Genomic DNA, 121,896 nt, shown 5'->3' with positions numbered 1-121,896 from the left:
AGGTGCACCCTCCAGAGTGTTACAGGGTCACAGCCTCCCACGGTCATGACTTGGCTGAGAAGCTGAGCTTTTGCCTGTGTGTAGCAGGGCAAGTAGGGATACATTTTACAATAGGCACACAGAGAGGTAGAGGAGAGTCTGTTTTTAGCCTTAGTTTCCCCTTGGCTGGATTTCTTTGTGCATGCCTCACATCCATATTCTAATGGGATATCGCCAGGATTCTCTTGTGCACAGTCTGGCTTATCAATATCCTTTTTAGGGGAATTCACACATAGGTCCATAAAATGAATGTCAGACAATAATGGCCATGGCTATTAGTGGTATTGGTGAACTGGAGGCCGTCATGCTATTCAGCATTTGATGAAGGAAAAACATGTGTTGGATCCCAATTTGAAATGCCAGTCAGAAGCATCGGGTACGGGTGCAATAAAGACAGACCCTAGAAAAGAATGCTGAGTACAAAAGAATGTATGATGAGTTCTAACATTCATTAGCATATTTTACAAAAACAGACTGAGAAAATATTAATTAAAAAAACATATCCGAGCACATGGGCACTTATTAACAACCTTTGGGGCTGGTTTTGAGAGGTAGGAATAGGGTTAGCAATAAAAAGAAAGAAAAAAAGAAAAGCACATTTCACGGACAAGGCTGATTATCCCAGCTCTTCCTATTTGCAGTGTCTCCTTTCTCCAGGGCCTGGGGACTCCACCTAGCCTCTCGGAGGCACCGCCCCTAGATTTCCTTGGCTCCATCCCCTTCAGAATATATTTGCATATTTCTCTGCCCCTGCTGCCCAGGTGCCAAAGTACGGGGCTCCGCCCCTTTCGAGCGTCATATCTGCATCGGCGGCGGCAGTGGCGAAGGGGGGGGGGCGTAAGGGAAGAGCGGGGGGGGGGGGGGAGGGGTGGAGCGTGGCCGTTGCCAGGCGACTGAAGACGCACCGAGCGCTGGGTTTCGGCGCCGGGCTGGCGATCAGAACAAACAAACATAAAAAAACCGTGTCGCCCTTTTAGACACTGGGGGCAGTGCACAGCCCCTTCGCCAGACTCTAGCCCAGTTTTCTGATCTCCAAGGCAGCCTTTGAGGCCGCCACCAAAGAGCGTCAGGATGGTGGAGGTCAGGAGTCAGCGCCCCTCTGTTGCTTCTCTCCTTCGACCTCTCCCTGTCATCTCTCTCCTACTGGAACTCATCCTTTATTACATTCACTAGTTCTGACCCTCCCTCACCAGCACCCCTCTCTAGCTGCACCCTCGCGCGCTTTTCTTCTTTGGCTTTTGTCCCCACTACTTCCCTCTTCATGAATTCTTAGCCCGCCAAAGAGTCTGTGACCCTGGACTCTGAACTGCAGGCGATACCTCGGAGAGAGGTTATTGAAAATGCCTCGTCCGACATACTTGTCACCCTGCTCACTAGCTTGTCCACCTGTTACTTCCTGATTCCCTAACATGCGATCGCCAGCTGCCACACACTTTCATCAAGGTCCTTCAGCCCATTGCCGCTCGTTGACCCTGTGCTAACATCTCATAGCCTCCACCCCTCACCTGTATTATGGGACACTTCATCTTCAGCCTCACTGATGAGGGCTCATTTCTGCATCCTTCAGTGACCTGCCTGTCCATTAGCTTTCTCATTTATAACCTCAACAGCCCTACATCCTTGCCATCACTTGACATTCAGAGTCCTTATCTCTCTGGTCTTATTTGAGTTCTTCATTGATCTACCAGAGCCCACTCGTACCTATTACACAATTTCCAGCCAGTATCAGCTACATAACTTGTGAGGCCCAGAGTAAAGTAAAAATTAAGAATTCTAAGACACCACAGCAGAGAGTTTAACCAAGATAGAAGTCTTCTGAGTACTTAATCCTGTTCTGCCAAACGGGCCCACACCTTGGTTCTAGCATGTTCTAAGCACCACTACGCCCCATACTATAGCTTCTTGTCTTTTTTATGCCTCTGCATCCCCTTCACCTTCTATCTCACCCATGCCTGGTCTCCCTTTGTAAGCTCTACTCCCCGTGCTTCCCGATCCCCCACATTGGCCCCACTTCCGGGTGCCGTCGCTCTCATCTCATGACTCCCAGGAGACTGTGGCCACGTTACTTTTCCCACTTCCTAGTCTCTTTCACGTCTCTTTGCTTCCCACCTTCTTCTCCTGGCCCTTCTAGCTCTCCTTTTTTTTTAAAATAAGAAATTACAAACATTTAATAGGTGGTAGAAAGAAAATGATGTTCTCTCAGCTAGCTCTCCTTTATACTCTGCATTGTTTGCTGTCAGTGTTTCCTCCTGCGCTCATTGCCTCGTCTTATTTTATTGTTCTTTATTCTCCATAAGTTCCCCCCCCCCCCCACAAGCTGATGATGCTCAGAGCCCAGGGCAGCTTGGAGAACCTGGGTGCAAACAAATCGTTAGCTGTTGGTCAAGTGTTGGCATTGATACTGCTCTCAAGGCCAGAGCGCAGAGCACTTGCCATGAATTGGTGCTTGTAGCTCAGCCTTTGCATCAACAAGATGGAGCAGCACCGCCACATTCGCTGAATATGGGGTTTCCTTCTTTGTGCATTTGCTGAATCGTGGTCTGTGTGATAATCTGCTTTTACTAAGGAAACCTCTGTTGAGTTTTAAATAGCGCTAAAGCTGTTATGGCAAGTGTTACAGGCACCACATCTATTTAAATCTCTAAGCAGTGTGTTTTGCTTGCGCGTCATGTGTAGGGATTTAATTAACAGCACAGTTTTTTTTCTCTCACTAAGACTATATAAAGTTTCCTCATATTGGGGAAGCTCATTGAAAGAAGAGGCAAACTAGGCTTCTTAGAATCTCCAGGGTGGATTAGAATTTTATTCTTATTGGGATGAAAGATCATCCCATTTGGTTTCTTTGATGAGCAGTGGGTGGCTGACGTTAAGTCCCCTTTGGTGTAGCCTATCAAAGCAGGATGTGGAACGCGTAAGTAAAGCTTGACTGCCGTATCTACCCTGAGAGGCATTGAGTGGGTCTTTGTGGCTGGCAGAACAGCAAACCCTTAGCCCAGCGCTCCATGCCCACAATTCGATCTCGGCCTCTTCTCCTTCTCACATCTCTCATACGTGGGCATCTAGGGCACTTGCCTGGTTGTGAGCTCTCCCACAGGCACCACCGTTTGCACAGAAGGAGCTTTTCTCCAGAGAATCCTTTCCGTCCATCTAGTGGCTTGAGTACCACTTCTTTCACCAAGTGTGCTTTATTCGCGCTGCTGGGAGTGAATCTCTTTTTAGTCTCTTAAAGAACATAGAATGCGTTTTAGGAAGGGACTGAATTCTCTATTTCTGTTACTGTAGAAGCATCCCCCACCAGCTAACAGAACAGAAATACCCCGTGGATGGGCTGTATATTATATTCCTTCCCTTGGTTGCCTTTATGGTCTACATTACAGAGCTCTCCTGTAGGTGTTGAATACATGCTCCTTGAATGAATGCATACATGCATTAACCAAACCTTCATCATTATTAGTGCTGCTGTGCTGTACCTAATAAGTGGGTGCTCCTTTTTGAGAGCAGCCATACCAAAGCACCACAAATTGGAAGGCTTCCCAGTTCTCAGTGCTGAAAGTCTAAAGTGAAGGTGTTGGCAGGGCTATGCTCCTTTTGAGGCCCTCACTATGTCCTTCTTTGTTTCTTCTCTGGTAGTCGCCAGCGGTCTTTAGCCTTCCTTGGATTGCAACTGTGGAAGCCCAAGCCATCTTTACAGCCTCTCTGTGTGTGTCTCTTTGTCTTTGCTCATATCTGCTATGGACGCCCATATGATTGAAGTTAAGGCTTATCTTACTTGGGTAGGACCTCATATCAACTAATTATAATACCATGTATTATACCATGCATATGTACTATGTAAGTACATCAGAGGATGAAGGAACCTTCCCAGTATATAGCTGCAGCATCTCTGCTAGCTTGTGGCTTTTGCTTTGCATGTGGTCTGGGATACCATCAGTCACGTGCGTGAGCATCTTTTTATTCATCAGTCACGTGTGTGAGCATCTTTCATTCTGGGGCAGCAACAGCCATGTGTGTAGGGGCTTTCACTCTGAGCTACCAAACAGCCATTTCTTGACAGGAATGGGGTAACATCCTTGATCTTTCTTTCAGGAAAAGACTGACAAACTAGTGCTGGAGGAAACTGCATTTGAAGAAATGGAGAGAGATTTTCAGGAGGTTCTCAGTGAACTTTCAGGAGACAAAAGTCTGGAAAAATTCAGGATTGAATATGAGAAGCTTCACGCTGTCATGAAAAAGTCTTATGACAACGAGAAACGTCTCATGGCCAAATGCAGAGAGCTGAACGCAGAGATTGTGGTGAACTCTGCCAAGGTTGCCACCGCGCTGAAGCTGTCTCAGGATGACCAGACCACCATCGCGTCTCTCAAGAAGGTCAGTGTTCTAGACACAGAGGAGCTTGCGTTTCAAAGGTCACATACTGACAGCTCTCTGGCTGGTAAGACATGAGTGATTAGATACAAAATGTACATAATGTAGATATTAATTAAGCCTGGGGAAGAGTATTGGCTTTGAAAGAGAGTAATTAACCCTGGTGAGGTTACATGTTGAAAACAAACGGAGTGCTTTCCCCTCTACTGCCTAGTTTGTGGAAAACAATGGGTTAGCCAAAAGACTTAGAGATAAAGTGCAGTATTGGGAATCGTAGAATGTTCTCTGCGATGCAAGGTGCTTATACACCTCTCTCTCTCTCTCTCTCTCTCTCTCTCTCTCTCTCTCTCTCTCTCTCCTCTCCCTCCCTCCCTCCTCTCCTCTCTCTCTCTCTCTCTCTCTCTCTCTCTCTCTCTCTCTGTGCATGTTTGTTAGCACGTGTGTACTTGTGTGGAGGCCAGGGCTTTACAGTTGTTTCTCAGACACTCTCCACCTTGATTTTAGCAATAGGGCATCTTACCAGCCACGTGCTTCCAGGTTAGACTAGGCTGGCTGGTTTAGCCCCACAGGTGCACTTGCCTCTGCCTCCCTAGCACTGGGATGGGAACTTGTGCTACCATTAGAACCTGGGATGTAATTTAGGCCATTGTGTGTTTTTGTGGCAAGCACTTTATCCACCAAATGATCATCCTAACATCTTGTTAAAATTATTTTTACATTTCTACTTTTCCTCTTGCACTAGTAGAGCTTGTTTTGAGAGTTCTTGGGGATAGTTTTCACAACCATTCCTTCCAAGGTCCTTTTCCTTGTCCCTTCACTGCCCCTTGTCCCTTCTCTGGCTCTCTCTCTCTCTTGTAGGAGAGCCAGAGATTCTGTCTAGGGAATCTGGAGGAAGGCTGCCTTCATCCGACACTGTGTTCTCATGCTTAAGAATGTTGTATTTTCTTGAAGATGAAACATAAATGTTCCCTGTTGATCTCAAAAGTCATAAGAGGCTGAGATATATTAATTTATAATTAAATCTCTAGCTCCTAGAAATAATTTATGAAAGTTTTAGGTGATTCCCTTGATAGTATGCAATCAGAAGTCATCTAATTCAAATTAACTTCTAAGACCAGTACAAGATAGGACTGACCCGGTTTCTTAGAAACCACTCTCCCGTAGCATGACTTTTCTCTACTGCCATTTTCTTCTTCTTGCTGGAAAAGTAATAGAAGGAAACTGTAATTCATTTTATAATTGGAAAAACAGTTTTCATTATAAACTTGAACACTGGGAATGAAAGTCATAAGTTGATGAAAATCTAATTGGTGAGATTGGTTTGGCTAAAATATTTTGCAGTCATATCCTCATTTATATACCCTTCTCTTGTTTTGCCCAGCTGTGCACTTGGTTGGAACCCACAAATTGACGTTTTGCTTTGAGTCACCAAGGGATGTGCTATGGTCACTTAAGAGGACTCTCTGCGTGCTATAACAGCAAGCTCGAATTTACTTTCTTCCGTCCATTTTATTTCTTGCCAACATAAAAGCTAAATATTTCATCTAAACGTTATAGGCTTTTATTTATCTAAAAGACTTAAATTCTGCTTGACAAAAATGTTTCAAGATAGTGAAGTGGCAGGACAAACTCAAGGTCACTGCAGACAAATGCTCAGGTGGTTCCTTTACTCCAGCTGCAGTCGGGGTGTGGTGTGTGTGTGTGTGTGTGTGTGTGTGTGTGTGTGTGTGTGAATGCTCCACATCACATTTCAGGGCTGTTCCATCCCCTGCTGTGGGGTTGATTTCCCACCATGAGCATGAACTTGTGTTTCTAAGAAAACATGCCAGCCAAAGACACACTGTGAGAGCCTCTTCCTCCTTCCCTCCCTCCCTTCCTCCCTCCCTCCCTCCTTCCCTCCTTCCCTCCTTCCTTCCCCCTCCCTCCTCTGCCTCTCCCTCTCCCCCCCCCTTCTCAAAAAAAAATCCAGAGGTCAAAGCACACCAACCATGCATTTGAGAGGTTCTGGGTTTGGCCTTCTGAAGACTGGAACACTCTGGCACCAGTGAGGGAAAGTAACCCTGTGGAATGTTCTAAAGCCAACTTTGGCATTCACACACACACACACACACACACACACACACACACACACACTTAAGTATTATGTATATATGTATGCTTGCTATATTAATGTGTGTGTATGTGTGTGGAGGTTTATGTATATAAATGTTTTTCAGGGTGGCCCTGAATTTGCTATGTAGCCAGGTCAACCTCAAACTCTTGATCCTCTTTGCCTTTACCTTCTTGGTGCTAGGATTACAGGCATGCATCATTGCACCTGACTAAAATATATTTTTCATTTGCAAAATTATCAAGAATTTTTTCAATCTATATTGATTTAGGGATTGGATCTGTGGTCATATAGAGATGTTCTAAAATAGAAATTAACCACAGAAGTGTTCATTTTAAGTTTTGTAAGTTTATCAATTTATCAGAAACAGTTCTTCCAGAGAGAGCAGTCCCCACAGAACCTTGCAGCTGCACTCTCTGGCTCTTCCCTGTTGGCTACTCACATTGAACAATTTTGCCAGTCCAAACTTTCTCATACCATGTAATACACATAATTGTTTCCTTGTAATTGACTTACCACACTGTAGCCACAGTGCTATTATTTGTGCTGGTTTATCTTGCATCAGGGAATCCCATTTGTCTTTTTCTCACTGATATTCTCTGGCTCGTCAGGAAATCGAAAAAGCCTGGAAGATGGTGGACTCGGCATATGATAAGGAGCAAAAGGCTAAGGAGACAATTCTTGCCCTGAAAGAGGAAATAGTGAACCTGACCAAACTGGTTGAGCAGGGGTCTGGACTGTCAATGGACCAGGACAGCAAGTAGGTCAAAATCTTCTTGATAGTGTGTGAACTTGCCTCTGCAAAGTCCTGTGTAGTGTGCAGCAACCTGCTGTGGGCTGGCGCCATTTGCCTGGGCTTGGACTGCTGCTCCTCTGTATCGCAAAACTCCCCTTTGTGGGGTTCCTAGAAACTGTTTCCTGTTTAGCCCTGTTTTATTTTTTAAAGTTTTTTTTTTTTAAACAAGACAGGGTTTCTCTGTGTAGCCTTTGCTGTCCAGGACTCACTTTGTAGACCAAACTGGCCTTGAAATCACAGAGATCCACCTGCCTCTGCCTCCCGAGTGCTGGGATTAAAGGAATGTGCTACCATGCCTGGCAAGATTTAATTATTTAAAAGTTTTTATTCGTGTAGGTGTTTTGTCTGCATGTATCTCTGTGTACCACGTGAATGCCTGGTGCCCATGGAATCCACAAGAGGGCATCAGATTGGCTGAGAATGGAGTTAAAGGTGGTTGTGAGCCGCTATGTAGGTTCTGGGAGTCAAACCTGGGTCCTCTGGAGGAACAGCTGGTGCTCCTAATCATGGAGTCACCTCCCCAAGCCCCCTAGGGTTTCTTTTTAAGACCCCCGTCTGTCCTCCCCTAAGATTATATTACATATACTTCTTTCTCTAGAAGAATCACTGCTACAGTTTGAGTAGAGATTTTAGGCTTACCTTTCTATTATTTTGGCCTCTTATTCTTTAATAATTGATGTTTTACAAGCACACTCCCCCACCCCCTACATAATTTATACATGCAATCTATGAGTTCATTTAGTGTGTGTTTAGGGAGGCCCACTTGGCAGTGGATAGTCTTATTAAGGGGCTTCTGCCAGAAGATTGACTCTCCCTCTCTCAGCAACCTCTGACCACCTCTAGCTCTTTGTCTGGGGGTGGGACCTTATGAGATCACCCCCATCCGTGTTGGCATGCCTATTGGTGTGGTCACCTTTCAGGTCTTGTTTAGGCAAACATGTAGCTGGCAAGTCCCGGGCACAAGCTTTCTAACCGTATACAGCAGACACTCTCTTGAAGCACACATCCTGCCTCTCTGGCTCTTTAAAATCTTACTACCTGCTCTTCAGCAAGCTTCCCTGGGCCTTCAGTATAGAGGTGCATCATAGATATATCAGTTGGGGTGGGACACCCCATGATCAGTTGTTTGCTGCGTTTTGACCAGTTGTGTTTTTCTGTGCTGGTTTCTGTCTGCTACCAAAAAAAAAAAAAAAAGTTGGTGAGGATGTGGAGAGAGAGGAACACTCCTTCATTGCTGGTGGGAATGCAAACTAGTACAATCACTTTGGAAAGCTATCTGGTGCTTTCTCAGAAAAATGGGAATAGGGCTTCCTCAAGACCCAGCTATCCCACTCCTTGGAATATACCCAGAAAATGCCCTACCACACAACACGGACATATGCTCAACCATGTTCATAACTGCTTTATACATAATAGCCAGAACATGGAAACAGCCTAAGTGTCCCTCAGTAGAAGAATGGACTAAGAAACTGTGGTACATTTACACTATGGAATACTACTCAGCTATTAAAAACAAGGAATTCCAGAAATTTGTGGACAAATGGATTGATCTAGAAATTATCATAATGAGTGAGTTCACCCAGAAGCAAAAAGAGACAAACGGTATATACTCACTTATATCAAAACACTAGTCCAAGGGATACGTACCATGAAAAACTTTACTTACCAAGAAAGTGGGTCAGAGGAGAGGACATCCTATTGAGACTTTAGGCGAGAGTAGCATGGAAGAATGGGGAAATAGTAGGACCCACAGGATCCTGGAAACCTACAAGAAGAACTTTATGACAGGCAGATCTGGGTCCTGGGGTCCTCCTCAAACTAAGGCACCAGCCGAGGAGAATATAGGCAGTAAACTTCAAACCCCTACCAAGACCTAGCCGATGAACGGATGTTCTCCATCGTTGAGTGGAGAGTGAGATCTGACTCTCACACGAACTCTGGTGCCCCTTTTCTGACCACGTCCCCTGGATGGGGAGGCCTGGCAGCACTCAGAGGAAGGTTAGCAAGTTACCAAGAAGAGACTCGATATTCTAAGAGCATATATAGGGGGAAGAGGTCTCCCTTAATCACAGACATAGGGGAGGGGAGAAGAGGGAAGTGGGAGGGAGGGAGGAATGGGAGGAAACAGGGGAAGGGCTAACAATCGAGATGTAATATGAATAAATTAATAAAAAATAAAAAAAGCATTATTGATGTGAGAGGAGAGCTACGCTTGTCTGTGGTGTAAGGGCAAGTGTGCAGAATGCACTTAAACTTGTATTGAAGGGAATGTTGGCCTCTCTGCTGTGTCCCTCCCCTCCATGACTGAACCCCATCTTTTCTACCTGCTCAGGGTCCAGGAAGGAACTGGGTTGCTCTTCACCCTGCCCCTTCTTCATTCCTCAAGCTTTGTCTTGTTGATTTGACTTCCCTGTGGCCTGTGCCCTGTTCTCTGCTGTTCCTGGTGGCAGCAAAACATCTCCCTGAGGTGTGTTTCTGCAGCACATAGGCACCTGTCTCCCATCCCTGCTTGGGTACCCATACTCAAAGGATAAAGGCCAGACTCCTGAACATGTCATTTGAAGCCTTTCAACTGTCTGCTGCAGTTTGCTCCTCTGGCCTCATGCTGAGCCATCCCTCCCTTGTTGCTGGTACCCCCATCTTTACACAAGCACATCCCCCCTATGCTGAAGATGTTTTCTCCATTCTCCCCTTGGTAAACTCCTCTGGTCCCTTAAAACCCATCTGGAACACCATCTTTTTTTTAAAAAAAGATTTATTTATTATGTATACAGTGCTGTGTCTGCATGCACAACTACATGCCAGAAAAGAGCACCAGACCTCGCTGTAGATGGTTGTGAGCCACCATGTGGATGCTGGGAATTGAACTCAGGACCTCTGGAAGAACAGCCAGTGCTTTTAACCTCAGAGCTATCTCGCCAGCCCTTGGAACACCATCTTAACTGTGTTGTAATCAATATTTCTATTCCACCTCTAGCTCCCAGTGACTAGGCAGGAAGGGCTGCTGTGTTTCCAGTTTCCATAAGATCCAACATATACTTCCGTGTGCCCCTTTGTTACATTGTATTGAAAGGATTTGTTAAGATACTTCTGTGCTGGTTAGTTTTGTGACTTATTTGTTCATTTAATCAATCAACTTGGTACATCTGGGAACCTTAGCTGAGAAAAAGCCTAGGCTTGCAGGCAAGCCTCTGGGAGGTATTTTCTTGATTAATGATAGATACGGAAGGGCCCAGCTCAGTGTAGGTGGCGTTGACCCTGGGCTAGTAGTCTTGGCTTGTAGGAGAAAGCAGGCTAGCCATGAGGAACAAGCCAGTAAGTAGCCCTGTCTCCATGGCCTCTGCTGCAGTTTCTGTGTCCAGGTTCCTGCCTAGAGATCTTGCCCTGAATTTCCTTCACGATGGATTGTAACCTGGGGGAGGGGGTTTCTGCCCCCACGTTGCTTTTGGTCATGGTCTTTATGACAACAGCAGAAAAACAAATGAGGACGACATCTTTACCCATTTAAGCTGTGAACTCCCGAAGGAAGAGACCGTTTTAAGTCATGCAAGAGTCTGTCTAGCACAGGGCAGGCCATGCAAAACCTCACACCAGGAGCAGATGCGTCTCCTTGGGCACCCTTAGCCAAACCTAAGGTGCTCTTTCAGTCTCTTGTTTTCTTGATCTGTTGGTCCAGCTTTGATGTTGTATGTACAGGCGCTAGGGAGGGAATAGGAAAGTCAACCACATGCTCCCTCTAGTGATGGGCTCATGGAGGAAGAAATGGTGAGCCATGGGAGGGGACTGACTCAGACAGCAGGCAGTGGAAGAGGTGAGGAGGAGAGAGTGTAAAGCAGGCGCAGCTTGGAGTTGGAGCCTCAACCGTGTGCTCAGTAGGAGCTCGCTCTCTTCAGATCAGCCTCAGAGTTGCAGTGTCATTTCTGCAGATGCGCTCGGGCAAGGGTTTGAAGGGCCCGTATTAAACATTTATGTTATATCAAGGATGCTGGTAAATGAGCGCTGTCAAATGCCTGTGTGTTGAGGCATCGCTTGATGACTGTCAGCTGCAAGGACCTGCGGGGCGTTTCTCTTAGCTTTTTGCTGCCTCCCTCCGGGTTTACCCTGCTGCAGAAGCCCCATCAGACACAGAGCTTCACACTCCACAAGCACTAAATTCTGCAGGAAGTCATGGCCCGTCAGATGGGACGGGCTTTGTCACGTGGAGCGATTTAGTTTACAATTCAAATCAATGAATATTATCACAGGCTCTCCAAATCCCAGCAGCACGCTGGGTTTGTTCCAGTTTGTTCTGGGGGACATTTTCTCTGGACTGCACCCCTTGAGATGAACTCATTTCTTTGGCTGAATGGGAAGAAAATGGCAATGCGTACTATTTGGTTATATTTATGCTTTATTTTAGACATTTTGGTTGTCATCATAGTGCCCCAGTGGATATGTTAGATAAATAATTTCCTAAATTGACATCTCCTTGGGGCTCATTATATGAGTTGACAATAACAATATGGTTTTATTGTAACATTCAAATAGCACAGAGGTACCGAAGAACCCATGCCTCCGATTTCCCACCCAAAAATCCCAATTCTCAGAGATAACTGATAACATGACCAGTTTTAGAAGTGTCTGTAGAATACACACAGAGAGAGAGAGAGAGAGAGAGAGAAGAGGAGGAGGAGGAGGAGGAGGAGGAGGAAGAGGAGGAGGAGGAGGAATACACAGTATATTTTACTAAAAATAAAAAGGATCTTATTGTATTTATAATTTTGTCATTTCTTTTCAATAAACAGCCCCCATGTTCTCACCCACTGCCTGAACAGTGCGCACCATCGACCTCACGGGAGGACAGGCTTGTTGGGAACAATAGGAAGGACCCCTGAACAAATGGCGACTAGTCTGACTCCCGCGTTCTTTCTTTTCAGCATCCGTGACTTACTGAAGTTCAAAGAAGAGGTGACAAAGGAGCGAGACCAGCTCCTGTCAGAAGTAGTGAAGTTGCGGGAGACCCTAGCTCAGACCGCCCAACAGCAGCAGGAAACCGAGCGCGCCAAGGAAGAGGCGGAACTCGTCATCAATCAGGTCTGCTCACCGTGTTCCGGAGGGCGGCCTGTCTGTGTGTCCCCTCCCATCTAGTGCCTCTCTCAGATATGACCCGTTATGGACAAACCAAGTGTCTTCTCCTCTGACTTGCTTCTCTGGCCCTGACTCTTGGGCCCATTTTGCCCGGGGTTCTGTCTGAGCAGTCACTAAGTCCGTGCGTTGGCTCTGCCCAAGGTTTGGCGTCAAGTGGGTGTCCCTACACCAGACAAGAAATCCTTTAGCCTTCTTCTCCTTTATAATTCACACGATAAATCACAAGAGCAGACTCTTAACGAGAAAATGACATTTTTTTGAGCACAAGAGAAGGATTTTTCACAGACTTTGGACATCAAGTAACCACGGTGCTTGACTTTGCAACATTCGGGATCAAGCACAGAATTTCTTATTTCGGGTAGCCGGCTCTTCCTAGTGCGGAGCTTGATAGTCGTGCTATCTGCGTTTGCTTGATATTTATAATATCACCTATGAATTTGTTGCCTTCAGCCAGGGTGGAGCTTTTGGTGTCAAGGTCCTGAGAATCAACCCAGAAAACCCTGACCCTGTGAACTTTGGGGCCCACCGTGACCGTTCCACAGAGGCCTGCTCAGTGGAAGCACGCCGCAGGCCACGTACTGCCTGTGCTAAACTTGTCTGATGGAGACCCGGCCCTGCCACGGCTCATCTCCTTTCCTCTCTGTCCCGCCCCCCCCCCCCCCCCCACAGTTCCAGCAAGAAATTCAGCATCGTCAGAATGAAGCTTCCAGAGAGTCCCGGAAGAAGGAGAAGCTGGAGAAAGAGCTCAAGCAGGTCCAGGTGGACATGGACAGCCGGCAGGCGGAGATCAAAGCTCTGCAGCAGTACATGCAGAAGAGCAAGGAGGAGCTGCAGCGGCTGGAACAGCAGCTCAAGGAGCAGAAGGTGAACCGTAGCCTCCCCTCTGCTCCTCCCTCCTCTTTCCCTCCTCCCTCTCTTTCTTTCTGATAGGTTCTTACGTAGCACAGGCTGGCCTCAAATTCAGTATGAAGCTTCGGATGGCCTTGAACTTCTGATCCTCCTGACTCCCAAGCCCAGGTGCGAGGATTGTGGGCAGGCACCATTTACACCTAGTGGGTTTGATGCTGGGGACAGACCTCGGGGCCTTTTTGTATGCTAGGCAAATCCTCTACCAACTGCACTGCAGCCCAAAGCCCACATTGTTGTGATGTTTCCTGGAAAATAGGTACAAGTCAGTAGTCAGGATAGGATCAGGCTACTTACTGTTGTAACTGGGCTTTTTAAATTTAATTTAATTTATTTTTTTTAATGTACTGGAGTGTTTTGCTTGCATGTTGGTCTGTATGCCATACTGTATGTATGCTTAGTGCCCTCAGAGGCTAGAAGAGTGTGTGGGATGGAGTAATGGAGTCCCTGACAGCTGTGAGCTGCTATGTTGGTTCTGGGGAATCCAACCTGGGTCCTCAGGAAGAGCAGCCTGTGTGCTCTAATCACTGAGAACCTCATCTCTCTAGCCCTGATGATTATTTTAGGATATTTATGAACTATTATCTTGCTTCCAACCCCTATAAGTATTTTTTTCCTCCTCTTTTTTTTTTTTTTTTTTTTTTTTTTTTTTGAGTTCTGGGGATTGAACATAGGAGTTCACACATGCCAGGCAGGCCTTCTACCGTTGAGCTATATCCCACCGTTTCTTTCTTTCTTTCTTTTTTTTTTTTCTATTTTTATTTTGAAACACGGTCTCCCTAGGTTGCCCCCTTCGATCTTGGACTTGCCATTCTCCTCCTCTCGTGTCTACAAAGTGGCTGAGTCAGTTAGCATGGCTGGGTCTGTATTAGTTTCTTTGAAGCTGTTCAAGGATGGACAACGTACGTGTAGACAAGCATGTATGTCACAAGTGTGCAGCTTCATGTATTTCCAACATGCCTTGTTCACACGCAGGCAGCTCAAGAAGCAGAGCGTTCCTAATACCCCACAGGCCCTGAGCCTCTTCTCAGCTGTTTCTGCATCTTTTAAACTCTTAAGCGAGTAATAGTTTTGTCCAAGCTTTACAGAAACAAACTGCAAACGGGGTATATTCTCTGGGGTCTCGCTTTTGCCATGTTCTGTTGGTTTTGCAGTCACCATGTAGATATGGATGGACCTGTGGTGTCCAGTGTGGAAACCATTAAGCCACATGTGACGGTTTGCATTTATTAATAGCTTAAAATTCAACTCAACTATTTTAAGTGCTCAGTGTGGCTAGTAGGGACTGTATTAGCACAGCCTGATAGCCCTGACGTCATCATGTCCCATCATGTCCCTTGAACTGGCAATCCTTTTGACCCAGCCTTCCAAGCACTGAGATTACAGATATGTGATCTTTTTTTTCACTCCCTAAAGAAATAATACATTTAGTTGGAGAGTCTTTTCCTAAAAATATTTTCCTTTATTAAGTTTGTTTCTAAAGACTTGTCAAGGCACACAGCACTTTTCTACTTAAAAAGTAGATATTAGATTACATTTCTTTGTCATTTGTGCCTTATTAATTTTATATAAAGCCAGCATACCAATGGATAATACATGGTGTGCAGTCTCCAAGAGGGACAAAAATCCACGAGGCCTCTTTTAACATGAAATTGAAAAAAAAAAAAAGACTTTGGACACCCAGGTAAAACAAAGGTTTTGAATAAGCAGTGTCTAGGGTCCACCTAAAACAAATGTCATCTTTAGCTCAGCTGGTCCCATCTGGTGGTGAATTGGATGCCTATCTCTATGTTTTTGTTTTCACGTACAAGGAAGCTATATTTAAAGCGAGTGCCTGGTTTCCCCCTTTCTTCCTTTAGCTCATTTGTTATCCTTCACATCTGTGGTATTTTCCCAGCAGAAACGGTGTCTTCAGGTAGAATCCTTTGTTGTTTTAAACCATGTCTGCTCAGAACAGGCGATCAGTCACTCCACCGCTGCGCCCCAGTTTCCACTTAAGTTGGATTAGAGAGGAATTGTCTTTGGGTTGGTGTTGGGGGCCGGGTCTGCTGGGGGAGGGGGGATGTTGGAAGCATGTTAATGCAGGATTTGCTTCTGAAGACGCAGCTTCAGGGCCCCAGAGCTGACAAAACCCATTTAAATCTCCAGCTCATTTGCAGTGATTATAGAAATTGTTGCGTATGCAAAGCCTGCCAAACGGCAAACAGGCATTAAAATATTTATCCACCACCTGTGAACAAGACTTCCCAAAGGCTCTCAGGAAAAAAAAAAATCACGTTCACTGTGTTATTCGTTAGAAGGAGTCGTTTTCCTCAGCCATTTAATGTTCATTATATTTGAGTGTGTTAGTGCCTTCATTGGGGATAAAGTAAAATTTCTGCAAGACGAAAAAGGTGTCTTCAGGGGCCTCCCGTGTACGCACATGCAGACGCCGTCGTCAGATTAACGGGGCATTAACCAGCTCCCTCACTCCCCACCTTTCAGATACTGAACGAGAGAGCCGCGAAGGAGCTCGAGCAGTTTCAGGCGCGGAATACGAAACTCCAGCAAGAGAACGAACAACACAGCTTGGCTTGTGAACAGCTCTCCCAGGAAAACCAGCAGAAGGCCCTGGAACTCAAAGTAAACACCCTGTGCATGCCTGGTCCCTAGCGCTGCGTCCTCAGTACCTGTCACCGCAGGTTTGCTTTGCCATTGGAGCCCTTGTGTCGGCTGAGAGCCTTGATACAGAGAGGCAGGTGCGAGCCCACAGCCGTAGTCGCGGTCACTTCAGGCCCAGAAGCCAGGAGCCTGATGACTTCCTCTCTTATTTATAAAACTAGTCATATGCGTATTAAAATGCTTTCTCGAGCAAGGTCAGATGCTCATCTCTGTAATTAGACCTGCAAGGAGCCAGTTGCCCCCAGCTGGAATTCATTCCTACATGCATAATGGAGACCTCAGCTTAGGTTTTACTGTTTGTAAGGAGAAGGTAGCCTGGGAGAGCTGGGCATAGACTGTCACCGTAGGGATTCCAGCATCGTGGAATTGTGTTTTTTTGTTTTTTGGCTTTTCCCCCCACTTCTTTCTAATGCCTGTTTCAAACTTTCTTCTTGTTCTCCCTTCCCTCATGAAAGGGTGCTTGCCAATGAACTCTGGGTACTCACTTGACACTAAAGTCTGTATCATGTGCCTTTGTGATTAGCAGATAGCTTTACATTTTTCTCTTCGGTTCTGAAAGGAAAATACATGTTCCCTGTTTTTATTATATATCTGGATACTGGGCATAAAATAAATGGCCTATGAAGAATAATGTCTAGATGTGAGTAGTGAGCCAGAACTTTTTTTTACTTAATTATTTTATTCAGATTACAACTCAATTGTTATCCCACCACTTGTATCCTCCCATTCCTCCCTCCCTCCTGCTTTCACCCTATTCCCCTCCCCTAGGTCTAAGACCGAGGGGGACCTCCTTCTCCACTACATGGTCATAGGCTATCAAATCTCATCTTGGTAGCCTGCTTATTCTTTCTTTGAGTGCCACCAGGCCTCTCCACCAAGGGGAGGTAGTCAAATATGGGGCACCAGAGTTCATGTCCGAGTCAGTCTCCCCTCCCCCCACCTCCGGATAATGTCCTGTCCATGGGCTAGATTAGAGTAGGGGTTCGATGTTTACTACTTGTATTGTCCTTGGTTAGTGCACTAGTTTGAGCAGAGCCCCCTGGGCCCCAATCCACCCATCATGATGCTCTTCTTGTAGGTTTCTAGGACCCTCTGGGTCCTTCTATCCCCACATCTCCTATATTTCTCTTATTAGAGTCCCAATAGGATGCCCTCATATCTATCCCAATCTCCTGGTAAGTGAAGACTTCCACGGGACATGCCTTTTGGGCTAGTGCCCAATTATAAGTGAGTATATACCATGTGAGTCTTTCTGCTTCTGGGTTAACTCACTCAGGATGATCATTTCTAGTTCCATCCATTTGTCCACAAATTTCAGGATTTCCTTGTTTTTAATAGTAATATTCCATAATGTAAATGTAGCCACAGCTTCTTTATCCATTCTTCAACTGAGGAGCCAGAACATTTTTTTTGTATTACAGTCTCTTTTGAGAATCTGAAGAGGACACGCACGCACGCATGCACACACGCATGTATGCTGGATCTTTTTCTGAATGCATACCCCAAAGAGGAAACATTGTTAGGATTTCTCTGAAGTGTAACCATGGAGTCTGGATTAATGGCCATGTAGTTAAGACCATTGAAAAAGGCTTTAAGGTCAGCCAACTTGAACCTTCTAGGGTCTAAGGCTAGGAAGAGTTACAAGAGTCTATGGTGACTTGACTTGAAGTTTGTTCTTTGCGACAGTGTAGTAAGTTGGAGCTGACATGAAATGGTCACGTAAGTCAAGATGATGTATTAACCCCTGAGGTGAAATTATAGCAAAAAACTAAAAAGTCTCACTAATTTTGTTCTTTGACAACATGATGAGACATGTGGAAAAATCGATGACTTTGGTTACATCCCTAAATTAACGGGCTTATGTTTCTAGCAATTACACAGTGATATCATGCATAGCTAATTTTCTCCCTTCCTTCTCCAGAGTTAAGCTTGCAGAAGAATCCTGAACTGCCTTTATAGTTATTTTTCTTAGTTATTTAAAGTGGGAAATTGAAAGATAAAACTTGAAACATTTTCTATATTGCCTGCGTTTATGTCTGCACACCTCATGCATGTCTGGTGCCAGAAGATGATGTTGGGTCCCTGGCACCGGAGTTGCCATGCGGGTGCTGGGAATCAAACCGGGGTCCTCTGGAGGACCAGCAAGCGCTCTTAACCACTGAGCCATCGCTCCAGCTCTTGATGGCAACATTTCTTTAAAAAGTGAATTTAATTTAAAATAAAAAAACCCTGCAGGCCTGGAGAGTTCCTTTGCTGGGATTCTTCTCTGAGACCTTTGGCCATTGTGTGGATTTGCAGACTCATACCCTTTGAGGAAGGGTGATTCTTTTCTAGTGCATGTGACTGGGCTACGATGACCCCGTGGCCCCGAAAGAATGTTTAAATATTTCATAGCAATTTAATAACTTTCTCAGAGAGATCACTCTATAGGTCTGTGAAAACTGCCAATCAAATACAGCATTTGTATGCAGAGCTCATGCCTTTGTATGTGCGTAACTCAGTATTCTTGCTTGATTTTATAAATAGGCGGCAACTTAAAATGTAAGATTTTCATCAGCCCTATATTATTTTTATTTTGTGCACGACATACTTTCTACATGGGACAGAGGCCTTCAATTTCTTTCAAAACTGAACGTGTGTATTTTGATCCATTTCTATGGCACAAGTGCCCTGACACGAAGGAGTCTCTTTTTATTGGCTCTGAGTTCACCATAGGCGGTCACTGGCTTTGTTTTTTTTTAAATCTGTCTGGTATCCTAGCTAATTCTCTCTCCTGATACAGGCCAAAGAGGAAGAAGTCCACCAGATGCGCCTTGACATCGGGAAGCTTAACAAAGTCAGAGAACAGATCCATAAGAAACTGCACCTGATTGAAGACCAAAAGGCAGAAGTGGAACAGTACAAGGAGACTCTGAAGAACCAGATCCTAGGGTTAGAGCGAGGTAAGCAACCATGTTCTCACTGATAAGCATCTTACTGGTGACTATTGCCAACTTGCAACCCAGGACTCTGTGTGTGCCAGCGGACTGAGCCACGCCAAGTGACGTTAGATGACATTTACACTGGAGGGGCCACCATTTCCAAGACCTTAACCTCTCTTTGCTGAACAGATTCTTCCGTAGAGTCTGTTGGCCCCAGGTGAATCTAACCTAAAATAGTGTTCAATATTTGCCACTGAAATAAATAACCTCTAAACACTTAGATCTTTCTGTAGAGGCCGAGAGATATGTTGAAATGTATGTCCTTGGTTAATAAGATCTGGGGTTGGTTGTATTTCACATGTATCTAGCACAGAGAAAGAGCTTACTAAATGTCACGTGTTATTTATGAACAACAATCTAATTAAAAATGTGGGATAGTGCTGAAATCTGGTGTTTCAGAACCAGCTCTGGACCTGGAGAGAGAGACTCTGGGTATGAATTCTGTGTGACATAGGAACATAGGTGTCTTCATGATTTCTTCACAGGCCGCTATGTGCCATAAATTGCTGAAAGACTGGTATAAAAGCGCACACTGCCTCTCTGCAAGTTAGGCAAAGTCTAGATCTCTGGGCTTTGCTGTTAGACACACTTCTCAAGTAGGCTTTAGAAAGTCCAGCTGTTTTTTCCTTCCAAGGCAGTGGAGGGGTGTGATCTTGGGAACTTCTCCATGTATCGGTCTGTAAAGTGGTACAGACCACGAGCAAACATTGGGTGTGTGGAAGACCTTGCCTTCAGGGCACTAACAGTTTATAGCTTAAAGTCTTCCATAACAGAAATGAAGAAAAATGGAATTTTAGAGTATGTCAATGGCCAAATGAGACAAAGAGAGTCCCAGGTTTTAATTTTAGTATTTTTGCTTGCCATAATTGCAAGCTTTGAGATCATTCTGTTGTTCTCTCTTTCTCTCTCTGAATATATATATATAAAATGGTGTTTTACCTAAATATCTGTGTGCCCTTTGGGTATCTGGTACCCTCAAGGGCCAGAAGAGATCCCCTGGGATGGAGTAATAGGCTGTTGTGAGCTGCCGTGAGGGTGCTGGGACTTGAACCTGGTTCCACCTGGAAGAGCAGCAAGCACTCTTAACCACCAACCCAACTCTCTAATCCCCCTACCCCCCTGCCCAGATAGTTTTAATCTATTGAGCAGAGCATTGGATCAAATTCTTTCCCCATTAAGTCACATGTATGGAAGCCAGCATGCCTCTTTTTTGGGTTATTTCATACGTACCATTGACAATATCTTTTTTAAAAATGATTTTTGTTTGTTATAGCACTTTACCATATTGCCCAGGCTAGTCTTGAGTTTCTGGGCTGAAGCAGGTCCTCAGCTCTCTCAGCCTCCCAAATAGCTACAGCTGTGTACCAGTGCGACCTGTCTCTCCTGGTGCACCCAATCAAGAGCAGCAGCAGCCGTAATGGTTAGGAGCATGGGCCCTCTCCCCGTTAGGATTTCCTACAATAATATCCATGGATTGATCTGCAAATCTTCCAGAATTAGTAAGAGACTTCAATAAGGTGTTAGGCTATAAAATATATGTAGCTACCAGTAGCATTTTATGCAGGAAAATTACCTAGAATTGTCTTCCACAGTAGTAACCAAAGAAATAAAATATCTAGAAACAAAGTTACCAACGCGTCTGTAAGAATTATATATACAAAGTTACAGAATTCCACTGAGAGGCATAAAGGGAGACTTGAAAAATGGAGGGAGGTAAGAAGTTCCAGGTCGTTACATTTCGTATTTCTACCTACAGATGGATAACAGAAAAGATCTGAACAGCACAAAGACCTTTGGCAGTCAGTGGGTTTAAGCTTTCAATCTCACCCTTGCTAACCATTGGCTCTGGGGCTGGCTTAGTCTCTTTCAGCTTCCTTTTCCATCTCTTTAGTGGGACCAGAAGATCTGCATCCTTGAGCTAGAATGAAGGTCACCTGTGGTAGTTGCACAGCTATAGCTGAACACATGAAACCATTTTTCTTTCTTTCTTTCTTTCTTTCTTTCTTTCTTTTTTAAAATCACCTTGGTTTAGTTATATTCCCCCTTGGATCGCCTCTACATTCATTATTATTTTTCTGCCTGGCAATTTAGAGGTGGAGTCTTCGAAGAAGCAAGCGGAACTTGATAAGAAGGCAATGGACGAGCTCCTGAGAGAAAGGGACATCCTAAACAAGGCGAGTCTGTCACAGCGACACTGGTAAAGGACGCCTCTCTTTCACCCGGAAGTAACTGCTCATAATGAGTTATATGGGGAAAGGAAACTCAGGAGCAAACGGGAATGGATTAGAATAAATAATACTGTCTCATTTTCCTCCGAGCAGCTGCGTGTATTCCACCATTGTCTGGCCCAAATTGAAGCTGCATTATTACCAGCACAAAAGGACTTGGAGAATTAACATACAACCCAGAGGGGAATTCAGGGTGTTTTTGTAGACTTTGTTCTCATTGCTGTCGTGTGCTCCTTGGCATCCTTAAGTAGTTGATCAAATTTTCTTAATGTAATAGCTATAATCAACAATCTGGCTAATCCCAAAATTACAGGTGTGAGCACTAATTAAACTGTACCTTGGAGGTGTTAGGTTAAGGAAAATGACTAGTTGGTGATGTAAATCTAGTCTTTCCTCCGTGTGTCTACAAACTTCCACCGAGTGCAGTATTTCACTGGGTTCAGCTCCCTCATGCTCGCTGTTCTTGTGGTGCTGGGGATGGAACCCAGGGTGTTACAGGCTGTCGGCTTTGGTTTTGGTTTCTCCCCCATGTCTCTTCTGCTCTCTTGAGTTCATGGTGGTCTACTGCCAAGGGATGGGTTGGGGAAGGTTTTCCAGACTCTGAGCTTCCCCATAAAGGCAGGACTCTCTCTGTTGTTCTCTTTTGAATGGGTTCCTCCCCGTGTTGTGCCAGACTTCTGAGGGTTTTCTCCTGGGAGGGAGGAGTGTCAGGCCAGACAGCAGGATGGGTTCAGCTCATGGAGGCAAGAATACCTCTGTGTGTTCTCAGAAAACAACAACAACAACAACAACAACAACGTTTTAATAGAAGAGCCAACATTTACACTTGAGGTAGATGAGAAAATCCTTAGGAATAAGAGATGAGATATTTCTATGGAAAACACTCAGTAAGAAAATTATTGAAGTCTCTCTTCCAGTAGGTCTATAAACTATCCTTTATTCTGTGCAGACTTACAGGCAGTGAAATATTCTACTGGATTTAGTTGCTCCCTTTCTCTTTTCTTGTGGTACTGGGGATCGAAACTCAGGGTTTCACACACACACGCTGTGCAAATGCTGCAGCTCCAGCTCTGGATTTAGTTTTTAAATTTATTTATTTATTTATTTATTGTTACATCCCTCACATTGTATACATCTTTGTAAATAGCTAGTGGGCTTTCTGCCACAATAGGACATGCAGCCGCAAGAGTTATTTTACATTTCTTTGTTTGGTTTGATTTATAGGCTTTTTCTTCAGGGTGGGGTATTGTGCGCTTCACTTTCCTCCCCAGGCCACTGCCTGCCTGAGACTCAGTAGGTATACAATCAACTTCATTGACTAATAAATCCTTTCCTCACTGATTTGAAATGCCAATCTTCATTGAAAGAAAAGAGTGACATTGTTTTGACAGGCAGCCCGATGCATCGATTTATTGCTTTAGTATTGTGTGGAAGTGGCATTTATAAAACAAATGCTTAGCCTAGGACCTGCAAAGCGAACTGACCTTGTGTCTTTTCTACATCATCATCCAGCTAATGTCTCATGAGCGTTTTACATGTTTATAGTCCAGCGGTTGTTCAGACATCGTTGTACTTTGGGTTCCTTTAGGGATTTGAAAAAAAACCTCTAAGGCAGCTCATGGAAGCCAATCTCTCAGCATGGACGCCTTGTTTCCCCACCACGAGCTTTCATGATGTCTTTATTCATTTCTCTTTGAGCAAAGATTCTGTTTTCCAGTCCCTATGGCAAGAAAGTCGCTGTCACCACCCACTCCTCGGTGTCCGTTGTTTACTGGCCACTAACCACTCCCAGGTGTACTGAGCTGCAAAACTACGAAGGTCCAGTGCTGGGGTTGGGGCTTAGTGGCAAAGAGGCTCCCTGGCATGTATGAGGCCCTCGGATGGATCCTCGGCACCACACACACAAACTCACAGGCACACCTACCTGCACACAGACGTAGTCACTTTATAAACCTGTCCGAGGGGCTCACGGATCCAGTCATTTGTGGCTGGTCAGGTGGGCCCTCAGAGTGCATGGCTGCTTGCTCTTTCTTTCTGAGGAAGCTGGGCAGCCAGGCTAAAATATTCCTGAAGTCACCAATGCCTCACTGCACAGGAGACACTGGTCCTGGGACACAGGCATCCACATCGAATTAGCATGTATTTATTATACTTAATGATGATTTTAATATAATATTTTCACACATGCATATAAAGTATTTTGATCATCTCTGTATCTTACTACACTCCTAATGCAGTGTAATTCTTCCTCTTCTTTCACTGTCATGTCTTTTGTCATGGGTGGCTCAGTGAGTTTTTTTAGAGCTGCTTACAGGACCATGGCGGGAGGGGTTGCTTACAGAATCCAGGCATCTTACCAGGAGCTGTATCATTGAAGAACACTGTTTCTTTTAATTGTGTAAAATACACATAACAAAATTCATCACTAGGAACATTTCACACACGTGTCGCCTCAACCCCCACCATCCGTCTCTAGAACACTCATCGCCATGGAAACTCTGCATTCCCTCATCATTGCCCCCACCTCTCACTCCTGCAAACTTGCAATGTGCCTTTTGTGTCTGTGGGTTCGATGCCTCTGGCGCCTCCGGACAGGGAACCACGTACGTACTATGCGACTTTTGTGTCTGGCTTCTTTCGTTTAGGGTGTGGTCTTCAAATTTTGTCAGTATCGCAGCACGTATCAGAACTTGATTCCCTTTCATGGCCGAGCAATGCTTCTCTGTACGGCCATACCACGTGTTTCTGCTGCCAACACCTGGTAGACATTTGTGTTTTCATTTCTAGACTTTTGTGACTAGGGCTACTACGGAACTTTTGCCTTCTTAAAAAAATGTTTTATTTCCCTATTACCTTGCATGTAATAGCTACATATTTTATTTGAGATGTAGAGGGGCCTTTCATGCACCCATGCATTTCCTTATGATCAAATCAGGCTGATTAATGTACTTATCACTTTAATGTTAACATTAATCTCTTTTGTAGCAAGAATGTTCATAGTATTCTCTGTATGCTTCCCTTTCTTTCAGTGGTGATATGAGTAAATTTATTGGTTATATGTTATTTATAGGCATTTGCATATTTGTTTGTTTGTTTTCTTATACGAGGACTTGACTTTCCCAGTGCTCTGGACACCACTGAGCAAGAACTCTGTTGTTTAGCCATGTACCTAGTGCTTGAATTTTTCTTTTGAGACAGTGACTCATGTCGCCTATGCTAGCCTCCTGGAGCTCACTAAATAGTAGAGACTGACTTTGAACTCATGATTTTTTCTGCCTCTATCTCCTACGCAGAGTGCTGGGCTTACAGGTTTGTGTCCCAGTCCTAGGCTTGGCTCTGCATTCTTAAGAAGCTAGCTTTATTTTACTTTGTAGTCAAAACCTAGTTTAGGTGATGAAGTCTTCACAGCATACAGGGCCAGAGCTGAAGTGAAGGCGGGTGGCAGTCTTGGCCCTGCCGCCTCCCTGTGCTGTGTGTGAGCTCACGGGCATTTACCTTTACCCTTCAGCCTCTGCTTCCCATTGCCCAACAGGGAACAACGGCAGAGTCCAGTTAGAGTGTGTCGATTTGTGGTAGGCTTAAGTGTGCCTTGGGCAAAACTCACACAGCGAACTTCTTGCAATCTGTAGAGCCTATGATAAGTTTGAATCATACCAAATACAAGGCATCTGGTTGTTTCAGAGATGGGTACTGGGACAAGCTGAACCCCAGGTTCTCAAAACACCTTTTTTTTTTTTTTTTTTTTTTTTTTTTTAGAATATGCTTAAGGCAGTCAGTGCGACCCAGAAACAGGTGGACCTGGTGAAACTCCATGAGCAAGCCAAGAGGAACCTGGAGGAAGAGATCCAAAACTACAAGGATGAGGCCCAGAAGCAGAGGAAGATCATCTTTCAGTTGGAAAAGGAACGGGACCGGTACATCAACGAGGCCAGTGAGCTCACCCAGAAGGTAAGCTGCCCCACCGCACCCGTGCCACCTGAGTGAGCAGCGGGGCCAGCTGTTCTCAGCTGGTGGTGGGATGCTTTGTACAACTGTTTGCCTGTGGTCTGCACGCAGACTGAGGACTTGCCACAGAGCTGCCTCCGGGCTCGACTGTGGCATGGACCATACTCCTGCTCTCTCTCCTTTCGTTCCCGCCCTCTGTCCCCTCTTCCCCATTGCCTTGCTGTGCAGCACCCCGATTTGTCAACATCATGCTTCTGACATCGTCTTAGGGCTCTATTGTTGTGAAGAGACACCATGAACATGGCAACTCTTATAAAGAAAAACACTGAATAGGGGCTGGCTTACAGCTTCAGACATGTTGTGTGCAGGCAGGCATGGTGCTGGAGGAGGAGCTGAGAGTTCTACGTCTTGATCCACAGGAAGCAAAAGGAGGCTGTTTGACACATTGGTCTCACCTTGAACCTAGGAGACCTCAAAGCCCACCCCAACAGTGACGCACTTCCTCCAACAAGGCCACGCCTCCTAATAGTACCACTCCCTATGGGCCAAGCATTTAAACACTTGAGTCCTTGGGGGCATTTATCGAAGCCCCACTTCGCCACCAACTGGGGGAAACTGAGGTGGGACGTGAATCCTGTGGCTGGCTGGCTGGTGACCCTGTAGACTTTCTCTGAGGGCAACCTTCCAGGCTGGAACTGATAGTTACCAGCAATAGCTTCCACTGATGGTGGCAAGCTGGGGCTAGGGCTGATGGCTCCTAGCTGGGGCTTCCACTGATGGTAGCAAGTGTCTAAAAAAGAAAGGGAAAGGAGAGAGAAGAACACACACACACACACACACACACACACACACACACACACACACACACACACACACGACAATGAAGTAAGACAGACTCCAGCAGGTAGGTTTCAACAAGCTGTTTCTTCTTCCTTTTATTATTATCTTATTTTCATCCTTATCTTTATTCTTATCTGTTTCTTCTTCTTCTTCTTCTTCTTCTTCTTCTTCTTCTTCTTCTTCTTCTTCTTCTTCTTCCTCTTCCTCTTCTTCTCCTTCTCCTTCTTTTTCTTCTTCTTTCTTCTTGTTGTTTCTGTTTCTTATCCTTTTCCTCTCACAGTTTATATACCCCGACAAAGTCTTTCAAGCAGTAAAAAAATCACAATGTGTTTACATTGTATTTCTCTATAAATAAACGATTACAATGGATATACTTAAGAAAAGCGTGTTCCACGATACCTTCACATGACCGTGTTTTACATATTATGAGTAAGGAACAAACATGAATAACAAGTTTTTTCTGAGAACCCGCAGATATTTGTACACAAGCTACTTGTCACATAGTAACAGAATTATAAGCCAGCCAGGGAATTTCTCAGCCAGCTTTTCTTTACTGGCAGCTGCAATTTGCGGGTACAAAGAAGGACTCAATTACTGTAAGAAGTAATCTTATGAAGATCTTAAAGGAATCACAAATCTAAACTCCTATATAAAAATAATCAGCCATGTCTATTTTAAATCCTAAAGGTGCTCATCTACTCATTAATATGTTTTATTAAATCATATCAGGAGGGCAGAAAAACAGAATAAGGAAATCATTCGTCATCTCAGTCACCAGCCCAGCTTGAAAGAGTCACGTCAGCCAGTGCTGCTATGGGCCATTTTTCTTGCTTTGTCAACCTCAAAAAGTCCCTTAGCTTTACTAATAAGAGTGTACTTTCTCTTAACTTCAATTGTCCCTTAAGATGTCCTGCATCATGCATCAGGGCCAACAGCAAAAACATCTTTACCTAACCTTGTTGAGCAATCTATTTTTCCAAATTCTTTCTCAGGGTAGTAATCATTGTTAGCAATCTATATCTATAGGTTGTTTTCAGAGATGGTGGTTGAATCATTAATCTGCTCCAGCAGCAACGCCTGAAAGAGATCAAGCATTGTTATTGCGTATGCCTATGATACTGCCCAGTGAGGGGCTGGAAACCCCTTTATAGCACTCACACAATTCACATATTAAAGGGATTATAAGGACCGCAAAGGTAACAAGCAGAGCTGTGCTGCATAACAGCATGAAGTCCTCAGGACACACAGTTCTCAGGGTTATGCCTCGCTGAGACACACCCATCGTGTGTTTGCTAACAGGTGGGCTGCAGTCCATGGGTTCTAGAGCTGTTTTGCTGTTCCTTCTGCAGGGACCCCAGCAGGCATTCCCATTGAAGCCACCACAGACATCAGCATTTTTCAACCCTGTATTCTCACCACATGTCTGTCTGTGATGCTTTTGTCTCCTCAGAACACAGAAGCCTAACATGTTAGGAGAAAGACACCTAATGAGCCGATGTCAAACTAAGTCCTTGCACCCCTCTGTCACATCTTCAAAGAGAGTTTTTATTTCAGAGGAAAGGCGGGGGGGGGGCTATAATTCCACCGCTGGGGGAAACACACTTTGGGTAGCTGGCTTCTAGATCTCTCCTTGTAAACCATGTATAGGATCAGAGATTTGGGCTTTATTTTCTTAGCACCTAGATAAGGCCAGTTAAACAGTGGCTATCTGCAGTGCATTCTTAAATTATTTGCCTTTACAATGCCTCTTTGCTCAGGATTTTTTTTTTGACTCCAGGTATATAGAAATATAAATATGTAAACTAAACATTGACTGATAATAAATCATAAGTGTATTTCAAACCACTTCTTTGGTATACGCATGATGATCTCATTTCTTAAAGGCGAAGGCCAATCTGCACGCTGATGCGATGGATGTACTTGCTTAGTTTAACATAAAGAATGACAGCTTGGATGAATATTTAATATTTAATAAAGCACCCTTAATGTTTTCAGAGTTGATTGCTACTTTGATTTTCATAATTGTGAAATCTGGTGCTGCCACTTCACATAAATATGTCGCAGATCATGGCAGAAATATGTGTAGGGTCATTTCAGAAGTTTCTGGAAACTGTCCTAATCCTAAGTCAAAAATTCATATAGTGATTATTTTCAATGGAATTCAGGTCAGCAACTCAAACAGCAATTAACAAAACAAAACAAAACAAAACACAACCCAAATGTTCTAACACTACAATTCACAGATTTATTGATACTTACGTGCAGAGGAGTGATAGTAGGAAAGAGTGTCTTTGTTTTCCATAATTAAAAGCATTAGGTTTCTGTAAGAGTAGAAAAGTTTGTGTGCACAACAAAAACACCGCCATCTGTGACATATAACAGAGCTAAGGAGCTCCAAGCAGTGTTCACTGGAGCTGTGTGCTATGACACACATAGTGTGGAGTGCAAGAGGTAGCAAGTCACACTGGAAGCACTTGGGGTTCCTTGTGCTATTGATTTCTAATTAAGTTTTTAAATATTTATTTTATGTGTGTGTTTTGTCTGCATGGATGTGTGTGTACCATGTGTGTGCTTGGTGACTGAGGAGGTCGGGAGAGAGCATTGGATCCACTCGAACTGGAATTCTGGATGTTTGTGAGCCACCAGGTACATGCTGGCAACTGAACCTGGGTCTTCTGCAAGAGCCACAAGTGTTTTAAACCACCGAGCCATTGCTCCAGGCTCCAGGGCCCCCTCTAATTAGTTTTCGGTTATTGTACTTTCAGGAACCTTCTAGGGTATTGTTTTGGCCCCCTCCCCTCTGTCTCTGACTTTCATATGGGTTTTACAAGAGCATCTGGATCAGAGGCTGGGGGATGGGGTGGGAGCTCAGATGGGGTGCTATGATGCTAAGAAGAGAGCTTGGGGAAACCACTCATTTAATTACCCCCCCCCCCCACCGCCCGCCAGCAAAATGTTGCCTTCCAAGCAATGTTAACCTGGTTTCCCGCTTGTCAGTCAAATCCACTGTGAATTCTACAGTGCTGACCAATGCAGATGAGTGTTCAAGTTTTGTCGTATTGTTTTTTGCCTAAGTGAACTCTCAGAAATGATGAAGGGACAGCCACCAGCACTTGGTTTGTAGACACAGAGAGGGAAGCAAACCCTGGAAACATGTAGCTGAGATTTACAGGGGCAGGTTGAATATACCGGTGTAGCGCTGCAGCCAGCCCTGGCAGTCCCCAAAGGGGGCTCACACTCCTCAGCTGGAGTCTTTGGAGGAAAGCACAAATGGTTGGCTGGTCTGCCTACCCTGCAAGGATGCATTGCTAGTTCAGAGGAGGGAACTGCACAGCGTAGGTGCCGTGTTAGCTTTTGTGTTCATCTGTCTGCCCTACAGCAAATAACCCCTGCATGTCCCGCAGCAGCAGAGATCTGTTCTCGTGTGAACTCCCCGTTGAGGGTCAGCCTTAGCCCTGCATCCCATCTCTGGACTCTCCTCTCACTAGACCTCTGGGATTCTCTCCAGTGTCAGCTGACTAGGGTGGGGCGGGGCTTTCCCACTCAGACTGCACTCCATACCGGACATCCTGGATGCGCCTAAGGGAGGCCCTGTGGGGGTGACTCAGTGCATGGTATTGAATGTGAGAAATCAAGTACTGCAACTTCTTTCTCTGTCTCTGCTCCAGACTCTCCTCATCATCAAACTTGATCAGAACTAAATCTTAAGAATTCTTCTGTGGCTTTTAAAAACATTTTTATTTTTAAGTCTTTGTTTGAGACAGGGTCTTACTGTACGGCTGGGATGGTCTCAGGATCCCTGTACCTCAGCCCCCCCGGGGTGTTGGGTCACAGATGCACATCACATGTTCCTCCCTGTGACTTTATTGTTTCCTGTCTTGCTTGGCTGTCACTTGTCATCTCCTTGGGATAATTCTTTCTAATGGTTTTCCCATGAAGACCGTGTAGCACAGGAAGAAAATTTAGAGTCATAAGGATCGAAGCGGTTTTAGGCTAAGCAGGTACTAACTAACTCAGGGATGCCAGCAGCCCAGGACCCAGGCTGCCATGCTATAAAGGGAGGGGGTTGGTATCCTGGTGCTCAAGGCTTCCACATAGCACAACATCTGGGACTATCTGACCTGTGGGGTGGAGTCCAAGTTCTTTGTTCTCTCTGGAAAGTTATTTTGTCTCTTTGGTGTATGGAAAACTCCTCCTCATCCACTAAGAGTCCAAACGCTTGGTCAAAGCTTCCCTTTGGGAGAGACGTTCACTTCCGACTTCCCTGGGTTTGTTGCTGTCTGTAGAATGTACTTTGGAACCTCTAGTATAATTATTGGCTTATTTGTTTTCTCTGCTTTATAGAGGGCTCATAGGGGGCCAATGACTTTACCTCACTCGTTTCTTTACTTCCAACCCTCTGGCACACAGTGGGCACTAAGCAAGTTTTAAATGGGTACATGGTGAAAGTGTAAAACAACAACAACAAAAACCTGCTACTACAGTTTCTATATAGGGTGGTATGTTTTTCTTGACTCCCCTGAAAAGGAAGAATATTGGTGTTGAGATTTGCTGTCAGCTGTTTTTCACAGTTTCTAGTGTTTGAAGTGGTAGAGTTACACAATATCCCACCTAAGCAATTTCAGTATAAGCTCTTAACAATTATATATATATATATATATATAACCAATGAGAATCTTTCTATCTTTCAACATTTGTGGACAAATAACATAACACACCCTCATTTCCACAAACGCAAAGCAGCTCTCTCTGTTTGTTAGGCATTAGGGACTAACACCCAGTGTTAGAGAAAAGGGCGTGAAATGGATGTTGCCACTCACTAAAGCGAGTATGTGCATGGTCCGGAGTATCATCTTGATTAAAGCATTTCTGTTGTATAAACCAAAGCTAAGGAAAAATAAGGATTAGAAAGAGTTTTATAGGTGCATGTTCTTCATGATATAATTTAGAATATTGAAAAGCAGAACCCAGTAGCTTGAAAGATTAAACAAATGTGTTGTGCTTCTCTGATAAAACATTAAGTAGCTGTTGTAATAATTGTATGTAAATATTAAAAATGGGAAGCATGCTTGTCACATGACTGTACGAAAGAATTTTGCAAATAGTTTAACTCCATTTTTATCTGTATGCATAAAAAAAGAGTCAGAGGCATTTATTTTGAGGATGGTTGTGAGGATTAAATGAAATAACTCTTTTAAAGTTTAGAAAAATACAACAAGATGAGAACCGTATAAATGATAAACAAGTATACATATCCATTTGACAAATAATCTTAGAGCTTTTCTTCAAAGTGGGATTTGAGTGGCACTATTCTCAATATATGTCCAGAGGTTTCAGAGAAGAGACTAAGATAGACGAAAATTTTTAAAGCCAATAGAGGTGAATTTAAAAAGATCTAGATGGAACCAGGGGTGGTGGCACACACCTGTAATCCCAGCACTCGGGGAGGCAGAGGCAGGTTGATATCCATGAGTTCGAGGCTAGCCTGGTCTACAATGTGAGTCTAGGACAGCCAGGACTACACAGAGAAATCCTGTCTCAAAAAAACCAACCCACCAACCAACCAAACCTAGATCTCCACTCATAGGTCCTTAAATTTTCTTCATTAAATGACCCGAGAGGAGCTGGGAAGTCACTTGGCATCTCTCCCCACTTCTCTCCCATGGCTGTCACCGAAGACCCTGTCAGCATCACTCCAAGCATTAGCTGGGGATAGGGAGGAAGCCAAACAAGCAGGAGGAATGCCATCTAAAGTGCTTACAGGGGCTGAGAATGCTTACAGTCTCCATCTGGAGGTTGGAGGCCCAGGAAAGCTAGGGTGCACGTCAGTGTGCACTTGAAGGTCCCAAACCAGGGGGCTGAGGATGGAAAGCCCAGTGCAAGCTTCTTTCAAAGAGCACAAAAAGGGCACATCTGTTGCCAGGTTCCTGCTAGTGGAAACACAGTTCATGTTTGGTTCAATTACCTGATACTCCTATGAAAGATACAGTTGTATCAGTCGGAATATAGGGACATAGGAAAAGTTGCAGGGATTGGGAGGAGGTTGGGTGCAGACAGCAGGGGGAGGAGGGCGGAGAGACTGTGACTAGGACAGACAATGCCAAGCAAGTCAATAGAGGAAGACAGAGATAGAAGCCAACCTAACAGCCAATGCTGTGCATCTGCTACCAGAGCACTGGGGTTGCCAAGACAAGAAAACCCCTGGACACTTTCTGGCTCTCCAGTCAAGTTGAATCAATAATCTTCATGTTCAGTGAGAGACCATGATTCAAAAATTAAGGTGGAGAAACTGTTGAAGAAGACATCAGAGCCAACCTCTTTCCTCCATGAGCATATGCCTATGTTTCTGCATACACATGTGCATACAAACAAATAATATTAAAATACCTTTCCCTTCCCTTAAGGACCAACACAATTCCATTTTCGTTAAAGTGCCTCATTAAAAGTGATAGTTACTTTTTGAGAACTCAGTCCCCCGCCCCCCTGAGTTCTTAAGGAGTCCTGGGTTATTCTACATAGTTGTCCTGTTTGCCTCAATGTACCTATTGACTTCTTCAGGACACACATCACTAAGTTTTGAAGTTTTCCTGAGTTATTTGCTAAGCAGGTGCTCACTTACATACCAGGTGCTCACTTACATACCAGGTGCTTATTTACTTACCAGGTGCTCAGTTGTTTACCAGGTGCTCACTTACTTACCAGGTGCTCACATACTTACCAGGTGCTCACATACTTACCAGGTGCTCACATACTTACCAGGTGCTCACATACTTACCAGGTGCTCACATACTTACCAGGTGCTCACTTACCAGGTGCTCACTTACTTACCAGGTGCTCACTTGCTTACCAGGTGCTCACTTACTTACCAGGTGCTCACTTACTTACCAAGTGTTCATTTACTTACCAGGTGCTCACTTACTTACCAGGTGCTCACTTACATACCAGGTGTTCACTTACTTACCAGGTGCTCACTTACTTACCAAGTGTTCATTTACTTACCAGGTGCTCACTTACTTACCAGGTGCTCACTTACATACCAGGTGCTCACTTACATACCAGGTGCTCACTTACTTACCAAGTGTTCATTTACTTACCAGGTGCTTACTTACTTACCAGGTGCTCACTTACTTACCAGGTGTTCACTTACTTACCAGGTGCTCACTTACCAGGTGCTTACATACTTACCAGGTGCTTACATACTTACCAGGTGCTCACTTGCTTACCAGGTGCTCACTTACTTATTAGGTGCTCACTTACTTACCAGGTGCTCAGTTGTTTACCAGGTGCTCACTTACTTATCAGGTGCTCACTTACTTACCAGGTGCTCACTTACTTACCAGGTGCTCAGTTGTTTACCAGGTGCTCACTTACTTACCAGGTGCTCACTTACTTACCAGGTGCTCAGTTGTTTACCAGGTGCTCACTTACTTACCAGGTGCTCACTTACTTACCAGGTGCTCACTTACTTACCAGGTGCTCACTTACCAGGTGCTCACTTACTTACCAGGTGCTCACTTACTTACCAGGTGCTCACTTACTTACCAGGTGCTCACTTACTTACCAGGTGCTCACTTACTTACCAGGTGCTCACTTACTTACCAGGTGCTTACATACTTACCAGGTGCTCACTTACTTACCAGGTGCTCACTTACTTACCAGGTGCTCACTTACTTACCAGGTGCTCACTTACTTACCAGATGCTCACATACTTTTTGAAATGATGAATGAAAAGCACAATAGGAAATTCATATGAGCAAGTGAAAAACTGACTTTTAAGTGTCTAGATTGAATTATTCTCCAGTAGTGTATTTATAATACTTAACACTAGGGGTCTGTACTCCTTTAAAAGTTGTATAAAACATGCCACTCTCATGGGTGATCAGATCTGAATTTTCTTCAACACTTGGAGCTCTGAGTGACATCTGTATTAACCTCCTCTTCCTTCTGGCCTGCAAACCCAACATTAATATGTGTCCTCTGGTTCTTTCAGGTTTAGAGAAAGGAAGGCAGAGTCTCAGATTCTGAAAGCCCTATGGTATATTTTGTTCATTTAACTTGACATTTGCAATGACAAAGAAGATCCCCTGCCATTCCAGAATTGGATAACTCAGCACCCCAACCCATTGTTAATACATTTATCTCCACCAAAATTTATCCTAAAGTGTTCCATGATATACGGGCAGACATTTCAGTGACATTCACAAATAAGCACTCATTTCTTACTCTTAAGCCTGCAGTGGACTGAGACTGTGGTGGACTGGTACAACCTGGGGTTGTTTGCGTATGACTCTGGCATGTGGGTTTGGCTCAGGTGGGAACCACATGCTTATCATCTTTTAATTAATATGTTCTCCACATGATAGAAGACATTGGTCATGCAAGCTCACTTTCCTCTCTGCTCAATTACTACCCTGACTTGTCTTTGGTTATAACAAATCACACAGCAGAGTCCACCTACACCCCCCCCACACATGTGAGCACACATACACACACACACACACACACACACACACTCACACACACACACACACTCACACACACAAGCTTCTAAGAATTTGTGGGACAAGCGGGGGAAGGGTTATTTGAAGACCCCTTAGATGATCCACTCTGGGCTTTCATCACTTGTTATCCTCATTTTTATTCTCATATCTGGAGGAAGAGACAATCCCTGTTGTCCACACATACATGTATGAGCAAAGGTACTCCTGCACAAGTATTACATGCACACACCATGCACGCACACTCACACCATTCAAATAAAAATATTGTTCATGAAATAGATATTTTCATAATGAAATAACTCTTCTTTTTAAATACTAATTTGTATTTTATATAGAGAGTTTTAAATTAGGTAGAGCCCCAAGGAAGATATGGAGAAGACACACAAATTATAAGCTTTCTATGTGACAGTGAAAGAAGTGGACTGTGTATCACTCCTTTCTCACAGAATAGGATTTAATTTCCATAAAAATCAAACTGATTTGTTAAGTACTTGTATTAGATACACAAGACACGAAATAATCCATCCTAATAATGGGTTAGCATTTATTTAATGATTCCTGCTATGTGCTAGGCACTTACAGGATGTATATTCTCTCACCGAAATCAAAACAGTTATATCTCTCTAAACTGACATAGAGAATAAAATAAGCAAGTAGGAAAAATGATGACAATTTTGCCCTGGCTGAGCACACAGGTCTCTTTTCTTTTCTTTCTTTCTTTCTTTTTTTTTTAAAGATTTATTACATATATAGTGTTATGCCTGGATGTACACCTGCACACCAGAAAAGGGAACCAGATCTCATTATAGATGGCTATGAGCCACCATGTGGGTGGCTGGGAATTGAAGTCAGGTCCTCTGGAAGAGCAGATGGTGCTCTTAACCACTGAGCCATCTCTCCAGCCCCCTCTTTTGTTTTCAAACAGAATTTCCCAGCTTCATTACGAAGGTAACAGTGATGTTAGCCAGAGACACTGAGGCAGAGTTGACTGTACTGATGTCTCATTTTGTCCATAGGCAGAGGCTTCCTAAGCCAATGGCCTATAGACCTCAGGTGGCCTCAGTCCATGTGATGTGTTTGTTGGTGCTGCAGTTTCCCAGCCTCTTCTATGGATTTTTATTTCACTCTTGTTTCTGTTGGCAGATTGCTTGAACAGAAAGAGAAACAATAGGAGGAGGTTACGAACACAGACTCTACCCCTATTCTGTGCAGTAAGCGTTTTCTGGGCTCCTCTGAAGGGGCCTGCACATGCTGGCAGCTCTGACTCTCTGGCTGTAATAAAACTTACAAGACTTGAATGTGGTTGATGTCAGGACTCAGTTTGGGGCATGTGAAAGTGTAATCAACTAGCTAAGCTACAGCCTCACAGCTGCCCCACTGGCTTCTCTGATACCTTTTTAACAGGGACCGGCTTGGTGATGAGGATTTGGACTGATGAGTAGCATCCCAGCACATTTAATACACTTGGGGGTTATGAACTTCTGCAGGACATTGGTTTGAATGCTTTGTGTCTGAATAGATGGAGTCTCAATGTTTAGACATAAATTGATGTGCAAATTGTCTTTCCCCTTAGCCTCAGTACTTGGTGTTTTTTTTTTCATTGTCACTTAAGTTTCTCTCATCATCTTGGCATGGTGACAGATCCCCATGACTCTTGGCTTCAGGAATCCGGAAGTGGACTTGTGATTCTGTACACTGTTATGTGCAAAATGATGGCCTGTGCTACAAAAAAAAAATGTCCTTGCCAGCATCCTTTCTCTGGAGAATTATTCTGTCTGTGTAAAGGATCATTCTTGTTATAACATCTCTCAAAGTGATTGGACAAGCGATTTTTTTCCTGTTCTCTGATGTTCAGCTAGATATTCTGAATGCTGATGACACTGTTCAAAGCAGCTCCAATCTTTTCGTTTCACTGACCCAGTGAGGATGACGTCTTATCAGTGAAGAGGCTAAATTTCAGGCTAAGTTAGAGCTTTTCTTTCTTTCTTTCTTTCTTTCTTTCTTTCTTTCTTTCTTTCTCTTTCCTTTCTTCCCTCCCCCTCTCTCCTTTTTCTTTTGTGCTTACAATCAGATAACATATACCATGTGTAGATTTTATATCTCTTCCTCACATTCTTCACATATTTTTTTAACTTCCAGGTTGATATTTTATAAAGCTGCCTACTGACTGTTATTAAGGATCCAACGATGCATATTATAGCAGTGCTGGATGAAGGAGTAGAATTTATTTTCACTCCACATACCTTTACCCCAGACATCTTTGTCTTCAGTTTTTACATCTTGCTCTTTGAAGCTCCAGCAAACCATCCAACCCACTCCCCCCGAGTCTGCATATATTTAGACACAAACCCTTTGTGTCCGTACTGACTGAACGATAGCAGTAAACAACAGCAATGAATGACGGCGTGATCTTATGAGATGCTTTGCATAACTGTTAATTACATACAGACAATTCTTATTTTTGTATAATTATAATGGTAGAATCTATGGCGGAGTCCTCTCTCTGTATGTAGACCTAAGAAAACCTGCTTATTCTTGTTGGATGTCAGAACACAGCTATAGAGCCCAGTCTGGAGAAGAAATATACTGAGTGCTGTCCTCAGTGAACCCTGAATCTGGATATGGCTTTCTGCCTGGCTTCCCTGCTTTCCCAGTTATAATCCTTAGAACCTGCTGGGCAACTGCGCTTAAACTACCCTGTCCCGAGGAAGCTCTGGGAAAGGGCTGCTCTGTTAATATGTAGTGTGTGTTTACAGGTGCTTATTGACATGTTTTTTTTTTCTGAACTCAAGCAGCTTTCCTTGGTTCATTGTTTTCTTTGCTGCATTTGTGTATAAAAGTACATTGACACTGAAGTAAAACTGTCTATAGTATTAGGCTATAGTCCACCCCGTTCCCTCAGGTCCTCAAATCCCAGATCTCACAGACAAGTTGATGAAAGCTGACAGGTGAGTGATGAGTCAATAGGTGAATAAGTGAGTGAGTGAATGAATGAATGAATGAATGAATGAATACGTGAGTGAGTGAATGAACAGAAAGCCATTTCCTTTGCTTTCTGAAACTATCTGCAACCTTGATGTTAAAGCTGAGCAGAAATGCTGCGGGCCTATAACACTTAAAAAAAAAAAACCCATAGGTAGAGTCCTAAATGAAACTTTAACAGACTAAATTCAATAGCACATTGAAAGAATCATCTAATCTGACCAAAGATGGTTTCTTCTAGACTGCCACGGTAGTTTTCTATTAAGGAAAGTGGCCCTGGCAGTGGGGAATGTAAAGTGTTACAACCATTTTTGAAAAGCAATCTAGCAATATATATTAAAGTTAAAAATATATATATGTCTTTTGAGCTAGGTATTCCACTCCTGGGAATCCGTTCTCCAGAAGAGAGAGTGCCAGGGCATGAGGACCCTTGTACGAAATGGTCATCGCAGCCTGGCTCCTGGTGGCGAGAAGTGGGAATAAAGGGCTGCTCCTGGTCATGTAGCTAGCTGACTGTGTGGCCATGCGCGCACACATGGTGCACCCAGAGAATGGCTAGAGCCAGTTAATGTGCTTTCCGCAAGGTGACCATCATGTTCTAAGAAGCAGAGGGCATGGAAGTCTGTACAGAGAGATGCCATCTGCCTAAAGAATGAGAAGAATCCAGCAAAGCAAAGCAAACAGTACAAAAGGAAAGCAAGCCCCTGTGCCACAGCAAGCCCCTGCGCCGCAGCAAGCCCTTGCGCCCCTGCAAGCCCCTGTGCTGCAGCAAGCCCCTGTGCCCCTGCAAGCCCCTGCGCCACAGCAAGCCCCTGTGCCGCAGCCTTGCCTATTGGATCACTTTGGGATATTACTTCTTTTGGCTTCAGTTTTTCTGATTATAGGACGTCAGTGAAGGTTAAATGAGGTTAAAAACACGTGAAGTGCTAGGGACATAGGGCATAACTGATAGCTGTGAGTTACTACTGCAGCCATTTGCTCGTTTGAAGACCTGAGTAGAAAATGCAAAATTCAGAGGAAAACATGAAAGGCCCATACCAGATTGTTAATCTCCTTAGTATTTTGTGGGGAGAAGGGACTGATGAGGGATGGAGGGTGAGAAGGCCCGCGTAAATAGGGAAAAACGTGTGCACGTCACAGTTATGAACCAAATTCAAATTATGGTATTGGGACTGTTATAATTACATTCAGTATTCTTAAAGGAGCACTTTCTATTACTTATAAGGAGTGAGTTGGTCCTGGAAGAACATTGCAGGCTTGTGTATGTGGTAGAGCTTACCTAAGTCTCTGCGTGAAGATCTCAACCAGCGCCTACAGGTCTTAAACAACAGTCCTTGCTAGGCCTGATGGGAAAACACCACAAAGGGGCCTAATGGCGTGTATTTTCTGAAATCCTAATTCCACACTGGGGGATAAGGGGAAAGAAAGTGTCCACAGCACAAGAACTTGGTAACATTTTGGTCACATGTTGCCTGAATCTCAGGAATGCGAGCCCAGCAAATGTGTGTGGTCCTTCCCCACCTTTAGTGTCTGGCAAAAATGCTGCTTCCTCAGAGGAACCTTCTAGGCTCCTGTTATTCCTGTGTATGACTTCTGCCACGTCACTCTTTCACTGCCAGTTGTTACCACTGAGAGAAGTTCACTAGAATGTTGTGACATCTATAAAATTGTGCCTTTTCATGTGTTGGTGTTATTTACATTGTATCCGATGGTCTTGCCTACACTAAAATCTTTTAAAAGGCATTTAAAAAATAATTTAAAAATTAAAAAAAATTTTCCTTTAAAAAGAGCCAGTTTCTGTGGCCATTGCAGCAGTCACTATTAGGGAATTTCTTCTTCATGAGCAAGTTATGGAGGGAATATGAATCATGCCAGGGTCTCAGGCCCTTCCTTGTTTCTCATTCTTGTGAAGGCGATGTGCTGATGTGGCCTCTTTTCCTTTCTGGGTGTGTTGTGTGCATAGCTGATCACGATTTTATGAAGTCTGCTTAGCTTCTCTAATGGAAAGGGGTTGACAGTAGCAAGACAGAGTTAGATGGCTATCAGACAAGGCTGCTTTACAAAAACCAACCAACCAACCAACCAACCAAAACCAAAACCCTCGCAAACAGTCTTCTAACAACTAAGCTCCCTCTTATCTTCCCTAGGGCCCCCCATGTTAGGATCTATTAGACTCATGCCCCCTCACCCCATTTCTGTGTGTGATGATCAGTAGACATTTCCTTAACGGAATGACTTCACTGTACATGATCTTAGAAAACAACCGTTGCTAAGACATTATAATTGAGCACTAGTGTTGTGTATGTAAAATACATGGTCCTCATTGGTGGGCCTTCATTTTTTGTGTTGTGCTAAAATGATAACGGTCTCTCCAGTTTTTCTGAGTGCTGTCATCTCTAGCAGCCACTCTTAGATTAAAAAAAAAAAAAACAAACAAAAACCCAAACCCTTCATTTCTCCCAAACCCATGAGCACACATGGGCCATTTAACTGTGTTCAACTACTTTCCTCCCCTCCAGGTCCTTGCAAACATGGAAGACATTAAAGTCCGTGAAATACAGATCTTTGACTACAGGAAAAAAATTGCTGAGTCGGAGACTAAGTTAAAACAGCAACAAAATCTATATGAAGCCGTGAGGTCAGACAGGAACCTGTACAGCAAAAACCTGGTGGAGGCGCAGGTAAACAATAGGTTTGTGTTTTTACATTTTGAGTTTTGTCTCCGCACTGGGTGTTAAGCACTTTCTGTTGTTCTAGTGGCAGCATGAGACAAGACTAAGAAATCCTGTTCAATCTGCCTTAAAAAGCATCAGGTTGTCCACACTGTCAAGTTGGGAAGAATGGGCGTGACCCAACTCAGTAGGCCACAGAGAGAGCTCGGCCTAATTTAGATTGTTATGTAGGATTGCTGTTGTGCTCTTGGTGGGTTTTAAGACAGTTGGGAGTAGCTGCTAAGACTCGGAGTGCGGTTGTACATTTTCCTTGTTCAGTTGTAGAATTTGGCTTTGCAATGTCTTTAGAATGATTTTTGTACTTCTAAGTTCCTTAGTCAAAGGAGGTAGTGTGCATGCGTACATGTGTGTGTGTGTGTGTGTGTGTGTGTGTGTGTGTGTGTGTGTATACTTGGGTGAGCATGTGTGTGTATGTGTTTGCACTTGTTGTGCATGCTGTGTGTGTTTCATGAGTCTATTCTGTGCCGTTACTCTAAGGTACTTTGACGTTGCTAGGCACAAGAGACAAAGGAATAGCCTAATCAGATTTGGTCAAGATTTTGTTTTGAGAGCTCTTAAATAAATATTGAGCTTTCAAACTTTTCTCCCCTTCTTTCGTTAGGATGAAATAACAGGAATGAAGAGGAAGTTAAAGATCATGACGCACCAGGTGGACCAGCTGAAGGAAGAAATCTCTGCCAAGGAGTCTGCGCTCGTGAAGCTGCATCTGGAACAGCAGCGCATTGAAAAAGAGAAGGAAACACTGAAGGTACAGGGCTTAGGACAGTAGCTATGGGCTGGCATCTTCCCGGCAGAGGCAACTTCCGCTCACTGAAAGCACTGAGGGGCAGGGGGAGCAGCCAAGGCGGTTGCTCAGTCACTAAGGTGCTGAGAAGATCACGTTTGCCCCCTCAGGATCGGCCTCCTCACAGGTGTGGTAGTCCCAATCGAGTGGGGGAGGGGAGTGGTGGAGATGTATCCTTTCTGGCTCATTTTTGATCACCGTGCCTCAGAGGAAGAGAAGCTAGCAGATTGGTAGTGCCCAGGAAGTCCTTGACCTTATAGACTAGCTACCACCTATTTGCATTCATAACCCATGTCGAGCCCATGCCATATCCACTCCCAGACTTCCACTCTGGGCTTTTAATAAAATGATATTTAGCTGGGCATGGTGACACATGCCTGTAATCCCAGCACTGGAACTGTGAGTTCGAGGCTGGCCTACAAATTGAGTCCTGGACAGCTGAGGCTACACAGAAAAACCCTGTCTTGAAAAACCAATAAATAAATAAATAAATAAATAAATAAATAAATAAATAAATGGAAGAAAGAAAGGAAGAAAGAAAAAAGATGATATTTGTCTGTCTGTCCCTCATTGCTGCTCCTTGTGTATGGCAAGTGACTTTCCCATCTATAGATTTGGTACCTGTCAGCATTAGAGCTCTCCCCTCACTTGGTCTGCTTTGGACCAGCTTCACAGTCTGACTTTGCATCTGGGATGTCTCAGACATCTGCAGCATCTCCTTCAGGGAACACTCATCTCCATAGCTATTGCTAAGGCATACTTGTTTATTTACTTGCTTTATTTTTATGATTTTGGGGATGAGCCCAGGCCCTTGTAAATCCAAGGCAAACACTCTACTACTGAGCCCTTGATGTTCTGAGATAGGGTTTTGGTAAGTAGCCCAGGCTGGCCTCAAACTCATGAGCCTCCTATTTGTACTGATTAGAGGGAGGTGTCTCCACAGAGTACTAGGTTAGGCCTTTAAACCTACCAGCTTAGAACACTCTGCATATACTGAGATAGATTTTCCTTCTACTTCATCTGATCAAAAAACTGAAAAGAAGAGCATCTAAGAGAGTGGTGTGATTTTGATGTAAAGAGCATATACACACGATACTTAGAGATGCTTGAGATCCACCTGCCCTTTTACAGCAAGTCAGAGACCGGTACCGTGGCTCCTGCAAACAGTAGCTTTCACAGACAGACGTTGTCCTGAGAATGTGCATCCAGCATCACACAGGTTTCATGCCATTGTCTCTTTGATTCTAAGATGCCATAGTTTGAAATATGCACCCTCAATTTAACAACAGGCTTGGCACCCTAATGATAGGTTTTCATGGAAGTGGAAGTGTTGCATTAAATTAATTTAAGGCACATTTGGTCCGAGAAAGATTAAACTATAGCAAAAGTGCCTTTACAAAAAAGGATGTGGTAATGGATCTATTTATGTGGGACTTTCCTCTCCGTCACTCCAGCTCACGAAAAGGAATGGAAAATTCTTCATTTAAGTTTATTGATATGTAAAGAACTTTACAAAATTTAAAAGTATCCTGCGTCCTTGTCCTTATCCTTGTCCAAAAGTAACTTAAATGGGGGGATAGTTTGTTTTTAACCCCAGAGTCAGAAGCAGGATGGGGTTTAGTTACTGTTGAACAAATTAGAAACATCTCATTATAAACCCTACAGCACCAGGGGTCTCTTGGACCACATTAGCAAGGCTTCAGTGTAATAGGCCTGGCTAATTGGTATATCATCTCTTTGTCTTGGAGGATGCATCGATTCTCCATCTCATCTCTCCTTCCCGAGTGATGCCCAATTCAGAAGATTAACAGTTGGCCCACAGTGGAATCCGAGCTGGAACTAAGTTCCTGCTGCAGAATTCCACTCTAGAATGAGCAATGTCCCCTACAAGAGATCAGTTACGTCTACTTCCTTGGGGTTTGTCGTTAGATGGTATCTATTTCAGTGGTGCCCTCCATCATTAGGTACCAAAGAACGTAGCACCAAAGAAATGTCAACAGTAAAACACAGGGCAGCAGGTGTGGTTTTAGTACGTCTCCAGGCAAGCAGAGTGGGCCACTGGCAGACATGGGGGCTTCTTCTCTGGGAAGTGAACTCCAAATGGGACTCTCAGGTTTAGAGGGCTTTTGTCACTGGCTCTAGGATGTGCTGCAGAGATAGAGTTACCAGCTTTTCTCACTGAGGTGAAGCATGAGGAACAAACCATGAATGCTTGCTTGGTTTCTTACCCGAGGTTATGCAAGGGTGACTTGTCATGATGCTGAGACTGTGGGTAATTCTGGCCCATCGTTATGCCTGTTTGACATCCCTTAGAACAACATGACGGCTCATATGTAGAGTTCCGCCCTGTTGACTGCTTCAGCTAAGAATGTGACTCACATTTCCACACAGCTCTCTGGGTTGCAAGTATCTTCAGCTTGAGAACTAAAACCTCAGAGTAAAGAACAGATTTTTTTAGTCCCTTTGCCCCCAAAGATGTTTGTTTTCTATTCTACAAAACTATGTGGGCACATAATCCCGTCGGAGGAGCACAGCCTCACAGCGGGCCACAGGATGCATTTTGATAGGTCAGCCCAACCCGTTTCTTCCCAAAGCCTCTCTACAGACAGTTGCCATAGGAGGCCACCTTCACCTCACTCACTCCCCTCATCTGAACAGTTTTGCTCTTAGCTTCTTTCTCTCCCTTTCCTGTTGTCACCAGTCTCTCCTGACACAGGATCATAGACACTGTCAGCACATTGCGCCCCTGACAGCGTGCCAGCAGATCTCTGCAGATCCAACTGTACCTGCATTCCTCTGTTCATTGTGATGCAGATTTGCTTCATCCACACTGAGGAGCTACCTCAGTCCTAACGAGGCTCCGATGCTGTCTCGCCTCTTCCCAATCATCCCGCATCTGTCTGACAGCGCTTTGATTCTCTGTGAATAATGCAACAGCAAGGCCTCTGCCTCCAGAGCTCAGTAGCACATTAGTGACTGGCTCAGGGTACCACATCCTTCCACTTAGGGATTCTGTCCCAGGACATGAGTGGGGAGATGTCATCCTTGGGAGTGGGGTGTGGGGAAGGGGGGAGGAGAAGAAGGCTAATCACACCTGTGGCTGGAGGCTTCAGGTGGCTCGTGCATGAACTGGTGAGACTCTTCTAAGTCTGCCTCTTGAGATACTGTTTATGAAGAGTCATAGCTGATGAAAATGTGTCCATAAACGCTGGTTGCAAAACTGTATAATCCTGAGCATAGCCACCAAAGGATGTGCCCAGCCATCTCATTATAACCTCCTGTCACCAGCAACACATTTGGCAGGTGCAGAAACTTCCAGTCCAGCATCAGGATGTCACCTGATGGGCATACAGCAGTTGTTGCCACCCTTCCCGAGAGGCAGCTCAGATTTATAACTGCTAAATGTATTAGGCCCTAGGTATTTTGTTGATGTTAACACTTGCTGCCAATGCCTAATGTCACGTCTTGTTTACAGCCCATAAATTTATGACATAAGGAGACCACTCAGAATTTTGATCTATTATGAAAAAAGTGCCCAGCGATGCCAGATGCATGGCTGGCTTTACATTTCAGACAGATACTTTTACACACCGTTGATTGCATTTTAATATAACAAGGGTTTCATTCTGTTCTGCTAGTGGATTCTGATCTGCTCTTGGCACTTAGGAACAGAGAAGCGAGTGTGTGGGGATGGGAAAATAAAAGTTTTATGAAGGGAAGCATGGGCCAAGCAGGTATTTCATTGCTGTCTTTGCTGTCACCTTAAATGATTATAGAACCAGAAAAATCAAATCAAAACAACAACAGCAACAACAACAATGACAACAACAACAAACCAAAACAAAAAAAACCCCACCTGGTTCTTCACTCTCTCTTTTCTAACAGATACTCCCATTGACCGGTAAATACTACGCTGTATCTTTTCTCAGTCAGTGTTTCTTTTTTTGCTTATCCCTGAAACCCAACATATTTCATGAATGAACATGCAAAATGTCATCAAAGAAACCCCTGGTTGCACTTAATATGCACACTGTACATCTGATGGGAAGTGAGCAGTATCTTAGCGCTTGGGTAAACTGCAGTGTGGAATTCATGACTCCTGGCCCTCAAAGGCTAGAATCAGGCCTTGACCTCCGCTGGGTTGCTTCATAAGCCTCCCATTACCTTGGTAAGCTTGGGTGTGGGGGTCTCAATAGTTACTTGAGCAAATATATATATATATATATATATATATATATATATATATATATATATATATAAGCTTTGCGCTGTCATTTGTAGCAAATCATGCACACACTGGAGGTCTAATATCTACTACACCATCACTACCCTTGTGATTATAGGCATAGGGGAATCAGAGCTCCTCCCTTTGTTCCTTCGCCTGTGCTAACTGGGCAGTGGTCCTCCTTGTCTTCCCTGGCTGGGCATGGAAACTCTTTAAAAAAAAAAAAGATTTATTTATTTTATTATATATAAAGTGCTCTGGCTGCACATACACATGCTGGCCAGAAGAAGGCATCAGATCACATTATAGATGGCTGTGAGCCACCATGTGGTTGCTGGGGATTGAACTCAGGACCTCTGGATGATGAACAATCAGTGCCCTGAACCTCTGAGCCATCTCTTCAGCCCAAGACAGGGAGATAGTGGTTCCCTGGTGCATACAGCCCACAGTGTATTCAATCAGAAGACCCTCCCCCAGGCCTGCCCAGCTGCTTGTCAGCCTCTCTTCCTCCCAACCGGAGTCTAGCCCTCAGATCCAGCTGTGTGGGGGCACTGTTCTGTCTGCGCAAGACAGCAGATGTTTGAGTTTGCACCAGCTAGTTCATATACCCTGACTGTCGGAAGCCTCCCTCCAACACACACGTCTCCAGCTGGCCATCATCTGTCACCTGCTGAGGGCTTGACTCATTCTTCCTTGTCAACACCCCAAGCAGGCATATAAGCTTCTTCTTGTGTGTGCTCACGCCCTTTTCTATACCAGCAGATGGCATGTTCATGCTGTTGTTAGCTAGATCAGTCATCTTCAGTGGGTAATGAATACTGTCGTACTCATTTTTTTTTCTTTTTGCATTTGATTTGTAACTCTTGGAAGCAGGCAGTAGACAGAACATAGGCTTTTGCATCGAAAGGTCCTGCTTGGATAGCTAAACTTCACCACTTCCTAACTCAGAGAGGTTGGCTAAATCATGTGCTTCCCTCTGTCACTGTGTGAGACACACAGTGTGATGCCTGCGATAGTGTAAGTCACTTGCATGCTGGGCAGTAGATGGTGAAGGTTTGATGAGGAGGAATTTTCCTTTCCTAACTTAACAACTTGCTGCTCCTTTCCCTATTTTCCTGTATTCCTAGTTAACCTCACTTTAGCCTCCACTTAAACTTGACTCAGGTGGGAGCTCGCTGAGAAAGCATCCATGAAGTCTCTGTTCAATGATGGCATTATCCCTGACTTCCTGTAATACCACCTCACTGCCTGAATGATAGAAAAGACGTGTGTGTGTGTGTGTGTGTGTGTGTGTGTGTGTGTGTGTGTGTGTGTGTGTGTGTGTGTGTGTGTGTGTGTGTGTGTGTGTGTGTTGGGGCAGGCTGGGAAGAGAGTGTGCTAGTTAGATCCCTAGCACTCATATAGAGAGATGGGCGCAGATAGCAGCACACATATATCATCCCAGTGCTGAGGAGGAGTTAGGAACAGGAGGATCCCTGGGGCTTGCTGGCCAGGTAGCCTAGTCAAACTGCTGAGCCCTGAGACTCAATGAGAGACCAACATATGACAATGATTTCTGGCTTCCACAGGAATGTGCATTTGCATCCACCTGTATGTGCACACACACCTAAACATTCAGATACAAAACTAGTAAAAAGGATACTGGAAATTGTTGCCTGGACTCAACAATGTGCTTATTATTTGCATAGTTTATATATAATATCTTTATTTTTGCATTGGAGATGTCTTAGAATGTGTGTGTGTGTGTGTGTGTGTGTGTGTGTGTTTTAACATTGTAGCGTCTCTTCTGTCCTACTAAAATGTTTTGTTTTTGTTTTTGTTTTTGTTTTTTTTTTACAAGAGAGACACTTTGTTTTTACTTTTGGCCAGTTTGATTCGGCCTTGCAATGGGCCTTCTCTTAGCAGTGAGTGTGCTGGTTGGGGTAGGACACTGGAGAAGCTGGCACATGTAGAGACCTTCTCACCCACACACTCCTCCTGAACTGTTCTTAGTGGACTGTGGCAAGGGTGGGGGATGCAACCGGATTCCAATGAGGCCCCTGCTATGCTTATACAGAAGAGAGACAGGAAACCCTTAGGGCACAATTTCCAGAGTGAGCAGGATCACTGGAATGGGCATTGCTGATTGGCTAGGGTTTTTTTTTGTTTTTTGTTTTTTTTCCCGAGACAGGAAACTCGATCTGTACACCAGGCTGGCTTTGAACTCATGGAAATCCTCCTGTTTCTGCCTCCTGTGTGCTGGGATTAAAGGCATGCGCCACCACTGCTCTGCTGATTTGCTAGTTTTAGTGGGTGTGCGTGCACTTGCGCACTAAGCTTGTTTGGGTTGTGTTAGTGCTCAAACTCTGTTAAATGAAACATGAGATGCAAGGACGTGAAGCTGCATGGCCAAATCCAGCCCCGTGGTCCCACTTAGGCTGCTGTTGAGTTGAATGCAGTATGTCTGAATCGTCCACTCTCTGTCAGGCCGAGCTTCAGAAGCTGAGACAGCAAGCCCTCGAGACCAAACACTTCATTGAGAAACAGGAGGTGGAAGAGAGGAAGCTCCTGCGCATCATCGCCGAGGCTGATGGGGAGAGACTGAGGCAGAAGAAGGAATTAGACCAGGTAGAAGCTCCCCGTCACACCCTTACTAGCATCCGCGAGTCCTCTGCCCTTTGCAGGTCAGCAGGGGAGTCTGGGGCTGACCACGACACAGTCACCCATTCCCTTCACAGCTATTTGCACTTCTGGCCATCGGGGACACAATGGACAAGAAAATCAGAGGTCCCTGTTTTCAGGGAACGTAAGCTCAAATATATTACTGTTCATATACAGTTGCTGTTCATAATTACATGACAGAAACTCAAGTGCATAATTTTGAGATTAGAGATTTTGTTTTGAAATGGTCTCTCTATATAGCTCAGGCTGGTCTTTAATTGGTTATCCTCCTGCATCAGCCTTTTGAGTTCTGGTATTTTAGATAACAGGCCTGTGCCAGCATACTCCACTATAGATCAGAAACCCAGGTGCTTCCAGGGTCCTGTCAGGGAGAAGCTGGGTCACTGTGATATGTAGAAAATGATGGAACTTGCCAAGAGCTGGCCTACCAGAGAATCATTCAATTTAAACATTTTAAAAACTGGGTTGGGGTTGTTGGAGCAATGGCTCAGTGGTTAAGAGCACTGGTTATTCTTCTAGAGGTCCAGGGTTCAATTCCCAGGATCCACGCAGCTGTCTGTAACTCCAATCCCAGAAGACCTGATGCCTTGCTCCCTTTTGTCCTCTGTAAGCACTACATATACACGGTGCATAGATATACATGTAGGAAAACACCTATACACATAAAAATAAATACATTTTTAAAAATTAAAAAAAAATATAGATTGGGAAAAAAATACAACAGAAGGATACAGCTTCACACCAAACATGACTGAGTCACTGGACCATGGATGGCTATGACAATTGGAGGAGTGCCATGTTGAGCATCTTCTTATGGGATGTTTCCAGCGTCCTGCCCATGGGCATGTGTGGGCACTCAGTAGATGTCTGTGGATGGAGCGGGAGCTGCTGTCACGGCGAGAAGGGAGAGACGTTCTTTCATTCCAAGCGTCCGTCTTTGCAGGTCATCAGTGAGAGAGACATCCTGGGGTCTCAACTTGTTCGGCGCAATGATGAGTTAGCCCTGTTATACGAGAAGATCAAGATCCAACAGTCGGTGCTGAACAAAGGCGAGACACAGTACAACCAGCGGTTGGAGGACATGCGCATCCTCAAGCTGGAGATCAAGAAGCTCCGCAGGGAGAAGGGGATCCTTGCCAGGAGCGTGGCTAATGTGGAGGAACTCAGGTGGGGAGCCCCTACAAGGTGACCCTGGGTGGGTCTCTGAAAGTTTTTTTTTTTTTTTTTAGCAAATTATACAAAATGGAGTTCATAGGATGAAAGGATCATTGCCTGAGCACAACTTTTTCATAAAGTTCTCCCTGTGCTCATGCTGTGTCACAAAAAAGAGGCCAATCTCTTTTCACGGGGTGTGCGAGACAGCAAAAAGGTTACTAAAACGCCCTTCTGGCTCTTTCAAAAGGAAATTTCAAATCAAAGCGCAAGCACAAGCTAGTTAAACTCAGAAATTTTTTTCCCTTCAGTGAGTTCCTTGGAATTTCTTTAATCAGGCAATACGCAGAAGATATGAGCACCAATATTTAAGTGCCATCTTGCTAATGTGCACACGTCTTCTTAGAGTAACGTATAGGATGGAAAGAGGTGGAAAATTTAATTCTGTTAGTCTCTGAAAATCTGTTTCTTTGAAAGGTGGCCACGTTTTCTTTCTGAGTCTTGCCTGATCCATCCTCTGCCGCTTTCACTTAGCGCACTCCCTGAAACTCCTTTCTTTCTGTCTCGCACCACCCGGGACCTGTTTTTCCCTGTGGGAGAACATCGTCGTGTTTCCTATGGACCATCGCAGGAAGCTGAATAAGAGCCCTGGGCTTGGCGACTCTCCTTATCTGCACTGACTTGTAGAAGTGCAGGCTCTCCTTGTCCCCCACCTCGGGAGAAGGATGCACTTTGGAGCAGCCTCTTACATTAATTAGAGGGAAAGATACTTTTTATGTTTTAGATGCAGCAGCTGTCAGTCGGCCACTATCAAAGATGGGTCAATTCTTCTGCTTTTTGGACCTGTTTGTCTTTCAGATGATAAATGTAGTAATATTCATTGTAGGAGATGCAGAAAACAACACACAGAAGGGATTAGAAACACCGCCCATAACTTTATTACTCAGAGAGACCACTGTTGATGTTTCCAAGACAAATATTCTCATTCTAAATGGCCTCTGAATGATCTTAAGGGTCATCAGCACATTTGTCAGCCATGAGTTGTTTTTATGACGTACAAAAAAGGACCAAGTTCCATCCATTCCTAGTCAATACTGCTAGTTTGTTGATGATGGACTTTATTTCCCTTTCCAGTGAGAGGGCATCTCATAAAGGTCGGAGGCAAGCATCCTTGCTGTCTACCAGCTGCGTGGCCTTGGGCAAATTGCTAAATGTCTCTGAGGTTTGGACTTGTAATCACCGTTAAAGGTAGAAACAAAGATAGGGTGGGCACAGAGTCTCCTACACAGTTAGTTCTCAAATATGGTAGCTTGTACTTTTGCCTTCCTCTTCCAGCGATGCTCTAGAAAAACAAAGTGTTAAAAATATGCTTTTAATTCCAAGCAGCTTGTTCTGCGCTCCCTGTTGAGTGAACATCATGCAGTTAATTCTAATGGTTTGTCTTGTTAATGAGGGAAGGTTGTATTATTGGTTTAAATGAAGCAATTAAGTAAAAGAGATGGCTCTGTGTTAGCAATCTGCACACACACACATACACACACACAGCAGATGAGGACAGATAGTAACGTCTTTATTACTCAAGTCAAAGCAAGCGTTTGTCCCTCCTCCTCCTCCCAGCTAAGGTCCTGGTGAACAGAATGAGCCAGGAAGCTGAGGATGGCCATGAGAGTCTGTCCACCTTGAGCCAGGAAGCTGAGGGTGGCCGTGAGTCTGTCCACCTAGTAACCAGAGATGCCTGAAGACTTTAGAGATGCGTTGGGAACAGAGGTGCTTCAGGGCCTTTTCAGCCCCCTGCGCCTGGTGCCTGGGGGACACAAGGTGCTTCGTATCATTTTAGCTCCAAACTCCATTATGTCCAAATCCTGTTGCACACTAGGATTGCCTGCAGGGCCTTTCTAACCTGTGGAATGCAGGCCCTGTTCCAGACCCCACGGAGCAGAAGTCCTCTGGGAAATGGGTCCAGGCGAAGGGATGTTGAGAGCACTCCGTGTGGTTCCACTATGCAGTGAAGATGGAAGTAAGAGGCCGTAACTGGTGCTGGCGTATTGCCTGTGAGCTGGCAATGCAGAGTGTTCACTGACTGCTACCGTGGACACAGTAGCATCAGAGCACTGAAACCCTGAAACGTGTCTTAGGACCCTTGTGATTCCCTTCCTGACCTGGTTCTGGTCCTATGCTTATAAATTTCCCAGACATTCAGAATCAAGACTCTAAAGGCAGCTGCTGTTCTGAGCTAAGACAGTTCTTGAACACCAAATGAATTAGCATCCTTTGTGACCCGACCAGGTTTGGGAAGCTGGCCTCTGTCAGTGCTAACAAGTCTCCTAGTTCTGGCTTTCTGTGCCAGATGCAGTGTGTCTATGGTAATCGGTTCATGAACGTTTCCATGGGTGTGGATGTCATGTGCATGCATGTGTGTGGGCATGCATGTGTGTGGGTATACATGTGAGCGTGCCCATGTGCTTGTGGAGACTAGAGGCTGGTATCCAGTGTTTTCCATGTTATTTATGGAGACCAGCCTCTTAGCGAATCGAGGGCCCACAGAGCCACCTTGACTGCCTAGCCAGCTGATCAGGGGAAATCTCCTGCCTCAGTCTCCCCAGTGGTGGTATTACAGGTGGGTCACCACACCTGGTTGGAGTTTACATGGGTTCTGGGGATTCAAACTCTGGCCCTCATGGTTGCAGGGTGAGTGTTTTAATGCACTGAGCCATCTCCCTGGCCCCCTGTGGCAAAGACAGCATATTCAAGAGAAGTTCTTTGCCAAATGAAGCTTGTCTTATCCAGGCAGGAGCTCTTCCACATGCAAAGAGAATTCTTGAAGGAAAGGACGAGATGCCGAGCCCTGGAGGAGGAGCTGGAGAACCCTATGAATGTGCACAGATGGAGAAAGCTTGAGGTACCACCTGCCAGAGCGCACTTCCTGTCCCCAGACCGCCCCTCCACCCACCCAAGGCTCCTAACCTAAAGCAGGACAAGAAGTTCCCTTTAAGTTAATGATATGCAAATTGTCACCTACAATGATCAAATGTAAATTAGGCTGTTTTAGGACCAGATGGTTAACTTCAGATTTCAGTTTAGTTTTAAAAGTCTTGGACAAAATCCTCCTAACCACACCCCCCCCCCACCCATCACCCCTCCCCCTCCCCCAAGACCCTTTGGAAGCTACACATTGCTTTCTCTGATGGGCTTGTGTTTCCCTTTTCCCGGTAGTTTTGAGGTTTGGATTGACTGTTGATTGCCTTTAGCAACGTCTACCACCAACAAACATCTTAGTCCTCTTTCAGTTGGGTTTGTGTTCTTCCATTTCCTGCTGGAAACATGATTTTGTGACCCAGTCTTTTCAAAGGTGTAGATTGTGTTAGCCAAAAACCTCTATCTTAAGATCAGGGGACATAGCTGAAGTCCCACTGGCAAAGGATGGGTAACTCTGTGGCTTCCTGCAAGACACCACTGCCAGCTCTGCAGATAACAGTCACAGATACGATCTGCTTAGTCCAGACAAGGATGGCCCCTCCCTTATTTGTACATTGCAATGTGGGTACCAAAAGGGACTTTGGCTAACTGACCAATTATAATGTTGAGATATATAAAGTCTATGGCACAAGAAAGTTCAGGGTGAAGTGGAAAATCATCCAAATAAGATTTTATTTTTATTTTCTTTTAATGAAGAAAGTATTAAAGTTAATGCATTATAAATTGTGTAAACACAAGGCCTGAATTTTAACAACGTCCGTGGCTGCCAAGTGTGTGTGTGTGTGCCAAATCCTGTTCAGCTATATAGGCATCAGCTGGAGCTGGGTAAGCAAAGTCGGAGTCAGTGAAATAGCCTCTTTATTCCTCTGCCCAAAGTGGCGCAGCTTACTAACCTAGTGATAACACCAGTCTACCTGGGAAGTGGAGCACATTAGTTTATTCCATCTATTGTCACATGGATCTTGGAAACTTCCAACTCCATGTCAATCTCCTTTTAAAAAATTAGGGACTCTGGGAGATGGCTGAAAACATCCCACTGCTAGATTAATTGAAAGTGTCAGTATGCCCGAAAGCAAAGCTTTGGCTCCAAGTTCAGAGGGCAAATGGTCAGCTTACACCTGTAGCTTTTGTTTGAGTAGAGTGCTCATGGCTACCACAGGGTCACCAAAGCTGTCCAGGTTGATTCCTTGTGAGTGCTAAATGCCACAGCAGCATTCTGCTACCTCCCCTTAGCGGATGTCCTATCTTGGAATCCTTCCCCACTGTGGGCTGTGTTGTCTTCTAGTTGACAATGGCCAGAGGGGAATCCCAAGGCTGATTGAATTTGGGAAGTTATTCCAATGGAAACCGGAGGTGGCAGGGAAAGCTCAGAGCATCACAATGAAAACACCAGGGTATGCAGCATCGGACATCTCAGATGCAGCTTGGACCCTTCCCAGACTTTGCAGATGATTGACTGCTCCTAAGTTCTACTGTTGTAGAAGGGAAAGACTGATATGGTCTCAAAGATGTCATGTGACTAAAATGTCATCTGACATGGAAAGCACCAGGCACCATGCATGGCTGGATGATGATTAGGACCATTCCTTCTGGCAGAACAAACATACTTTTCATCTAGGGGTTGGTCAGAGTCATAGGGAAGACAGTGGGAAACTGGTTTGCTTTTGGGAGCATATGTCATGTGCTATACCTTTCCGCCTTTTGGTTTTAATTTTTTTGTGTTCTAGGTCTTCAAGTGGGAAAAGCATTTTAATAAAACAGTAATTATTGCACACAGACCACAGTGCTTTGAAACTGATGCTAACTCCCACCATTCTCCCGGGGCAGGCCAGCGACCCTAGTACCTTTGAGCTGATCCAGAAAATCCATGCCCTGCAGAAGCGACTCATCAGCAAGACGGAAGAGGTGGTGGAGAAAGAGCTTCTTCTTCAGGTAACAGTGTCACGGTCGGTGCTCCTCAAGCAAGCATGGCAGTCCCCGGGATCCTCAGAAGTAGTGATTTGCAGTGCTGCACACCTTGTCTTAAACTGTAGATGGCAACAGTGACTCACGCAAGGGGAACAAACAGCCTAATTAATTGTTCTTCTGTTCTTCGACCACCGGTATTTCAAGAATTCCAGAAAATTAAGTTCAAGGCTAGACTTACAGCACTAGGGTAATGTGACCTTTTTTTTTTTTTTTTAAAATCACCTTTCCTACAGTTCTATTTGTCAAATTGTTTCAACTGCTTTTCTTCCTATCTTCATGTCGTGTGAAGTGCTGTGATTTCAATCTTGAAAGTTGTTTTCACATAGCGCACAAACGATCTGTCCGCAGGAGGATCTGTGTGAGTGAAATGGAGAGGTGTGTGTGAGGATGTGATGTACGTATGGGCGTGGGTATGTACAAGGGAGAGGTATGTGCACACTCGCGCGCGTTCATGAGAAGGCTAGAAAAAGATGCTGGGGGTCTTCCTGGTTTTCACCCACCTTATTCTGTAGGAAGAGGTTTTGTTGTTGTTGTTTTGTTTGTGGTTGTTTTTTTCTAAATCTTTTTTTTTTTTGTTTTTTGTTTTGTTTTGTTTTGTTTTGAGACAGGGTTTCTCTGTGTAGCCTTGGTTGCCCTGGGCTCACTTTGTAGACCAGGCTGGCCTCGAACCCACAGCGATCCGCCTGCCTCTACCTCCCAAGTGCTGGGATTAAAGGCGTGCGCCACCACGCCCGGCCTTTTTCTAAATCTTAATCTGCTTTTCTGACTAGACTGGCTGGTCAAGGAGCTCCCAGTATCCACTTGTCTCAGGCCTCCCAGTGTTGGGGTCTCAATATATGCACGGTCCCGCCTGAGTTTTACATGGGTGCTGAGGGTTCAAACCTAAGCCCACACACTTGGATAGTAAAGGCTCTTAACCCCAGAGCCATCTCCTTATCCTGGCTCTGAGAACTTTAGGAAGTGAAGTCCGGCATTTAATCAGTCATTGCTGTAGCTGGGGACTGGAGATTTAAGAATGAGGTAAGCATGGCAATGCTGGCATCAGGTGGCCTGGATTGGCATTTTTGCTTCTGCCGGTTTGCAGCTATTTGATCTTGATTTCTCTGCACCTGAGGTTCTCAGTCTATATTAAGGACAACAATAGAGCCCATGAAAATGGGTGCTGTAGGCACTGAAAGAGCTTAGCATTATACTCAGTTCATAGTAAATATCAATTCCAAAGCCCGTGACTTTAACTATTGGGTGACCATCGGTAGGGGTAGGAACTTACACGTGTGCAAGAGGAGCCCCTTTGTCCCCTTGTCCTTTGTATTTGACCTCAGACGTGTTTTCCTTAAAGTCGGCTGGAGAGTACCACACACAGTGGTATGGACATCACCACCTGGAGTGGCCACAGTGTTCTCCTCCTCCCTTGGAGATGAACGTGGTGATGGAGAAGGCAGGCTCTGGAGCAAGGAAGCACTCGTCATCGGCCATTGATGGTTCGAGGAGTTGGGGAGAATCGCAGACATTTTCCAAACATTGGTTCCCCCCTTTGCAAAGCCTGTTCTGTTATTACTGCCACTTTATAAAATTTAAAGAGAATCAATTTTTATGTTGTATCATAACTCAGTTTTTAAAAATAATTTGTTTTGTATTGTATATGGAGTTTGTTTTATATTGTATCGGGTGCCGTGTGTGTGTGTGTGTGTGTGTGTGTGTGTGTGTGTGTGTGTGTGTGCACGCGCGCGCCTGTGTGAGTTTATGTGCACCACATGAGTGTAGGTGCCTGTGGGGACCGGAAGGCTCCGATCCCCTAGCACTGGAGTTACAGGCAATTGTAAGCCCCCTGATGTGGGAGCTGGGAACCAAACCTTGGTCTTCCATGAGAGCAGTAGGTGTTCCTGACCACTGAGACCTCTCCAGTCTCTGGGCACTTAACCTTGTTCCTTCCTTCCTTCCTTCTACATCCTTTGGGCTTGCTCTGTTTGGCTACCTTATTAAAGTAGCTGCACAGTCCTCAATCTCTCCTCTCTTCTTCCCCCCCTTCATTTCCCCCCTCCCTTCTTATCTCTCATTTCATCTTTCCTCTTTTTTGGTGTTGAGGACTGAACCGTGCATATTTGAGACAAGACTTCTGTCACTGAACTACACCCACTGCCCTTTTATTTTCTAATACAAGCATTTGAGTCCATAAAGTATGTTTTAAGTGACATTCGAGTTCCTTCCCACAGGTTTTGATTCACATAGTATTTTTATTTAGTTGGTAAATCTTTTGTCCTCTAAGAATTATCCCCCCAATGAGAATAAGTCTGGAGGATCCCCACTTTTCCTCTCAGGAGAATGAAGAGTGCGCTTTAAGTTCTTCAGATCCATGCATATTTAGGTTAAACGTCCCTCCTGATCTTTCCCTTTTCACCGAGGATTGTAGTAGACACGCTCTGTGGACTCTAACACCAGCTTTGAGTGTAAGTGATCATTTAGAAATCACTGATCCCTGGCGTTAGAAAATATAGGCACCTTCCACATGTTCTGACCTCACAGAGATCCACCTGCCTCTGCCTCTCTTGTGCTGGGGTTAAAGGTGAGGGCTACCACACCCAGCCTGACCTCTTCTTACCATTGGATTATTTTTAACTTCAAATACATTTTTGATATGATCATAAGGTGAGCAAAAGGCTATAATTTTTAGACTTCTCCAGGGGAACTATTTCTTTAATATTACATGGAAACTCCCATTAGAATGCTAAAAATCCATCTAATATTAACATATTCCTACCAGCATGGTTCTTTAAAATTACATTTTTATATCTTTGAATTTTGGGGAAGGGTCTTTGCATTTTAGGCAAATCCCCTGTTAAAAAATTTCTGGCTCTGTTTATGTTTTGGCTGATATATTTAGTTCATTAGTATTTACTATGTTTCCTTTCTATCTGCTTATTTTGCAGTATTTATCCTTATATATTTTTAGGATGAATGTGTGTGTGTGTGTGTGTGTGTGTGTGTGTGTGTGTGTGTACATCACATGTATGTAAGTGCAGGCATGAACGTGCCATGGCATTGTGTGCCAGTCAGGGGACATCCCTTAGGAGCTGGTTCTCCTCTTTCACTGTAGGACCCACAGATGGAACTTAGGTCATTTATCTGGGGACCTGTGTGCCTACATTTGTTTCTGTTAGGTTCCCAAAGCAATGTTACTTGTTTAGAGTAGCTTTTTATGTTAAGCTCTCAACTTGGAATTCTCTGGGCTGTTTAGTTAACATGTGCTGGGATCCCAGACTTGTGACAAGACGTTGGTAGATTTCCATTCCTGGAGCAATCATGTTTTTGTTTTTGTTTTTTTCCCCCAATGACAGCCCAAGAGATATGGGGTTACTTGTGGTCTTCCTGGCAAAGGTGGGGGAATTTTTTCTGTCATTTTGCTTTTGGTGTAACTCTTATGTGGTGAGGTCTCAGTCACAACTATCCAGTTCACAGTTGCCTAGACCCTTGTCCTCCTGTGGCCTCTCAAAGCCATGCCTCTTCCTCAGTGAGTGTCCCCTCAAGGATGGTTGCCACATGTCACTGTCTACTATTTCAAATACAGGACACCTTTGAACTTTGACATTTGAGCAAACCACATGCATGCAGGCTGCTTTGTGCCAAAAGTATATTTTTCTTTCTTTAGAGTGTTTGGTGTTCTGTAAACACCAGAGTTCAGGATTTCCGATTACTTATGATATATGGTCGTCAGTAGGAATTGTGTTGGTTTGAATGGGGAATGCCCCACAGGACCAAGCATTTGACACTTGGTCCCCAGTTGGTGGTGCTGTTTGGAGTGAGAGGGCTTGCAGCTTCAGCCCACTTCCTAGTTTGATCTTTGTTGTGTGCTTGCCTTTGAAGATGTGACCTTCCAGTTTGCTCTTTCTGTTGTGTGCTTGCTGTTGAAGATGTGACTTTCCAGTTTGCTCTTTCTGTTGCATGCTTGTCATTGAGGATGTGACCTTCCAGTTTGCTCTTTTTTGTTGCGTTCTTGCTGTTGAAGATGTCACCTTCCAGTTTCCACCAAGCCTGTTGCTTGCTGTCATCCCTGCCATTCATGACATTCATGATAGACTCTTATCCTTCTGGGCCTATAAGTCCAAATAAACTCTTTCTTCTGTAAGTTGCTTTGGTCATGGTCACAGGCAACAAAAATGTAACTAATACAGAAGTCTCAACTCTTTTCTTCCTCATTTGTAAATTTGAGGCAATAATAATAATAATTGCCCACAGACTTGAGTGTACTAATGGACATCCAAGTTGAGAAGAGTGTTCAGTTATCATTAAATGATTTTATAAGTAATACTGATGTCTGTCATCAAGCAGTTTTTATAGACCCCCAAATTCTCACTTTTTTGGAGCAATCTTTCATTTAGTCTTTTATGATTGGCTGCTACAAAGTTTCTTAGCAGTCGAGTATCCAGACAACAAGTCTTGATATGTTGACAAAGCATGGAATGATCTTAGGGTTACTTGTTCTCTTAGTTTTACATGTTTTATTAACTTATTAGACAAGTTGTCAGCGCTTACAGAAGAATTTTTTTTACAATCTTGAAGATTTGTGGTTGAGTTCTTTTGAGTCCCAGAATAACTTTTAAGTGACGATTTTCCTGTGTCATGTGATAGAGAGGCCCCACTACTGCTAAGCAGCAGATAAAATAGAAGACTGCTTCCTCCTTTCTAGATTGAGGGGTTTCTTAAGAAAGGCACTTCCTATTTGTCTCTCTGGTTTCTCTTCCTGTTAAGGACTCTTTAAATACACTTTTTTTGCTTCTTTTAAAAATTTTAAAAAAATTTTACATTACATTTATATTATTCCACATATATACAATAAGCTACTTATAGCAAGAATAACCATGATACAATCAGGAATTATGTAAATGTTACATGCGTAGTGTTTTGGCTATTTGTATTTGACAGCTTTGAAGAAAACATCTTTCCTATCTCGGTGTGTCTAAAATTCTGAATGTAAATCAATCTCCATCATGTCTTGTCATTATCAACTTAAAACATCTATCTAGACCTAAAATCATCTTAGCCCCTAAACAACTAAGCTTCATTGTAAAACTAAGCTACCTGGTCTTCATCTCCATCAGCGACTTGAGAAGGAATAAATATTAATTATCTGAGTAGACAGGAGGTGCAGGTTAGCAGCTTCCACAATAAGAAAATGACAGGGACAGTTTGATGCCTAAACAGTCACCCAAAACTCTCTATAATGTTGGAGCATCATCTTGAGCCTTCTGGCCCCATGTATCTGACAGACATATTTGTGAGGCAGGAACAATTGAGGATTTGCTTACCCTGTTTTGGCAGAATTTGGCCATTCACTCTGCCTGCATCCAAGCTTGCCCTTTTTTTTTAGGCAGAATTCCGTCTGTGATAGAAAGTACATTTTGCCCACTGGATGGTTTGCACATGTTTGAAGCCATCTCCATAAGGAGATTCTTTAATGGTCATCATCCTCTTTGAGGTAGGCTGGATGTTGCCAGGAGTTAACATGACTCATTGTCAGTGAATCTTTAAAATAATAAAAACATTTTTTCTGTTCTTGTTCTGTACCATGTTCTGCATGTCTCTGAGGTTTTTGAAGACCTTATCTAACTATCCTACCTTATCTTTCTATAGAATCATATCTATCTGCTGCACCTAAGATTCTTGTGATAAAAGTAGACTAGTGATTGACATGACCATGATTAGATCAGCTAACAATTAACTTGTATAACTTATTTATCCTAAACAACCTGTAATAGCACTTTCAAGCATTGGGAGTAAGCTTTATGTATGTGCTTGCATGTGTATTCATGTGAGCCAATGCACATGTGTATGCAGGTATCTGTGGAGATCAGGGGTCAACTTTAGTTACTGTCTCTCAGGCTCTGTCTACCTTGTGTTCTCATAGGGGATCTTTCGTTGGCTTAGGCTTACTGAGTAGGCCAGGATGGCTGGCTAGAGAGCTCCAAGGATTCTGCCTCTGCTTTCTCTGTCCTGGGATTATATTCATATGCTGCAACACTTGACACTCTCATGTAAGTTCTAGAGATTAGACTCATGTGTATACAGAAATTACTTTATGAACAGAACTGCCCCCGCCACAAGCCCACCACTGTGCATTTTGACACTTTTCTGTTGGGCTGTAAGCTCTACAAAGGCATTTGTTTTTCTTCCAAAGGTGCTTTCAGTGCCTGCCTGTTGAGTATCACACCCCTAGCATCATCCCTACTAATAGCTGTATTATGTATGACGGATGCAGGAAGAATGGTGGTCCTCTGAGAAGTCACACGTCTTATAGACATTGAGTTCTGATCTTGGGCCAATAGGATAGGGATCTATTTTTCCTATTGTCCTGATGCTGTCTTATTAATGTTGCCTGGGTTTGGAATTTACTTTTGGCTTATGGCTCTGTCTGTGTTACCTTTGTGTACAGAGGCAGGCTGACTCCCATGGGTGTGCTCAAAGTCCACCCTGTGTTGTGGGTCTAGTTGACAATAGTTCTTGAGCCTTAAGTTGCAGTTTGGTGAGAAGATGGAGAAGGATACACTCTTGCCAAAACTGAAAACTTAGTCATGGAATGGAAGACGTGCTTGCTATTGTCTACCAGGCTTCTCTCCCATTCAAAGAAGCATGCACAATTGAAACATAACTGCATACGTTACTCCACTCAGCCCCTGAACTTTCCCAATCCATAGGATTAATGACTGTTTTCTTTGAAGACATCTGTGGGATCAGGCTAGCATGTGTATGGTGATTGCTGTCATTACATCATCATCATCATCATCATCATCATCATCATCATCATCATTATCATCATCACCATCATAATGCATTCCAAATAAATAATGAGCATAAGGCAAGGTGGTGTAAGTATAGGAAGCTTAACCTTTTGCTGGAGGCACTTGCAAGCATAAGGATTCCTTAGAACAGCTGGGATTCTACCCCCAAGTGCTTAAATACCTTTATTTTCAGGGCCAGGCAAGAAATTAGAAGCAGTGAACTGAGCTTTGCATATTCGGATCAGAAATGCCCATTGTTGTTACTCTTGGAGTCAGAAGCTAAAGGGAGTGCAGGGGCCCGGGGCACAGTGGGTCCCATCTCTAGGAAGCAGCTATAAGAATTCAGTCAAATCCAGGCATATATTCATTTTTCAAGAATGATTAGAAATGTGTTTGGTATGTTGAGTCTTACTCATTAGCAAGCCTAAAGAATGCCTAATAAGCCTTTCAAAACCAAGTCTGGAGAGATGGCTCAGTGGGTAAGAGCACTGGACCTAGGTTTGATTCCCAGCGACCTAGGTTTGATTCCCAGCGACCACGTGGCAGCCAACAACCACCTGTAACACTACTTCCAGAGGATCCAATGCACTTTTCTAGCTTTCTTTGGTTTTTTGAGACAGAGTTTCTCTGTGTGCGTCCCTGGCTGTCCTGGACTCACCTTGTAGACCAGGCTGGCCTTGAACTCACAGGGATTCGCTTGCCTCTGCCTCCGGAGTGCTGGGATTAAAGGCATGTGCCACCACACATGACCCTTCTTTTTCAGCTTCTATGGGCACTGACCATACATAGTACAGTTAATATATGTGTAGGCAAAGCATAAAAATTAAATGCACATAAAATTTAAAAAAATACTAAACTTAAACACAAACAAAGCAAAGCCTGCCTAACACCGTCGACAGGCATATGGGTGGTTTGTAACCTCCAGCTTCAGCGCCTGGGGAGGAAGGAAAAATGCAGGAAGAAAGTCACAGGGCCGGCTTTACTTGTTTTGATCTCATTAATCACATTTGCTGATGTGGCTCCTTTATGAAAATGCAGAGCCCAAGATTTAAAAGGAAGCAAGTAGGTGAGGGAAGAGGAGAGGTAGCAGGCTGCAGTGGTGTGGCGGTGTGGGCGCTTGGAGGTGAGCGGGCTGAGTCATCGTGGGCTCCAGCATTTTCAGGTGCAGGGTGGGTGGGCTTCATGAAAGAGAATCCTTCTTAAGGGCTCCTTTCCCTTTTGACAGTGATTCTTGCTTTGTTTTATGACCCTTCCAAAACCAGAAAAGGATCTCCTGAGGCCCTGGAAAGACCTGCAAGGATGTTTTCCACCCTCTCACACTGAGCAGTGCAATCACCCTGTGTTTGAGGGTCCACCGTGGCCAGGGGAAGCTTCGTTCCTCCATCCTGCTGTCAAAAGACCTCTCAGTCCTGTGCTTGTAGCCTGTTGTGATGAGAGCTGTAATTCTTAACAGGATGCCATGAGACTCGGACATGCTTTGGAGTAGGCAGGGATTTCACGCTGTGCCTCAAATCAGACACTGAGACAGAGTCTGGACTGCAGTGTTCTGGAGGGAAGCTATTGAGAGCCAGTGTAACTGGGCAGGAGAGGGAGAAGGAGAAGAGGAAGAGCCACTGGAGGACAGGAGGGAGCAGGCGGGAGTCCCAGCGGCTCCTGACAGAACAGCACCCCCAGGTGAAGGAGGCTGGGCACTTGTTCACTGCTCCTCCTTGGTTGAAAGGCCTTTGATGTCTCCAGTATATCATTAGAGGAACCCTGGCTGGAGGCAGAAAAGCTGAGTCTGTATTAGAAGCTAGAGTTAGATGCTGCCAGAGTATTTCAGGAACTGAGAGACATCCCAGTGTGTCAGGCATGTCAGCTCCAAATTATGGATTTCAGGATGCTCAGTGGGCAGGACTTGGGTACCAGAAGTGCTGGCTGCCTGGGATCTGGTTTTCTGGTAGGTCCTGGAGACCATCACCACCCTGAACCTGTAGCCCTTGGCCCCTTAGCAATTCATCTCAGTTGTAAGTTGCCCATACAGCTTTGGAGCCAGCAGTGGCACCTGCCAATCAAGTTCTCTCTGGGTCTCTCCATGGGTTCCACTGGCTGCCATTTCAGTGACTATCCAGGTAGCCAGACAACAAGAACACACTTTAAAGATGGAGTCTCAATTTTGATCTAATCACAGCCTTCCCTTTCTGAACGTTCACAGTGTGTCAGGCACACTTTCCTTTCCCAGAGACTTTAATGAACTGCACGCGGGGTAGCAGGGACAAAATGATGGGTGATTCACCTGAGGAGTGCTAACATTTTGAATAAAAATAAAGTTGCCCTTCTAGAACGTTCTCCCTGGGTTATCTTACCCAGAGGACCCATTATACAGATAAGAATGATGAGATTCCTCCCCTGAAGTGTAGTGGTTGTGATGTCCTACCAGAAGTATGTCATTTATGTGTCAGGAAGGCTGGATACACCAGTGAGCACTGACTTTTCTGTAATAACGCAGGTGAGGCCTCCAGGTTGAGGGAGCTCAGATGTGCCTTGTTTTAGGAAGTCACGCATGTTCTTTCACATATGTGTAGACGCCCAGGGAGTGGCCGTGGCCTCAGATACATATATCATGAACTGAATTGGAAGTCCCTGTTTCTCTGCTGACACGTGGGTCCTGCCCCTTCAGGGTGAACTTTCTCTTTATTTAATTCTATGGTGGACTGGTCAGAAGTCTAGTTTACTTAACTGTAAATTGTCTGGAACAAGAGGAGGGTGTGGACAGTTCTGCACACATCTCTTGTTGTATAGGGCAACAAGGCTCACGTGCCTGTTTTCAGATCATCAAAGAGTCTGCATTTTTTTTTTGTGACCCAAAGACCATCCCACATTTATGAGGCATTTACCAAATAGTCAGACGCCAAGGGGATGCTTGTGTGTGTCTAACCCTTCAATTGTCATCATAAGCCAAGAGGAGCTAGTGTAATTTCCTGTCACAGAGGAGAAATGACAAGACACAGAAAGGTTAAGACTTTTCCCAAGTCCACACGACTAGAATCTTGTGAAGTGTGTAATTATACTATGGCGTGCAATGTAGGCCCATCATGGGCACCTTGTACAGACCACCCTGGGTACTCACGGAGCAAGCTCATGTTTGTCCTAGCGTCTAAGGAAATGCTACTCCAGGCACAGTCCCAGGGCCAGCTCAGCAGCCCTGGCACTCCCAGAGAGCTTTACAGAAATGCTGCATTTCAGAGCTCTCCAGGGCTTGAGGAGTATTGCTGGACCAGCGAACTGCCCAGGCTAGTGGGAGAAGGCTCGAGTGTTTCTTTGTTGATAGAGACATGATGATATTTGATCTTATTTGCTGGTAGCCTGGGTAGATTTGGCCAAAGCTATGGAGAGTTTGGAAGAGCAGCGAGATCCAGCAGGCTCCGCTCACGTTTCCTGAGTGCTGAGCTGGTGTCTAGCCAGCCACCTGTGCTGACCGTTCTGTGTGGCTGCATCACAGCAGACGCAGACAAGGTAGATGCTGCTGCCTTTATTCCGTAGGGGAGGCACGGGAGCTTGGCCATGAGCTTACACGGGAGGGAAAACAAAACCCGGCCAAGCGTTTACTGCTCAGAAATGTCAGAGCTCTGATTATAACCCAAAATTTGGGAAGTAAGGTCATGAAGTGGGCCACGTCTGACCTGTTTCTATATGGCCCTCACATAGAATGCTGTTCATTTATTTAAATAGCTAGGAAAATCCCCCAAAGAATAACACTCTTATGATCACACAGAAAATGATTTGAAATTCAGGTCTTGGTGTCCAGAAATCAAGTTTTATTGATACGCACTATTTACATATTGACCATCGCTGTCCTTTTGCCGTCAAGGTATGGTTGAGCAGTTGTGAGGGAGACCGAATGGCTCATAAGGCCGTTCTCTAGCACTTACCATCTGACCACACACAGCAAATGCTTGCTGACCCCTCTTATAGACCTTAGCTATTGGAATTCAGAACACAGCCTCTAACTGCTCTTCTCGATTGCCTCCACATCACTAAACATTTCATTTCTGGGATGAGTTCCTGCCCGCCCCCTATTCCAAGTAATTGTTCAATTATTTAACAACTGCTTTAAGATTTGGAAGGCTGAATTCTAATCCTGTGCTGTGCCCTAGTGCCTGGTGGCATAGCCTACACTAAACATAATGCTTGCTTGATCTGTTAGTGTATAAACCAGCCTACCCTAGCGCTGAACTGACGCGCTCTCACTAGAGAGACCAAGGTGGGGTAATGCTGAGAGGAGGTATGCGAACGGAACCACCTGGTTGGTAGGTGTGTGTTCTTGAATAGAAAGAGAGGAGAAAAGAATAGGATGAGAGAGACACAGCTCATTTGGAGCCTTGCTGGTCTGCGCAGAGGATGTTAGAAGTCTTAGTAATGGCTCTGAGTGTCTCCCCAGCTTTCCACGGTGTCCTGTTTCTTTATGACCTCTTCTTTGGGCTTTTGAGGGGTGCCTGCTTTATTGTACAGGCTCTTACGTGTCTCTCTATAGGAGGGGAACAGGAGCAAGCTAGGCTCCACATCCTAAAAATTCAGCAATCCCCAAATGGCACTGTTAGCAAACCTGGCGGTCACAGTCTGTTTGCCAAGAAATCAAGTTGAGCCAATAGAAACAGCCACACTAATAGTAAAACAGAGAAAAGGGAGATTTAGTCAGTGCGGCCACGTTGGGAAGAGGGATAAAGAGCTCCAGCGACTCCCCCCCACTCAGCCTACCTTTGGGGTCTTGAAATAAGATTAAAGTTTAACCAGAGTGCGCCAGGGATACACACACCTAAGAGTCCTGGTCAGGGTGTGGCCTTGCCACTCTTGACCTGTTGTTGTCATTGTCTGGGCTTCAGGATCCCCATGAAAGTGGCCTGACAAGTTGTTAGAGTTGTGTTACCCCTCCAACTGGCACCAGGATCCCCAGCCTTCTCGCAGCATGAGATTTCTTCAGAGAATTTCCCTTTTCTTGGAGCTATTACTTTAGCAGTCTTATAGTTAAATTGCGTGTTGCAAGAATGTCTTTAGAACACCTTTGTTTTTGCTAGAGAATGGCTTTGTGGAGGAGGTTTTCACCTTCCATCTTTCTATAGATACATTCCAGGAGTCAAACGCTGGTGGTCATGCTTGTTTACCAAGCACCTTTACTCACTGTGAGCCCTGTGTGTGCACATGTACATGCGTGCGTGCGTGCGTGCGTGCGTGCGTGTGCGTGTGTGTGTGTGTTTAATCCTAAAACTTAAATTGGTATGCCTTCTATTGTTCCTTAGAGTTGAGGGGAATTATATAGGTTGAAGAAATTTACAATCCAGGAGCCACTGTTTCATTTCGGGATCCTTGCGGCAATTCTGTTCAACGGATCAGGGAACGTTGGTGCAGAGATATTTATCTGCCCCTGGAAGCCAGTTCCTCCAAGGCTGGCAGCTCTATGGAAAGGGAGGCATTGCGGGCTGTCATGGCCTCTCAGCCTGGCTGTAGAGAGCAAGTGTTTAATATGCAGATGTTGGGAGATTTCCTTACAGTCCTGTTCAGCATCATTGGAGGTGCATAGTTTTGCCACCTGTGTCTCTTCCCACTCGCCTAGGTGTATTTCATGTGTTCAATTATCAAACACCTCTCATATTCCTTCTCACTGCTTCTCCATAAATGGGCCAGGAACAATTCCCTGTCGTGTCAGTGTTTCTTAAGAAGATATTGGCTCTGTTAGGCTCCATTAGGCATAGAGAAGTTAAAAACCAGTTTATGCCCTAAACCGTAAGGCCCTTAAACACTTGTAATCCATGGAGACAGTCACACCCACCACTGGTTGTTTCTGTCTCTGGTTTGGTTAGCAAGGGTCTTGTTTACCTTGCATTTTGAAACATAGTGCTCTCAGAGGGAGCCCTGTTCACTGAACTCTTGCCTTTATCCACATCTGGTGCCCCATATTTGAACATGTCCCTTGGATGGAGATGCCTGGTGGCACTCAGAGGAAGGATAATAGGTCACCAAGGAGAGACTTGATACCCTATGAGCATATAGAGGGGGAGGAGGTCCCCCTCAGACACAGACATAGGGGAGGGGAGTAGGGGGGAAGTGGGAGGAAGGGAGGAATGGGAGGATACAAGGAATGGGCTAACAACTGAGATGTAATATGAATAAATTAATTTAAAAAATTAAAAAAAAAGGAATTAGTTATTTTAAATCACCAGAAGCCCAGGGAACAGTGGTCTAGAAGAGTCTAGAAGTTTGATTACTCGAGATTTCATATATGTTAAATGAGCAATAGCTGGGACTGTCAGCTCTCCATACAGCATCATCGCCAATGCTCACAGGGAGAAAGGAATGACCTCTCACCCGACCCTTACCTCCTAACGAGTGGGAAGCGGGCAGTTGCTCATTGGCTGACCACCTATTTATAGCGGGTGGGCTGGGCACTGTGTGGAAAGTACTCCCTAGCCACATGCTGAAGCTGTCTTGCTTCTGCCCACTGCAGCATCTCTATTTCCTCTCAGTTTCCTTGAGTCGTCTTTTCTTGGCCATCTAAGAGCCAGGGGAGAGAGAGAGAGTAGCCTTTTTGGGCCAGACAGCTTCTCTGGCCAGTGGGCGGGAGAGGCCTCCTCCAGGTAGTATCCGGTAAAAGCAGAGGTGAAGTAGAGATCGGGATGCTGAGCAGATCACTCTGTGAGTCCCGGCTTGCTCACAGTGTATTTAGTCACCCTATGCTTCAGTTCTTAGGTTGTTAAGCAGAGAGGGCAGTGCTATCTTTCACACAAGGGCCCTGTGTAGCGTAAAGAAGGTTGCCTTGTACAAGCAGCTCTGTGTTTGTAGTTCGCACATGTTGATGGGTATTACCATGGCACCGTGCTTTAGATTTAGACTCCAGAAGGGCTTCCAAAGCAGCGCTTTATAAAGAGCTTAGCGCAGAGCTCAGTGTTTCATGTGTGGTCTTCCTTTCAGGAATAGCTGCTCAGACCCATGCACTAATCAGGCAGGGGAAGGGTAGCCCATTCATACTGTGCTCATGAGATAGTGTCCTGTGATGACCTCATATCAGTTAGCTTACACTGTGCAGCAGACCGTTCCACAGCCCCTTGGCCTAGAGCAGCAACCATTTTACAAAATGCGACTCTGTCAGCTGGCAATTTGGGCTGGGCTCAGCTGGATTCTTCTGTTCTCATTCATGTTTTTGAAGCCTGCTGCCTTGGGCAGCAGCTGAGTGGTCCTCATGCATCGCTCCATATGTCCAGTGGTTGGCACTGGCAGTTGGCTAGGGTGATGGGAGTGACCATGAGCGTCAAGTCCCCACCACGCTGGCGGAGGCTGATTTTCATGGTCATGGCTTCAAGGTTTCCAGAAACAAGAAGATGGCTCAAACCTACATGCCTGAGTGACTTTTGAGTTTTCATTTGTGTCATGTTTGCTAATGTCCTATTGGACAACACAAATCACATGGCAAAGTCTAGAGTAAACATGGGGGTTTTCAGGACCATGGATAGAAATGACTCTTATTTAGTGGAGAGACCCTGCCACTGGCTCCTTTCTTTGGTGACTTTCAGCAGAAACACTTTGTATTTAAGCATCTCCAATTAAAACACTTGTGGTACAAGTTTTATTTTTTTCTGATCTTTTGTTGGGTATTGCATTTTAATATGCCTGGCATCTGGTCGATATCGTTGGATTCTGTTGCTGACATGTTTTTCTTTCCTTTCATCTTTTATTCCCTTTATTTGGGAAATTATAGTTTGCCACAGGACATGGTTCTTTTTATAGGAGAAACAGCTGTGATGTCATAAGTGAACAAGCTTCCCACATACACATTTGGAAATGTGATCTACAACCCATTTGTTCATTTCTATTTTGGTCTCTGACTCCATATTGGATCAGAGAAAACATGTGAGGTAAAGCTCCAATAGTTGACAGATCAATCTTGAAAAAAATGTTACCAATTACTATTTTCTTTTTTATTTCTAGTTGCTGAGATATATAGTATGTTTGAGGATGCTAAGAAGAAAACCCAACAAATTTATTATCTACTTCTGTCAGGATCAGTTTGAATGGAGATTCATAAACTCGGGTGAGAGGCATAACAATAATTTTTGGCCTCAGAAATTGTCCAAGGGTTTTGCAAAAGCAGTGTTCAAACAGGAAGTTTCAGCAAAAACAAATAGCAAAAAATATGACCAGTAACTGAAAAGGGGAATAAATAGATTACTCAGAGTCCAGACATTTTCAGGAATGAGTTCCTCAGTGGACTGTTTAGCTTCTTACTGGGTTTGTGTACAATTATATCTTACTCCCCAAACAAAACAAATTTTCCATGATAAATGTTTTTGGACAGCAGCAAGATTCAATTCAGTTTATTTCAAGATACAGATTTATTTGGGAAATTAGAAGAAAATAGTTGTGTACAAGGACCTGGGGGAGCCCTAACTGTCTTCAGCTCCTCTGTTGGTTGGTATTTCACCCAAAATATCTCTGGGATGGAAGTGCTTCTCACAAGGAGGAGAAAAATTGCAGCTGGAGCAGAAATTAATTTGTATTTATAGTGCAGATACCTACATGAATCCTTAATCTGCCTTTTTTATGATTTTAGGGGAATTTATAGAATCGTTTAGATTGGAAGAAATCTCTAGTGGGTCATCAAGCTCTCTCTCTCCTTATAATGGCAGTTCTGGTTTTATTATCCTTAAAGCTGCCCTGATAGATGGGTGTCAAGTCTGGCTCATGTTTCATGCATTTAAAGATGCGTTTTCCCTACCCTGGATGTATTTAATGGAGGAGACAGACTTGAAACTGCCTATATACCCAAGAGAACATTTTCTGAGTTCCTGACACACAGTCTCTTCTGGAACAGATGCCAAATATGTAGCGTATTAAGCATTGTAGCGAGGCTATCAAACCTAGTTTGCTTCTGGATCCTGACAATTGGGAACCGGGACTCAGCGTTCTCTTTGTCGTGCGATGGTGATGGGGGATTTCGGCTTCGTAGCCTTTTGTCCTGTGCATCTCTAGCGATCTGCTGGGCCTGCTTAGTAGACAGATTATGACTCAAAAGGAATTTTGGGGTGTCTATCTCGCCCCAGAAGTTTGCCAGACACAGAGGAATATAAGACACGGTCCTCGTCTGTAAGAAATTTATAGCCTATTTGAGAGGGCTCCTGAGGTATATCTGGGAGGAAATGAGATTGGTATCTAAGAGCAGTGCGTGAAAATGCAGATCGTTACTTTATGGTTTCATTTCGTGAACAATTGTGATTACATCTGTTCGCATTACACCGGATCCCAATGACAGTGAATACCTGTGGCTCAGAGTTTCTGCTGGGACGGCAAAAATAACGTGTTTGCTATATACATCAGCCATCTGGACAGGAAAGATCAGAGCATGGGAGGAGGCGAAGGGCTGGATTCCTTAAGGAGGACGAAAATGGGCCTGGGCTGGGATTTGAGTGAGCGAGCCACTTCCTGAGAACATGCATTGCAGCACAGCGCCCGAGCAGGAGGCTCCAGTGTAGTTCTGCGATCTTCCCTTTACCAGACCTATGCACTACTAAGAGTAATACAGGGCCCGATTTGGGTAGGGATTAAAGTAGGACAGGTGGTTTCATGTGCCCAGGATGAAGCCCGACACATTGGGCTGTGAGAGTTAAGGGCCGCGGTGGTGGTCAGACTGGGTGGAGAAGGCAACACGGGACGCACGGATGTAGGAAGGGAAAGTGTGCTTGGAGGAGGTGCATGGAAATAAAACAGAGGGGTTCTCAGGCTGAGAAAGACAGAGGCACAGTTGTGACAGGGTGTGGCCACCCTCAGCTGTTGTGTGGGGATGTGGCTATCTGTGCTGGGATGCACTCTGCCGGCATAGTGGGGACCCATTAGTGGTCTTAGAGACAAGCGATGCCATTAATCTTGATCTGCAAGACAATTGCAGACTCAGTCATGGACAGCAGCCACAACTCTTATGGTAACAGAGTCTGAATGCCTTTGTGTCTATGTGCCCAGTCCTGGGACCAGTCCTTTGCATTAGTGCTATTATGTGAATTATCGTCACAGTAATGTCTGTTATTAGCCCAGTGCTATAAGTAAGGAAACTGAGGCACAGAATGGTTTAGTAACACGATCGAGATCGAGGATTTATACGTTCTCAGTGACAGTGTTGGGGCTGAACCCCCTGCAGGCTGGCGTAAGAAGTGTTGGTTGGCCTTCTTAGCCTACATTCTGTAGGATATTATTTAGTTCTGGGTGGGACACGGAGACAGTGAAGAGGAAGGAAGACTGAAAGGATGCAGAGACAAGGACCAAGGAGGAAGCTGTTAAATATTAGCTACAATCGTGAAGATGCTGCTGTTTTAAGAATATTTTTATTAATTCTTTGAGGATTCCATTCAATGCATTTTGATCATGTCCACTTCCTTTCCTCCCCCCTAACTACTCCCGAATCCACCCCCAATTTCCTACCTCTCTAATTTTGTGTCATCTTATTTAAAAAAGACCAGTTCCTTTTGTGCTGCCCTTATAGCTCCGAGGGTGAGACCATCCACCGGCGAGTGGGAAAACAGCCAGGGTCACATCCTTGAGGACAACTGACTCTGCCTCTCCCACAAGCCACCAACTGCCCATCAATACTCTGCTGTACTTGGAGGGCTCTGGAGCACTTCTCACTCTTTTCTAGAATGTTCCTGGCTTGCTCTCATGCAGGTCTTGCATTTCTATGAGTCCACGAGCATGGCAGTCCTGTCACGTCCAGAAGACACTGTTTCTCTCCCATCAACTGGGAATCGGAGGGATTGCCTGGAAATCAGGGATGGATGCAAAGGAGAAAGCAGTGGCCAGGAAGTGACTATGGGGGAAATTTCTATTTTTTATAATGCCTTGGGAGATGGAAACCAAGGAGACTAGATAGAAAGTTGTGGGCAAAAGACGACTATCAGAGCTCAAACCAACATTTGTGGCCTAATTGAAAGTCACCAGGAACTTGACTGTGTTGACGTTGAAGTTTGAAGTCTATTGTACGTTGTACATCTGAAAAGAGGCAAGGGGATGGGAGTTAATTAGACTTCTCAGCTTATAAACAGTCCCAGGAACTTTGAGTCAGAAGAAATTAGCAGATATTTTAATTTTCTCCAGCATTGCCACAGTCTGACTCTTGGTCTAGCTGCAGGCAAAATATCACAGAATAATTACAAATTATAAATGTCCTCTCAGTCGACAAAGCAATTTCACGTAGATTGTCTCGCTTGGATTTTAGCAGCTCTGCGGGGTGGAGACAGAAGGAGAAGGATAGACTTTCCCAACCTTAGTCCCCCACCCTTGCCACCGCACTTGATGGCCACAGCTGTTATTGTCTAAATGCGCATTTAAGACATCAACGCAGCCACAGCTCTCTTGCTTGTTTTTGGAAATGAGATCTCTTCTCTCCGGATGCCTGTCCCAGTGTATCCACGTCACACCTCGGTGCTGAGCTTTCTTCACAAGGCAGCAGTCACTGAGTGGGAACAGGGAGAGGAAGCCAGGTGGCACAGGAAGGGTGGATGCTGTCTTGTGGCAGAGTGCAACAAGCCCGCCCTGCTAGCAGCACTGGGGTTACAGGAAACTTTGCATTGCCCATAATGGCAACTCTGGCTGGAAGCACATGGCGTGCCTGAGAGTACCACACAGGCACATTTAGAGGCTCCCTGTTCTGTAGCTGCCCTCTTATAGCAGCCCTTACTTAGGTAAACCGGCTGTCCTTTAGTAGGGGACGGGAGGGGACAATCCATTGTGGATTGCTGGGTCTTCCATGAAGTGCTCATGGGTTTTCAGCGAGGCTCTCGAAGGCAGCGGCACTGAGAGCGGGAGTCCAGGAGGAGGGAAGACTCTGAGAAGCCAGCAGCTCATCTCTGTTAGAAATTGGCCAAGGGCCAGAAGGAGGCACTGTACGGCCAGCAGGTCACCACTGATGCCTTTCCAGATGCCCATGCTGAGCCGAGTTATGGTTTGAAGTTTTGCTGTAAAGGCTCAGGAGGAGGAAAAAAAGTCAGGAGGAAGGAGGCAGCAGACTTCTGTCTCTTTGTGACCATGTACTAGACATGCAGTTAGGAAAGAAAGAAGCCAAGACAGAAAAACTGAAAACACAAAATCCACAGATACGACTCAGTAGCAGACCTGAAGAGCAATACAGAATAAGCAATGCGCAGTGTACATTATATACTTGTAAACAAGTGTCCTTATGTGACACAGCACCGAGAACAACAAATGGACAAAGGACACAGAACAAAACACAAACCACTACAAGAGATGCCTCAGTCAGTATAGCGCCTGCTGCATGAGCATGAGGACCGAAGTTCGGGTCCCCAGTACTCATGTTATGGACACACACCTGTACTCCAGCAAAGGGTAGTGAAGACAGCAAGATCCTTGGGGCTTGCTAGCCAGCTAGTCTTCCAGAATTGGTGAGATCCAAGTTCACCCTATTTTCAAAAATAGGCAAAGACCTGACAGCACCCCCTTGGCCTTCAATAGCACATGAATATGTGTGCACATGTACCCACTCACGTGCACAGACACACACAGACATATACATACATACACACAGACACACACACACACAGACACATACACAGAAACACAGGCACACAGCCAGATACACAGACACACAGAGACACACACAGAAATAGACAGACATATACACAGATACATAAATACACAGACACAGAAACACACAGACACAGACAGATACAGACAGACATACAGAAACACACAGACACACATACAGAAACACACAGGTACACACAGAGAAACACACAGATATACAAAGACACATAGACACACACACAGACAGACATATACACAGACACATAGACATAGACACACACAGACAGATACACACATACACACAGACATACATAGTCATACACAGACACTCACACAGACACACAGACACACATAGTCATATACAGACACATATACACACACAGACACATACACACACAGAGAAACATACAGAAATACACCAACTCACACAGACACACACAGAAACACACAGACACATAGACACATATAGACACACATAGACACAGACATACATACAGAAACACACAGACATACACACAGAAACACACAGACCACATATATAGACACACAGACAAAAAGGTAGGCAGGCAGGCAGACACACACACAGGCAGACACATAGACACACAGAGACACACACAGACATACACACAGACACACATAGACATACACACACAGGCATGTAAACACATATTGACAGACACACAGACACACACAGACACACAGACATACACAGTAATACACACACAGATACACAGAGACACACACAGAAGCACACAGACACATGGACACACATAGACACAGAAATACACACAGAAACACACACACACACACACACACACACACACACACACACACACACAGAAGTGGCATTGTGGTGTGCCTGCAGCATGAGGGCTAAGTATTACACAGGCACTGAGAAGTATTCCTCGGTGGCACTGAGGAAGGGGAAACAGAATAACAAAGCCAGCAGGTTAATGGGCTGTGTGAAGTGGGAGGTGCAGTGACTGCAGGTCTCAGAGGCACAGTGAGCAGAGGAGGGGGAACAGGCGACAGTGTCCAGAGGGGTAGGGAGTTCTAAGAAGCATTGCTGAGCTAGCTCTCAGAGTAACGACACTGGTGCTCAGCTGGCTATGGAACATTAGATGTAATAAATTTGTCCACCAGATAAAAGCAAAAATAATAAAAATATAACACTGGTGCCCAGCATCCCGATCCCTCAGAACCACTTATCACAAAGACTCTGCTATTTAAGGGTCTCTCAATTGGGTGTTGTTTGTGAGGGTGAGATGTGTTCAGATGGCACCTGTTTGGGACAGTCTCCATCCCTCTTTGATACCTAATACACTCACCACCCTGCCACATGGAATCCCTCTCATTCTAGCAGGTCTGACCCAGCTTGAATTCTTTCTAGGTCAAAAGAGGACTCAGGCACTGCTAGATGACACGCATCACTCTTGTTTCACCAAAACCCGTCCTTTGAGCTTCCTGTACTGATCACACAGTTAGGCACTGAGTCCTCTCACGGTCCCACTCCAGGCTCCAGCTTTGGCCTGCGGACAGGGCATCCCCACCTGCTGGAGAGGGCCAGCCTCTGTGCTCGGCACAGGCAGGGTCTACCCAGGCTAGTGCAGTTCTCCTGGCTTCTCAGGTACACAATCGCGGGAGCAGAGATGGACAGCAAGGAGGTTTCCAGGACGTTTGAAGCTGGAGGTGTGAGAGTAGCTGTGCTCAAAGCGAAGGGGAACTTTAAGTAGGGGGACAGGGCATCTCCTTGCCCATTGCTGAGAGACACTTGATAGTCACTGCCGCTGTCCATGATAGGGGGCTCTGTGATTGGATCTCGTGGGTCCAGAGGCCAGGGTTTGTACTGTGTAGCCCCAGGATGGTAGAAATCCCAGGAGCTGCGGGCGGCGGGGGTGGTGGTGGTGGGGGAATAACCAGGCTTTGGGCTACAGGAGCCTGAGCACAAGGGCTCCCCTCCTCTGCAGCTGGGTTTTTTTTTAATGCTACTTCCTCTCCCTCTCCTTTTGCTGTTCTTCTGGAAACAAATCTACTTTGCATTACAGAACTTAATACACAATTTTCCACTTCCCTAAAATTTTATTAAGTGCTTTATGGAACAATTTGCACAAGGTCTAATTTTCCAAGTTGTCGGCTGTGCGGCATAATGACCTCATACTTTTTCATCTAGTTTCAGGCCGTTATTTATATAAAGAGGTGGTTGGTTTGCATTCAAATTAGGCACATGTGAGAACTGGATGGGTTTCTCCTCTAATTTTAGATGTAAGGCAGTGTTGTTGCTCAATTTCAGAGCTGTCCAATAAATTCACAGTGTGAACCATATCTGTGATGTTAAGTCTCCCCGATGCCAACAACGAGAAAGTGTGTAAAGAGCTGGGTGAGACTGATTTTGATAATGTATATTGATTAACTCAATTTATTCAAATTAATATCACTTCAACATGAGATGAACGTTAAGTTACCAACATGTTATTTTACATCATTTTCTGGCACCGTAGTAACAGAGCAGAAAGAGTACAGTGTCTGATGTGTATTAGGATTTACAGCGAACATCATCAGCTGAGACTACATACAGTTGAAGTGCTAGACAGCTACAAACAAGCAGCTAGTGAGTATCTCACTAACTAGCATGGTTCTGTTCTGTGGACATTAACTAGGCATCACTTTGGCTGTAAGTTCTTTCTGATTTCGTGAGATTGTTTGATGTAATCTATTCAGAGAGTCTTTATAGGACCGTCAGAGTTTTTAGTCATGTAGTCTGTCCATCCGTCCATCCATCCGTCCATCCATCCATCCATCCATCCATCCATGAATGATGGCTAATGTTACTTGTCAGCACGATAGCATCTAGAATTATCTGGAGGATGAGCCTCTGAGTATTCAGTGGGGTTATCATATATTAGCTGAGGTGGAAATCCACACACCATTAAAAAGCACCATTCCCTGCCTGGTCTTGTATATATGACTGGAGGAAGGAAGCTCTGCAGTGCACATCTATTCACTGTTCTCTGTTCCTGGTTATCCATGTGATGTGTCCGCATTTGCTTTTTGTTGTTGTGAAAAACATTGACCAAATGTGACTGGGGGGGGGGGTTGGGAAGAAAAGGTTTATTTGTCTTTCAGACCTGTCATGGGGGAAGCCAAGGCAGGAACTCTAGATGGGAACCTGTTCCCTGCCTGGCATTCAGGTACCTTTTTATTTTCTGGCCCTGGCTGTCTCAGAACTTGTTGTGTAGACTGGGCTGGCCTCAATCTCACAGAGATCCCTTTGCCTTTGCCTTTGGCTCTTGAGTGCTGAGATTAAAGAAATGTGTGGCTACACCTAGCCTCTTATACAATGCAGGACCACATGTCCAGGTGTGGGTGTGGCACCACTCCCAGTGGTCTGGGTCTTCTTCAGCGATTAGCAACCAACACAGCATCTGACAGAACACTCACGGAACACTCTGATAGAAGCAGGCCCTCAGTCAAGGGTCCTTTTTCCCAGGGTTACTCCAGTTTGTACCAAGTTGATAAAAACTAACCAAGATAAAATGTGGCCAGATCACCAAAGCTTCTGCCACTGGGAAGTTCCATCTGTGATGGGCTATAACCAGGAACTTTGAAGCATATTATCCTTTTCCCTCTTAAGTTGCTTTTGTCAGGATATTTCATAGCAACAAGAAACTACACCATCCACTCATCTATCCATCCATCCATCCATCCATCCATCCAGCCAGCCAGCCAACCAGTTGGCCACTTCATACACTCAAACAACAACAACAACAACAACAACAACACAACAAAACAACAACAACGTCATGTGGTTATTGTAAAAAAGTAAAAGGCACAGAAATGGTTCTTAATTATGCCCTGGCAAATCTAGTGGAGGAAAAATTGGTATAAGCCAACAACTACAATGTAATATAGAAACACAGAATGATAGACATCATTAGCAATCTATGATCGAAAAGGTTAGGATAAGCAGGGTGCGGTGGCACATGCCTGAAATCTCAACACTTGGGGAGGCAGATTTGTGAATTGGAGGCCAGCCTGCTCTACAAATCAAGTCCAGGACACCCAAGGCTACACAGAGAAACCAAGTTTTGAAAAAACCAAAAGAAGAATGAGAAGAAGGAAGAGGAGAAGGAGAAGGAGGAGAAGAAAGAAAGAAAAAGAAAAAGTCAGGTTCGGTTATTTCTGGATATACAAACAAAAATTGAGAAATATTTCAAAAGTTCTAGAATAAAACACAAGCAAATTTGTATGCAATCTTGGCATTGAAGACTGTGTGTGTGTATGTGTGTGTGTGTGTGTGTGTGTGTGTGTGTGTGTGTGCGTGTGCACGTGTGTATGTGTATTTGTTTTGTTTTAGTTTTGGATAAAATGTCAACACAGAAGCATAACATATATATCTTCTATCCATGCCAAATGGCAAATTTAAAAGAGGATTTTATTGATTTATTTGAATTCTGTGCATGTGTGTGTCTGCATGCAGGTATAATCATGTGAACGCAGGAGCTTTTCAAGGCCGTGGTATCAAATCCTACAGGAGCTGGAGTCCCAAGCACTTGTGACACGCTTCCGTGGTGCCACGATCTTAACTTGGATCGTTTGGAAACCAGTGAGCTCACTTAACACCGAGACATCTCCGCTGCCCACTACAATGTTTTGCTTTGTTAAGGCATAGAACTCTCTAAGTAAACCAAGTGGCCTCAGGCTCACAGAGATCTGCCTGCTTTGCCTCCTGAGTGCTAGAATTAAAGGTGTGGGCCACCATGCCTGGCCCCAAGTGGCAAATGTTAACATTGTGCCATGTTCGCTTCTGATTTAAAGATCGAATAGATTTTCAAAATCAAGCGAAGACTTTTTTTCCTCCCGCCCAAAGCCTCATTTCCCCTGACTTTCCTACAGACAACGACTATCATGAATTTGATGTGCGGTCCTTCTATACATTTTGGTACATTTACTGCAAATGGATGTACCTACCAGCAAATTACTCGATGTATTTTATATCTTCACATGGTATTATATGACACACATAATTATTCATTTCCTTTTATACCCATTCCACATTATATTTCTGTGATCTATCTATGTGGAAAGACTTCAAGCTGTAGATAATGTCTTTGTATAGCTCTACTAAATCCATCTTTTTAAGTGATGTGATTTAGTTTAGTACATTTTCTTTTCAGTTTTCATGACTGTAAAGGTTTTTGGTAGATGTTCTTGAATAAGTGCCCTTGTATGATATATGAGCTTTTCTCTAGAAGTAGGAAGAGGACCAAATATCATAAAAAGGACAAAAATCATAAAGGAGAGCTGGGCCTAGTGGAGGCCAGATGCTGTGGAGGTTGAGGCAGGAAGATGACAGATTCAAGGCTTGCTTATGTTTCAAAGTGAGCTCCAGGATCAACTGAGGCCCTATTTTAAAATAAGATGTGTGTGTGTGTGTGTGTGTGTGTGTGTGTGTGTGTGTGTGTGTGTGTGTGTGTGTGTATGATGTAGCTCAGTATAGAGTACTTGTCTAGCAAGTGTGATGTCCTGGGTTCAAATCCTAGTATCTCGTCTGTGCCCAAACCAAACCAGTGTCCTGGGTTCAATTCTTCACTTTGCACTTTATAGGATGTGGTCTCAGACACATGGCTTTACCTCAGTGAATTTCTGTTTTCTCAGTTACAAACTAAAATTGATATGAGAGGGTCATATGGATAAGGTAAAGAAGTGGTTCCTCCTGAGCTTATGGCGTGTGATCAATAAGGCTTAGCTATTATCGTAACCACTATTTCTTAAGTAATTGGCATCAGCTTGTCTTTTATTAACCCCCAGGGCATCGTTTATAGCACAGGTCACATTAACTATAGTTCTGGAATTTCCATTGTGTTTCCTACTTCATGTGCATCTTAGAGAGAGGAAGCTGGAGGCTACTGGCCTGACTCTTGACTCCAGACTTTAGAGAGAAGCATGTAGGAGGCCCTAAGGTGTACCTCTAAGATACAGAAGTTAGACAGGGCAAGAAGAATGAGGGTTTTTTTAAGAACAAAGAATCTGGGGTCCCGCTCAAGCTAAGGCACCAGCCAAGGACAATACAGGTGGTAAACCTTAAACCCCTACCCAGATCTAGCCAATGGACAGAACATTCTCCACAGTAGAGTGGAGAGTGGGATATTACTTTCTCACATACTCTGGTGCCTCACCTTTGACCATGTCCCCTGGAGGGGGAGACCTGGTGGCACTCAGAGGAAGGACAGCAGGTTACCAAGAAGAGACTTGATACCCTATGAGCATATACAGGGGGAGGTAATCCCCCTCAGGAACAGTCATAGGGGAGGGGAATAAGGGGAAAAGAGGAGGGAGGGAAGAATGGGAGGATACAAGGGATGGGATAACCATTGAGATGTAACAAGAATAAATTAATAAAGAAAAAAATGCAAAAAAAAAATATGAAATTAATCCCTTGACATTCTCTCTCTGGAAACCCAACAGTACACTTGCAGCCTGGTTTATCTTACTCCTGTACAAATCACACACACACACACACACACACACACACACACACACACACACACACACACACACAAGCTTTAGAGGGATCGATTCAGTGGAAAAGGGATGTGTAGTCCCAGCCAGGGGCTTGAGAAGCGGAATCCCTTGTGCTCTTGGAAAGTGATGGAGTGTTACGGCCGATGGAATGCCAGAGGCCTTTTCTGTTCAACCATGTCCCTTCTCTGATTTTAAAGGCCGTTTTGTTATTGTCAAGAACTTCCCTTATCACAACGTACCCTGGAATCATTTGTCTTTCTCTTCTACCCATTAGACTCTAAAATCCGCGAATCACAGGAAGGAATACAGTCTCTGGGATCTGGTTTTTCTTCACAGCTGTAGGATGAGTGATCTTGCTCAGGTCACAGCTCCTTATCAGTGGGGGCAAAGCTAGTGAATTGTAGACTCATTAAAAACGATGGATACTGTTTGTGAAAGGAAAGCGGGACTGGCATGTAGCAGTTGCTTAATAAATGATAGCTGGTGACTTCCAGGGTAGCTCTGGTGCAAAGGGCTTAGTGTTGGTGTGCAACCCAGTGTGTGGGGGCGTGTAGAAAAGTGCAGACGAATGGTGGGGTGACTACATGTGTAAGTAATGGCGGTACCTCCCTTGTCCCCCAAGGCTTACAGAACCTGAGCCTATCCACGCCCTTTTCTTTCATGTCTCGGAAGTCTGCAGACTTTTCACTCTCTTTCCCATCCAATTCCTCCCCTTTCTTCCCCCTTTCCTTCTTGCCCTGCTTGCCGGGATAACCGTTATCCAGATCACATCCTCGGATGCTGCTTCTGCTCCCGAAGATCTTATTCCCTGTTAAGGCTTCAGGTACCACCTGTGTGATGGTGGAAGTCCAGGTGATTTTCCTAGACTCTTCTGCATCCTGGGCTTAGGTCCCTTCATATTTGCATGACAAGAGGATGCGGTATTGGTTCTTTCAAGCTGGGCACCCTTCTGCCCGGGCACTTCCTGGCACTGCCTCCTCCTTGGCCTGCTGTGAACATTTATGGGGAGGCCGCTTTCTAAGCTCCACCGCTTGAAATGCAAAACCTGCTCTGACTCCATCGTTCTTTTCCATTCCAGCCAGCTGCTGGCTGCTTCGGTTCCACTGACACACATTCTGGCGTCCGTCTTTGGCTTTTGCTTTGTTCCATCCGCCCTCACTAGTCGTTGTCTTTATTCAGATTGTCCTGATCTGAGAGCACCTAAGACAACCCACACCACATTAGGAGAAAAGCACTAAAACATCTATATGTGCATGCATTTTCATCTCTGTCTTTGAAATGCTCTGGTTTATATATGTCTCACAATATAAACAACTCAGTAGAGCAGTATGTCAACAGTATACCACGCTGTTAATACAAGGGTAATGTTGACACCAAGAAACCCCATAGCTCCCCACTGCCTAGACTTAAAGACAGATTCATCTCGTGTCTGTAGAGACACATGTAGTTCTCCTGTTTAGTCTGGCCGGCTGTTATAGCCTTTCTTGCACACTCACTGGCTACAGCCAACTCGGACTGCTCCCTGGACACTCTTACACTCTCATTCCTGTGCCTTGCTTTGAATTGCGCCCCCCCCTTTTTCATATAGTGGCTGAGAACAAGGAAAACACATGTTTTCATCCTAATCCAAACTGCTCCATTTGCAGTGAGTTCCAAGCTTGGCTCTGCTGCTCAGTAGCTTCGCTTGGGAAAGACATTGACACTCTGACAGCCCCTCATCTGGAACCCTATGCTCAGTTCATGAAACAACACATGTTAAGTGTACACTGTGCCTGACATGTCTACAACACTGGCTCTGGGTGAAGAGTGAATTGGCTTCTCTTGCTCCCTGCCTCCCACCCCAGGATTCTTTGTACAGTTTTCCCAAATTGTGATGTTGTTCAGGGAATAGAGTATGTCACGATTTACAGTCACTAATATGCTCTCTGTTAGCCTGGCCCCTGCTCACTCATCTCTGCCAGCACGAGTGACCTGTGAGGCAGCACTGGTATCTGTCATTCAGTGGGATTATCCACTCACATTGAAATCCAACAGCACAGTGCAAACACAGTACAAAACAACTGTAAGGTAAAATTATTCTCTTTACAATGGATGTCATGCGCCACGGTGCCAGCATAGGTAGCATTAGGAAAATGCTGGAATCATATTCAAAGTCAAATGACAAAGTGGAATCTGGTAGCAGGAGAACAAGTTAAGGAAGCATATGCGCAGATGGCAGAGATTGTTAAAGATCCGGGAGGTGGAAAGAGATTTGCAAGAAGTTAATGAAGCCTTTGAATAGTTCTACTGAAAGAAATCTTTTAAAAACACTCGGCCAGAGTACTTAAATGAAACACAAAAAGCATTAACCATAAAAGAAATTATAGCTAAATCTTGCTACAGTAAAATTAAGACCGTCTGTTCCTTCAGGGAAATCATAAAGAAAGTTAAGGCATAAAATTTATATCTCCCTCATATATAAACAATTACAAATCAATAAACAAAAAGCCACTCTGCAGGAGAGAGGGAAGTGCCATCTGAAGAGACATTTCTCAGTGGCTTCCTATTGCTTGTAATTGAGGATAGTGTTACCTGCACTCCTTAGAGATACCCACAGTTTTCCTGTCTGGTACAGTAAGGCTAGACGGGGAAGGAGAAGAAGAAGGAAAGGAAGAAGAAGAAGAAGAAGAAGAAGAAGAAGGAAGGAGAAGGAAGAAGGAGAAGGAAGAAGAGGAAGAAAAAGGAAAAGAGGAAGAAGAAGGAGGAGGAAGAGGGAGAAAGGGGAGAGAGACGGAAAGGGAGAGATGGTAAGAGAGAAGGAGAAGGAGAAGGAAGGCGAAGGAGAAAGAAAAATGGGGAATAAGTTTGAAGAAAGTATTCAACATTGTTTTATACTTTGTAAAGGAAATCTACAGCCACATGAAGATACTATTTTAGGGATAAAGATTAAGATGCTCCTGTTAGTTATCTATAGGTCCATTGGACGTTGCTACAAATATCTTGTAGCTTAAAATAACAGAAATCTCATGAGCTCATGGTTCATTGATTATTATACCTGTGACTATTAGTAATTGTCTTAATTATTTGTTCCAATTCATACATTGCTACAGCTACAGTATAAATTCTGTTGAGATGGTTTTAAAAAATAATCTTTAGTTCAATTTTACGGGGAAAACAAAGCTCACCAACAATTATTTTTAAGGCTAGGATTAGTGGCACAGACCTGAATACTTGCTCCTTAGGTGACTGAGGCAGAAGGACCTGGAGGTTGAGGTCATCCTGGGACATTAGTCTCAAAATAAAAAGCACAAAAGAGGGGCCAAGGGTGCAGTGGGAGGTGCTTGCCTTACATGCTCAAAGCGCTAGGTCCGATCTCCAGAGCTAGAATGAACAAGCTTAAAACAACAGAGGACCAAGAAAGTTGTTCTCTTATTTAGTAAGTTTTTTGAAAACACATTTGTAAAGTCAGACAATAGTCCACTGTGTGCTTTTGCCTCAGTTTTGTTTTCTCCAAATGGGCAAGCAACTTAGTGTTTTAAACAGCCTCTTCCCCTTTACAGGCTTCTTGTCTCTATGTGCTGACTTCTCCCAAGGAGATGGTTTCAGTGCCTATCTTCAAATACCTATTGTAGTCCTTTAAAAAAGAGTAAAGTAAAAAACCCCACAATTCCATTGTGTATCTGTAGTGTGTGTGTGTGTGTATGCACGTGTATATATGTATAAGTCTGTGTATATGTATGTGTGTATGTGTGTATGTATATGTATGTATGTGTATGTTTATGAGCGTGTGTGTGTGTGTGTGTGTGTGTGTGTGTGTGTGTGTGTGTGTGTGTGTGTGTACGCTTGGAGGCCAGAAGAGCATGTTGGGTCTGCTGGATAGTCATTTTATCCTGTGAGCCCTCCATCATGGGTGCTGACAGGATCCAAACTTGTGTTTTCTGGAAAAGCAAGTGCTCTTAACCTACATTCCCCAGGGGAAATCTTTCGAACAGTCAACAAGTAAGGTGGATTAAAACACAGTCCACATCATCAATTACACCACACTTTCTCTTGCATTCAACTTTTCTTCTGTCCCCCAACTTTCCTTTCCAACCCAACCTTAGATGTTCTTTTCTAAAAACCCATGGAGTCCACTCAGTGCAGCCAGCGTGTGCATGGGTGCAGGTCCTTCTGAAGCACAAGTAGGGACCACATCCCTACAGAAGACTGGGCCTTTTTCTCTCAGCAGCCATCAATTGCCAGCAGCAACCTGAACATACGAAATTTTCAGACAAGCAAGAACAAACAAAAAATGAGATGAGTCTGTCAAAACATCACCCACCCTGGAAGAGGAGAACAATTACAAAAGGTTCCACGGGATTGGAGCAGAGATCCTTTCTAATCTTCTTGGTAACCTGACCCCCATCTATGAATCCTTTTTTAGTTTTTTCTTTTCTATCACTTTGCTTTGGAGCTCAGTTGCCCAGCTATGAGGGTTGAGATCCAGTAATCTCTTCTTGACGCCAAGCTTTATAACAACAAAATTCTCAAAGAGGAGGCACCACACGAGAGATTGACTTGCCATTGAAAAGCAAGCAAGCAAGCAAGCAACAAACAAACAAAAATGATTTGTGAAGATGAAGAGCCATGGCGCTATTTATGGAGGATGCTGACCTTGGGTACTATCAATCTAACAGGAGCATCAGTAACAATTACCTTCCCTGTGCCAAATTCCTGCATAGCATTTGGGTACATTTTAGACACTTGATCCTGTAGCAGACAATGGACATGTTTCAAATGGACTGACTTCAAAGAGTGGTATCTCTTAACAAAGAGTGCTATCTGTTAAATCTTTCATTTAATAGCAAAGACATTTTCTGGCCCATAAATGTGACTACTATTGCTACTACTGCTGTTATTGTGGTTTCTAATATATAGGATATATCTGGTGTCTCTGCTGTGGCATACCAACTAGATGTCATTTCTGCTGCTGAACCTGCTCATGCACTGCACATTATACCATCCATATCTTTGGCGACCTGGCACACCTTAATCTTTTAAATGAGGCATTTGCTTTTCCTTTACTAGACAGTAAACTTCTTAAAGTTTGAGACTTCCCTACCTTTGTGTGAATCTCACGTAGATAAATACCTACCTGACTTGGATTTCTCTGGCCCTGTTTCCTTAATTTGTTTTTAAGTCAACACTATCATGTTTTAATAGTAGCAAGTTCCTCATAACAATTGCTAAGTAAGGTTCAAAGGTGACTCGGGCAGTCTTAGCTACTAAAGGGCAGGCTGGTTCAGGGGATTATCTACCTTGTGTAGAATTTTACCAAATCTGTTTGCATTTTGTAAACCAAATCCCTTTAAAAAAGATCCTTCTTGAAAATTTGTGTCAATTTTATCAGAAGCATTTTTCCTATTGTCATAAGCATGGTGAAGGTCAGAGCATGCAAACTGCTCAAATGTCTCATAAAACACTTACACATCCACATCCGAAGGAAAGACCACGGTGTACCCGACCACTTCTCTGTTCACAGGAAATGAGAGGCTGCGTAATTCGGTTTCATCCCCAATGCTAGCATCTCACACTCCCTCAGGGGGCTTTGCCACTTCATGACATCATAAACAAGATGGGCCCAGGGTTCAGTTTTGCTGACATTTTCCTTATAAAGCCAATAAACAAGAAAGCCTCAAGATAGCAACCATTATTTTTCCTTTTCTAAAGCCAGGTAGAAATGTAATATGTTTACAGAGTTTCTAATTCATTTTTCTACTAATGAAAGCAGGCTTTTTCAGATACATTAGGCAGTATTCTAGACTGGCCCTCAAATGGTGGGAAATAATTTGCTTAGAAATTAAATCTAAGTTTGTGCTTTATTAAGAATTACAGGTGGGCTTAAGGGAGATGGAAAATAACTGAAACTAAGGCAAGAGGCAAAAATTTACTTAAAAAATTTCTGAAAAAGAGTTAATGTGTGATGTCAGGTTTTCTGTTTTTAAGAACCCGGGTGTGGTGGCACAGTCCTGTAATCCCAGCACTCAGGAGACAGAGGCAGGCAGATCTCTGTGAGTTTGAGGCCAGTGTGGTCTACAAAGCGAGTCCAGGATAGCCGAGGCTACACAGAGAGACTCTGTCTTGGAAAACAAAAAAGAACATTGTTAAAAAGCCAACACATTGCTTAATTGGGGGAAAATAGTGTAAGACTTAGCCTTGCATTTTCATGTTGATATGACCGGTGTACACATGCACCTTCAAGTAGTGACGTTAGAGCCAATTAGTTTGAATACATTTACAAGTCATATGAATTTCAAAGACGCATCTGAAACAGAATTATTAGAAACCTCTAAAAGTGTTTAATGAGGAGATCAAGGCTGCACATCAATTAATTTCCTGAGTTATGCGCAAGTAGACACAATGGAGTTTAAAGTGATGCCCTGCCCACTGGAAGATGGTCCAAGAGGGAAGAGGTCTAAGGCAACTCAAGATGCACTCTCAGCACAAGTATAGCTGGACCTCTGTTGAAGAGTATGGGGGAGGGCATGGAGAGGTATCACTGTCGTTGCAATTGGAAATATTGCATCCAAAGTGAGTGGAACATAGAGTAGGTGTGAGAAGCGCAGAGAGCTCTGTCACAGTTCTGATCTTAGGTTCACAAAGTTCAAATATAGAAGTTAGTGCCATAGACGATGCCTGTTGCCATCCGGGAAGTCAGCATTTCTGTATACTCTGTGAAATGGGTGTTTTTAGAAGTGGTGGTTATAGGATTGTTATTCCTTAAGTCACTGTATTTTTAATCTGCCTGTCCGTCGTAGGAGGACCTGGCTCTCAGGAGCCCATGTGGGTGAGTTTTGACCCAATGGGGCAGATCAGCCTGCAAGAAAAACTGCCTGTTTCCTGTGCATCAGCTGGTTCACAGGGATGAGGCACGTATCCCCAGCTCTCGCCTAAGCAAATAGATGATTCTAGGGCGAGCAGAAACAAGCACTGGCATTTACGGAACACAGCTTGGCACGGAAACAGAGTAAGTTAGTTCCTTTCAGTCAGCTACTGCTTCTGGTGGGCAAGCCCAGGAAGAAGAGGTGCTGAGGCACCCATTGAAAGGGAACCACTTCCTGTTTCCTGCTGAAGATGCAAAGCAAACAGAGAGTATAAACAGTGACCAGGAGTCACTCAACCTCTCCCTCTGAGTCCTCGCTACCACAGCACTCACTCTTAGCAGCACACACACAGATCTCCTATTTATTGTGGGGAAAAGATAAACGCCTGAGGTTTGAGCGATTGCACATCTGGAATTTCCAGCTGAGGTTGTGGACCACCACCAAGTGATGATGGCATTATTTGAAGTTAGTAGTATAGTTTTTTTTCCAACTCTTTTCTTTGTCATGTGTATGTATGTAGTGTGTGCTCTTGTGTGTGTATGCATGTTTGAATATATATTGGTGCACATGTGTGCGCAGATGCCCGTGAAGGGCCTAGGCTGAAGATGGTGATTTTCCTAGATCACTCTCTACCTTAGTCACTGAGGCAGGCTCTATCGGTTGAACCCAGAGCTCCCTCACTGACAGTCTACCTAGCCATCTTGCTCAGAGGATTCTCTCTCTCAGCTTTCCCAGTGCTGGAGTTACAGATAGGCTACCACACCTACTCCGGCAACCACTAAGCCATCTCTCTGGCCTCTATAATTTCTTAACACTGTACCTACCAGATATAGACAACATAGTGTGCCGTTACCCACTGAGACTTGGTGGAGCCTTTCGCAGCCAGAGACTCTATAATCATGCTGACGATCTCTCCCACAGAGGGAATGCAATGTCAGGGAAGAGAATATAAGTTTTAGCATGGACATAATGTGGTTAGTCTCGCGATACGCTCAGCTGAAGAGAAAGCTAGTCTTTCAGTATGAATACTCTAGCTTTATTCTGGGATGGCTGTTCGTAAAATAACTTAAGGACCAGAGCATGCTGCCAAGTAGTATTGATGCACATTATAAAAACTCTGAATAAATAAGAAACAAAAAACCTAAAGAAGCAACTATTGGCTGGTGAGGAAATAAAGTATTTATGATTTTTCTTATGATGTCTCGTTGACATACGGTGCTGCTAACCAAGTGACAAATAAATTGACTAGGTTTAAAGAGAAATGGATGTGGCTTAATGAAGAGGGACAGGCTATGCATTATGAGACAGCTGGTTCTGCTACTGCTGGCTTATGGAGACAATATACGTTGGACAGCTAATGAGTCTCTGTTGCATAAGATAGATTTTCTTTATAATAGAATTGCATGCTTTGTCTCTAAATGGGGTTATTATACACACCATTGCACAGTGTTTGAAGAGCTTGGTTGGACCTTGTAGAGGGTTAGGAGAGAAATAAATTGGAAGACAATCGTGCTTAAGACTGTCAATCCATCAAATGCTCCATATTTATCTAAATTACCAGCACGTTCTCCCCAAACACAAATTTGTATGCTACACATGGCTGGAATGTTAATGATGACCACACTGCAGCTCGGTTTCACCAGTCAGCTTTTCCTCTGTGGGCGTAGACACAAATCCACACAAACTGAAAGCTGGCAGTCAGTGCCCTCCCACCACAACCCGCCAGACCCATCCTCTTCCAGCTCTCCCTCTGTGTCAGCACCCGAGTTTCCTTTGGCGTTTCTTCCATCCACCGCAAGCACACGCACACACCACTTATCTTGGGTGATTTAATCCTCAGAACTCTGGTTCTGACTACTTGGTTGTAATGGAAGTTCCTTCACTTTCCCCGCACCTGTGGGTCCCTCGCTGTTCAGTTGCTCAGTTCTTTTCCTATTTCCTTTCTTCAGATTTATTTTTGCACTGTGTATACGAATGCTTTGCCAGAGTGAGTGTAGGTATCCTGTGTGTATGCCTGGTCCTGGTAGAGTCCAGAAGAGGGCACCAGATTGCTTGGAGCTGATTGATTGTAAGAGAAGAGGGTCCTCTGACAGAGCTGTAAATGCTCTTAACCACTGAGCCAACTGTCCAGCTACGATCAGCCATTCTTTAGAACAAATTCATCATGATCCATTTTATAACTTTGAGAAACAAAACTGGTTGTGGTAAAAAAAAAGTGTCAATCACTCTGCATCAAAAGATGGTTACATAGGCAGGGCCCACTCAGATGCTATAGGAGAGGAGATTCAGGGTTCAGTCATCTTTTACCCCAGACATTTATTTTGTGGTGGCTTCGGACCTGATTTACCTTCTGTCTTGATTCTTTCACTGATGTTGTGAATAGTCTTCAGGAACTTTGTAGCTTAGCTTGATCCAGATTCCCCGCCCCCTACAGGCAATAGTGTATCTTTAATTCCCTCCTGAATTATAGGGAAGTAGGCTCTTGGGGAGCTATATGGTTGGGGAGGGACGTTGGACATTGCCAGCACCCGCTGACCTTGACGTTTTCCCCTTGGAAGCAAGGTGACATCACCTGCTCCTTCTAAACTCCCTTCGCCCTGTCTCGACTCCCAGCCGAGCACGAGTAATTGAAAGACATTACACATGGGGAAATAGTTGGTGGTTCTCGGAGTAAGAAGGTCTTTTCAGCCAACACACTCTATCCCAAACCGGATGCTTCCTCTTCGCCATTGTGGGGCTCTTTACTTTTCATCCGTCTGTGTGTCTGGGAGAAAGCAGGGTGAGCTGAAAGAAATGAACAAAGCACTTTCATGGGCTTCTCCACACGGGTCTCAGCCGCTCCAAATCGAATCTTGGAGGCCTGTCAGAAGTGTTATTTTTCCAACAGAGATGGTATTAAGAGGCTATAGAAAATAAACTCACCTCTTGATACTGTTCTCTTTGCTTGCTGTATCCATTTACTGTGGTGACTATGTTGGAAAAAAAGTGTGACAGGAGGGGTTATATGACAAAGGAAAAGCACCTCTCTCTAACTCTATTTGTCTGTGTTTTCCTTACTATAGGCTGCTGGGTTTCCTTGTCATTTCCGAAATAACGTCTTCCCAAGGCAGCCTCTCATTGTTCGGCGAGCGGGTTTCATGAGACACTTAATTCCATTCACCTGATTTTGTGGCCTCCAACACTACTCTGTAGCTTGAGCTATGTTTTTATAATAAAATGTCTCTAATTTAGCCAGGGGAAAGGAAAAACCTAAAACAAAAGGGGACAGTGCCTAGATAATGGATTTTTTGTGATTTTAAAAAGTGAATTTTATGTGCTCTGGTAAAAATAGATCATTGGATGACAATACCAACGTTACATAGCTCTTGGTAGAAATCAGTTTCCGTTTGACTGGGTGCTTCATTTAACATGAGGACTTGCACTTCTCATGGGCTTCCTTTTAGCATAGATACCTTCAGGGAACCACAAGGCCTTCAGACTAACGCACACATGTGAGCGGTTAGCAATGCCTGTTCGGTTTATCCCACCCTACGTGTACGAGGGCCTAGGACTGGGACACGACACTGAAACACACCGCATTCAAGGGTAACACCTTTAGTGTAAAGATCTGAAAACAGGCATCACCAGGGGCTAAACTCTATGCAGCCAATAATAACTCTGTCCTCTTTTTTTTCTTTTTTCTTTTTTTTAAATCTTTTTAAAAATTAATTTATTCATATTACATCTCAGTTGTTAGCCCATCCCTTGTATCCTCCCATTCCTCCCTCCCTCCTGCTTCCCCCCTATTCCCCTCCCCGATGTCTGTGACTGAGGGGGACCTCCTCCCCCTGTATATGCTCATAGGGTATCGAGTCTCTTCTTGGTGACCTATTATCCTTCCTCTGAGTGCCACCAGGCATCCCAATCCAAGGGACATGGTCAAATATGGGGCACCAGAGTTTGTGTGAAAGTCAGATCTCTTTCTCCACTTAACGGTGGAGAATGTCCTGTCCATCGGCTAATCTGGGTAGGGGTTCGAAGTTTACTGCCTATATTTTCCTTGGCTGGTGCCATAGTTTGAGGAGGACCCCAGGGCCCAGCCTACCAGGAAAGTGGGCCAGAGGGGAGGACATCCTATTGAAACTTTAGGTGTGAGGAGCCTGGGAGAATGAGGAAATAGAAGGATCCAGAGGGTCCTGGAAAACTATAGCTCTGTCCTTTAGATCGCTTGAATCAGGATAGGAAAAGCTGGGATGCTCTTTAGGCTTCTGGGAAATCCTTTCTCTTTGTCCTGTAAATATGCCTGCCCTGATTTTCCTGGGATTTTTATCGGTCACTTGAGCCATTTCCTGATGTCCTTTCTTCCCACACCCTCATGTATGTGAGGTACTCTCTTCCTTGTTTGGTAGTTTTGATTCCCATATGACACTGCAACCAGCCTGAGTGAGGTCCGCAATCAGCTTTGCCTCAGCTTTGTTTTTAGAGTCTCTGGTTTCTTCTCTTTATCTCATTGATGGCTACTCACACAGTCTCTCCTGTTTCTAAGGCATCTGCTTTGTTCTACTTTGAGGCGCTTTAGGTTTTTCTCACCACTCCTTGTATGCTAATTATTGCGGAGAGCTGGGTGCTCTGGTCCAGCATGCCCTTTGGCTTCCCAGTTCTGGGCTACATTTTCAATTCCCAGGTCTATGTCCCATGGCCCAGGCTCAGTGTGACCTCAGCCGCTACTTAGTTGGGACATCCATTCCTCTTCCAGTCTTGCCTCCCTTCCTCAGCATGACCCTCCCTTCCCCCATGCAGGGCAGACACCACGGACCTACAAGTCATTGGGATCCTGCCTTCCGCACTTGTCTGACTATTCACCGAAGTCCACTGATTCCATTCCAGAAACATCTGCACATCTACCTGTGTCTCCCCTAAGGTTCCTGAGCCTCAGCTTGCCCTGTCTTCTGTCTGCGCGGGGGCCCTGGGACTGTTCCATCTGCTGCAAGCTGCTTCCGCTATTCCGTTCCCTCTCAAGATAGCCCAGGCATGCTCATTCCTGGCTCCCAGCTACCAGAAAGACGTGGTTCCCAGTACAGCTTAGACTCACCCTATGATGTGGGCTCTGCTCTCTTCTCCTGGACTTGTCTCCTAGAGTCATTGTTGTGAGATAACTCCTTCAGAGGACACATGGACCCTTAAAGCCACACCCTGCTCCACCATGCAATTTTAGCCTACAAACAGTCTCTTCTCTCTCTGTATGGGGAAATGTGTCTGCTCATGTATAGAGAGGACTTTCAAATGACGTTTTTTGCTTTTTTTTGTTTTTTTTTGCCTTCCCCCATATCTTCTGATAGTAGTCCTGCAGCCTGCAACATTGCCCAGTGATCATAATGTCCAGATAGAGAGGATCTTCATCTGGCCTCTTTGGTCTTGTTCCTTGTCACAACTGCCAAGGAGCTCAGAAGGCTCTGGAACCCTCAGGCCCCTGCGGTGCAAGTTTGGGTGGGCTGTTTAACTTCTGCTCCTGGTTTTGCCTTCCCCCCCCCCCCCCAGGAGAAGGAGAAGCTGTATGTGGAACTGAAGCATGTCTTGGCCCGGCAGCCTGGCCCTGAGGCTGCCGAGCAGCTGCAGCTCTACCAGCACACGCTGCGAGAGAAGACCAAGCAGCTGAAAGTAAGTGGTGGGCAGGCGCCATGCTCTTGGTTGTCAGGACGGCCACCTCGAGCGCGTTCCTGGGGCCACGCCAGCTTTTCTCAGAGTTCATTAGACTCTAGTGATCCCCCAAAGGAGGGAAGTGAGCACCAAGGAAGGAGCCGAGGAAGGGAGGAGGCAACTGGAGGAAGGGTTTGCATTGGAAGGTCACAGAGTGCTTCAGACAGCTCAGATGGTGGGAAAGAACAACATTAACACCATTGCCAAACCGAAGTAAACTGCCACACCAAAGGAGCTTTCTGCTGTTCCTCTCCACCCATGTAAACATTGCGGAGCACCAAGCGGTGCCCAGCATCTTCCTTCATGTCCATTGATCATGTTAAATACTCACAAGAAGTAGATAAAACCATGCCAAACTTTTGTTGGCCTTCCCTTCCAAGTGACACCAGAGCTTCAGCTGGAGGCATGGAGTGTTTTATTATTCTGTGTGCTTCTCAGAAATTGTCTCAAAAACTGTACATCTTCACACCGTATTTTTAGCTCTATCTTCTGAGTGAGCAGTCAGTATTCTCAGAATACCAAAGAAACACAAAAGCTCACCCACACATCCTGGAGTTCTCTACAGGTCAGCTGGCTTTTGGCACTTACCCTGCCCAGCAAGGGTGATAACCCTTACCTTCCATGTGGGATAAACTAGATGACACTGTATTAGTATAGACAATCTTTTTTTTATAAACAGGACATTATATTATTGTGCCCTGTTAGGTGAAAAGGACAGATGAATCCATTCCAATTAAAGCATTAATTTTCAAATTACTGTGAGTGCTCATTTTGCATGAGGACCCAGAGACATACTTGGGATTTTGCAAAAGACACACAGTTTTGATTAATTTTGTTTCTTGAAACAATTGAATATTTCACGCCAAAAAAAATGTTTTCTTCGGTTGAGTATAAGTTGGAAAAGTACACACCTCCTTTGTCTTCTCCACAGTTTCCTCTGGATAGTCCTCAATAGCTCCCCCAGGGGCACTAAGCTACAGCAATCCTTTACCTCAGGAAACCCTTGCCTTTGGTGCTGAATAAAATGCAACATCTTGCAGCAGAGGGATGGGAGGTATTCTGAGCAAGTCCCACAGAGCAAAGCCGTTATCTAGATTCTCAAAACAGGGTCTTTGTTTCTGAGAATCAAACCACCGAGACAGGTTTTCTTTCAACACGAACATCATGTTTCTCCATGCAGCCAGCATGGCCATAATCATATTCACAACAATTAGGAGGGGAGAGTTCAGAAGCAGACAAAGGGGCAAAATGATGCTGCTGCCTTTATGACTGTCTTCCAAACAGCAAGTGTGTGCCCCTTAGAACAATTGGCTGCCTTTTCTTGCCTGGATTTTGGTGGGGAATATGCTTAGTACTGGCGTGCTTTAGGCGCTGTTTAGATGAGTGAATTCCTGCTCTAGTGATGCTCAGATCCCTTAAGTACTCATTGAACCCAGCCGTGGAGAGAGGTGGGGGTCAGGCTTCTTATCATAGCCTCTCCTTTGCATTAATTGGCACAAGCTCCCTGCCTTTTCCAGCTAAAGTGTCCCACTGCCGAGATACAGCGAGAGCCCAGGAACAGTCCCAGGGAATGCAATGAAAGGGACGCTAGGCATTTAGCAGAACATCCACCCTGGCGCTCACATACCCTGAAAGCCTAGTTGGTGGTGACTGCAAGATGCTCTCAGAGAGGGCTTTTACCGTAATCCTCAGAATCTCACTCCCTAGCAGTATTTTCTCTTGAACGTATTTTAAAGGGCGAAGAGCTATTTCAGATGGTGTGCCTGGGAGTATTTCGGTCTCCAGCCATAATATTCCCTGAAGCACATTACACTGTCCATCTGAGCCCGTTTGAATGTTGCTGCTAGGTCTCCGTTCAAGCGCGGCACGACGTTTCATTTACGCTTGTCACTTGATTATGACCCGCCAGTCCTCAGCCGCTGAGCCTGTGGAAGCGTGCTACTGGACGACGGTGGGCACCGTTACGTCCTGGCGGGAACGGCGGCAGGCTGAGACAAGTGCTTTGGAAGAATGTATTGTCCCCTCCCGTGCCACCCTTCACTAACCCTGCTTCACTTGTCACGTTAGGTTCTGTCATCAGAGTTGAATATGTACGAGTCACAGAGCCAGGAGTACAAGTATGAGATCGAGAGACTCGGCAACGAACTCGTGACTTTAAAGAAGAAATACCTGGCTCAGAAACGCAGAGAGCTCATCCAGAAGTAAGGCTCAGTCTAATGTCCTACTCTCTTGTTTCCCCTGGTATCTGGTTGTCAGAAAGTATGTAAGGATGCTGGGAGCAGTGGCGCGTGCCTTTAATCCTAGTACTTAGGAGGCAAAGGCAAGCAGATCTCTGTGAGCCCAAGGCCAGCCTGGGCCACATAGAGAGCTCTGGACCAGCTAGGGCTATACCTTGATGAGTTTCTCAGAGCCGCCAATCTCAATAGGGTAAACGGAGTCATGGGACAAATAACTAGATGCTCCTAACACATAAAAACTGATGTCCTATCATTTGACACTGAATTCTCCCTAACTTAAGAACTTAAAAGGAGTCCACCAACACCTGCTCATTGATGGGTCGGACACAGGGCAGATGGAACACAGTGGTGGTGTCCGGCGGGGAGGACACAGTTAAAACCCCAAGTACTTTTGCGGAGGGGGTGGGGCTTGGCAAGGCCATTATCTCTCACAATGCAGAGGCACCTCTGAGAGCTGGAACACTGCCTTAGTTTTAGACAGGGCTGCCTTTAAGCATCCATGCCTGATGACTGACTAAGGTGCCTGGTGGGTTGTTGGCTTCCTCCTCCAGGAGATAAGGATATGAAGGTACAAATGCCAAGGTTGGCATTTTGGGTTTTGCGTGCCTGAGTGTTGGGAAGCAACTGCTCTCTTTGTTTTGTTGTCATTTCCCTGTTCCTAGGGAGTAGGGCCCCCCCCCCCCCCCCCCCCCCCCCGCCTGTTGAGTCAGGAAGTTCGAAACTTGGTCTGGTTGTGTGGCCTTGCCAAAACCAATCCAGCTAATTCCACGATGACTCCCATTAGGGGTTGAAAGTCATATTTGGTATTTCATCTGCATGGACATCTCAGGGACAGGCTGAAATATGGTTTGAGTGCATCTGCCTACAATCTGTTAGCAGCAAACAGCATATAAAATAACTGGATGCAAATTCATTTGCCAGTAAAAATCTGCCCTTCTTGTAAATCAGGATATTCCCCTGGCCCACATTTAGATGCCAGCTTCTTGGTGGGATGAAGTACTGCTGTGATTTAGAAGTTGGTCTTATGCTGTGGGTCTTGTGGCTTTCTGACTCTGTAGTGAGGTTGATTAAACATGCGGGTTCCCAGGCTCCGTTTCCTGAGGTCCGGACTCAGCCTCCGAAACCTGCAACTTAAAGCTTTCTGGGTAGTTTTCTGTTATACGGAACAACAGAGAGAGAGAGAGAGAGAGAGAGAGAGAGAGAGAGGAAAGAGAGGTGGGGGTAGGGGTGGAGAATCTGAGGTGAAGGAGTCAGGAAGTGGAAATGCGAGGGTTGAACTAGGCTGCAGGGTGAGCAAGCAGAGGTTCATATCCACCTCTGGTGGAGCTGCTGAATGTCAGCATGGCGGGCTCCTCGTGAAGGAGATGCCGATCTCTGAGTTTTTTGCCCTCTCATTCTGAGCAATAAATGCTTCTGGAAACCATCACTCTCCTTCCCATGTATACAGACGCGCACTTTTTTAAATGGGAAAAGTTTCTTAGATCCATTTTAGATCGACCTTCAGAAGACTGTAAGTGCAGGCTGCATGCACTCTCTCATCATGTCATAACAATAAGTAAAACGTAATGCTTACTTTTAAAGACAAAAATCTGACTAGGCTCTGACACCTTCTTTCTAGGCCAGGGATCATCCCATTTGTCTCTAAGCGTCCACACACTCCAGTTAGAGATCACGGCATAGTTCATACAATTCCAGACAGCTAGCTTGGCATCATCTTTCTAGAACCATCTTTCTAGACACTTCTTGCTGTAGCTCATGCCTTGCTTTAACCTTATCTTTAAAAACAAAATGCAAAGTTATATCTATTTAGTGTGTGTGTGTATGTGTGTTTGTGTGAGTGTGTATGTGTTTTTGTGTGTGTTTGTGTATATGTGTTTGTGTGTGTGTTTGTGTGTATGTATGTGTTTGTGTTTGTGTGTGTGCTTGTGTGTGTGTTTGTGTGTGTATTTGTGTGTTTGTGTATGCTTGTGTGTGTGTTTGTGTGTGTGTTTGTGTGTGTGCTTGTGTGTGTGTTTGTGTGTGCTTGTGTGTGTGTTTGTGTGTGTATTTGTGTGTGCTTGTGTGTGTGTTTGTGTGTGTGTTTGTGTGTGTTTGTGTGTTTGTGTGTGTGCTTGTGTGTGTGTTTGTGTGTGTTTGTGTGTGTTTGTGTATGTGTTTGTGTGTGTGTTTGTGTGTGTTTGTGTATGTGTTTGTGTGTGTGCTTGTGTGTGTTTGTGTGTGTATTTGTGTGTGTGTGTTTGTGTGTGTGCGCGCGGCTCCTCAGGCTTGTCTCCACCTCGCTTCTTCGTTCCCTCCCTCTCATCCGCTGACCTGGGTTGCTCGCACTGAAGTTCCTTTCAGCTGAGGCATCCAGAAGCCAGGGAGAAGAGTTCATGGGAACACAGCAAAAAAAGATTAAGGTGCTGAAGAAAATATGCAAAGGCAAGAACAAAAGTGCTGAGAAGGTTTAGACTGGGAGGAAGAAGGCTGCAGGGAGCCATTATAATGGTCTATAAATACATTAGACAGATAATGTAGAGGAGACAGTATTCCCATTAGTCAGCTTAGCCCAAGCCAGAAGCATTAAGCTTAAGTTCCTCCAGAAAGGAAAATTCAGGTTATTTAAGGCGAGGGAGTGCAGGGAAGGGGGAGTGAGGGCCGCTTGCGGCTGACACCAGTCAGAGGCTAGACAAGCTGCTAAGGTCCGGGAAGGACTCCTCTGTGCTGGACCTACTCAAAGCTTCAGCTCCTGTCCTGTTTATGGAGGACGGGTTTTCACAGTAATGAAATCAATTCTCCTAAGAGTTGCTGAGTTGATTGGCCAATATGCTACAGGTTCTTTCCAAGTGGAATACTTCAGAGCCTGCCTTCCCTGTGGATGCTCTCTATACCCACGCCCTTTAGAAAACAGCAACTCAGATAATTTTTGCCTTTTGGCTTCTTTCATTTGCCTTAGACACACCTTCATCAGCGAGTGGTTCCATCCACATCCCTCCACCTGGTTCCTCTAGTCTTTGCTTCTTATGATGGTCTGTGGTTTGCAGGATCAGGTTCTTTCCCCAAAGTTAGCATTCATTCCTCTAAGATCCATCATGTGTACTTGACCCATCTAATTGGCCTTGGTCTTAGAGTTTTGGTCTTAGAAATTTTGTCTTTTATAATACAAAATAGGTAGCTACCTCTGCAGGAAAGAAATGTGTGTGTGAGTGTGTGAGTGTGTATGTGCATGTGTATGCATACATGGGTGTGCATGTGTGTGCATACATGGGTGTGTATGTGTGAGCATATATTTATGTGTGTTGCATGCATGTGTATGTGTGCATACTTGTGCATGTATGCATGTGTATAGTATATTTATATGTGTGTATACATTGTGTATGTATGTATACATGTGTGTATATGTGTGGGTGTATATGCATGTATGTTTGTAAGTGTGTGCATATATTTGTGTGTATGTCTGTGTGTGTTTGAGTGTGTGCATATGGGTGTGTGCAGATGTGTGTGTGTGTATGTGTGCATGTAAAGTGGACCCATATATAAAAATAATTGTAGATTTGTTTAGGCAGAATTTCTTTTATCTATTACCAAAAATAGCATCTTTTAAAATTTTCCCTGATTTTCTTGTATCTTAGACTGTTTCTAGTAATTTCTGTTGCTTTCCTGGAGTTACAGGAAAGTTTGTATTTTATAGATGTCGAAGTGTGATAAAGACACTTTACATGCAGTAAATATTTCTAAGTTTTCACAAGAATTTGGGACTGTACCAGGTGATAACCGACTAATTAGTCATAATATCTGAGCCAAGAGGGAGGCTCTTCTGCCTGGTCTTTGGAGCTAAACAAATCTTTTAAAACAGGAAGATAGTGACATATCAGGAGGCACTGAAGCCAGTGTCAGACCTGCAAGGAGGTCCTCTGTCCATATTTGGACCATCAGTAGTGGCACATGTTTCATATCTAATCATCTCCCCAGAATTCTTTATGCTGCCAGAAAACACCTAATTAGATTTCCACAACCACCTTGTCTCCAACCAGAAGCTTTACTCCGGTTTTCAGCAGCTAGCTTACCCTAGGATCTGACAGAACTTGCAACTGAGACGCGAACTGTGGTGGTGGAAAGCTAACCATGCTCTCTCCCTTACAGAAACAAGGACAGGCCATCCGTGAACATGAACAACGTCCTGCAAGGGTCCAAGCAGTCTGGGCCTCGGTTTACTGGGGGTGGATTTCCCCTCAACCAGACATCCAAGCTGAAGTTGTAACAGGAAGCTGCTGGCTGGGTCAAGCTCAACAGCTCAGGAAATTTGCTCTGGACCATCGTGGAGGAATTACCTTCAAATCCCTCAGATCACAGATATGTAGAAAAAGCTGCTGCCCAGTTTTCCAGAGTGGGAAAGGATGGGCAATTATCAATGTCTTGTATATAAGAGTGATGATGTCGTACCTGAAGCATGTGGACATAAACAGACTGTAATTATAGCTCTGTAATTAGGCTGGCCCTTCTTGGCATAAAGCTGATCTTTTGTAACAATCGCATTGACTGACTTGAAACACACCAGGCTTAGAAACTTGGGGTGGATGAAGCTTTGGGTATTAATTTCTATATTGTAGATATTTAAGCACTTGAAGGTTTTTGTATGCAAAAAATATTTTATATGTAAAAAATGCAGTGCACGCTGTCACATCTTATTAGCGAAAAATCTATTTTAATTATTCCTTATTAACAAGTCATTGAATGGGATTAGGAAACAGGACGCACTACTGGGATTTCAGAAAGTGTGTACTGAGAGTGATTTCCATGTGGGACACCGTTTCAGGCCTGCGGTAGGAAAATCTGTTCTGAAGAGAAATGCCAATAAATACTTCATCATAAAAAGAATTCTTTGTAAAGATTTTGATCTTTGCTTTGGTAGAGCATGTCATTAAAGTTTAAAATGACCGTGAGAAATGTTTAACATAAGGATTTGAGTCAAAAGGATCCAAGGCTGCAAAATGAAAGGGCTGGCCGCCATGCTTTGGAGGCCTCGTGCTTGACAGTGCAGTTGCTCAGCACCATCCTCGGTGTGGCGCTCAGGCTGCCAGGCAGCGTTTTGAGCCACAGCGCCCACTGCCCTTCTCTTTTGTCCACTCTACAATTACGTGGGCATCGGTTCACAGCTACCTTGCTAAATGCTCACTCAGCAACACTGTGGCCGTCTCTCTACAGTAACTTGATTCCTGCAATTAAAAAAAAAAATTATCGAGGAGCAAGGAGCTCAGCAATGCTCGAGAACAACGTAAGCGGAACGTTAGAACATTCCATTTGTGTTCAGTGACCATGAGCAAGAGTGTTAATGACTCAAGATGTTTGTCCAGACTGTGCAGGAAAATAAGACTTAATGGAGTTCTCTGGGTGCCCTGTTGCTGCGGCGCCCACCTCGCCACCCCCTCTCCCCAAGTCCATTGAGTGAGGCTGTTGCTGCGGCGCCCACCTCGTCACCCCCTCTCCCCAAGTCCATCGAGGCTGTTGCTGTGGCTTGGGTGGGACTCCCCAGAAGCTGACCAACACCAGAGAAGTCCAGGAAAGTGATTTCCTCCACAAAAGCAGGTGAGGGAAACAGCAAAGGGAAGCAGGCCATAACAGGATGGCATGTAAAGTCCAGGTCTATGGTGGGAGACTTTGGCTAGACTCGCAGAAGAACTCTGAGGACACTGTGGTCACTGCTCAGAGGTTTACCGTGGGGAATGAGGAGCTTGGGTGTTTATACCTTTACATCGTTAGTCACCAGCCAAGGGCTGCTCTGGAGGGACCCTGCTGGTTCTCTTCGCCTGTAGGCAACTCAGGCCCTTGCCACAAAGAGGCAGTGGGTGCTGATGCTGGAAGTGGAACTGGCTAGGGGATCAAGGAGACAGAGACATGGGTTAAGTGGTGTCACCCTATGATGCTTTCTCCCCTGAACCAGGGTAGGAATGCCACAGGTAGAAGGCCACCTTAAGTGTCCACGGTGAATACTGTGAGGTGAGAATCACAGAGGGAGCCAGATGTGGGGGGTGCATGCTTTAATCCCAGTGGTAGAGAGGCAGGAGGATGAGGAATTCAAGGCCAACCTTGACCTCAAGGCCAGACAGATTTGAGCCTGGGCTGCAGGAGACCTTGATTTAAAACAAACAAATGACTGTATAAATCTGTAGAGTTAGGTAAGATGGTGCATGCCTGTCATGCCTGCAATTGGAAGGCAGAGATAGGAAGATCACAAACCCTATCTCAGTGTGCATAAGAGTAGGCTGGATATAGCTCAGTGGTGTAGCCCTTCCCTGGGGGTGTACAAGGCTCTGTGTTTAATGCCCAGTTCTTAAAAAAAAAACCCCACAGTGGGGAGATAGCATTTCCATTTCTAAAAAGTCACTGATGATAGTTTCCCTCAGAGCAACACGTTGTGTAGATAAAGCCAACACGTATGGTTTCCCATCCATGCAGAGACATTTTCTGAAGAGCAGCTAGGCCATGTCTCTGTCTCCTTGATCCCCTAACCAGTTCCACTTCCAGCATCAGTACCCACTGCCTCTTTGTGGCAAGGGCCTGAGTTGCCTACAGGCGAAGAGAACCAGCAGGGTCCCTCCAGAGCAGCCCTTGGCTGGTGACTAACGGTGTAAAGGTATAAACACCCAAGCTCCTCATTCCCCATAGTAAATCTCTGAGCAGTGACCACAGCATGAAGGTTCCATAAGAGGTTCATGTGGGGTTCTTGGTCTATTTGAGGATGGCCAAGACTCTGGAGACAGCTTCGGGGTCCGCAGCCTGACTCCTGACAGTGAGTTCTTTTGAAGAGTGGATGAGCTCAGTCACATGAGCGTAGAGCCCTTTCAGGCATAGTATGTGTGATATATGCATTGATATATACATATAGACACATAAATATAAGAGACAACTAATGTTTTGGAACTAGAGAAGAGAAGTTGCTACATAATTCTCACAAACTATAAAGGTGATTTTAAAATGTACACACAGGGTGGGTGGCATTCAAACGTCTGGATGACGCTCGACTTGGTAATGTAATTTATAACTGAATAGCCTGTAAAATGCCACATTGTGTGCCTTATGAAAAGTGCCTCTTTCTATGTGTTATTATTAAAATCTGGGGGAAAGAATGTCTGGTATAAAGTAATAATGTATCATGGATATACACACAAAAGTAAAAAACAACAATCTGAGGATAAGATGACCTTTCATCTTTATTAGTTGGAATTTTCTGTTGTCATTCAGCCACCAGAGGGAAAGTCCCAGTAAACTCTGCTGCCCTCTGCCCTCTGCCCTCTGCCCTCTGCCCTCTGCCTCCTGGGTGGCCAGCCTGCAGCGACAACAGGGATCCTATGATCTAGGACAGAACCACTTCTGGAGGCACACGCAGCCCCGTTAGATGATGTGTGCTTGTGTTCAAATGGAGTGGTAAGTTTAGGCTGGAAATAGCAGAGGCCTGAAACTGTGAATAATATTTATTTAGGTGCACATATTTCCACCATAGCCACGGTACAGAAACGGGCTGGTAAAAGACACCAGAGCTTTCCAAAGGATTAGCAGTAATGGTGAACCCACAGTGGGCGTGGTGTTTTTTAAAGTCGCAGATCTGCTCTGCATTGTAAAGCAACACGAGGAGGAGATGGTACAGTTGGGTAATTTTACCCCCGGGGCTTTCTGAACTTGAAGAAGTCCTGTCATTAGACCATCCATTGACTTCTGACTGGGAAGATGGAGAGATGATGGTGGTTTCTCTGTTAGTAGGGAGATGTGATGATGGAGACTCCCTGGCTGTCCTTTCTTAGCAAGGACTTCAAGCTGGGCTTTTATTGTGCTTGCTTCTGCAGAATGGCTCAGGGCAGAGGTTTGCTGCTGTGGTAGCCACAGAGAGGGCGTTAGCTGTACTAGGAAGAGATGGCGGCCATTCCCCTTGTCACGGCAGGAATTCTGCTGGAAAAAAAAATTATCCAGGGTTGATAATTCTTATTTGATTTTCTGACTAGCTTAGAGTTTGATACTTGACCTAGGCCAAGATCCCACATAGTAAAATACTGTATGGTAAATTTTGAGTGGAATGGCATTTCAGAGGCAGGACAATTTGAAAACATGGTAATTCCATTTTCATTAAATCTACTCACTTACGTGGCCACCTAGCTGTTATTGGAGCAAAGGGAGTGTGTTTTTTAAATATTAAAATTGTGAAATAACTTAATATATATCTCATCATTCTCTTTGTAGTAGATGGAAAATATTTTTATAGCATTATCCATTTTTAACTCCTAATTCAATGCTGTTTTAGTATACCATTCCTCATATCTATTATTTAAAGGTTCCATTAGGGTTTGAGATCCATTAGAATTTTATAACAGTAGGAAATGTATCAACAGGGTACCATTCTTCTTTTTTTTATAATTAAAAATAGATTTCCCTCTTATTTTAAAGTACTCAATTGGAACAGAAAATCAGGAAATAAAGATAAGCAAAAAGGAGAAAAAAATCTACTAATAACCTTCCCTCATCTCTGTCACCCGGGTGGTAGCAACTGCTCACGTCTGTCATTTGTTCTGACTGGTGAGGGCTCAGGCTGCCAAATTGGTAAAAAAAAAATTTCAACAGTGTCCTCGAAATACCACTGTTATAGACTTCTGAATGTATCTTTATACATTTAAAAATGGTTTGATTTTATAATTACGGGTGTTTTACCTACATGAATGTCTGTGCACTCCTTGCACACCTGGTGCCCACAGAGGCCAGAAGAAGGACATTTTTTTTAAAATCCCAATTATAAATTGGTTTCATCTTTTCTATAGTAGAATATAAAGGAAGCACTTTTTTTTTTGGACATGGGTCTTTAAAACACAGTGCAGTACATTTGAGAACAGTCACATGGTTGTATATGTAGATACACATCATCCACTCACTCACTCTTCTTACATGGTAATGTTCCATTATATAGAAATAATGCAGCTTGTTTATTTGAGTTGTTTCTGGCAGCTCTAGTTGATGCTAGACTTTAGCTTGTATGAATAGAGTTGCCACAAAGATTCATGTACGTGTCATCACCGTTTCTCTTGGGAGAAGCACCAAAGAATGGAATTGCTGGATCTGCCCAATAGTATGAGTTTTACTTGATGAGACTCTGTCAAAGTGTTCCCTGGATTGTATCAAATTACCATACCACAAGCAATGTGTGTGCCTCTAGTAGCTCCGCATCCTCATCAATATTGTGCATTGTCAGTGCTTATAAGTCATTGTATTCAGTACACAGTGGCGCCTCTATGTGGACTATTTCCTGGTGACTAATAGCATTAGGCATCTGTTATTGTCCGTTTGGCCGTTCAAGTCTTCAAACCTTAAGCCCATTTTTATCTTCTTACTAGGTTGTGAGATTTCCTCACAAGGCTGATACATGAGCTTTGCCAAGTATATGTGTAACAGGGTTTTTTTCCCCCCACTCAGTTGGTGGCTTCACCTTTTCATTTTCCCAACAGTGCGTTTGAGGAACAGAACATTTCCATTTCAATAAGGTCTGATGCATCCTCACTTTTCTTATGTGGCCTTTGCTTCCATTGTCCTGTCTTAAGTCATTTCTGCCTACTCCATGACAGTAATGGATTTCTTTTGTCTGTATTTTGCTTTAGAAGTTATTATACTTTTGGCTTTGATATTTATATTTATGGGTTTAGAGCTAATTTATGTATAGCATGAGGCTTTAGAGCAGAGGTTCGTTTAAAAGCCTTTTTAATTAAAAAAAATTGAAGTACAAACTTTTATTGGTGGACACTCTGATGTCCAACAGATCTTAAGCAAATTCTTTGTCCTCGCTGAGACCTTGTACGCTGTGACCAGCATCTCCTCTTTTCTTTTCTTTTTTCCCCACAGCCCGTGTTAAGCCACTGTCTACTCTTGACTCCCTAGAGCTCAAGATTTTATGTTTTGTGTGTAAGGGAGATTATTTAGTATTTCTGTGTCTAGTGTGTAGCAATTAGTGTGACAGCCCCTGATTCTCTGCACAGTTACAAATATAGGAATTCTCCCCGTAAGAGAATCTCATGCATACATCATATCCACCTGTTCATCCGGGTAGACATCTGTTGATTGATTGGAATGGTACTTCAGTGAACATGGGAACCTCTTCACCCCTCCCCGCAACCCCTGCTCTCTCCCCTCCCCCTCCCCTTCACCCCTCCCCTCCCCTCCCCCTCCCCTCCCCTCCCCCTCCCCTCCCCTCCCCCTCCCCCTCCTCTCCTTTCCTCTCCCCTCCTCTCTCCTCTCCCTCTCCTCTCTCCTCTCTTCACCCCTCTTCTTCTCTTTCTCTCCTCTCCTGTCCTCCTCTTTCCTCTCTGTTCCCTTTTTCCTTCTATCTAAGTTCTCCTTATGTAGCCCAGGCTAGCCTCAAACTTCATGCCTTCTAGTCACCAAGTGCTGTGATTACAGACATGTGCCACCATATGGCTAGATCAGAATCATGTCCTAATTGGATTCTGTTCCATTCCAGTTATAGCTGTTCGACCTAAGTCAAGGCACGTTAACTTTTCCAGCCTTTGGATTTCAATTTGCAAAGTGAGGACCATAATTGTACCTAGTACCTATCTCATAGAATTTTTGAGGATAATGGGATGCTATATGTGATGTTTGCATAGCACCTTGTACATAGTAAATGTTCAAGAAATTCTAGCAGATATAAAAAAATCACCTTGCTCCTAATTTGTAGCTTAGAAAATTGAAGAACTCTTTTGAGTGCTCAGGTGAGTGGGTAGTAAGCATCACTGAAAACTCTTCTCTGCTATCTGGTCAGATATATGGTCGAGAATTGCCACTGGATTACGAGGCCTTCTATTATGCTCCTTAAATAGACATTAAAGGATCGAATGGCTATTAAAGTATATTGTGTCAGTTCTGTCTCTCTCACATTAGTGATTAGTCTTTTTTACACTTCATTTGAGACAGAATGCCAGGAACTCTTTCTTCTGGTTCCAAAATAACACTGTTCATATCTACGGCTTAAACAGAGGCAGCTGCTCTCCTCCTCCCTGCTGTGATGATGCCAGGGAATTTAATAAGGGTACCAGTGAGCAGTTACACTGCCATAGCAAGGCTTTACCAGCCTGGATAACCAGCTATACCCCAGCATCTTTGGGAGGAGATTTCACATTCTCAAACCTAGCTGCACTTGCAAGTTACCATAATACTGATGTCCAAGTCTCTCTTGAGAAGTTGACGTCATTGGCCTGGATCTGGTGTGTGCATCAGGACCCTTTGAGAGCCCCAACCTGTGATGCCCAGCCAGGAGCTCCTCCCAAGAGGGTGGTCTTCCAAGAGAGGCTCCCGTGTACAGACCCCTGGCCTCATTATATTTGGCTTCCTTGGGAAAAAACACGGGTTGCTGAGCCTCTTGGTTAAATTCATGGTATTCTACATAGCTTGGCCCAGTCGGCAACTGAACAGGGCTTGCCCACCTTCCATCTCCTCTCCTCAGAATTCTTGCCTGCAGTCAACCTGCTTCCTGACGTCCTCCGCCTTTGCTCTGAGGATAGGTTTCCCTCCCCCTTTCTTCTACTAATGGAGGCCTGGTTTCATTTTAGCCCTCTTGAATGGCAGCATTCTTGGTAAGTACCACCATACTCTTTCAGGCTAAGGATAATGGGAGCAGCTGCCATCTTTGCTCCACAAAAAATACTCTTTTCATTCTTTCTCAATTTTCCTCACTCTGTACCCAGGCCGTTGTTGAACCAACGATCCCTCTGCCTCATCCTCTAGAATGCTAACATTACAGACATGGTTGCCACTATACCTGGCATAATACAATTTGTTTTTAGTACTAAGGAGTGAACCCAAAGCTTCATGCATATCAAATAAGAGCCTTACTGCCGACATGCATCCTCTTTCTAGTCTTTGGAAAAAATATCAGTGTATTTAAAGTTGGACCATCCAGCCATTGCTGTCAATCCTATCTGCACTCACCTATCTGCTCACCCCTGGGGCTCCAAAGGCCTTGCTGATTGGCTTAGGGAGCTCTTCTGCACTTACTTCTCTTAATGCCTCGACTGTCTTCAGCTGCTCTGTGAATTCTCACACCATTTTTTGCCTTTGGATTTCTTCATCCCGATGACATTTCCTCTTACCCATCCATCTAGGTGGTCATCCAGAAAATCCACTAGTCAAAACACCTTGACTGCAAACACGCTGTTCTCTGATACTGGGTGCCCAAGCTCCTAGATTTGTGCTTCTCAACCTGTGGGTTGCGACCCCTTTGGCAAACCTCTATCTCCAAAAAAATATTTACATTACGACTCTTAACACTAGCAGCATCACAGTTATGAAGTAGCAACAAAAATAACTTTATGGTTGAGGTCACTATAACACGAGAAGCTGTATTAGAGGGTCGCAGGGTTAGAAAGGTTGAGAGCTGCTCTTCTAGACAGTACATTCCAGTACATTCCAGCATACCCAGTGCAGCAATTTCCCAATATCATGCAGGTTTTCTAAACATACCCACTATGATCTAGTCACTATTCATCTCTCTCCTTCCTCTCCTTCCTGGATGGACCACAATTGCTACTGTTCCTGTGTAAACACTTTTAGCTCCCTGAAGCCTCTCCCTGCTGTGGTTGACTAGCAAAGCTGCCTCAGTGAAGGTCCTCCTACTTCCTCCTCGCTTCATCACCCCTCACCTTCCTAGTTTTACCTCATGCCTTACTGTCTAGCTTTGTACTTGACTGAGGATATCAGAACCATACTTTCCCATCAGAAAACGTGAATCATGCGTGCAGTGCTTTCCCCGCCCCCTCCCCCGCCCCAATTGAGAAGTAAGACAGGACCCCTCCCCCACCTATCAAAGGTGGGTAGCTCTTCTTGGACCATAGATCTCATCTCCTTTGTTGTCTTTGAGGGCTTGCTGCTGTAGCTAGTTTAAGTACTCTCAGTCACTGGCTTCCCTTTCCAGGAGCCTTCTCTTCATCTTTCTGGATTTCACTTCCTCTCAGCTCAAATTTACATTGTGTATCTGTTCTTCCAAACCCTTCAGCCCATGATCTCTTCGGGGTCCAACACATTTTTCAACTTTCTCCATTCTAGTTTTGGTCTCCAATCTACTCCTGGAAGCATCTATGTCCAGTGGATCCTTGTTTGTCTTAGTCTTATACAGTCTCTCAACATTTGACTCCAAGGGATGCTTCCTCCTCAAAAATGTAGCCTATGGAATGTCCCCAAGTATGTTACTTGCTGTCTGTGCTGGCTAGTTCTATGTAAACTTGACACGAACTAGAGTTATCTAAAGGAGGGAACGAACCTCAGTCAAGGAAATGCCTCCATAAGGTCTGGCTGTAAGGTGTTTTCTTAACCAGTGATTGGTGGGGGAACGCCAAGCCCATTTTGATTGGTGCAATCCCTGCCCTGGTGGTCCTGGGTTCTATAAAAAAGTAGGCTGACCAAGCCAGGGCAAAAGCAAGCCAGTAAGCAGCACCCCTCGATGGCCTCTGCATCAGCTCCTGCCTCTAAGTTCTTGCTCTGCTTGAGTTTCCGCCCTGACTTTCTTCAGTGATGGACAGCGATGTGGAAGTGTAAGCGAGAAAACCTTTTCCTCTCCAATTTGCTTTGGCCTTGGTGTTTCATCATAACAATAGAAACCCTTACTAAGACAGTGTCTCACGAGTTGATGGGAGACTGACTACCAATGTACTTTGGTAGCTTTTTGTTTAGTTTTGATAATCACAGGACCTAAACATCCTTCTAAGGTGATCATTTTAGGGGTATGTGATAGCCATATGACTTTATTGGTGACATTCATCTTTGTCATTTGCCCAATCTACTAATTTCTATGTCTCTATTATAAAAACAAACATTTACTCCTTTCCTTGCCTTAGTCTCTGGAAACTCATAATTAATTCTGGCACACCGTCAACCCAGAAATAAGTGGTGGTAATTAAGTTTCTCCAAAGAATGTGTTTTTATTGTCCTGTTTCATATGGGAAACTGAGGCTCAAAAAAGGTTAAGTGATATTTCTAAGACTACCCACAGCCATATGCTAATGATGTTGGTTTACTGTCATGTAGCTAATGTTTGTACAGACAACCTTGCATGACAAATAAGTTTGCCTGTTATGCTGTAGGAAAAAAAACCCTCCAGGCAAATGAAAATGTTCTCAATAATTTCCTTTGGCCTGTGGGTAGGATAATAAAAATTTAAAAAGAGACTCGCACAATGTTCACTTTTGCAGTTGAGTCAATCACTACTGGTTTGTAAAAAGATGTTAGAGTCTAGCTCATGGTCTGTGGCTTGGATACGGTTGGCAGAAGTGTTTTGTTTGGCCAGCATGGTGCTTAAAATCATTTTCTGTTTTGACTGTCAGCTTTCAAAAACAGAAATTTCACATGCAAAGCTACATTGGATGGTTTTCACGAAAGCTTGAAAGATCTGTTGATGTTAGGTTAACAGTTGTCTCTGGTGACAGTCACATGACCTAGGCTCACTGCTGGTTTGCCTGGACGAGCTTCTCTCTGGTTTCTCTCAGTCCCTTGTGGCTGACTTGGTATGGTTTTTGGATTTTGGGATCTGAACCCATGCATAATGAAAGGTATGAAATTGCTATTCCCCAGGTCTACTACCTCATAAGGGGAGTTTGTCTTTTCTGTAGAAATCATTAGAGGGGAGTCCACACCAGAGGTTTAAGTTGCTGTCTTCTTTCTACCCAAGTATATGAGTGAAGGGGAGAACACTGTGAATCAAACCCACCAAAGGCAAGACTGGGACATGAAAGAAAGCATGGAACAGAGCTTTTGGAAGAAGGAATTTCAACCCCAATATAATGCAACTACAATTTCCCAAAGAATTAATAAACTTGATGGCATAATAATTCTACTCATAAAGAAGTAATTGTATCTAATAACTGATTATATGGGAAGTCCACATTAAGAATCCCAATTAAAAAGAATATGTGGGCAGCAGAATTTACAGGGGACTGAAGTATATGAGTTCCAGGAGGTGGTACGCAGTGGTCAGGGATGTGGGGAGAACATCAGCACAGGCAAAAGACAGCAAGAAGCCAAGCATCTTGGGTTTTGTTTGGAGAGAGGTACCTGAAGGGCAAGGGGCAGCATGTTTGCTGTTGGCCATTAGGTCGCCTTTGTGCTTTGATACCATTTTCTGGTCAAATGGTCTTGAGTGAAAGGAGAGGCAGGTCTTGTATAAGCAGATGGTGCCATGTCATCTGAAGAAGTATCTCAGGATTTTTGTTATGATGTGTTATATGAGATGATACTGTGATGATGATGGTGGTAGTGGTGGTGATGATGATGATGGTGTTGATGATGATGATTGTGATTGTGATGATGGTTCTAGTTTGGGCCTGAGTCATAACATCACTGTGCTAAGTAGTTTTATGTCAACTTGACACAAACGGAAATCATCTGAGAGGAGGGAACCTCTATTGAGAAATGCCTCCATGAGATCAGGCTATAGGCCACCCTACAGGGCATTTTATTTTATTACATATATATATTTTTGGTTTTTCAAGACAGTGTTTCTCTATGTAGCCTTGGCTGTCCTGGACTCACTTTGCAGACTAGGCTGGCCTTGAACTCACAGAGATCTGCTTGCCTCTGCCTCCCGAGTGCTGGGATTACAGGCGTATGCCACCATGCCCAGCTCTACAGGGCATTTTAAAATTAATGACTGATGACTGCTGATCCTGGGTTCTATAAGAAAGCAGGCTGATGAAGCCATGAGAAGCAAGCGTGTAGCAGCACCCCTCCATAACCTCTGCATCAGCTCCTACCTTCAGGTTCTTGCTCTGTTTGAGTTCCTGTCCTGACTTCCCTCAGTGTTGGACTATGATGTGGAAGTGTAAGCCAAATAAACTCTTTCCTACCCAATGTGCTTTTTGTCATGGTGTTTCATTGCAGCCATAGAAACCCAAACAAGCACATGATAGGCACTGGCGTTACATGCTGGCTATGTTATAGAAAATTAACTGGTTGGGCAAAAGGCTTTCTTGCTCATAGGATGTGAGAATTTTCCTAAGGAAGCATTTTACCCCTGCAACTCCTTTTTTTGTCTAAGAAGATTTGGAAGACCATTTAGAACTTAATTTGGGATATTGTGTTACTAAATACTTACAGGCAGAACATCCCCATCCATCAGGTGCGTTTATTACCCAGCTGTGATACGGACGGACATTAGCTTCCCTGGCTCCAGTGACGTTTGAGACAAGGAAGGGATCCTTGCAGGCACTCATCATTCTCTCTGTATTAATTAGCATGTTAAGTGACAGCTTTGTTCACACTTTGCTGTTTTTGTTAAAGCAAAAGGAAAAGAATGGTTTCGTGTAGTTCTCTGAAGATTTGGAACAGGAGTCTTGCCTTGTGTCCTTAACAGACTTTGGGTTGAAATAAGAAAAGGAGAGAGCCACTCCACTTGTACTTGGTGGTAGCTTAATAGAAAAAAAGATTAATGACTTTTCATCTTATTTCGGCTCAGACGCCTACCTGAGCTATGATTTGAAATGAGTTTCCTATTCTTGACTTCCCTTGTTGAAGACCTGGAGATTTAACAATATCTTGCAACAACAAAGAACATTTCTCAGTGCAATTTGACTCGGGAGCTGCTTCCTTCTCTAAAGAAGCATCACATGTCTTCTTAACATCTATAGATTTAAGTAGGATTTATACTTCATAAACCCAAGTGTGCATCCAAATCCTCTTGTTATTGTAAAGAACAACAAAGCGAGCCCTCAATAAGCCAGTTCCCCTCGCTCCTCCTCTTCTTCTTCCTCCTCCTCCTCCTCCTCCTCCTCCTTTTTATCTTTAAAGAAGGATTTGAACTTTCCCAAGTCAACTTTACTAACTCAGCTTGGCCAGCATCCCTGTGAGAAAGCTCTATCTGAGGACATGTTCCCTGGCCTGTGACTTTCCTAGAGGCTGGAGAGTGAGTTTGTCACCAGCCCCCTTCTTCAAAGCAGGCAGAGATTTACGTTGAGGGCTGCCTTTCTGGGAACCCTGGTGTGCTGCTGTTTTCTAGGCAGGGGCACTTTTACTATTTCCTTATGGGATTTATCACCACAGTGTTTATTTCCCAGCCAACGTTTAGTGTTGTGTTTAGAATTATGCTCACTTGGCACCAAGAAATTCCCTCTGGAAAGGTTGTATTTCAGCCATAGATGGACAAACTGGTCCAGAGCCTGTGTGCCCAGCATAGATGATCCAAGACCCTTTGAGTTACCCTGATTTCTGGTATTCAGAATCAGTTCTAATTTATGCTTTCACACTCAGTACCGGTGTCCTCTGCCTGCATGTGAACACACAGAACATGCAGAATGCCCACCCCATGGCCAGGTATGCTCTGCACAACTGCAGCCTTGCCAGGAATGGGATGCCCACTCCATGGCCAGGTGTGCTGTGTACAACTGCAGCCTTGCCAGGAATGCGATGCCCAGTCCATGGCCAGGTGTGCTCTGCACAACTGCAGCCTTGCCAGAAATGGGATGTTCACCCCATGGCCAGGTGTGCTGTGCACAACTGCAGCCTTGCCAGGAATGCGATGCCCACCCCATGGTCATGTGTGCTCTGCACAACTGCAGCCTTGCCAGGAGAGATGTGTGGGATGAAGGGAAGGTGGGATACACCCGAGATTAAATTCTGCTTCCTCCAGTTGTTGGTTTTGCCTATGATGTAACATGCTCCAGGGTTGCTGAAAAGGGACTACTTGAAATAATGTGTAAATCTTAGAGGATGAATGATCTACGTTGGTTTCTGAGTAATAGCCTGTTTCTCTGGGAAATATACCAACCAGATTTATAGTATGTAGGAGTGTAATATATGTACATAGTGTGGCATTTGGTCATTTCAGTGTCACATCCAAGAAGTAAAAATGTCCTTTCAAGATTTTCTTCTTTATCTGGCCAGCAGTTCTACCTTTTAAAGGTGACTCTGGGTATTGAAGTTTAAAATACTTTCGAATTACATATGGTGAGTCACCGTACCTGCGTGACAAAGGAATTCATAAAAAAAAAAGAGAACTGTATTATACCAAGGCCCTTTGATCCTATCCAAAACACTAAGATCTAAGTTGAAACTATTTCAAAGCTTTGGTAATTTCTGGTTTTATTTACATCTCAGAAAATGTTCTTAAGGACCCCTGGCACCAGCTGGAGCATGCTTTGTTGTTATCGCACTGAGACAAGGTAGATTCTTTTCATGGTCAGCGTGGACAGTTGCTGATTGCTGCAAGAGACCCCCCCCCTTTGTGTGGAGGACAGAAGATGCACTGGCTTTTATTTAGCTGCTAATGAGCAATTGCTTCACGGATGGGCTGTGAGTGTGGCAATCACAGCAAGGCTATTGTACACAGGCAAACACTCCTATCCTTCAGGTCTTAGATGTTGCCATCAAGCTGGGCTGGTTTCCGGACTGGCACTTTGTGAGTGGATTTATACCTGGGACCTGATCATGTCTGAGACCCAGAAGAGAATGAATAGACTTGCATAGCTGGATACCATTATTATTGAAAAATATTCTGGATAATTCACTTATCTTTTCTTTTGTAGTAAATTGACTTGGGAAACCGCATTAAGTCCTAAAATGTTGCTTCGTGCATATAGAATCTGAATAATGTAATCATATAAGCAATAAAATTTTATTTCAGAAATATTTTTTAAAAATCTGAAATGCAAAAAAAACCCCAAACAACAACAACAAAAAAACTGAAGTGCAAGAAGAAGGAAAAAAGGAAGCCAAAGAAACCACCTACGAGACTTCAGTTGTTGCTGCTCTGTGTAACCTACCACACGTTCCTATGTAGCTTTACAGAGACTGGCACAGCCTAGGACTTGAGGATAATTCTGAAGCATGCTCCTGTAAGAGCAACTGTTTTTCACAACAGGGGCAAGAAACAGAAGCATTTTCTCCCTATAAAACTTACTCTTGCTGTATAAGTAGATTGTTGGGTAGGTGGGTGGGTGGGTAAATGAATGGGACACAGGATTTATCAGGACCCCTGAAGGCAAGCTGTCAGGGCTCATCTGAGTTGGATCGCTTTCGGGAGGAGGGCAAGGTTTTGCTAGCACCTTGCTTTGCAAGATCCTCTTTCCTCTTAGTCAGTGTGGCCCAGATGTGCTGTATTTTTCCCTCTCTCCTGGTGTCCCTGCAGCAGGAGCGCCATGCAAATCATCCCCAGGGAGTATATTGCTGTGTCTCCTTTGAATACAAGGATTGATTTATAGGTAGATATGTGATTCAGAGTCAGCCAGAATCCCCACTTCTCTGCCGAAGCTGCCATATAAACACCAGAAGAGGAAGTTCAGTGAGGAATACGACTTCCAGGGGCAGCCTGGTGGCCCCTCAGTGTACCTGAGATCTAGTCTGAGAGCAGAGGTCCACAGTGCAGAGACAGATGAAGAGAGAACCGACTGTTGACCTTGCGCGAATCACAGATCCTATGGATCTGCTTGAGATGTTAAGTTGTATTTCCCAGCTAACTTCACGTTTGCTCAAGTTCAAGTTGCTCTGGATGAAGTGCAACCAAGAGACCTGGCCTGTGGCCTGTTCGCTTACCCAGCCCCATCTCACTGGGCTCCGCACCTCCTGGCACCTGGCCTGACCCATCCTCCTACTTTCATTGCTTTCCTTTTTCCTTGGATTCTTCAGCTTCCAGCTCTGAATTCTTCAGTGACAAAGGTCAGCCTCTTCCTGGGAAAGGAGGAGCCCAAAGTGCCCTTTTGGCAGTTGCCACAAGGGTAGAACCTGTGACTTCCCTCGTTTCTGATGGGGTCAGATGGGTAAGGCTGGGGCCCATTTGATTGATATGTCTATAAAATGGAATTCTGGGACTGACCTCCACTCAACTCAAGCAACACAAAGATAATTGACCTTTGGAAACTGCCTTTGGCAGTCATTTTATTATTTTTATAGGAAAGTCCTGCAAACCAATTACATCTCACAATGGGCCTTTTATGGCGCTATTAGTTTAATGCAGCTTTCAGAGAAATTAGCCCTCAGGGAGCCTGAAATTCTAGGGGAAAAAAGCCCTCCATGAACTTATTTGACTTTTGGGTTACTAAGAAAGATGGATTGGTAGGTAGTCCAGCATCCCCTATGGTCACTCTTGGCATTTGAGTCTTCCCACCAAGACACCCAAATCCCATTTTGGGCCCTTTGGTGTCTGGACCATGCAGAAGGAAAAAATAAATTCGGAAAAGAAAGAGCTGTCTCTTTAAAGAATCCAGTCTACAAATCAACGAGAGTTTATTCCCTCCTTAGTCTGAGGTTGAAGACGAATGGGAGTGAGAAAATTGAAATAGCACTTCCACTTCAAAGTTTGAGCTTTCTCGAATGTGAGATTACAGGTATTTGCCTCAGCCCCTCAGCTTGGCCTCAGCACCTCTCACCTTGGCTGGCTGCAATTATTTTCAGAGTAATGGCTCTGGGGGTCTCGGTCACGGGGTCAGGCTGTGGGTCTGGGTTGGAGGCGTGGAAGGTACCTCTCAGCAGTCACCATGCTCTCTGCCAGGGAGTAGGTGCAGGAGAATTAGGTGCAGTGAGGGACAATGGAGAAGCGAAGCTGGGAGGAAACAAGGAGACTAGGGACTGACTCCCAGGGACTCCGCCATCCTCTGGGAGCTCATCCTCAGGTCAGTGTCTAGCTCTTTTGTAGCTCTGAGGGCTTTAATGTGTTGTCATCCCCCCCACCCCCACGGGTCCTTGCACACCCTACCAGGGACCGTTTCCTCTGCCTCTTGCATTGTCAGTCCCCATGCAGAGCCAGAGCTCTGTTTACAGGCTCCCTGCTTTGCCCACCTGTGGGTTTCCTCTGCCTGTGGGAAGATTGTATTTAACCTGAGCAGGCAGCAAAGCTGAAATGTCGGCAGACACTGTACATGCATTGGGCTTGGCTGCCAACGGAAAGGGGGTGACGGTTCCCATACGTCATCAATGGTCTCCCAGAGTTAGCAGTACCATAGAGTCCCCAATTACCCTATGCTACAGACTTCCTGTCAATCAGTATGCCCCGTGTTTGCGTCTCTCCCTTCTTTGGCTCAGTTCTACACTAGACAGCTGCAGCGTCTCTGACGCCGCCTCTGAACCCTCCCGATTCTTCTGCCTATTCCAGATCTTCAGGGCACCTAATCCAAGACAGCCCTCATGTTTTATTACCTGCTTTAGTGCTCAACCCCTCCTCCTCCATCAAAGAACCAAGGTGGCTTGCCTTATCATGTCCTGAGCTCTTTGTTTCCCTCCCATCCTCACTTGAGTTTGTATGACTCATTGGGTCTTTTCCTGGTTGTTAGTTGTTTTCTTTTAAGAAGAGGGAACTTCATTAAAAAAAATACTTCTATCAGATTAGCCTGTAAGCAAGTAGAAGGGCTCAGCCCACAGTGAATGGTGCCACCTCTAGGCGGGTGGATCCTGGGGATGAAAGCAGGCTGAGCAAGCCACGGGGAGCAAGCCAGTCAGAAGCATTCCTGCGTGGTCTCTGCTTCAGTTCCTGCCTTGGCTTCCTCTGATGATGGACTGTAAGCCAAATAAATCCTTCCTCCTCAAGTTACTTTAGTCACGGTCTTTATCGTAGGGATAACTAAAAATGTCTTTAAAATGGGAAGGAGAAGGAAGGAGGTTAGAGAGAGTTGAGTACACTTCAGACTTCATGTGTTCTCACCTATAAGAGTGGACGGATAGGAACTGGGCTCTTCACACTGCCACTGTCTGCTTTCCTCTCTTTGGATTCTGCCCTTGGGATTTGGGATGCCCAGATAGATCAGCTTTATGGGAAGGCGGGGCTGGGCTTCTTTCTGAAGCAGCCCTGCCTTTTTGCGAAGCATCAAGCTGTGGCTGCATCTGCAGCTGGTATGGTGTGGGCCAAGTTGTTTAATCTTCCTCTACAGCTTGGCATCCTCATCCAAACGACAAGGATCCGTTTTTTTGGTAGCACCGTTATGAGGATGTGATGGAGCGGTTAGCAGAATGCCTTATGCAGTCCAAGAGCTTGATACCTGCTAGTTATTATTAACACGGCACGCACTACCTGGCTTTGTTCGTTATCTTTTGACGTTTTACCCTCTCCCCTGTGGGAGGCAGGATAGCATCCCTCTTCCTCTGCAAATCTGTGGTTGCTACAGATAGTGTGCAAAGGGACCATCTGCAGAAAGGTCGTTCAGGTTAACATCTTAGCTGTCTGATCCTTGCACTCCCCCCAACCTTTCCAGCATACCCACTTTCCTACACAGCCCAATTCCAGGTGCAGAGAAGCGACACAGCACTAGAGGGCAGGTAGAACTCTCTCATGCTGCCAGGCCACCTGAGGGTCAGAGACCTGTGAAGAGACACATCTAATTAGGGCCAGGCATTCAGTCCCATCCCCACAGCCCCAAGGGATGCAGCCTCATTAGGATTAAGCCGTTTTTCTGGCAGCCTCCTTTTTTATCATACTTAAAGCCCCCAAGACAATGCAGGGGCTGCTCCCCCCCAAGGAAGGCTGGTGTGGCAGTGGGCAGATTCCGTGCTCCGGAGGTGTGAAAGTATTCAAGCTGAACAAGTCACTTAACCATCCTGCCGCTTTCCGCTTCCCCTTCAGTGTTCCAGACAGATAAAGATAAAACAGCCAAGGTAATTGTGGAGATGGAGTGTCGCCGGCAAGTGATCTGAGCACAAAGACCATTTCCAGAGACAGATGGAGTGGAGGCTTGGGTAATTTTTCTTGAATCATGTTTAAAGTGGCACAGGCTGAAAACCAATTCAGCCGGAGTGCTGCTCCAAGGGCCCGGGCGTCTAGCTGAACTTAGAAAATACTAAAGCCCAGAGGAGCTTCCCAGGGACAAAGAGAGGGAGCACTTGCCCATCATGGCTGGCACTCAAGTGGCTCCGTTCAGGGAGCTGGAGCATCACCCTGTGAGGAGTTCAGTTTACACTGACTGGGTTTGTCCTGCTGGTGCGCAGCTTGTGGTGAGAAGCTGCTACAGCTTAATCCCAGAGCGTAGAGCAGGGGTTTTGAATGAGCTCACTGCTACTTCCTCCAGCACCGACATCGACATCCCCCCATCCCCCATCCCCCGCCTCCACCCCTCAGTCATGCTGCTTCCTCTGGCATAGGTTGCCTTGCTCTGGGCCTCCCAGGCAATGGATTCCAGGAGCTGAGCACTTTGGAGTCTGAATGAGCTGCCAGCATCCTCAGGCACAGTGCCAGGAAGAAAGCAGGTAAGGACTTCCCTCAACTCTAGCTCAACCTGCTAATGAAGGAGGTAATGGGCTCTGAAGGTAAAATGACAACGTCTTACTGAGCACTTTGCAGCTATTGAGAACCATGCTGTAGGGAAAGTGATCTAAGGATTTGGGAGAAGGTTCATGCTATACAGCCAAGGGAAAAGCAGACTACAGAACAGCATGTGGGAGCTTCCAGAGCTTACTGAATCTCTCTCTCTCTCTCTCTCTCTCTCTCTCTCTCTCTCTCTCTCTCTCTCTCTCTCTCTCTCACACACACACACACACACACACACACACACACAAACACATATGCACACATACATACACGTAGGCATGCATGTATACACTCACACGCATGCTCACACATGTAAAAGAAGAATGACCAAAAGCTAAGTTATATTTATTTTATCCGTCCTGAGAAGTTATGTAAATGGTTAGTCCCATCTATCAAATGAGGATCTTGAGGCTCGCAGCAAACCAGGGACTTGTGTGGCCCAACACTGACCTGGGGGCTAGAACCCAAATCGTGTGCACTTCCATTTAGCTTCTTTCTGCTGCAACTGAGGGCAACCGAGGCAGACTAATCAATGCACCAATCACTTTGTGATTCAGGTCTTAACCTGTGTCCCTTTCCTCTAGGAACATGCTTCCGGTCAATCACCCCACCAGGGGCCAGCTTCCTTTCTGTGCTTCGAGAACCGAGTGCATCCTTTCTATACAGCCTCATGGGTTATAGCTGCTGACTGCTTACATCTGAACTTAAGCCTACGTCTGAGAATTAAATGAAATTGACCATTTGGTTTCTTCAGTTACCTTAGTCCACCAGCCCCGCAAGGCCAAACCATGTTGGACAGAGTGGACAGAGGACACTAGGCTCACACCAGAATGGCCTGACAGGCCAGACGGCATGGCCTATGGTCTTTTATAATTGTATATTTACTACTCAGTTATTATCACGTTCATGTCTGTTCCCTGCACTGGGCTGTGGAGTCAAAGAGAGTCCAGGAGTTTAGTGTGGCTTCCTAGGCGTCCCACAAGGCCTGGCCTCTCCTACAAAATCCTCTTCCAAACCTACTTCCTTATCTCCAACCATCGTGTTGCCCCAGATTTTTTTTTTTTAGTTTTGGCTGTCCTGTGGTAACTTGCCATTGAGCCTCTGCACACACCATTCCATCTGCCTGAAGCATCTTCTCCACCTTTTTCTGCCACTCCTTCTTCTTGTGTAAGGGCCAGTCATGCCCCTTCCTTCTTGGCAGCCTTCTCTGGCTCCCCAAGGCTGGGCTAGATGCTCCTTATAAACTCTCAGCACACCTGGTACCCCCTCCTCCCTTCACTCAGCATGACGTCACTCCCAGCTAGATGGCTCGACTTCTGGAGCAGAGCCTATAATTTTTTTTTTTAACTCACTGTTCGATTTCCTTGTGCTAGATCAGTACCCACGTAAAGGAGTCAATGGGCCAAAGCATGCTTATTGGGGATGTACCACACACCAGCAGCATGATGGACACCGAGTGTCCAAATACAGACAAAAAGAGACAGTTCCCGATTGTCACAGTCTTTAGAGCACTACTTGCTGAGTCAAGGGCAGAAGCTGTGTCTGGTAAAGTGAGATGATATTGCCCTTGGCCTAAAGCTTGGGAATTGGAGAGAGAGCAAATGGCACTGCTTTGACTATACTAGTCAAGAAGATAGTGATGGCGTGTGAGGGGAACTGGGAGCTGTCATCTCTCACAGAACGGTGTCAGTCAAGGGCAGAGTTTGAGGTTTCAAGTTTGCCCTCATCACCTTGAGAAACACTGCTGGTATATTTTACGTTCTTTGCATATCTGATAAATCTCAGGCCCTGCTCACACTAATTAATTCTCCTTCCTACCCTATCTACAAAGGTGGTACAGTGGTCATCTCAGAGTAACAGAAGAAGTCTTACAGAGACGGAAAGCTTAAGGCCACTCAGCCAATGAGCGGTGAGCCAGGATTGGACGTTATGCAGCCGGTTTTCTGTTATATGCTCTTCTTCTCTGGGCTAAGGTCAGGGATTAAATGAGAGAATGCTTGTCTCAGGAGGGTTGGGCAGGCAAACTCTGGGTTGAATGGAACACTAGCTGATTTTCTTGAAGACCTAGGGCTTTATACTGGTCTTGGAAAAAGCCCCTTAGGTATCTCCACATGTACCACAAGGAGGCCTCACTGGGGGCCTGTCCATGTAAGCACAAGGGACATTGACATAGTGCCATTCCAGGGCTGTTTCACAGAAGTGTGTGGATAGGTTGTAAAAGTGGACACTCACATGCCTTTGGCCTGCCTTGACGCCGTTGAATGCTGTCCTCTGAGTGTAACAGCCACTGTCATCTTAATCAGAGCTGCTATGGCCACCTCTCGAGATCAGGCCTGGTTTTTTATTCGACTCTCATCAGGGAGTGATGCCAGCTACTCCTTCCTATACATTCTTGCCAGGGATCAATCTATTATCTATCTATCTATCTATCTATCTATCTATCTATCTATCTATCTATCTATCTATCTGTCTACCTACCTATCCATCCAAACTATATATTTGTCCAAGCTGCATGCAATCTCATGGTCTCAGAAGGTATTGTAGGAATGGAAGGTGACTGAAAGGGGAACCCCATCTTTGCCTTGTAGGAAGTTGTCTATGCTGGAGTGAAATTTTTTGATGACATAGTTGCATTGGGGTAATATAGCCTCTGTAAGTAACCCTTCACTTGTGCTCTGTAAGTGAGTCCAATAAACTCATTGGTTTGCTAAGGGTGGCCATGGTGGGATTGTCCTTTTGGTCTAGAGTTAGTGCCCCATCTAGATGAATAGATAGTTTGCTGATGTTTTCCCAATATTGAGTTTCAGGGTTTGAGAGGGATGCACCAGGCGTGCTCTGTCTCTCCCCCTCCCTCTCTCTGGCACTCTCACTACTCCATCTGCTCACCTATGGAAACTGCCTGCTTTATCTGTTATTTTTAAACATTTCAGGTCATCTCCCTTGCTTGGTGAAATGAAAACAAAATTATCCTACTGGAACATTTTACATTAGATGCAATATAAATAAAGCACTCACAGAACCCAGGCATCATTTGGAAGCAACCAGGGCTGGCTTAGGGACAGGGGGGGTTGGGAGGGAGGGAGGGAGGGAGGGAGGGAGGGGGAGGGAGGGAGGGAGGGAGAGAGAGAAAGGGAGGGAGGGAGGGAGGGAGGGAGGGAGAGGGAGGGAGGGAGGGAGGGAGAGAGAGAGAGAGAGAGAGAGAGAGAGAGAGAGAGAGAGAGAGAGAGAGAGAGAGAGAACACGCGTGAGGGAGGGACAGCAAGAGCAGAGGTAGCTGTCACTCTCTCAGGGGAGGTTGGGGAGAGCCAGGCTTTCAGGAGCTTGGAAGGCTTAGTGGCCACAGAAACTGATGACCCTTTATCTGCATCTTTATTCTCCCATGATTCAACTCATTTTAAAGCCTAGAGTGATGTAGCTCCACAGGAAAACCCTCCTCCTGCTTCTACTCTTTCTAGCCTTTCATCTTTGCCATTCTTCCTATTTTATTTCTCTCTCTCTCTTTTTTTAATGATTTTACTGCGTTTCTGGCCCCAGCCTTGACTCTACTTTCTTTGGCAACCACTTACTATATGCATCTCTAGGTTGTAAACAAAGCACCCTGGCATATAGAACAGATGTCTCCCGTTCATCCTGTGGCCTGTCTGGGAAAGCCAGGGCAGGTTCAGCTCTGAATGGTGCTTGGGATTCCTGTCATGCAGGCCCAGGTGAACTGCAGACTGACTCCATCTCACAGCCAGCTGGCACCATCAGGAGGCCTGTGAGTCCCTTTCTTCCTTACTCCTAACCCTCAGGAGAGACTCAAGCCCAGTCAGGTGACACAGGGCATGGTGACCTGACACACTCCAGTGGCAGATTCCCATCCCAGACCTTCCTATCTATGAAGGAAAGGAGTCCAGTGCACAGAACTGTCCTGGTCTCTTGCTGTGGCCTCTTCTAAGGACTCGGTGGGACCCTGTGGGAACTGTCACATCCATGCTGGTTGTCTTTTTAGGAATCAAGATCTGGTGCTGGGTTGGGATTCAGCTGGCAAAGTGCCTGAATACATGACTCTAGCCTAGGTGCCAGGATCAAACAGTGGGGAGTGATGGGGGTTG

At 44.7% G+C, this 121,896-nt stretch overlaps 1 protein-coding gene across 1 annotated transcript; it reads left to right on the top strand.

Moving 5' to 3' along the window:
- The first annotated feature begins 938 nt into the window (after positions 1–938).
- Positions 939–99,422, top strand: CFAP58 (cilia and flagella associated protein 58). The gene is made up of 18 exons (XM_084773025.1): positions 939–1,119; positions 4,126–4,407; positions 7,126–7,274; positions 12,227–12,383; positions 13,107–13,301; positions 15,828–15,965; positions 18,787–18,946; positions 21,077–21,159; positions 24,970–25,161; positions 40,001–40,162; positions 40,815–40,961; positions 47,689–47,829; positions 48,827–49,050; positions 51,823–51,934; positions 53,839–53,943; positions 92,189–92,308; positions 94,415–94,548; positions 98,707–99,422. The coding sequence occupies exons 1-18, from the start codon at positions 1,111–1,113 to the stop codon at positions 98,822–98,824; spliced, it is 2,628 nt and encodes an 875-aa protein (XP_084629151.1). The 5' UTR covers positions 939–1,110; the 3' UTR covers positions 98,825–99,422.
- Positions 99,423–121,896: the final 22,474 nt, after the last annotated feature.

The sequence above is a fragment of the Acomys minous genome (assembly GCF_964271855.1).
Source record: "Acomys minous genome assembly, chromosome: 2".
Taxonomy (NCBI): Eukaryota; Metazoa; Chordata; class Mammalia; order Rodentia; family Muridae; genus Acomys; species Acomys minous.
Note: the sequence above shows the minus strand (reverse complement) of the source record. Positions and strands in the feature narration are given on the sequence as shown.

Coding starts and splice junctions, on each gene's coding strand:
- CFAP58 (XM_084773025.1), top strand. Junction 4,408..7,125: donor CCATCGCGTCTCTCAAGAAG/GTCAGTGTTCTA, acceptor CTGGCTCGTCAG/GAAATCGAAAAAGCCTGGAA. Junction 94,549..98,706: donor CGCAGAGAGCTCATCCAGAA/GTAAGGCTCAGT, acceptor TCTCCCTTACAG/AAACAAGGACAGGCCATCCG.